The sequence below is a fragment of the Vipera ursinii genome (genome assembly GCF_947247035.1).
Source record: "Vipera ursinii genome assembly, chromosome: 3".
Lineage (NCBI taxonomy): Eukaryota > Metazoa > Chordata > Lepidosauria > Squamata > Viperidae > Vipera > Vipera ursinii.
Genome location: NC_139516.1, coordinates 158,887,500 through 159,031,678, shown reverse-complemented (window position 1 = coordinate 159,031,678; position 144,179 = coordinate 158,887,500). Strand labels below are relative to the sequence as shown.

The window sequence follows — 144,179 nt, the reverse complement described above, 5'->3', positions numbered from 1 at the left end:
TTAAGACCATTTCTGTATTTCCTGCTGAAGGACGTGAAGGGCAGCTGGGGCAGAACCCCCTGATATATCATCAAGTCACTGTCGACTTTTAGTGACTGCATAAGACCATATTCTATGTCTATGGTCCCTAAGAGTTAATGTTGATTTCATGGCACATCATTGCTTCTGCTGGTATGTAGCATAAGATTAGGAAATGAATATTCATATCTTAACATGCTTTTCTTATCATACTGTATATATGTTAGTTGATTGGTTATTTATTTAAAGGGGTTATAACATACTATAATCAGCCACTTCTGAGTGGCCTGGTTTTGCTTAACCAGAATCTTAATATTCTTCCAAGATTTGGCTCATCTTCTGAACTTACAGTATATGAAGAGATGCACTGATGAGAACCAGAAAATCTATTTCATATATTTACCACCATTGGATTGGTCTTTAAGAGCAATGTCCTACTACAGCATCATTTCTATTCACAAGTTCATCGGAGCCATTTTGAAGCTGACTCTGCAGTAGTCTTCATTCCTGCAGACTTGCAATGGAGAGAACAATCAGCAAACATTAAGAACCAAATGGTGTTGTATTTCCAGCTGACTAATGACTTATAATAACCATCCTGCCCTAAGTATCAAGCTTCTACATGTGGTGGAGCTACCATAATCCTCCCAATTTTTCCTCCATGGAGAAAAGCAAAAAAAAACAAAGTTAAAAATATCCCATTGCCATCAGCATTTCCAAATACAAGCTTTTCTTTGGCTATTCTTCCAAAAGTAAAGAATAGCAGCATAGCCATCATTTCTTTGTTATATTTAACTGATAGCTGTGATATTGCTTTACACTGTCTAATTTGTGGCTGAACATTTTCCCAGTAGCTGCAGTCATGGCTATAGATTGCTGTTCCTGTGGCTGAGTAAATGAAAATAGGACATACAGACAGTTATGAGGAGCAGGATGCTGCATGTGGGAGACATATGTTTAGTCCTGGTCTTGGTCCTGGTCCTGGTCCTGGTCCTGTAAGCACCCAAAATTTCCTTAATCACCCCACTCCCTTATGCTGCACAGGGACTAAGAACATTTTTTTAGCAAATGTCATTACAAAGCAGTTATTGTCTAAGAGAAAAAGAAAATAGACAAAGCTCATTGATATCACCTCTGATAGCAAACAGACTTAGAGCAGCTGCTAGAGAGACAATCTTGTGAAATCATCAAGTCAGCCTTCCCCTTTAAGGAGCCATGAACAGAACAGTATGTTAGCTGAAGTTTAGCAGGCAGAATGACTTCCTGCCAATGGAGAAAATGTGCTACCGGTAAACTCAGCAGAGCTTCATCACTGCAAATAAAAAAGATATATAAATATTTTCTTTACACTGTAATTTGAAATATATCAGAGTTGAGCCAAAAATAAATTAGTTCAGTGGATGAAAGTAGATGAACATTTCAGCAAAAGTCTAAAGCTGATTCTGGCAGAGTACTTTTAAAATGGTCTAAATCAACATTGCCCTGTATATTTCTTAGGTATAAGGCTCATTGAATTGGAGTGGAATGTACAGTACTTCTGGGAAGGAATGTAGTGTAAAATAGATTCCCCAGGAGAGAAGGAAATACAGTCTTAATATTGGGGGAGGTAACTTGAGAAAAGTTGTTAATAGTTAGCATCCTCAAGTTTTTAGAATCACTGGAAATGCATAAATAAAACAGAGACACTATTCATTTAGATATTAAATTTTGGATTGCTCATGGCATTTTGAGGTGGAAATCTGAGAAAATGGGACACAACAGAGGAATATATCTAGAGTAGACATGTCAAACTCACGATGTCATGTGACATCGCACAAAGTATCGAAACTTTCTCCCCATTGCCAGCAATAAGGTGGGCACGGTTTTCTCGTGATGCATCCGACCCCTGATCTAGAGTTTCCCAATCAGACTTGACTGCTACCACTAGATGGCAAGAAAACATTAATTTCGCTGTATCTCTTTAATGCCACCTAGTGGTCAGATGACAGTAGCTACATATGGTAGCCCTAGGTATTGTAGTTGGTTCCATCTAATAAATTTTTATTCAAACTGTATCAGAAGATAGAACAATACATTTCATGATAGAGTTGCAAAGGAGAGATATGGTAGCTCTAGGTACTGTATTTGGTTCCATCTAATAAACTTTTATTCAAACCATATCAGAAGATAGAACATTACATTTTATGACAGAGTTGTACAAGAAGTGATATCCAGTGTGCTGGACAGAGGCTATGCAGTTTGGTAACTTTAATATATTTGGGGTTGATTTATATTTTGCTGTTTGATATGATGAGTTATATAGTCCTAAATAGCTAGAAGATATCACATGCTTTCCTGCTGCTTCAGTAAAATAATTTTCACCCACATACAAACAGTCTCACGCAGAGATGCAAAGTGCCTTTATGAGCACAGTAAAGATAATAGTTCCTGTTCCAGAGAGCAACACCCCATATCTTTTTTCCCTTCTATATGAAAAGCAGAGCTTTGAAAAGGATGTTTCCCTTTTGTGTAGTGAACCTGAAATATGCCTTTTATTGAAATCTACTGTTCACTTGCCTTTGAACAATTTCAACTACACTCTATTGTTAATAAGAGTAACTCGTCAAATTCGAAGCCAATTTCTTGTGTATTGCATTCTGTTAGCCATTTTCATCCAATCTTCACTAGATCTAAAAACTTTCAAATTTCCCATACATTCAAAATTGAAAAGGGCAATGAAAGAAAAAAGAAAGCTGGTAAAGAATGGACTTTTCCTTCACAGTCTCATTAAAAAACTATCGTTAGTTTAAATATGTTTCAGCTTTTCACCAAAGGCAACACATGGATGTTTGTGCTAGCTTCTTATGTGCTGAGTTCATTGCTAATCTGTTCAATTCTTTCTACATCATTATAAGAGAACTTTTGTTCAGACGATAGTCAGGTACTGCAGAGAAAACCAATTTGAAGCACTTCTTATCTTTGTAATACGTTAAAACCTTTTCTTTGTATTTTCAATTCTTTGCTTTTCCCCAAAGGGAACATGTTCCAAAGCAAAATACAATTTGTGTATGCAAATGGAAGAGTGTGTGGATGGTTTTCATGCTCAAAATAGACCCTGATCTGACATTTGTATGGCAAAATCAAATTATCACACATCCATAGTTCAATGGATGCTCTCCACAGAATAGATATCATGAAGAGTCATATAAATGATCCAAAACTTTTGATCATTTTTTTCTCACACAAAAATATTTGCTTTCCACTATTATATTAATAGTGAGGAAAGAGCACATTTCTTTTTTAGACAGTCCAAACAGTCACCACAGATAAAGCCTTCAAGTGCAGTTGCCCTTCACAGTAACCACAGCATGAAGATTGTGTGTGTGTGTTAAAAAAACAATGCTCTCTTTTGAGAAAGAATATTAAACTACCCCAATTACTTACATGTTGAGTCTGGAGTTGAAAGGAATTTTAAAGGATGAAATTCAAAATTTAAATATCCTGTAATTTAGCCAATTCACGTTGCAAGTTCTCATTGCTATTGTGTCTGTTGTAATTAGAAGCCTCTCTCTTAATTTCTCTTAATTGCCTCCTGAAATTTTGAGTGCTCCAACACTGGAAGTTTTTAAGAAGACATTTGTCTAAAATGATATAGGCTTCCTACCTGTTCAGGGGGTTGGACTAGAAGACCTCCAAGGTCCCTTCCAACTATTCTATTCTATTCTATTCTATTCTATTCTATTCTATTCTATTCTATTCTATTCTATTCTATTCTATTCTATTCTATTCTATTCTCCAAATATTCAAACATCAGAAGAGGATACAGTGATTTTTTTTATTTCAAGTCTTTCTTACATATCCTATTTGTATGCATGCTTATGTAAATTGACTTGGTTTTGAACTAGTGCAAAATATGTAAATAAATAAATCTACCATGTTTTCACTATCTTCTTTAGAACTCTGGTATGAAAATCTATTCTAACTTTACTCCTTGTTAGGATTTGAAAACACAAAGTAAGAAGGGGGAAAGAAACACTTTTTGCCCATTAGATTACATATAAAAGGTCACTGGCTATTTGTTTAGTCATATCTGTCAAATAGAGATAAATGTATGCCACTTTTTTTTAGAAACCATGTTGTTGATGCTTAAATCTCCATAGGGCTTATTTTCAGCTACTGACCTTTTCTAACCAGGAAACATGTCATACCAGATCTCATATGCTTGAACCCTGAAAATAAAACCTTCATAAAGGAATTATATAGCACCTGACTGAAGGATATGGGAAAGAGTAGCACTAAACCAGTCCTGAGATAGTATCTGTTTTGCAACTTATCCATCTAATAAAAAAGATAGTTCAGTTATACCAATTAAATTGTGCTTTTATTTTTTTTCGGGGGGTATAATATTGGGATTAACATTGTGGCTAGCTTTTTATATGATGGTTATCTCTCTCCCAGGCTCCATAAATAATGCACTCCAATTTTTGAATGTCCCAGAATTAATTTTTCACCTGCCTCAAAGTTTCTCATAGGTCTTTTACACGTTTGATTGGTGGGGGGACAGTTTTCATTTTACAATAAAGGAATATGAAGAAAGTGGGGAAAAAACCTAGTTATTTTAGTGTAATAACTATTTTTAAACTCTAGCTTCGTTGTATGACAACTTCAAGAAGAAGTATTGTTAGCACTATGTTTGTTACAAATGATTGATTTCATCAACTACACACACCTCTGATATGTCAGATATTTTAAAAAGAAATGGTGTTCTATAAAACATTATCTTGGTTTAGTTTTATAATTTTAGCACATTTTAAAAAGAATTGGGTACATGATTTAGGCTAGAAAAAGTATAAAAGGAACCATTACATGTTCAGTAATCCAGAACTAAAAGCCAACAATGAGGCCAGCCAAAGCAACCCAAAATTTTGAAGTCTAAACCAGAAGTTCTTACACCAATGCTGACGCAAACATACAAACAACTGAAAAAGCACTGAAATCTGTTTCAGCCTCAGTGCTGGCTGATCTGTCTTATATATTAACAAAGTATCACCTGCTTTTAAGATCTTTAAACAATTTGAAGAAAACAGACAAAATTAATGCATTTTAATGTCTATTATGAAAGGGACGCGGTGCCTCAGTGGGTTAGGACGCTGAGCTTGTCGATCAGAAGATCGGCAGTTTGGCGGGTCGAATCCCGAGTGCCGCATAGCAGAGTGAGCACCTGTTACTCATCCCAGCTTCTGCCAACCTAGCAGTTCGAAAGCATGTAAAAATGCAAGTAGAAAAATAGGGACCACTATGGTGGGAAGGTAACAGCATTCCATGCGCCTTTGGCATCTACTCATGCCGGCCACATGACCATGGAGACATCCTTGGACAAATGCTGGCTCTTCGGCTTTGAAACGGAGATGAGCACCAGCCCCTAGAATTGGAAACGACTAGCACGCAGGTGCGGGGGAACCTTTACCTTACCTTTACCTTAATGTCTATTATACCTTTGTTTTCAGGTCAAACAAGGCTCTTCACAAGTCTGATGAATTTGTGGGAGTACACACAAAGGACAAATGCTTTTGCAGAGTCAAGTTCTGGTACAGAACAGGTATTCCCAAGTCAGATTCCTACATACTTTCCTACTGAAAGGGTTATTAGCATGCATTTTGAATGCTTAAGAACTGAGATAACTTGAAATTATTAATAAATCTATTTGTTTTTATCAATCATAAGAAAGAGCAAGTTGTCTTTATTTATTTGCTTGCTTGCCATGACCTTAACAGATTTACCAAAGCCATCACAATGATTCATATCAAACAGGCAAGCCAACCGTTGAGAAATTATGTCCATCAAAGACCCTGTTAGTCCAAACATTATTCTATATGCTATTCCTACAAGGATGTAATAAAATGTATTAATCATATATAATAACATTTTAAATCACTAACTCTATAGTGACTTTATTAAAGTATAAAATGGTCAAAGTCAAATAGAAGATTTTTTTTAAAAAAATCTATTTAAAATTAAAATATTTAAATGAAGACTCACAAAACTGATCACATAATAAGCCAATAGATTGGCTGTCACTGAGGCTATGTGCTGTAGTTTACTAAAACATTTTATACCCTTGATACAATTATAGCTTCCATAATTAAAATATTAGAACCACCTTATAAAAGCAGCCATTAAAAATCATTCCTAAGTCTGTGTTTCTCATGGGATTCATAACATTTGCATCCTGTTAACCAGGCGGATGGCTGTGACTGCAGACAGGATCTAGGCAATTGATTGTGTGATGCACAAATATTCCCTTGTGTTATATTTATACATTGGCTGGGCATGCTGTGCTCAATTAGGGTTTAGATTTTCTTTTCATTCAAATGCAGGTATTTATTTTACATTAACATTAAACTCTTCCTCCAACCAACACACTGATTTATCTCCTTTATTTTTTTGTTGTTTATAACACCTGTTTTTGTGTGTCTGTGGATGTATTGCATGTGTGTCCATAAGTGTTTTTCAATATGATTTTAAAATAACACCCATTTACTAAAATAAATGACTGTTTTAAAAACAAGGCAATTGTTTAAATCAAATGCTCCTTTAAAAGCCACCAGAGGACTTCTATTAGAGTATATACCGTATGTAAATCTTGGTCTCACCTCAGAAAACCTCCTCCTGTGGTCATTGTAATGGAGTAGAAAGAACAGATTCTAATACTGATCTCAGAGTTCAGTCAAGGTTATATGGCTGAGTATTTAAATTCAGTCAAAAATGGTGGAGATAACCAAGAAACTCTGCTTAGTATTATTTTCACACAATTACAAATTGATGAAGTGTAAGAGTCAGGATATTACATTTGTTAATGCTTTGAATAATCAGCATTTCAGATCATGAAGAAATCTGTTTGCCATAGCAAGTCATCCTCTTCGGATCTTTCACAATATTAGGGTGAGAATTAGAAAAGCTTCTCATTCAAGCTCCCCCCCTTGTGCATCTGAGATCACATGAAAACAATGTCTAATTAGAACCATAGTTAGAACAAATTGGAAAGCTGACCTCTGAAAGGTTCCTAAAAGGCCTTGTCTGCATCCATGAATGTCAAGATGTGGTGGGACCAAAAGAGTTTTTCAGAAGGATACCTGCATAGAGATGATTTATTCACTGATCTTCAACAGAGAATCATGATGGATTTTTTTTTAATCTTAACTTAGATAGTTTTATTTCTCCTGGCAACGTTAAAGGTTATATTGTTTTATCTTGTTTTTAGGGGTAGACAACCCATGGCCCACAATCTACAGTTAGTTTTTAAGCTTTTCTATTTGCAGCCTCCAAAGTTCCTTAAGATTGGCCTATTTAGATATCATGGTGGTGTAATTTGCTGCTTGTGTTCAGTGGGATAAGCTTCCACAGATAAAACCTCAATTAAATAACTGTCTAACCTATCAAAGCAAACAGATGAAACCCTCAACTCCAAAAACTTTCAAATGTCTCTGAATTCCAGCCTTCTATCTTTCAGTGGCATCATGAGATCACCACTATGTCTTTGTCACTTTTCACTGTGAAAAAATACTGAAAATGGTTGCCTATCACTGAATTACAGGAAGATTCTTCATAGTTTTTCTTATTAGAGAGTATCTTGGAGAGACAGGACCATGGGATTGACAATAATTTGTAGGCTGTGATCCAAAACTCACTCAAGCACCACAGGATGCTTTTTGGGAATGTAGTAGTATTGCCAAAAGGAACATAATTGATTTCATTTTGAGTCCGCTTTTATAGGCCTTGTTAGAATGGTTTAAGGGTGGTAAGACCAGCTTCACAAGGAATTTTTTTATTCCATCCATATGTGGCAAAATATCTGAATTTTGGCAGCATGATTTGTGATTGTTTGGAAGAAAGAAAAATGTATTAATAAATTTGCTGTCAAATTTATTAGGGCTATAGCAGACCGGGGGCAAAAGTTAAATACATTGCTGATGCTATTGATCCACCTCTCATAAAAATAAATTTAGGTTTGTTAATAGATACAGTAACTCCTGATAATTTTGCTCACTATATTACATTTATGAACATCTCCATCATCACTCATTTGCTTTTTTTTTAAAAAAAAACCTCCACAAAAATGTGCTGAGGAAACTGCCATCTGTCACTAAACATAAAGATGATTCTTCTGCATCTGGTCTCTCACATTCCATATTTTAAAATACTATAATACCAGCAGCCACACTTTGATCAGAATTTGTCAGCTATTTCAATCTTAACCATATTATTCACTTGAAGATAATAGCTCAATGTGGAAAAGTCAACCTCATCATTGATTTATTGTAAAAAAAAGTCACAAACATGGTTTAAACAAAGAAAATAATAGGTTTAAGTAAACAATGAGCAAATGTTCCCAATTACTACATTAGAGCTAAAAATAGGCTCTTTTCATATCTTTCTTATCAACAAATGAAGATATGTAGAATTTGTAGCTAATACTGTAGATTGCTACTTAAAGAGCCAGCTTGGTCCAGTGATTAAGGCACAAGGCCAGAAACCAAGGGGACAACTTGATCTGAGAAAAGCAGACCCTGAACTTTAAAGGAAACATTAGGAAGAAATAAAATAAAAACTGTAGCTTTTAATACTTGTTCCCATCCATAAATTCAACACTGGCATGAAAAGAACAAATAATGCTCTTTCATGTAATTATGAAACCTATCAATGTCCCAGGCTCCCAGTCAATTGTAGGCAAAACATGTTAAAGAACCCCATCCCTGATTCATTTTATTTTGAATATTGTCATTTTGCAATGCGTCAAAGCAGACTTCATTGTGACAGTAATAAAAAGAGGGTTTTAATGCATGCAAACCCAACACCGGTTTGCTGTTGTTGGGACAGGCCATCTTTTTTTCAGGTCCTGTATCAGTCTACAGGAAAAGAAAAGTTGTTGGTTTTAGAAATCTATGCTGATTAAAATGAATGTACATCTTAAAGCAGTAGCATCTATTTTAAAATGTTTGTGCAGAAGCCTGGAAAAGGGTGACCTAATAAATGACTGGCAGAGAGGTTGGAGACCTAAAACCATTTTTCTGAATCATTTTCCAAGTGTGCACAGCCCTAATAAATAGAGTGATTCAACAGGAGGACCTTACCCAAGGTAGCATATGTCCCCTTTAGGTAATCTCTCTCTCTCTCTCTCTCTCTCTCTCTCTCTCTCTCTCTCTCTCTCTCTCTCTCTCTCTCTCTCTCTCTCTCTCTCTCTCTCTCTCTCCCATATGAGAGCAATGGCAATTGCTGTTATGGAACACAGTGTATTTCAAAATTCCAAATATTCTAGATTTGGTTGTGCAGTGAATATTAAAGTCTGCACATTTAATTGCATAAGGTTTATGCTGTGTTCAAGTGGCTTTTTATCCTGCTGTTTCCTCCATCTTGCCATATGCTTTGTCTTTAACTCATTACAATTTACCATTCCCCAGCTTCCACAATCTAAAATAGGTTATGCTGAAATCAAAATTCTGTTCAGTAATTGCTTTACATAATTACCAGCTTACTTGATATAAAAATATATGCTAAGGTAATAGGATAGATTGACACTCACAGTCATCAGAGGGAGGGAGGGAGGGAGGGAGGGAGGGAGGGAGGGAGGGAGGGAGGGAGAGAGAGAGAGAGAGAGAGAGAGAGAGAGAGAGAGAGAGAGAGAGAGAGAGAGAGAGAGAGAGAGAGAGAGAGAGAGAGAACCTCTTCATCTAAATTAATACTAGCATTGAAAAGCTATTATATGTAGCTTGATGACCAAAGGGTGAGAGCACCAAGTTCAACAGGATTTCTAAAAGGAATAATTTAATTTGTAGTATAATTTGGGGGCATAAAGCTTGAGGAAAAATATGTCAAAGTAAGATTATTTATTCAGACTGCCCATGCTGCATCAGAATGTCCATGCAAAAGGAAGAACAAAAACCATAATCAGTTTTGTTTCAAAATGTCATGTGTTTTCTTAAGTAATATTAATTTTTAAAAGTCTTTAAATTAAAGAATAGTCAATATAGAGTCAATCATGTTCTAGTTAGATAATAACACAACAGGGCAAACAAAGATTTTGGTTTTCCCTTCAGCTTTTTTTTTTTCAGAAGGGGATGTTCTTGCTCCATACTGTAGTTGCTATGGCTGGTGGAAACTGAAGTAAGATAATTTAGAAAAGACAAATGGCTGTGGCCAAGTCCTCAAAATAGTTTAGTGAGACTTTTGTTCATTTGCCTAAGTTTGATCAGACTCAGATGATTCCCAACTTGGTGTTTCCTGAGGCTGACATTCTGAAGTTCAGCTGGAGCAGCTTCTTCAGAGCTTAAGTCTGAGCCAGACCTCTGGGCCCTGGCCCAGTCAAAAGAAGGATAGAAGTGGGACAGCAATTTTGTGGACCAAGGGCTGTTTTATTTTTCCCCCCTCTACATTTCAGGTCATGTTCCCTGGAAAGACTTTTAATGATATCTTATTTCATGTCAGATTTCATAGGATTTCATGGCAGATATGAAAACTATGGGTCTATTTCAATTTGTTATAGGCTTGATCAGTGCTTTTTTTGTAAAAGAAAAAGGTGCCAGAACTCACACATGTCATACAACCCGCTTTGCCTACCCTACAAGGTTTCATCCAAAAAAGGTGCCGGAACTCCGTTCTGAGCGTTCTATGAGAAAAAAAGCCCTGGGCTTGATTATTGTGGCTGTTAGTTTCTTCTATTGAGGAGACTGAAGGGGATTGGGAAGGGGATTGCATATATTGTTTTGTCCTAGTCAGCCCACTTGCTCCTGTGTTGTACTTTGGTAGACACTAGGAAACCAGAAAACTTTGGAGGATTTTATAGCTAATATAGCTCTGAGGGGTCCTAAGAGCTTTCTGAGCTTGGTTGTTTTCTTGCAGATGTTACATTATCCAAACTAGGTAACATCAACAGTGCATTGATGTTACCCAGTTTAGGTAATGAAATATCTGCAAGAAAACAACCAAGCTCAGAAAGCACCAAGAACACTTCATTTCAACCCTCAGCTACAAATATTCTCCTTTATTGGCAATATAGCTATAAAATTTGGATAAGATCTGGGTAGTGCCATGAGTATTTTAATGAGCCTGTGAATTTTCCTGGTATACTGAGAGCAGTGAAATACATTTGGAGACAACTAGAATTCAAGTAGAGAAATATTTATTTGAAATCTGATTAAAAATAAAAAGCATCATAAACTACTAACAGTTCATTATTAAGCCTTAATTCCAGAATGCCATTAAAGATATACATTTCTCTTTCTTTGGGAGAGATGGCAACATTTTCAATACAGACATTTGGTAGTTTTCTGATGTTAAAGATTGATTAGTGGAAGTTGATAGAATGAATAGGAAAGTCATTCACTTGCTTGCTACAGAAAGTATTTGAAGTAACAAGCTTGGACCAATGGATCTGGTATTGAATTGGAAGATTGAATTATGGCACCCAGCAGCAGAAGCCCATATTTTCTCTCAATATCTTATCAGTGCATTTACAAATTCTCCACTCATTGGCCTCATTCTCCAATGTAAATTGTCTCCTACAGGGATTAATCTGATAGAATGAGCACATTAAAAGACAACTGCTCCCAATGGAGTTGGATTTCTGGATGCCCTTTTCCAGAAAAAACCCTCATGTTTTGATTTTAATAAAAGCTGTTGAGATCTGTCTCCTGCCCTAGGATTTGATCCATACTGATTTTTGTTTATAAACAAAAATTAATAGATAGCATAGGAGCAAAGAATATTACTGATTTAGATTATTAGTTGGAGCCAATGACTATTCAGTCAGAAATCAGGACCAATTTTCTGAGTTTTCATCCTTATGTTTTGATATCTTTGTGCTTTATTTTATAACCATTTGGGGGAAAGGCAAAAAAGTCTACATAGAATTTCAATTGGACAAAATGCTGCTTTCAAAATTTTTCTCACATTAAGTGTCCTCAGCATGGTGCAAGTATCTGGAGGGAACACCATTGGATCTCTGTGAAACATCAAAGTGATTTTTCAAAATGTTGTGATGGTTGATAGGCAGAGTACCCTGGCCTCTATATATTTATCTGAGGTAGCATCTCAGTGTGAGTTCACTCTTTCTTTGAGATCATAAAAAGCAAGTAAATTGGCCATTCTGAAATATATAGTCAAGTTAAAAATGAAAGTTGTCATGCTGAGTTAGTTTGAAGTACCAGTGAAATGTATTTAGGAGAAAGCTCTGCAGCCCCTTATTCACTTGTCCAAACCGTAACTAAAATATTATGGTTCAAATACATGTGAGGAACAATTATCTCACTTGATTTGAATTAGGACTATTCAGCAAATCTCTGTGTTAAATTTGAAAATATGCCCAATATGAGACAGAAGTTCAAATATGCATTTAAATGATTCTAGACACTGGATATATGTAGATATTTTTTTCTCTGTTCAAGAGATATTCAAGAGTCCCTTGTAACTTTTTATTCCCAAGAGGTGAAGATGTTTCCCTTCACAAATATTCTTCCGTGGATGTTTTCTAATATTCAAATCAGAATTTGAAATTGCTTATTAGATGAAACTCCTTTCAGTTCAGTCTATCTAAATGATAGAACTAGCAGATTCAATCTGAAAATGGGAAATTTTCAATTGGTTCAAATTTTAAGCTAATTTATGTATGCATACTTTGATTTGCTGATTAGAATAGTTTTAGATTGTGTGCCCCTCTGAATTTTTAAATTTTCACTTCAACATACAAAAATTGCCTACAGAAATTTATTAAGGAAAACTGAATACAAATTTCATATATTAGGGAGAGTTTACAAAGGGGAAAGCTGTAAAAAATGGATGTTCTAGAAGGAAACTCTACATAGACGAATGCAAATTACTCTCGTTTTGTTGACAGATGACCTACTAACATTTGAAACCATAACTGTTTTCAAACATTTATTGATCTGTTGGTTTCAGGGCTGCTATTAATTTTCCTTTCTTATGCAAAGTAGACATGAGGAAAATTATATTTGCTTCTAACCTTCAATTGTGGCAGGAATATACATTTGTGCATGCTTGTGTGTTTCATTCAGTATGCCATCTCCTTGTTATGATCTTTGTCAGATAACTTCACTCTCCGACTTTCTGTGGATCTTTTCAAAGCAGATGTCTTTTGTTCACAAATTCTTCCAAAATCCTTTGTCTATATCCTAATTACCATAAGTCTTATATTATTTTCATTTATTAGCTTTAGTATGTCACCAAGAATCACTAGGATTGAGGTGTTAGATAAATCACACATTTATAGATGAATAAATAGTTTTCGTACACCTTTTGGAATGGAGAACAAAGAATTCAACTGGAACCTCTGCATTCCTGCCTGTATCTGCTGTGCCAGTTTTCATTTTGTTGTATTGTGCTATTTCAATCATAAATAAATGCATAACAGGTGTGTGTGTGTGTGTGCGTGTGTGTGTGTAGGTCTGTATGTGTATATGTATGTATATATCTTGACTTATTAATTGTAACACATGCTGTGCTATGTGAAGTGACTTTTAATCATATAGGCCTCAAACTGTGTTCTGAAATTGGACAGTCCAAATTTAGAATATTTCTGTAATTGTTTTTTTTTTATTATTATTGTGGCTTATATTAAGTGGGATATTTCAAATAGATTTTATAGTGCAAATAATGAACAGGTTATGCTAAATCACAAAAGCAGAAAGTATTTTGCTTATTTAAGTAGGTTTGAATTTGCTTATGCATTTTTAGAAGAGATATCAAAAATTCTGCTGACATTTTCACTATGGCTTTCAGTGCCCCTTATTACAATTACTTTAAGAGCTTTGAACTTTATCTTTGACAGGGAAGAAAGAAACACTGATGACATTAGATTTTATGTTTTCTGAACAAGCCTCTGAAGACTAAGCTTTAAAAACTAAAAGTGTTCTAGAGCATAGAAAGCAATTATAATTATGTGAGAAGTATTGTTTTGTCAGCTTCTGGAAGTGACATAATCTTGACTATGCTCAGAAGAGGGAAGCTAAATGAAAAGTTTAATCTTGAAAGTTTGTTCCAACAAACTTTTCCTCCTGCTGCTTCCTGTGGATAATTAAACGCAGTATGGTAACAGGGAAATTCTGAGAATTGAGATCCACATATCTTAAAAGAGAAACATTTCCATCTTTGCAAAATGTATCTGGGTATGACATGTTTTGACTGAATATATGACTGAAATATAAATTGACATCATTTTTTGTTGGTTTAATATAAAGGCATTGTTCCACTTTGAATACACATTAATGCATAAAATGGGGCTGGCTGCCCTTCTGACACTAAATATAAGGAGGATTAGATCAATGGTTATCCTGCTGTAATAAAAAAGGTCTAACTCTTTTCGTAGAAACAACCCATATGAAGCAAAGTTACATATGCAGTACCATCTCTCCCCTCCCTCTCAACATTTTGCAGAAAGTTGCAAATAATTGAGCAACCACAAGATGGGCTTAATTTGGTTCTCTGCACAAACTCAGAAGAATGTTTCTCTTCCCTTTCATTGTGCATTATTTACAGCTGTTTTCTTCTCCAAATAAATCTTTAAAAAGTTAAGAGTATTCTAAGATAACTTATTCTAGAAAGGTTCTCTTACATCCAGAATTGGGACTGCAAAATTCATTGTTAAGTGGCATAGTCATTGTAATGTATTAGCCACAACTGTTTTAATCACTTGCTTAATGTCTGACCTAGATTGCTGTATTGCTTAACAGTTGCTGTTACTGAAAGCCAGACTGGCTGTCTCCAAGCTGATAATTAGTTTTGCGTGGGAAACTGTTACTTTAAACCAATTAGTTGCCACCTAGAGGCTAACTGTATAAATAGCTGTGTAGCAGCCATTAGGGCTGATTCTGTTCTGAGTTAACAAACCTGTTGCTGTTTCAATGCTCCTGTCTCATTAAATGCCTAAAGAACCAAAGATATAACATTTATTAAATGAAGCCTCATGTGACTGCAACTTTTGTTACCAGCTTTTCTATTGGAAGTTGGAAAGTCACAAAAAGAAACATGATTGCAGGAGCTGCAATTGTTCTAAGTGCAAGCTAGTTGTCAAGAACTCAGATCATAATAATGTGACCATGGGGACACTGTCAAATTATAAATGCAAAGACATCCTTAAGCCCTAAAGGACTGCCACAAAGAAGAGTGGGGGGAACCTATTTTCCAAAGCACCTAAAGGCCAGACAAGAAGCCATGGAAGGAAACTAATAAAGGAGAGAACCAACCTTAGACTAAGGAAAAATTTCCTGACAGTTAGAACAATTAATCAGTGGAACATCTTGCTTCCAGAAGTTGTGGTGCTCTCATACTGGAAGTTTTTAAGAAGACATAGGACAACCATTTATCTGAAATGACAAAAGATTTCCTGCCTGAGCAGGGGTTGGACTAGAAGATCTCCAAGGTCCCTTCCAACTCTGTTATTCTGTTAAATGACTACTTGTATACCCAAGCATTTCCTCCCAAATTGAAGAAGAGGGGTTTTTTTTGCCTTTCAAGAAACATTTCAGTACCTAATTATAATTTAGAGTAATCTCAGTGGTACTTACAGTTGGAAATTACCAAAAACTGTTAATAATAAGTAAAACAGTAATAATAATAAAGAAAAGTATAAACAATAATAGAAAAATCTAAAGTGATTTTCAGGTACAACTATTTACTATTTATTGAAAGGAACAAACAAACTGGAAATTGTTTATTTTGAGAGATGTATCTTTAGAATTATCATTTTTTTCTCAAAGTGAATATACATTGATAAATATATCACCCAACTTAGACTTTTCCCATCTGGCATTTACCACCTGTGCTACTTGGAGATAGTGTGAACTTCAGTCGAACACATCTAGAAAATACCCATATGAAGAAAGCTGTAATTAATAATTAGCTTTTGGTATGACAATTGAACTCATTCTTGTACCAATTACTTGTAAATAAATACATGTTTTCATATCCCTACAAAGAGATTACTGTTTACCTTCTTTAGTTATTTTTTGTTTGCATTTCTTAAGAAAAATATATGATTTTATTTACCAATTTATTTAAAACTAAAATATGCTTGCTCAAAATAAAAGAAATAATTAAAATATTTCTGAATATCTAGGTAATATATATATATATATATATATATATATATATATATATATATATATATTTAAAAAACCCAAATTACTATGCTATGTATTATTCAATATCCCTCTGGCAATCTGAATTAATTTCAGCAAATTGAGTATTAACAAATAACCCAAAGTAAAAGATTTATGAAAAGTCACATATCTTCTTTTAGCATCTATTATTTAGTGGTGTTGTTGAGTCAAGCACTATTGACTACATACAGTTATTCCCTAAGTTATTGTTGATTTATTATTGCTCTTTTAGTTACTAATCTGCAACATCAGACCTCAACAGTTTAAATATTTTTCTTCTCAATCACTTCTTGAAATATCAAAACAATTAAATACCGACTCTTCTTGGAATCCAAATAACATAATATAGTCACCATAATATAAAACCGTTTGAGAATTCAGTGTTATAACTTACTTCTCAACCACATTAATGACCTTAGCCTGCAGTGTTCATGTTTATTTTTTTCACTTTCACTTGAAAAAGATTTTGGAACTAGTGTAACACACTGTTTTAGAAGCTGCCTGAAGAAAATAGTTGAACAAACAATGCTATCCTAAGCATGTTTAATTTATATTAGAGATTTATGATTGGTTTGAAGATTTGTATACTAGGTAAAGAAGACAGATGCCACCCCTCGAGAAAAGTTAGATAACAGGAAAACAAAGAAATAATATTGGCTCAGGTAAATTATACCAACTGAGGAAAAAAATGCTCCCTTTCTAAAATGCTTTGTTTGCTGTTGCTACACAGGGTTAAAATGTTTTCCTGCACTGTAAACATGAGATAAGAACATTCATGTTCATCAACAAACAGAAAATAAGTTATTATTTGACTTCTTGTGCCAAACTTTTAAAATGGAGGGAAACTTTAAGGATCCTATAGAAAGAGTGCTATGTGCTAGAATGTGACTTTTTTTAAAAAGGCTCATAGAAATAGAAGATGACATACTACAGGAATTATTTGGTGAATCAGTGTAGGCACTTAATGAGTTCAATAGTCAGAAAATTCCTGATATTATTGTTTACATCTAGTTTTTAAATAAAATAAACAAAGGCCCTCTATAAAAATCAAACTAACAGAAAATACTAAAATATGCAGCCTTTAGAAAAATAAAAAAAATCTCAAAACAACAAATAGTTAACACAGGAACAGACAACTAATGTGAAAAATGTAAAAAAAAGTCAGTTAAATAAAATGGGCTAAAACTGGTTGATGAGAAGGTTTAGAGTTAAGCTGTGTACATGTTTACATATCTCAAGTTTTGTAAACTGGGTCCATATCAAATGGCATTATTTTTTATTTATTTTATCATCAAATTAAATCAAGATAAATACTTCCTTGAATCAAGCTCAGCTCCTGGTTCTATATGGGTGTTACATATCAGGCTTTTGAATATTAGGAAATAGGCAATGGAAAAACTCTATCTTCTCCAGCAACTTCAGATTATGTCTGTGCGGTATATTATTAAATTAAATTAAATAAATAGTTCCAATAGTTATTTGAAAATAAACAAGAGTTAGGCAGTCAAACAGAATCTAAGTTCATGATATTGTAGGCAGACGTGGAGGGTGGATGGGTTTAACCTATGATTTAAAGGTAAAAGGTAAAGGTTCCCCCACACATGCGTGCTAGTCGTTTCCGACTCTAGGGGCCGGTGCTCATCTCCGTTTCAAAGCCAGTGCTTGTCCGAGGACGTCTCCGTGGTCATGTGGCCGACATGAATAGACGCCAAAGGCTCACGGAACGCTGTTACCTTCTCACCGTAGTGGTCCCTATTTTTCTACTTGCATTTTTGTGCTTTCGAACTGCTAAGTTGGCAGAAGCTGGGATGAGTAACAGGCGCTCACTCTGCTACGTGGCACTCGGGATTCGACCCGCCAAACTGCCGACCTTCTGATCGACAAGCTCAGCATCCTAACCCACTGAGCCACTGCGTCCCTTAACCTATGATTTACTCTTCTTTAAACTGGCAGTTTACCTTTTCTGTGATTTAAAATAAACTGGGGGTTGGGCTGATCAGAGCTCTTTGAGCCCTAGCACTTAATTCATCTTAAAATTTGATACCAATTATTTGGTTAGCCAGTTTGGTGTAATAGTTATGGCACCAGACTAGAAACTAGAGTCTCTGAGTTCAGTCGCACTTTAGGGACAAAATCAGCTGGGTGATCTTGAGCCAGTCATTCTCTCTCAGCCCTAGGAATCAGGCAATGGCAAACTGCTTCTGAAAAACCTTGCCAAGAAAACTGCAGGGACCAGTTCAAGCAGTCATCAAGTGTCATCACTGCCTTGAAGGTACACCCACATTTGAAATACAGTATATGGAGTCAACAAGTATCATCACCAATTTTTCCATCACCTTATTAATTCAAATTGCTTGATTTTTATCTGGGGATATTATACCTAAGATGCTAGGCAAAGACAAACCACCACCACCACAATAGTCCTATGGTTGGTTGGTTTGTTACTTTAAGAAAATGTAGTATGATCTCTGACAACTGGACTACAATTCCACATTGCAATGAAAAAGGCTATTTTTCCCTTTAAATAAACTTGGTTTTCTACTTATTTTTCTTTTACCCTTGATAATGGTAGTATTTGTAAAAGAAGTATTATACATTCTTATTTAGTCTACAATTCAGCCCTGTACAGTAAAAAAAAGTGAATTAACAGATTCATTTCTAGGAAATCTGTAGGGAAATGAAATAAACCCAATTTTCTTGGTACAAACAAATCATTTAATGCTGAACTACAGTGTTAATGTGTTTATCATGTACTCTTAACTCTAGCAGCACAATAGTTTTTGATTTATATACAGCGTATAGTAAAGTTTCATAAACTGTCTATTTAATAAATCTGTTCTAGGTCACAAAGGCATAGGAAATTTAACTGAAATAAACTGGACAGAAGTGGCATGCTTAGGCCATGATTAGCAAACTTAGATCAAGAATGGGTGATCCTATCCTTTATTGTAGCTAATCTTTTAATCTTTTTGCCCTATATTTTATGAATCCTGCAGAAAAAGTTTGCAGGGCTATTTGTATAATTTTTATAACTGTTTCTGTTATATAGGTTTCCGCATGCAATTTTCAAGTGTACATATTTCTTCAAATTACGGTATTTTTCAGTACATTTTTTTTGTAAAAGAAATGCCCCAAATAATGAGCCAAAGAAACTTACTACAAATTGAATGTGGCTAAATAACATGAAACAAGCTACATGTTAAGTACCCCAAATTCAACCTAATTATGTGTTGATTGTATTGATATCTAACAAAAGAACAATTGCTACCAGCCTGTGTTCCATTGAGGATCTGTATACTGCATGAGCCAGCAAAAGGGCTGTGAAAATATCTACAGATCCCTCAAATCCTGTACATAAACTGTTTCAACTTCTTCCCTCAAGACAACACTATAGGGAATTGCATAACAAAACAACTAAATGCTAGGACAGTTTTATATTGATTGTTTTATTTAGTATCTCAATATGATTTACGTTGATTGCTTATTTACTGTAGTATCCCATGACTAACATTGAGTCTTGTATTTTATGATTTATGATGAATGTATTTTATGATTATATTCATGATTTATCACTTGTTGCTTGTATGTATGTACAGAGAGCTTATGCACCCAAGACAAATTCCTAATCACACTTGGCCAGTAAAGAATTCTATTCTATTTTTTCCCACCCCTTTTAGATATTACAGTTTAGTTTTCATCAATGCTGCACTTCTATAAATGGATTTACGTAATAGAAAATCAATACACTAAAAGCCCCCAAACAAGGGGCTCACCACCTAGAAAAGTTTGAATAATATGGTGATGATTGTGACACAAGATATAGAAAAACATACAGAATTTCACTAATTTTATTTTTTATTTTTATTTTAATTCCATTTATATCCCGCCCTTCTCCGAAGACTCAGGGCGGCTTACAAGCTTAGCAGTAGCCTTCATTCTATGTATATGCCTGCTTATTAGGGCTTTCACACACACCCCCAAGCGGCATTATTACAAAGTCAGCTTAATTGCCCCCAAAAATCTGGGTCCTCATTTTATCTACCTCGGAAGGATGGAAGGCTGAGTCAACCTTGAGCCTGGTGGGATGCGAACCTGCAATAATTGCAGGCAGCTGGTGTTACTTAAGGAGGCATTAGCCCACTGCTCCACCAAGGCTCTTGGTGGATATCCTAAGAATATTCTTGTTTGAACTGAAAGCAATCTTTGTGAACGTATTCAATGTTCACAGAATTAATTGTCACTTAAATGAAAGTTCATGACGGACTGAATCATTCTTAGTAAAACATGACCAATGAGAAAATTCTTGCCAGAATGAACAGGAAGAAACAGAATAATTCTAAGTTAGTGATGCTGAATCCAAAGTAGGCAGAACATGGCTGGAGGAAATGAGATCCAATGTTCAAACTACTGATTTTGATGAATAAAGGCATTATGGAAGATCAGTGTTTGAAGAGAATGTTCCAAAGATCAGGAGAAAATATTTTCCAATAACTCTCTCCCAAAAGGATATAAAATAATAAGCATTCTCATATTGGGTCAGTCAGTGCATTATTCTGCTCAGTGGTATAATAAAAGGGAAAGAAATTGACTAGTTAATTCAGTTTTTGTTAGTTCAGTTTGATTCAGTTTTGTTTGACTTTATTTTTATAGCTTTCTCTTTTCTTCTAATGATTTGATTGTATAAATGTATCCGGGATTAAGGAGCAGTAGGGCATCTTTTTGCTTGCTATGTAAGTAATAGAATTTCTGTTTATCTTAGTAAGAAGGCAGCTGTGAAAATCTCTAAGTAGTTTGGCTGGAATTGAGAAATATATTAAGAAGGAAATTATTGGAAATTTGAATTAATAAATCTATGTAGTTGTTGAAATGCAATCTGTTCTCTTCTGCAACTGGTGTGCCCACAAGGGATAGGGATGTTAAGGTAAAGGTAAAGGTTCCCCCGCACATGCGTGCTAGTCGTTTCCGATTCTAGGGGCCGGTGCGTATCTCTGTTTCAAAGCCGAAGAGCCAGCGCTTGTCCGAGGACGTCTCCCTGGTCATGTGGCTGGCATGACTAGTCGCCAAAGGCACACGGAACACTGTTACCTTCCCACTGTAGTGGTCTCTATTTTTCTACTTGTATTTTTACGTGCATTCGGACTGCTAGGTTGGCAGAAGCTGGGACGAGTAACAGGCGCTCACTCTGTTATGCGGCACTTGGGATTCGACCCGCCAAACTGCTAACCTTCTGATCGAGAAGCTCAGCATCCTAACCCACTGAGCCACCGCATCCCATAGAGATGTTAAATTAGCTTAAAGTTCGCCAGACCAGGGAATTCTATTAATGTTGTTTTTTACAATGTTTTAGAAAAAAGATTAAGTTAATTCTTTAAAAAGGAGTCATGACCCATACTTGTAATTTCTCCTGGTTAGATTACCACAATGTGGCCAGCTTTGAACACTCTTCAGAAGCTGCAGTGGGTCAAAATGCTTACTGGCAGGTGAAACTTCATGTACTTAATACTTATGGTGTGGAGCCCACATTCACTTTCAATAGGCTTTCAAGTGCAGTTCAAAGTGCTGATTTAATCTTTAGAGCATAATATAACTTGTCATGTGGGTTCTTCCTGGTGGATCCTACCCATCTTTCATACTCATATCAGATCCAGATGCTGATGGCTTCTTCTGTATGTAAAATATAGTGAGGTCTCTATTTCTCAGCAATGCTACCCATCTTACCGAATTCTCTCATTAATAATTCCATTGCCTCTGTCCACAAGAAAATTCTTAAAAATGAACTGCCCAGAAGGTCATCTGCATGCCTTTTATCACTCTTGGTTATAGAGATTCATGAAAGCTTTAGCCATTTTAAGGATTACTATTTATTACTGGTGTTATAGTAAGTTTTGGGTTTGACTGCACATTGCTAGTCCCTCGGAGTGTGATGGTACATAAATATAATAAGTAAATAAATTCACATAGTCATTTCCCACCTGCTGAAGGTCAATATATAATATAGTGAAGTAGCAAGCTGAACACATACAGAGATGCTCAGCAATGGCTACCTTGAGAGCTAAATTCCATAAATAAATAGAAGTAGCAGACAGATGTTTTATTAAATTTAGCTTACACAGTTCATGTAAGTGAAAGATGGCCTTTGGATACTGGAAATCCAATTTCCAAATGTCCTCATATTTTGCCCAATTATATAAAGAAAGAAAAAAAAACCACTTCATTTTTCACATGGGGAAAAAAATTCATGTACTACATCACTGAATTTGAGAGATCAGCTACTATTGTCTAAGTAATTGCAACATTAAAAATGTGTCACATATGCTTATTTTGCATTGAACTGCACACATGGGGAGGATAATTTCCCGAGTGAAAGGAGATGCACACTCACATAAAATGTCCATAGGTATCTGGCACACTCATCCACATTTGCTTAGTATTGCTACAAATTGGTTCTCTCATGAAAGAATCAAATCAAATCAAGTTGGCAGACCAAAACATTTTGGATTACACTGTATAATTGACAGATTGCTATACTGGCCAGGGTGAGCTGGGTGTGGGATACTATTTATTCATTTTTCTGCTTTGAAATCTGAAATTTCTATCAGCTGAAACAATAGGACACCAACTGATGGTAAACTTTCAACAGGCTAAGGAATATAATCCTCTCTATATTTTTAGTGCTCTAACATGATGAAAAATTACTTTATACTCAGAAAAAAGAAGTAAATGTAGAATTGTGGGGAGGAAAATAATAACATTATTCTGATTGCTAACTTGCATTTGTAATGATAAAAGGGCTAGCTTACACAACAAAATTAATTTGCCATGTAGCAAAGTGCCAAAATTTCTGTACTGGATATAAAAAACAGATGGTACATTGCAATATGTAGAACTATCTGAAAAAGAAAATTAAGATAAAGAGTCAATTATTTAGGCCTTAAAAATTTCTGTCAAGCTAAGATTCATCTGCAGGATAACCCCAAAGCTAGTCACAATTTGGAAGCTACATGAAGCTTCTGCCAAGAGTTTTACCAAATCCATTAACTGTTCAGGTTGCATTGTGGCATCACAACATATATTTTGTCCTTGACGAGGCTGAAATAAATGCCTAAGGCCAAAGCACTGGATAATTAGCAATAAGACATCAAAGACTTCCCAAACTCCAATTCCTATTACTTATTTAATATTTAAAGAGATGCCATTATTAAACCACTATTCTCCACAAAGAGTAAAAAACAAAGTGCTATATATACAGAAAAGAAGTTGCTATAAATAAGTGTTGATTTTTTAGTAAATGTCTTTAGATTTCTCCTGCCCAAACAATGTAATAATTTGTTACTAGACTATATATGAATTATAGTAATGAACAGTTATATTGTATTGTGGGACTTAAACCTTTATTATTGCTGTTCCTTCTCCATTTATATATGGGCCATACATAGGGTAATATAAATTTGATAAATTAATAAATATCATGTCTATTTTAAAAATAATAATGAATGAATGACATTAATGCTTATAAAGATGGAAAATCTGGGTTAGACAGCATCACCACCAGATGGATTCGTAGCTGGCTGACCAGCCGTACTCAGCATGTGGTCCTCAAAGGAACTTCATCTACACGGAGGGAATTGTGTAGTGGTGTGCTCCAGGACTCTCTTCTGGGCCCAGTGCTCTTCAACATCTTCATCAATGATTTGGATGAGGGGATAGATGGGGAACTCATCAAATTTGCAGACAACACCAAGCTGGCAGGAATAGCCAACACTCCAGAAGATAGGCTTAAGATACAGAAGGATCTGGACAGACTTGAACATTGGGCACCATGTAAGCAAATGAAATTCAATGGTGAAAAAAGTATGCTGCAGCTGCCAAAAAAGCCAACACAGTGCTGCATTAACAGAGGGATAGAATCAAGATCACATGAAGTATTAATACCACTTTACAATGCCTTGGCAAGGCCACACTTGGAATATTGCATCCAGTTTTGGTCAACATGATGTAAAAAAAGATGTTGAGACTCTAGAAAGAGTACAGAGAAGAGCAACAAAGATGATTAGGGGACTGGAGGCTAAAACATATAAGGAATGGTTGCTGGAAGTTTAATGAAGAGAAGGACGAGGTGTGACATGATAGCAGTGTTCCAATATCTCAGGGGTTGCTACAAGGAAGAGGGAGTCAAACTATTCTCCAAAGCAACCGAAGGCAGGACAAGAAGCAATTAATGGAAACTAACCAAAGAGAGAAGCAACCTAGAACTATAGAGAAATTTTCTGACTGTTAGAACATTTAATCAGTGGAACAACCTGCCTCCAGAGGTGGTAAATGCTCCAACACTGGAGGTTTTTAAGAAGAGACTGGACAACCATTTGTCTGAAATGGTATAGGACTTCCTGCCTGAGCATGAGGTTGGACTAGATGACCTCCAAGGACCCTTCCAACTACTACTACTACTACTACTACTACTACTACTACTACTACTACTGAAAAAAATCCTATTTCTCATTTCTTATTTCAGAAGTTTTCAGGCAGCATAAACTTATATATGCTTCATGTATTCATTTATCTGTTGCATAATGTTGCTCAATAATGAAATGTGTTAAAGAGATTTTATAGTTAAATGAATTTGTGAGTCTCAAAGAGATGCCAGAAATGTGTACATGATGAAAAATGCATCCATTAAATGCTTAGAAATCTCAATCTAAACCTTAAAAATGTTCTTACAGTGAGGCAGGAGCAAGAAACAAAAACTAAGTGATACTAAAATTGCCAAATTCACACAAATTGGCTCTAATTATGTGCAGATACCAAAAAAAAATCTTTCTGGAAAAGTTAATGCTGACATGTAATATACAAAAAAAGGGAGAAGTGAGGTAATATTTATTTTAAAAAATAAATGAGATAATTTTGTATGGTCACCACAGTGTCATTTCATTTTTAAAAAAAAAAACCAATGTAATAAGAATTACACAATCTTCTATTTCCAGCATCTGGCAACTTCCTTCTGTCATTTGACTGCACTTTTCCTAATTATACCTTCTAAAATAAATGTGGCATGTTCTTATGTCCAGAATGGCAAGCTAAAAATAATTTTGAGTTTTTTTAATGATTCAGAGTGACTTAATATTGCTATAGGCTTAGCTTTTTATTTTACAGTACTGGAAGCCAAGACTCATCAGGATGGGATAAGGTGACATTACTAAAATTCTTTCTGTATCCCTTCCCATTTTATCTCTCTTTCTCAAAGGTAGAAACTATCTCTCAAATGGTATTCAAACCTGTCTGCTACAAGGAGAGTTTTAACAGTGATTGCAGTTGCAGTTCCAGATTAGTTGTTCCGTATCACCATCCTGTAATTTTATCAAAAACTGATGGGTTTTTTTAAAAAAATTCCATTTATATCCCGCCCTTCTCCGAAGACTCAGGGCGGTTTACAAGCTTAGCAGTAGCCTTCATTCTATGTATATGCCTGCTTATTAGGGCTTTCACACACACACCCAAAGTGGCATTATTACAAAGTCAGCTTAATTGCCCCCAACAATCTGGGTCCTCATTTTACCTACCTCGGAAGGATGGAAGGCTGAGTCAACCTTGAGCCTGGTGGGATGCGAACCTGCACTAATTGCAAACAGCTGGTGTTACTTAAGGAGGCATTAGCCCACTGCTCCACCAAGGCTCTTCTACTTGGTTCTACTTGGGAGATAGAAACTTGTGGCCCTCTAGATGCTGCTGAAATATCAGTCCCAGCAAGTCAACTGCTAATATCTGGAGTGCTTCACATCTGAATTTGCCATCTTTGACTTAAAACGTATTCCAAACGGACTGTGTGAAAATAATGTATAAAGATAACATGAAAAGGATTTTGCTCTATCTACTCAAACTTCCTCCTCCTCCTCCTCCTCCTCCTCCTTCTCCTCCTCCTCCTCCTTCTCCTCCTCCTCCTCCTCCTCCTTCCTCCTCCTCCTCCTCCTCCTCCTCCTCCTCCTCCTCCTCCTCCTCCTCCTTTCCCTTACTCCAGGGGTGTCAAACTCACAATATCACCTTTTTTTCCATTGCCAGCAATGGGGTGGGTGCGGTTTTGTCATGACACATCCGACCCATAGGCCGGCAGTTTACTTCCTTACTCCCTCTAGCTGGCATTTCCAGCTGAATTTATTCTGGATATTTCCCAGGGTTCAATTAAAATTATTTCTACTCTGCTTTTTGCTGATAAAAAACTACCAAACTCGAAATTCCAGAACCCACTGCTGATCCATATACTACCATATACTAGCTATTAGGAAACCATCTGCAGCACTTAATCACATCTTTAGCAATTTGTCAAAATGGTATCTTTCAAGGCATGCAGACTGTGGGTGTAAACAGTGAAGGCCAGTAGACTTGTGGAAATACAGATTTAATTGCTTTGTTTCAACAAAGCACTAAAACACACGATCCAAATAAGTCTGCTGGGCAGCTGATCTTCAATGCAGGTGAATAGCAGAGTAAAGCTGGAGAGGTTTCCCCTGTTGTTTGTTTTTTGTGTGTGTGCAATTCCTTCACATGGATCTGCCTTCCAACAGAACTGTTCCGGTAATTCAGATCTAGGGAAAACAGGGTCTCCTGTTTTGCAGTGCTGCTCCCCCAGCTGCTGGTCAGGTTGTTTTGCAGGTTTAGGGCAGTTATCTGTTAAAAAGTCTCATTGGGAGCTGTATGCTGCCTTTTCCAGCTGTAGGTAGAGGAAAGTTGTGGGGGGGGAGATAACTGTAGTAGCCAGTACCCTGAAGTAACCAGTAACCTCAGGCTGTCTCTATCATCTAGAGACACTTGGGTGTGCCATCAGCAGAACAGATGGCAAAACATGTCATACTGTATTCCCACTGAAGCCAAGTTAAGGGGGGAAAAATCTTAAAACCAGTGTAGTTGAAAATGACTTAGTTATATCACTCGTGAGCTGCCGATAAGATGAAAGCAATGACATAGGGACTCAGCTGAAGGAAGGTATGCTCTAGAACTCATTTGGAAAGATGACTAAAGAATGAACATGGATTTGCCAACTGAGCAGCTGCTCAGTATTGTTGGCATCTTTCTCGGAAATTCCTGATTCACTTTGAACCAGGTTGTCTATTTGTGCTGAATGTAACTTGTTCTGCTCCCAATTTCTCCTAAGAAACCATGCTATTTTCTTTTTAACTATTCATGGAATTTGGAAAGGCAAGAACAGAATCTCTAGACTAGATTTGTGGGTGATATTTTTTCTACTATATTATGAAATGAAACTAGTACTCCTTATTCTATAAGCATTCCCTGTAGCCCAAACTACATTTTCTCTGTCACTATTGAAAAATAACTTGCACATTGGGAGGTTTACATCATATCTTCTTGCAATCCAGTGTCACAGAGCAAAGCAAAAGCTCTTCTCCTATATAAAAGGAGTGAGGAAAATGAATTTCTATGACATATTTTTTCATTCCTTGTGGCAATTAATATGCAACAGAGATCAATTTAGAGAAAAATATTATTATGTGAGCTTGAGTTATACATATAATATAAATGTTTTGGCTTAATCATTCTAAGTGGGAAGAGAAGCAGAAATCCAAAGTGGGGGAATGAGAAAAAGAGAGAAAGAATGTTGTTGTTATCTGCGAAGTCGTGTCCGACCCATCGCGACCCTATGGACAACGTTACTCCAGGCCTTCCTGTCCTCTACCATCTTCTGGAGTCCATTTAAGCTCACGCCTACTCCTTCAGTGACTCCATCCAGCCACCTCATTCTCCGTCATCCCCTTCTTCTCTTGCCCTCAATCTTTCCCAGCATTAGGCTCTTCTCCAGTGAGTCCTTCCTTCTTATTAGGTGGCCAAAGTATTTGAGTTTTAGCTTCAGGATCTGGCCTTCTAAAGAGCAGTCAGGGTTGATCTCCTGTAGGACTGACCGGTTTGATTGCATTGCAGTCCAAGGGACTCACAGGAGTCTTCTCCAGCACCATAGTTCAAAGGCCTCAATGCTTTGGCGCTCAGCCTTTTTTATGGTCCAGCTTTCACTGCCATACATTGCAACTGGGAAGACCATAGCCTTGACTATACGCACTTTTGTTGACAGGGTGATGTGTCTGCTTTTTAGTCTGCTGACTAGATTTGCCATGGCTTTCCTCCCAAGGAGCAAGCGTCTTTTAATTTCTTGGCTACAGTCCCCATCTGCAGTGATCTTGGAGCCCAGGAAAATAAAATCTAACAATACCTCCATTTCTTCCCCATCTATTTGCCAGGAATTGAGAGGGCTGGATGCCATAATCTTGGTTTTCTTAATGTTAAGTTTCAACCCAAGTTTTGCACTCTCCTTCTTGACTCGCAACAAGAGGCTATTTAGTTCTTCTTAACTTTCTGCCATTAGAGTGGTATCATCTGCATATCTTAGGTTGTTGATATTTCTTCCGGCAATCTTAATTCCAACTTTTGATTCATCTAGCCCTGCCTTTCTCATGATGTGCTCTGCATATAAGTTAAATAGGCAGGGCGACAGTATAAAGCCTTGCCGGACTCCTTTCCCAATTTTAAACCAATCAGTGGTTCCGTGTCCCATTCTCACTGTTTCTTCTTGGCCCAAATATAGGTTTCCCAAGAGACAAATAAGATGGTCTGTTACGCCCATCTCTTTAAGAACTTGCCACAGTTTGTTATGATCCACACAATCAAAGGCTTTAGCATACTCAATGAAGCAGAAGTAGATGTTTTTCTGGAACTCTCTAGCTTTTTCCATGATCCAGCGTATGTTGGCAATTTGATCTCTAGTTCCTCTGCCTCTTTGAAATCCTGCCTGTACTTCTGGTAGTTCTCAATCCACATACTGCTGGAGTCTAGCTTGTAGGATTTTAAGCATAACTTTACTAGCATGAGAAATGAGTGCAATGGTGCGATAGTTTGAACATTCTTTGGCACTGCCTTTCTTTGGAATTGGAATGTAAACTGATCTTTTCCAATCCTGTGGCCACTGTTGAGTTTTCCAAATTTGCTGGCAAATTGAGTGTAGCACTTTGACTGCATTGTCTTTTAAGATTTTGAATAGCTCAGCTGGAATACTGTCACCTCCAGTAGCTTTGTTGTTGCTCAGCTTTTCTAAGGCCCACTTCACTTCACATTCTAAGATGTCTGGCTCGAGGTCAGTGACCACCTCATTGGGATTATCAGGAACGTTAAGCTCATTCTTGTATAGTTCTTCTGTGTAATTTTTCTACCTCTTCTTAATCTTTTCTGCCTCTGTTAGGTCCCCGTCATTTTGGTCCTTTATCATGCCCATTTTTTCATTAAACATTCCCTTTATCTCTCCAATTTTCTTGAAAAGATCTCTGGTCCTCCCTATTCTATTGTTTGCTTCTATTTCTTTGCACTGTTCATTTAAGAAGGCATTCTTATCTCTTCTAGCTATTCTCTGGAATTCTGCATTCAATTGGGTGTATCTTTCTTTTTCTCCCTTGCCTTTCACTTCCCTCCTTTCCTCAGCTATTTGTAAAGCTTCCTCAGACAGCCATTTTGCTTTCTTGCATTTCTTTGTCTTTGGGATGGTTTTGGTTGCTACCTCTTGTACAATGTTGCGAACCTCTGTCCATAGTTCTTCAGGCACTCTGTCTATCAGATCTAATTCCTTAAATCTATTTGTCACCTCTACTGTATATTCAACAGGGATATGATTTAATTCATACCTGGGTGGCCTAGTGCTTTTCCCTACTTTCTTCAGTTTAAGCCTAAACTTTGCAATGAGAAGCTCATGGTCTGAGCCACAGTCAGCTCCTGGTCTTGTTTTTACTGGCTGTATAGAGCTTCTTCATCTTTGGCTGCAGAGCATATAATCAATCTGATTTCTGTGTTGACCGTCTGGTGATGTCCATGTGTAGAGCCGTCTCTTGGGTTGTTGGAAAAGAGTGTTTTCTATCACCATCGTATTCACTTGACAAAATTCTATCAGCCTGTGCCCTGCTTCATTTTGTACTCCAAGGCCAAACTTGCCTGTTATTCCGGTTATCTTTTGGCGTCCTACTTTAGCATTCCAATCCCCCATGATGATAAGAACATCATTTTTTGGTGTTAGTTCTATAAGGTGCTGTAGGGCTTCATAGAACCAGTCAATTTCATCCTCTTCAGCACTGGAGGTTGGGGCATAGACTTGGACTACTGTGATATTGAATGGTTTGCCTTGTATTCGAACTGAGATCATTCTGTCATTTTGAGGATTGTATCCTAGAACTAAGGAGAAACTTCCTGACAATTAGAACAATTAACCAGTGGAACAACCTGCCTCCAGAGGTGGTGAATGCTCCAACACTGGAGGTTTTTAAGAAGAGACTGGACAGCCATTTGCCTGAAATGGTATAAAGTTTCCTACCTGAGCAGGGGGTTGGACTAGATGACCTCCAAGGTCCCCTTCCAACATTATTATTATTATTATTATTATTATTATTATTATTATTATTATTATTATTATTATTATTATTATTACTACTATTATTATTATTATTATTATTATTATTATTATTATTATTATTATTATTATTATTATTATCCCAGTATTGCTTTTCCTACTCTTTTATTGAGTATGAAGGCTACTCCATTTCTTCTGAGGGATTCTTGCCCGCAGTAGTATACCTGATGGTCCTCTGAATTAAATTCACCCATTCCTGTCCATTTTAGTTCGCTGATACCTAAGATGTCAATGTTCAGTCTTGTCATCTCTTGTTTGACCACATCCAGCTTTCCTTGATGCATGGATCTTACATTCCAGGTTCCTATGGAGAAAAAATCTTTACAGCATTGGACTTTCCTTTCACCACCAGACACATCCACAGCTGAGCATCCTTTTGGCTTTGGCCCAGTCACTTCATTCTTTCTGGCGCTACTAGTACTAGCCCTCTGCTCTTCCCCAGTAGCATATTGGACGCCTTCTGACCTGAGGGGCTCATCTTCCAGCGTCATATCGTTTTGCCTTTTGGTACTGTCCATAGGGTTTTCATGGCAAAGATACTGGAGTGGGTTGCCATTTCCTTCTCCAGTGGATCACGTTTTGTCAGAACTCTCTGCTATGACCTTTCCGTCTTGGGTGGCCCTGCACGGCATAGCTCATAGCTTCATTGAATTACGCAAGCCCCTTCGCCACAACAAGGCAGTAATCCATGAAGGAATAGGGAAGAAGAGAAAGAATAGGGAAGAAATTAACAGAGGCCTGATTTTGATAAAGGGAAAAGTAAAGACAGGGTGTTTGACAAAAATAAAAAAAATGACAAAGAAGTTGTAAATTCCTTGATATTAACTAATATGTGTTGATAGCACCAGTTCAGAAAGAAAGTATAATAAATTGAAAGACATTCACATTTTAACAAGAGCTTTTGCTGTGACAGTTATAGCGTTTTGGAAATAATGAATTTTCACCAGTCGTTCAGCTATCTTTCTGTAGACATTCCTCCTCCTCCACTTTAGATCACTGGTATGTACAGTAAGAGATTTAACATTAAGTCATATAATAACAGGTGAGAAACTGCAAAAAGTGAAATGTCTGTGTATACATGTGCATCTGTAGACCTCAGAGTAGCTGTGCTCACCTTTTCAGAGCATGTGATAAAGTAGAGTACTTGGTTTGCACCAATGTATTCTGTGAACTGTGTCTTCAAATGTTCTTCATGGTATTTTTTTTACTGTTTGAAATCAAATCATATCATTATACACATCTTCTTGCGGATTAAAAGAAATCATTTTTATCACTCTATTTTCATCAGTGCATGAACAGAAGACATGGGGGGAAAATAATAATTTGAGACTTGCAAGACTGATGTTGCTCCCAACAATATGGGTCCTCATTTTACCAACCTTGGAAGGATGGAAGTCTGAGTCAACTTTGAGCCTGTGAGACTCTGAACTCCTGGAGTGAGCAGTGAATTTACCCTGCAGTACTGCATTCTAACCACTGCACCACTATGGCTCTCTATGAACATCCTGCCGTTATCTGTAAACAAGGACCAATTCTGACCAGTTTAGGACTAAAGTAGTAGTGTCAACTCATAAGCTACTAAGCATTTACTTCAGGAGATTTATTCAAGGCTATCTACTTGCTTCCTATTTTCCCCTTTGTTAACCAAGCTTCCTCCACTGGGGGAAGCAACTAAGCACCATATTTTTCAGAATTACCTGCACTATAGAGTTTGGCATATTAGCTAAGATTTCCATGGCAGATCTGAACATAATTTTAAGTGTAAGTTAATAAAATAGTATTTTAGCATCCACAGGACAATGCTTAATACTATATGATAGATATTGTTGGTGTATGTGGAATAATAGCATTTGTGTGGTGACATCACTGCACAAATTCTGCAACTTACATGCTTGTGTCAAACAGTAATGAGCAGTTTATGGTCTTTTTCCCCTACCAAAATGCTAGCAGTGACCATTGTCTTAACAATAATAATGCCACCTTTTCAAATACCACCTCTGCAAAGAAATTGTAAAAATAGTGGACCACTTAGTTAGCTGCTGTAAGACAACTGTACAGACTGATTACAAATAACAACTAGTGAAATCAGCAACAATGCTACATTGGAATAGCTGCAAGAAATATCAATTGGCTGCAAGCAAGAACTGCTGGAGCCATAAAATAGGCAAAAAAAAAAAAATGAAGGTGTTAAAGTGCTCTGGGAGTTTAAATAGACAAGCATCTGCCACACAACACTACAGACCTAACAATTGTTGATAATACAAAAAAAATGGATAGTGGACATTGCAGTATCTGGAGACAGCAGAAGACAGGAGAAAGAATTTGAGAAAATCACAAAATACAAAAAAAACTGCAGGTAGAAGAAAACATAGTACCAATAATCATATATTGACCCAATCAGCCCCCGTCAATTGCAGATGGCGGCTTTATTTGGAACAGCTTACTTCTTGCAATGATACCTTTAGCAACTTCAAACAACAAATGTCTATTCAAGGTCCTTGGGAAAGACTTGATGGGTAAATAAAAATGCCAAGTCCAATCTAAACATCCGGCTAATTGTGTGATCAATCACAATAATTATTTTATTAAACTTTTAGGCTGCCATTATATACATACATGGGATGAATCGTTTATAGGGTAATTATTCTGCTGGCAATTTCATCCAAATAAACTGCTGCAATATGAAAAAATAATGTAAGAGAATTGGAGCTTACATATGCAACAAATATAGGTTGTTTCAAAGGTATCAAGAGCACTACTGCAGCAAATTAAGAATAAATAGAACCAAGCATATGAAAAGAATATTCAAGGTTATGTATGCATACTTAATCAACAAAAATGGATGCTTTTAAAACAACACAAACAGAAAGAGAACAGCCAAAGGGAAATGACTTAATGTTATAATGCTTAGAAGGCATGGGGAAGTTAATAATCAAAGACCACTGTAACTCAGGATAGTGCTGACACGCTGGCATTTGATTTCATTTTTCCTGTATGTGGTACTCCTGCCTTCTATTTTTTTTTTCTCCCAACTCTGTGGAATAGGTTGGGATATGAAGGTAGTCCTTGACTTACAACAATTTGGTGAGTGGTCATTTGAAGTTACATTGGCACTGAAAAAAGTGACTTATGACCATTTTTGACATTTATGACCGTTGCAGCATCCCCATGGTCATATGAGTTACATTCATATGCTTGACAACTGACCCATATTTATGATGGTCAGAGTGTCCTGAGGTAATGTTATCACCTTTTGCAACCTTCTGATTAGCAAAGTCAATGGGGAAGCCAGATTCACTTAACAACTGTGTTAGTAAATTAACAACTGCAGTGATTTGTTAAGAAATGTGATAGGACATGTGGCACTTAACAAATTTCTCACTTAGCAACATAAAGTTTGGGCTCAATTATTGTTGTATGCTGAGGACTATGTGTAGTAAGAATATGTCCCAGATTTATCCAGTCTGCATCTAGGATTAAAGTTTTCATGGCACTAATCAACCTGGAGTTTGAGACCATTATCTCAAAATAGAATAGAACAGAACAGAACAGAACAGAACAGAACAGAACAGAACAGAACAGAACAGAACAGAACAGAACAGAATAGAATAGAATAGAATAGAATAGAATAGAATAGAATAGAACAGAACAGAACAGAACCTTGGAGGTCTTCTAGTCCAGCCCCCTGCTCAAGCAGGAGAACCTATACCATTTCAGACAAGTCTAGTCTCCAGTGATGGAGTACCCACAATTTCTGAATGCAAGCTGTTCCACTGGTTGATTATCCTCACTGTTAGGAAGTTTCTCCTTAATTCCAGGTTGCTTCTCTCTTTGATCAGTTTCCAACCATTGTTTCTTGTCTTGCCCTCTGGTGCTTTGGAGAATAGTTTGACACTCTCTTCTTTGTGGCAGCCCCTCAAATACTCGAATACTGTTATCATGTCACCCCTATTTCTTCTTTTCTTTAGACTAGCCAAACCCAAGTCCAGCAGCTGTTCTTCATATGTTTTAGTCTCCAGGCCTTTGTCTGCTCTTCTCTGAACTTTTTCTAAGGTCTCAACTTCTTTTTTTGTAGCATGGTGATGAAAATTGGTTGCAGTATTCCAGGTGTGGTCTTACCAGGGTTTTATAAAGCGGTACTAATACTTCACGTGATCTTGATTCTATGCCTCTGTTTATACAACCCAGGATTGTATTAGCTTTTTTGGCTGCTGCTGCACACTGCTGGCTCATAGTCAAGTGATCGTCCACTAGGACTCCAAAGTCCTCTCATGGCTGTTGTTTTTGAGCCAGGTCTCACCTAATCTGTACTTAAACCTTTGATTTTTTTCCCTGCCTAAATGCAAAACTTTGCTTTTCTCCACATTTAAACTCATGTTGTTGGATAGGGCCGATTGTTCAAGTTTGTCAAGATTTTTTTAGATCCTGAGCTTGTCTTCTGGGGCGTTGGCTATTCCTGTCAGTTTAGTGTCATCTGCAAATTTGATGAGTTCCCCTTCAATTCCCTCATCTAAGTCATTGATGAAGATATTGAAGAGTACTGGGCCTAAGACGCAGCCTTGTGGTACCCCGCTGCTTACTTCTCTCCATGGATGTAGTACCATTGAGGACTACTCACTGAATATGGTTTGTTAGCCAGCTACAAACCATCTGATGATGTTGTTGTCTGTCTCACCTTTTTCTAGCTTACTAAGCAGCAGGTTGTGGTCTACTGAAATCTGCTAAGCTGGTCTGCTAATTTAGTCACTTTATCAAAGAATGAAATGAGATTGGTTTGGCATGATCTGTTCTTGACAAACCCATGCTGGCTACTGGTTATAACTTTGTTTGCTTCTAGTTGCTTGCAGATCTATTTTATTATCTTTTCCAGGATCTTCCCAGGTATTGATATTAGACTGATTGGTCTGTAGTTTCCTGTTTTGTTTTGTTTCCTTTCCTGAAGCCCTTTCCCAATCATCAGGTACTTCCCTGGTGCTCCATGATTTTTGAAAGATATGGTGCAATGATTCTGAGATGACATCTGCCAGCTCCTTCAGAACTCTGGGATGTAATCTGTCAGGTCCTGGTGATTTATAATCATAAGGGTCAGATAGGTGTTCTCTTATCATTTTCTTGCTTATTTTAATTTTGCCTTTTGCAGTAGTATTTTTTATTTTCTTTTCTTTTTGGTATGTTGGGCTATAATTACTTTTTGTGTGAAAACTCATGCAAAGAATGAGTTAAGCAGCTCCCTACTGCCTGTTATTTCCTTGCCATCTTCTCTCTTTACTGGACCTACAGTTTCCTTGACTTTTTTCTTGTTATTAATATGTTGAAAGAAACTTTTTTATTGTCCTTGATTTCTGTTGCAAGTCTTCGTTCATTCTGAGCCTTGCCTTTCCTAACTTCATATTTGCATGTTCTGGCTGTCTGCTGATAGCCAGCCTTAGTTATGAGTCCCTCTTACCATTTTTTTGTACTTGTCCTTTTTGTCTTTCAGTTTATCTTTGAATATTTTTAAAAAATATCTTTGAAGCTTTTCTGCATCTCAGAAGTAAGCCTCCTTTTTAGGTAAATGCCATGCTGAAGACTCTTTCAATGAAGCTTGAATTGCTGATGGTTCAGTTCTACCATTTCACAATGTTTTATTTATCTGAAGTTTCACTCAGGTAAACTGTTCACATCACATTTCTACAAGCCCATAATTGTTTGGGCTACTTGAAAGATGAAGAAGTATCTTCTACTTCAGATGACTGGAACATCAGTGAAATGATGGAATTGCCTTTATTTTTAAAAAAGCAAAGGGAGAAGGAGGAAGGAGGGATAACAACAATAATACAAAGCAATTGCCTGCTGGGTTTGGATCCAGCAATGTGTGAGTGAAAAGAATGAATTTAACAAAATATAGTATTACTATAGTCAGGCTTAATGTGGGTCAAAACCCCCTGAGAAACAAATATGTAGTACTAGTAAGTAAGGATTGGGGAAGAAAAGATTTTAATTCTCAGCAAGGTACTTTAGTCATCATGACACTTATAAAATGCCTCTTACATTTGATGTTTGAATATCTTTATGTTATGGAATCATGACATATTCTTTTATGTGCAGCCCATTTAACATTCAGCAGTCATTGCAACTGATGCATAAAAGTGCCAGAAAACCTCTGCTCAAGATTTACATTCTGTATACCATTTAACCTTGAAAATGTTTGGCTTTGCTGTCTTAGTGCTGAAAACAAATTTTCCTCTTTTTTCCCCCTAAGAGGACAGAAATGATTGATGATTTCCTAAAATACAGCTAGCTTATGAAAACTCACAAATGTTTCTGATAATGGGTCTTGATGCAAAGAATCTACCTTTTTAAAAAAAATTGGCTCAACTTTATCCTAGCTCTTTTAAAATGAATTTGTTACAAATTTATCTAACTATGTCCTTGCTTTTTGCTGTACTTGCAGGGTAGATTTCCAAAGTAAAGCTAAGAATTCTAGTAAAACTTACAATATGGTATATATAATTCTATGTTTAAGGTACATATAGATTATTAAAGCAACAAAATGCAGTTTATTAATATGCTGCTCTGGCCAAAACCTGGCTCACTTAAAGCAACTAAATTTCTTTGAAAATACAACATAAATTTATTAAGCATGCAAACAAGAATGAGTGTGCACTGAGCTTCCAGCAAAGCATTGGTAGCCCTGAACAAAAGTAGAACCACCATTTATATACCGTTTTGTCTATTACATTTCAAGACAAGAAAATGGAAAAATCAATCACAGTGGAAATTACAGCATGACGTTAGAACATTTTTGATAAACCCATCTGGGTGACCTTATTATTATTTAATCCTTCCTACTAGGTCAGCATGTTAGCTATACAGTACATATTAAACAGCTGTGGTAATGCAGTGTTATAATGCAGTATTGCAGACTAATTCTGCTCACTGCCAGTTTGATCCTGAACCGGTTCAAGGTTGACCCAGTCTTCAATTTTTCCAAAGTTAGTAAAGTAAGGACCCAGATTTATTAACCCATATATTTTCCCCTTCATTCTGGTTAAAAGACCTTCATTCCCAGTAATGTGGATATAGCACAAGCTAACAACTACAGTTAACCATGAGGATCCCTCATCTAGACAGCTGTCATCCCCATTATAGAATATAAGACTGTAGATTTAAATTCACAGTAATGAATTTAATTAGTTTATGCTATGTAATATTAATAATGATTGCATTAGTTAAAAAAGTAACCTACATAGAAATTAAATAAGTTTAGAACAGCGATATTAATAAGGTAATGGCTTATCAAGTATTAGGAAAGAGGAGCGGTCCTTGGAAATCTAATAAATGGTATTTATTAGAAGGTATTTGCAAACATTGCCTAGAATTATAATGAATCAGCATTAAGTAGGGTTTTTTCCCCCTCTATTTTTAGGGGAGCAAATGTATTGGCATTCAGAAAAATGTGAATGCGTTTTGAGGAAAATCCAGAAATCACAATCTGTTCAGCTGAAGAATTCCTCAAAGACATAATTTTGTTAAAACCTTTTTTTAATGAAAAGCCCTATGTAACTGCCACTGAAAAGTTAATCAGAATATGAAATAGTAACTGGATATCAGGATTTTGTCCAGTAGGTACTAATCTAAAAAGAAGGCACTTTATAAATTAAGACCAGGATCCACAAAAAGAAAAAAAAACCCTAATAATCAGCATTTAACCTAATATAAGATCCTGAAAGCATCTGCATATAGTAAAAGCAGCTTATGTGGTAATTCTCACTAAGCACCCATTCCTAATATCCTTAGTAAAGTACTGCTTAAAGAGATTGCAAAAGTATTCTTGTCAGCAACTAAAATTACTGCAAGCACATGATTTATCATCATTCAACCTTCTTTGTATAGTTGATTTACACTAAATCAATGGATTTCTGGAAAATTGTGGTGGACTGAACAGAAATATGTGCTTTCTAATTGTCTAATTAATTGTCACAGTTGATTTACGAAACCAATTGCCAGATCTTAAGTTTAGCTAGCTACAGTAATCTTTCTTTTTTCTTAATTAATGGTGCAGTATTGTCTCAGCGGTCCGTGTGCCTTTGACGTCTAGTCATGCCGACCACATGACCACGGAGACATCCTCGGACAAACGCTGGCTCTTCGGCTTTGAAACGGAGATGAGCACCGGCCCCTAGAGTTGGAAACGACTAGCATGCATGTGCGGGGGAACCTTTACCTTTTATTGTCTCATTTGAAAGGTGCATATCATTTGCTTTTAAATAGATAGTAATTTATAAGCCAAACATAACTGAAATACAGATTAATGCAGATATTACCAGTGAAATATAGAAATATTTTATTGGATAACTGTATGGATGTGTAAGATATGGTGAGCTGGAATTAAAAGAGTGATATATGAATTTATAGATTGTTTTAATATAAATATTAGTAAATCTCTGAAAGAAAACATCAGATTATTATGTATCTTCCAACTATCCATCATTTTCTATTATTTCTATAACTAATAATGAAATAAGTAGATTTTATGTTTCATTCAGAGCATTCAACATACCTAAAATAAAAAGAAAATTTATAGAAATAAGTTTATCGAAATCTGCTAAGCTTGTTCTGACTTAGTTAGGTGAAATCTTCCTTCTTCTCTGTCTCCCTAAAGAATCTTGATGCTTTCCAATTCTTTTGATAGCTGTTATAAATTGTTAGCCCATAGGTTACCCAGGCAAATTAGCTGTCAGAGACCATGCATTGCATAGCTCACTTGTCTTCAGCTTTATAAAGTTGCTTCACAGAACTCTCCTTTCTAAAAGTTATTTATTAAACTTTCTGGGGGGAAAATATTTTGTGAAATATATAAAAGCAACAGTTCAGTTTCCAGCAAAAATACAGAATGCAGTAGTTTTTACAACAAAATACAAAATGCAGTAGAAACCTTCATGCACTGTGTGGATTTTCTCTGGCTATGCTGCTAAAAAAACATTATTCCTGCAGGAAAGACAAGAGTTATCCAGTCAATCCTAAACCAGAAGCCATATCTCTTATGTTAAATTGCTTTAGTAATTTGAGTTACTAAGTTTGCCAACCATAAGGTAAAAGCAGCTTCAGGAAACTGCTGCGAAGTTCTGCATACGTAAGCCAACTTTCATCTCTGTCTCCTCAGTGGGAGTCTCAGCACTACCATATAAACATAGAAATAGATGTTTGCTCCCCAAAAAACAAGCAAGCAAAAAGATAAACTGTTCACTGTTTATCTTTTACATTATTTATACATTGTCTTGCAATATATTAGTTATATTAACATATGTGCTGCTTCCTCCTAGGATTCTTATAATTGATTCTCTTTGATTCTCACCTGAACGTTGTAATAAATATTTGGAAACAAGTTCCCCAAAATAAATGTACCTAAGACTACATATTTAGGCATCATTATTATTTTTTAATTGGCTACAGTTAATAGTGTCCTGCTAATCCTGGCATACTTCTGTGACAAACTTCAGAAACCAATCTAGAATGTTCTTTTGCAGGTTAGGGTTGGAGAGGAAGTCTGAAGGAGAGAGCAGAAGGTAACAAAGAGAAACTTAGAGAAAAGGAACCTGGTAAATCAACTTTATCAGGCACCTATGGCAATTCTTAATCATCCAGGTCATGGCTGTCCCAAAAGTGCTTTTCCAGCAGGCAACTGAACTTTGTTGGTCTTTGTTTCTTTGTTTTCCTGGAAAATGTTTCACTTCTCATCCAAGAATCTTCTTCAATTCTAACTCAATGATGAGGAACGCAAGGATTTATATTCTTTCAGGTCATCTCATGTCGGCTCTCTGAAAGTCCTTGAAGTCACTTTGGGGTTCATTTATATCCTCAAAGTCATCAGAATCAGAGTGCAACTAGGTGTGCCACTTTCTGGGACTTCAGTCCTTTAAGCAGTCCCAAGAAGTTTCCACACCCATTTGCACCCTTGAATGAAAACTGAAATGTTTTCAAGGGGGAAAAAAAAAGTACAGTTGCCCTTTGGAAAAGCAACAATGGGACAACTTTATCAGGCCCATACAAACAAATCTGCAGTCTTCTCTGCTGCCTGGCCTTGACTCTCAAGACAGTGAGAGTTTGACTTTTTATTATAGATTGTTTAGGCTTTTTTTTAAAAAAAAATCTGTCCTGGATACTCAAGGGACTAAGGGAAATAAACTTCATCAGTTTTTTTGGGAGAGTACTAGGTTTCCTTCGTGTAATTTACTAGTCAGTTCCTCACTTCTCAGTCTACAAAGGTCACTGCTCCCACCATGTCTTAACAATCTCACACATATGAAATGCATTCTAAAAGGAAATCTTTGTGCTGTCTTTGGCAGTTCAGTCCACAATTTAGATATTCTGCAGGTACTCATTATTTATCCATCAACAGAATCTGGGCAGATGAGAAAGGTGCAATTGGATAAGTATACACATTACTACTAATAATAAATATTGTAACCAATTTGTAGATTACAGATTTTTCCCATCCTTTTTTCATTCTTTAAACATGAAAAGAAGAAAAAATATATGCTTCATTTTTTGCTGCCCTATTATATTTCTTCAGTTACTTGTTTAGAACAGTAAAATTATTTTTGGTCAATATTTAATGGTATTGAAGCCATTTCTCATTGAATTCCAGAGCAGAGGTTGCACCTTCTTTGGTGATGTTAAAGCACAATGATACATACTGTATTGCCTTTTCTGGTACAATTTCCTTTTTATCAATATCATTTTTGCTACTTTTGCTACTTTTTCCATTTAAAAATATACTTAAACATTTTAAAGTTAAAAATATAGTTAAACAATGTAGTTTAAAAATATAGGTTTTTTTCCCCAACTGACGTAATTAAAACACATATTGATTTGAAATGTAAATCAAATCCCACACGCATTAAATACATATATTTTAACACCTCTGCTTTTGGAATATGCATTATTAAATGCATTTCTCCTTAAAAATGTCTGTTTTGGAATGCATTCTGATATCTGAGCACTGTAAATAAAGATATTTCTGACATAACCTTAACTATAAAATAATATAAAGGTACCAAACTGAACATCATTTGGGAAGTAAAAAATTAGATCACGGCATAAGTTGCGAAAGTCAGATGCCTGCTTTGACTCAATAGCCTTTTCTAGGTTTCCCTCTCTGTATAACATTTCTGTCCTAATAATGTTGAGTTTGTTTTTTCACACACACATTTAATAAATTGACCTCAATTGGGAGGATATACAAGCAATCACCTGTGAGATCTAATATAAGTAGGTTTCTCCACAGTGCACAAAAGTGGGCAACCTCCACATGTCATTGAATGACAGGATTATCTTCGATCAGCAGCCCTGTGGGGCTCGATTTCAGAACAATTGGAAAACCACAGGTTGCCAACTAGTGCTTACAACACTCCATATCAATTTGCCAGGATTATCTAGATTTAACTTACATTCAGTTGACATTTTTTTATTTGCTTGAAAAATAAAACAGTCCATCCAGTGTTCATGAAATTGCAGCTTGATTGGTAATGATTTGTGGCTGAGTATCACCAGCTTCTTTTGATATTCTCAAAAAATACTAAATGTTCATATGTAGTTTACCTGGTCCCTTAACCAAGATGTTTTGTACTGTACCTTATACATGGTCTGACTCATCTAACGTTAGAGATAGTCAATATTTTTCATTTTGGACAATTTTATTCTGTCTAGAGACTGTGCAAACAAACAATACAATAAGAACATTTAATTTACTTTTGGAGAGATGTAATGGATGGGATCATTTCCTAAAGAGCTAGATTAACATTAATGCCTTGTATTAACATTATTAACATTAACTAATTTTATACATAAAATTTTATGTTAGCATTTTAAAAGGTTCTTTTAATATTCTGATAATGAAATTGATTGCTGAAGCTAATTTTATATTCTATAGTAAAAATAAAATAACACTGGGAAATCAATCATTTTTAAGAACGGAAGGGCTACAGTAAATGTGAATAGCATTTGCTTTTATAGACTGTAAGACAAGCTGTTTAGGGCAATTAAAGTGAAAAATGCTTTATTTTTGAAATTGCTCAATTTTAACTTTTTCAGATTTCTGCCAGTGAGAAATCAATAAACTTCTAAATGGATTTTCAAAACCTTGACTATTAAGGTTTTGAGATTCTATAAGATTATCCCTTCAAATTGAATCTCTCTAAAAAATTTAACTGATTAGATGATTTAAATTGTTTCACAGTTCAAAGAAGATTTGAAGAATCAGCTTATGTTCCATGCTTAAACATTGTTGCAGAATGATCTCATGGGACCTGAATGATGTCATGGGATCCAATATTGATATGAGTCATTGAGTTTTATCTCCTTCATCAACCCTGTATCAGAATATTTGGGGGAATATTATTTTATTGTTTGTTTCTTACTTTTCAATTAGATTTTTTTTCCCTGTAGGTCTGCCTGGAGTTTATTTTGCTTGGTTTGCTCTCTCTCTGTTATCACCTCTTCCTCAGATTCATATAATTCCTTAACTATAAAATAACTGTATTTGAATGGTAAGACAATCTCTGCAATTCTTCTGCTTTTTTAGTTTCCCTTATATTCTTTTGCATTCTCCCCACCATCCCTTCAAAATATTAAACAGGACAAAAAGGCTGTTTTTCTTTTTCTTTTTGCCTGAGAGTGAGTTTTCAGCAAATAAATGAGTCTTGAGATAAAGTGCTTGCTTTTTAGTCTATTACGTATAATCGAGTATTCCTTTATATAGTATTGTATCATATACAAAGAACTCTTAATGCACTTGCTTCTCACAAATGCTTTTAAATTGTTCCATAAACAGTTTAAGCATGGCTAACCTTGACAATAAGGCAAGCCAATAAACTTGTAGGTCATAAGTCCAGATGGTGAACTCTTTAATCTTTACCAAAAGTTTTTCTTTCTTTCTTTCTTTCTTTCTTTCTTTCTTTCTTTATTTCTTTCTTTCGTTCTTTCTTTCTTTCTTTCTTTCTTTCTTTCCTTCCTTCCTTTCCTTCCTTCCTTCCTTCCTTCCTTCCTTCCTTCCTTCCTTCCTTCCTTCCTTCCTTCCTTCCTTCCTTCCTTCCTTTCTTTCTTTCTTTCTTTCTTTCTTTCTTTCTTTCTTTCTTTCTTTCTTTCTCTGCAGTGGTTCAGTTCAATTCAATGTAGGCTTTTTGCTGACAACCTAAAGACTGTTTTAGTCTTTTTTCTCTAAACCTATTGCTGCTTTAAAGGAAATGCAGAGAATATTTTAAAATTTGATTATGGTGGAATTCTTGAAGCTACGTAAGTAGCACTTTAGTTAACATCCTATATAGGTGCTACATTTTTTTCTATTTTCATCCTATTTTACCAAGAGTAGCAGTCACAAATATTTTAATATTTTCCCATAATACTTCATAGTCAATCTTTTAAAATTTAATCAAATATTAAAACTTAAACAAGTTTGAATAACTTATTTTACCTGATTCTTGAATCACAAATTCAAATAATATCTTGCAACTGTTCAATCTCTAATTCCAGTGCAGTGATCCCACAAAATTTATTAACAAATCATGCTTTTATTCTAGTGTGTTTTAGAAAAATAGAATAATTTATATTCTAAAGAATATGCAGAGACATAAGAAACAATCAAATGCTAATTTATGTATAATAGTAAATTGGTTAATTTATCTGGGGAAAAAGCTATGAGACGTAAGGGAACGATAGGAAACTATAGAAAGTTTGAGTTGGGAATATTATTTTGATCTTCCTCCAGGTTTCTCGTTCACCCACAGTATTGTTCATATTTCTAAATTCATACATATATAATTCCAAATAATTGCATTTATATTATAAAACAAAGTGTGTGTGCATATATTAGTTTACTATGATGATAATTAAACTATAGTCAATATATCTACAGTTTTGTAAATAGTTCAAAAATTAAAATTCTTCACTCTAATGTCTTTCTTTTGCTGAAAACTTTCTTAGAGAATACAGTTTCTACTCATGATTTATTTTGAAAAATAAAATATCTCTGTGCCTGCTAAGGCCCAAAAGATAATCTGAGAGTAGCACAATTTGTTATTTATTTCAGAATCTCCTTTTTAAGACTGTATGTAGTGGATCTCTTATTCCCATGTGCTGACATTTTTCCCCCAATTGTGATAATAAGAAAAGGATGTGTCAGCAATAAGATTTGTGCTGAATTTAACAGTGCTTGACAGAGCCATCAATTTCTTTGTCTTCTGATTTTTCAGATTATCCTAATCACCCTTCCAATTCTTTCCCATTCTTTTGATATTAGCACTTCTTAACACTTCAACATTCTACCAAACTGCAGTTATTCTTGCTTCCTGAACTTTTGACTTGAAGTCTTAGTTCAACAAGGTAATCATAATTGTCATCCATAAGTGATCCTGCTGAGTTTGATTCCAATGAACTAAGGGAGCCAGCCAATGAACCCGTTCCTTCAAAAGCAAAAATCTGGAGGGAATCATAAGGAGGAACATTTGGGTCACAATTGGCTTCTTCTAGCTTTTGATTGATGAATTCCCGGAATATTGCACTTTCAGGACCAACTTGAAGAGATTGCCTGTAAAGACTCTGGATTTCTGTTGTAATATTTCTTCGTGGCTTGTGTTGTCGCAGAACAGTTTGTGGTCTCAGTGCAGAAATATCAAAAGCCTCAGTGTCCTGTTCTCCACCTCCTTCATCATCATACTTGAAAATATTCTCTCTGAATATTTCTCCTTTCTCGTGAAATGCTGTTGGCTTTGTTTGGTGCTTCAAAGCCACAACTGCTAAAACAAATACTGGCAAGCAAGGAAATAAAACAGAAGAAAAAGATTAACAAATATTTGGTAACTCTGCAAAGAATAAACATGCAAATCCTAGCTAGCTATGTGATTAGTTAAATTGTGTCTGTGATGGAATGAGGCCATATTTTAGGTGTCAACTGATAATCTAAGTAATATGCAAACAGCTGTTTAGATTAAGTAGTGTGACTGATGAAAATGTCTAAAAATAATTGATACATTATATTGAAGCTAGATATCCTTCTGTAGCACAAAGGAGATTAACATTGACTTTCCATTTCTTTTTTTTTTTCATGACCAGCCCCCAGTGTCCACTGAAATGAGCTTTAATGAACTGTGGACAGTGGTGAACATTTTGAGTTAGCTGGGGAAGAGATGAGCGAAGAGGTCAAATTCAGAAAATCAAACCAAGGTCATTGTGGAGTGTTTTGGGCAAAATCTATCTTTCTCCACCAGTTTTCTACAATTTTTCCTTCTCTCTTTCTTCCAGTCTCACAGCCATCCTGCTTATTCTCCACAGGATGGGGTGTTTTGGGGGTGGGGGTGGGCACAGGAGACTAATAAGAAAAAGGGGCAGAAAAGCTCAGAGGTTTAATTTATTTTATCATATTCTGGCTTCAAGCCATAATTTTATCATCTACCAAAGTAAGCAGCATGGTCTAATCCAGGGGCAGGCAACCTTGGCTCTTTTATGACTCGTGGACTTCAACTCCCAGAATTTCTGAGCCAGCCAGCTGGCTCAGGAATTCTGGGAGTTGAAGTCCACGAGTCATAAAAGAGCCAAGGTTGCCTACCCCTGGTCTAATCAGTAAAAAAGTAGCAGTGATGTATTTTGCATAAAACAGAAGGGAAAAAATTACCTAATATTATAAGTAGGCAAGCCACAATAGCAACTAAAGCTTGTACACTAATCCCCATTGAAATCAGGAATGCTCCATATCTACAGGACAAAAGGCTAACTTCTTCATTACAATCACACACAGTGACGGTCAAAGTGCTGGTGCCAGTGAGAGCAGGGATTCCATTGTCCACAATTAGTATGGTCAAGGGATAAAGAAATTGTTCAGAATGACGGAATCGACTTCTTGTAGTAAGGATCTTGGCAGTGTTATCTGTAAAATAATAATTAAACAAAAAACAAAAAAAAACAATCTGTTTATGAACAAATCAGTTTTTGTGCAAAATAACAATTCCACGAAGGGACGCGGTGGCTCAGTGGGTTAGGACGCTGAGCTTGTCGATCAGAAGGTCGGCAGTTTGGCGGGTCGAATCCCGAGTGCCGCGTAACAGAGTGAGCGCCTGTTACTCGTCCCAGCTTCTGCCAACCTAGCAGTTTGAAAGCACGTAAAAATGCAAGTAGAAAAATAGGGACCACTACGGTGGGAAGGTAACAGTGTTCCGTGCGCCTTTGGCGTTTAGTCATGCCGGCCACATGACCACGGAGACGTCCTCGGACAAGCGCTGGCTCTTCGGCTATGAAACGGAGATGAGCACCGGCCCCTAGAGTTGGAAACGACTAGCACGCATGTGCAGGGGAACCTTTACCTTTACCTTTACCTTTACCTTAACAATTCCAAAATTTGGAATGTCATTTTTTAAACTTTTCAAACTGAACAAAAATGTAAATTTGTATTCTAATAAATTCTAACAATACATTGATAGTAAAAAAATAAAAGATATAACAAAAACCAGATTTTTTTGTTTCTGTGGTATCTAACAGTTCTAGACTTTCTCTGGGAAGAGGAATTGTATAAAATATTTCTTTTTGCAATTATTACATTATTTCCCACAATATCTGACACTGTCGTTGGTGTCACCATTGTTTTTGATGAATACATAGAATTTCATATAGACATTTTTAAGCATATGATATCTTTGTTAAGCCTGAATTTCTGAGCTTAAAATTTTATGTTTTATTACTATTTTAAAAATATGCTTTTGAAAATGCTTTAAACTGGACTTGAATATTATATTTATTTATGAGTACCTGGGGTAACTTATAAAATGGCATAACACTAATAAATCTATGCAGACTTTAAAAGACAGTACTTAGAGCAAAGTACTCCTTCAAAGCTGCTTTGTTCAATAACACAATTGTGTTTTGTTTCTAAAGAACAAAGTGAATCTTCCATTCCTTTTCCATTACTCTGTCTGCCTCATTTGGCTTCTATACAAGATGGAGGAGGCCCAAAAACAACATGAAGTGCCTTGATAAATCATATTATTGCTGCACGGCTATGAAGCAATATTTGGACATGTACTGTACATAGGTTACAAGTAATGAAGTATGCAGGATGCTATCATGCACAATGGCAACACTAACCGCTGAACTTAGAGGATTTACTGGTGTGCTTATTACTGGTGTATATTAACTAAAAGCCCAAATCAGGGCTACATATAAATAACAAAGTACGCATTTTACCCATATAATATCAATAGTCCTTTAGGAAATCATACTTAAATAGGATGGGTGTGAGATACCATATTTTGTTATGGGACATTTTAATCAAGTCCAAAGGTGAATAGGTCACTTCTTATTTACACCACCATGAGCTTTTCAGAAGTTAGATTTATTGATTTATTCAGTTAGCCAGAACTTTCATATAATTAGCAAAGTAAATATGAGCAATGCACACTTTAGCTAAATTTGAAATGGCTCTTCTTCTAAGCCTCTTCAGGCTACCTTTAGTGATCTTCTTTGCTGCAAATTTTATCAGTTGTTCAACTTAGGTTTTCCCTTCAGATTTTTTTTTTAAAATTGGTATTTCTTTTATAATATTCCTTTTCAGCTTTCAGAACCCATATAAATGTTGCGTATCACCACAGCACAGAAAAGCCGTCCACATAATGACATCATTACCAACGAACTAAAAAAACTTGTATAATTATGAATTCCATTTCCTTCTCCTTAATTTCATTTTAGCAAATACAGTTTAAGCATTTATTAATATTACACCTTTGCTTCATTTTAAATTCAGCCTCTTTGCTTTTCTATCTGCTTTCCTAACATCGCTCAGCACTTGGCAGCTTTACCAGATAATAGGAAGATCTTTAATATGAAAATTTGCTATATTTTGAAAGCAACTAGGAACCTATCAAATAGGTTTCTATGCATTTTTTTAAAAAAGGAACCTGACCCACAGATTTATAAAATAGCTCTTAAAATAAGAGTCTAATCAATCATACTTTTCAGTGATTACAAGAATATCTTAATAACTTAATAACTTTTCAGCCATTCTTGTGTAGATTTTTTTTCTATAAAAAGAAAGTAAATGTAACAGACTACAACTCTTTGTCCTTCATATTTTATATACCATGTTTCCCTGAAAATAAGACCTGGCCTTTTTTTGCCTCCAAAAGAGGCACCTGGCACCAACAGCCCCATCCAGCTGGCTGACTTCTGCGACCAAAGGAAATGCCTCTGCAGCTGAGAATGGAGTTCTGGATTGATTCATGCAGCATCCCCTGACCTACATTTTGCTGTCAGAGGCCTTCCAGAAAGGCCTCTGCAGCCAAGAACTGAGCTACGGATTCCATCAATTAATAGGAGGCCTGGCTGCAATGGTAAGCGGGTACAGAGCATATGGGGCAGCTCCACCCCCCACTCCCCCTGCCCTAGCTTGAATTTTAGGTGTGTGCCTTGCCCCAAAACTTTTCATAGCTAAATAGATTTATAGGGCATTTTCTATAGGATAGCTTTACTAATCAAAATTATAATAGTGATGAGAGTTATATTTTCTGTCAGCTGCTCATATACTACATATCAAAGATTATGAACATAATATTCATATAGCAATAGCACTTAGACATATACCATTTCATAGTGCTTTACAGCCCTCTCTAAATGGTTTACAAACTCAGCATATTTCCCCCAACCATCTGGGTTCTCATTTTACTGACCTCGGAAGGCTGGAAGGCTCAGTCAACTTTGAGCTGTACAGAATAGAATTACTGGAGTGAGCTTTGAGTTAGCCTGCAGTACTGCATTCTAACCACTGCACCACCATGGCTCAGTGTTGCAGATCAGTAATCTGATTCACCAGTAGGCAAAATTCCTTTTTTAGAAAGCATTCTTTAATCTTGCGGGAAAGTTATCTCTTGAGAAGAGCCAGCAGAGAAAAAAAGGCAATGCCAAAGGACAGGGGAAAAAAACCCCAAGGATGAATGAAAGGATTATGTCTAGCAGAGGAAAGTACAAAGTACCACAAAAATTATTTTGGGAGGGTTTATAGTTGGCTTCAGATCAAGTAAAGTTATTTCTACTAGTGGTAATTACTTCAGCTTGTAGATAATGTAAGCTTCTTTATGTATTGTAGGAAACCTGTATGCTCTAAACTTACTATCACTGACTTATCTGCACCCTTGCTTACTAAAAGAATATGCCTAATAATAGATGCTGTTTAGAAAGCCAGAGATCATGTATCCAGCTTGACCAGTATCTTAAGTCATATATGACCCAGTCACAAAGATTCGACCTCTGTTTAAAAAAAATATCCCAGCAATACAGGAGAAAACAGATATTTCTTAGCTAGGAATTCCTCAGGGGATTATAGTCTTGTACTTTAAAGCAATGGATAACAAAACTGAGCAGAGTTTATGACTTTATAGTAGAGATGACCTAGAGCTTAGAGAAAATAGTGCAAATAAATTTGGGGAATAGAAGATAGAATGTTGGTTATAAAAAACCAGAGGAAAAATATTGGGAGAGCTGGTACTTTCTCTTGTCACCTGTAATTCTTCCCTAGATAATTTCTTGTGTGGTTGTCTGTTTTCACTATCAATCACACTTCTCAGCATTTTCCACCCAAAGCTCTTTCAATAACTCAAGTCAGCTTGTAAATGTATAGCACCTCTGATGATCTTCTAACCTCTGGATAATTATTTTAGGTAATGAGAATTTACCATGATGTGGACAATCTCTCAAAATAGATCATTGGACCCTTGAACACCATTTTTAAAGACCTCATTGAAACTCTGAGGTTTATTAACAGAAGACACTATTATTAAGTTTAAGTTTAAGTTTTATTTAATTTGTATACCGCCCTTCTCCTTGGTAAGGACTCAGGGCGGTTCACAGGGCATATATAAAAAAAGACAATACAAAAATTAAAAAAGATTAAACCCATGCCCAGTTAAAAACAGTAATACAAATCTAAAACGACGAATTAAAACCCATAATCCCCTGTCAGGCCAGACCAGCCATTTCAAATAGGTGGGTCTTCAGGCCCCGACGGAAAGTTCGGAGGTCTGATGCCGTCCGGAGCTCCACCGGCAGTTGGTTCCATAATGCCGGAGCGCCCACAGAGAAGGCCCTCCCCCTGGGGGCCACCAGTCGGCATTCCTTGACTGGCGGCACCCTGAGGAGGCCTTCTCTGTGGGAACGCACAGGGCAGAGGGGAGTTGATGCCGGCAGCAGGTGGTCCCTGAGGTATCCCGGACCCATGCCATGTAAGGACTTAAAGATCGTAACCAAAACCTTGAACCTCACCCGAAAGACAACTGGTAACCAATGCAGCTCGGGGAGCAAAGGTGTAACATGGGAGTACCGGGAAACTCCCAAGACAACTCTCGCGGCCGCATTCTGTACCAGTTGGAGCCTCCGAGTGGTCTTCAACGGAAGCCCCATGTAGAGAGCATTACAGTAGTCAAGGCGAGAGGTCACGAGCGCATGAGTGACCGTACACAGGGCATCCCGGTTCAGATAGGGTCGCAACTGGCGCACCAGGCGAACCTGGGCGAAAGCCCCCCTAGTCACGGCCACTATATGATCTTCCAGGGTGAGCCGTGAATCTAGGAGGACTCCCAGGTTGCGAGCCCTATCCACGGGGGGTAAGAGCTCACCCCCCATAGAAAGAGATGGAACGTTTTGAATGTCCCGGGATGCCGGAATGTACAGCCACTCAGTCTTGACAGGGTTGAGTTGAAGTCTGTTCCTCCCCATCCAGACCCGAACCGCCTCCAGGCAACGGGACATCACAGCGAGGGCATCACTGGGGTGGTTTGGGGTTGAAATAAAAAGTTGGGTATCATCGGCATATTGATGATACCCAACTCCAAAACCACGAATGATCTCACCCAGCGGTTTCATATAGATGTTGAACAGGAGGGGCGAGAGGACCGACCCCTGAGGAACTCCACAAGCGAGAGTCCTAGGGGTCGACCTCTGCCCCCCTGCCAACACCGACTGTGAGAGTCCCAGGAGATAGGAGGAGAACCACTGAAAAACTGTGCCTCCCACTCCCAATCCCCTGAGACGCCGCAGCAAGATACCATGGTCGATGGTATCGAAAGCCGCCGAGAGGTCTAATAGGACTAGGACAGAGGAATATCCCCTATCCCGAGCCCTCCAGAGATCATTCACCAGAGCGACCAATGCTGTCTCCGTGCTGTGCCCGGGCCTGAAACCCGATTGGTAAGGGTCCAGATAATCCGCTTCATCCAGGACCAAAGGGAGCTGATGCGCCACCACACTCTCAACAACCTTCGCAAGAAAGCGAAGGTTGGAGACTGGACGAAAGTTGTTCAATACAGCTGGGTCCAGGGCAGGCTTCTTGAGGAGAGGTCTCACCTCCTTCAAGACGGTGGGGAAATAACCCTCACTCAAAGAAGCAGATATAACCGCCTGGAGCCAGCCTCGTGTCCTCTCCCTAGCTGCATAAACCAGCCAAGAAGGGCACGGATCCAATAAACATGTGGTGGAACTCAGCTTCCCCATAATCCTGTCCACTTCATCAGGGGTCACAGAATCAAACTCCTCCCAAATAACATTGACAGGACCGCCCGTGTCCTGATCGCCAGACTCTGCCCAGCTGGAGTCCAAACCGGTCCGAATCCGAGCGATTTTATCCGTCAGATGTTGACTAAATTCCTCGGCATGACCCTGTAAGGGATCCTCCCTCACCTCCTGATTAAGAAGCGAGCGAGTCACCCTAAACAAGGCGGCCGGGCGGTTATCTGCGGACGCGATGAGGGTGGAGAAGTAATTGCACCTCGCCACCCTCATCGCTGCGAGATAAGACCTAATATAGGTTCTTAACCGCAACCGGTCGGGTTTGGATCAGCTAGACCTCCAGCTGCTCTCTAGGCCCCGTTTCCGACGCTTCATCTCCCTGAGCTCTGCGGAAAACCATGGAGCTCGCTGGGATCTGTGCCGGGTCAGGGGCCGCAAGGGTACAACCCGGTCAAGAGCCTCAGTGGCTGCCCTTTCCCAGGCTTCCACTAAGGCATCCGCCGAGCTGTGAGCAATGGAGGCAGGTGGGGACCCCAGCGCCGCTTGGAATCTATCAGGATCCATTAAGCGTCTGGGGCGGTACCATCTAATTGGCTCCGTGTCCCCACGGCGGGGGGTGGCAAAATGGAAGACCAGCCGCAGGAGATTATGATCGGTCCATGACAGGGGCATAATAAATGGAGAGCCCCCACCAAGATCATCCAACCACCGTCTAGATAAAAAAAATCAGGTCAAGGGTGTGGCCTCCCTCATGAGTTGGCTCTGAAATTACTTGCGTCAGGTCCATGGCCGCCATGGAAGCCATGAACTCCTGAGCTAGCTCAGATGAACCTCCCAGGGATGGTAGATTGAAGTCTCCCAAAACTATAAGTTTGGGAAACTCAACCACCAAGCCCGAGAGGATATCGAGCAGCTCGGGCAGGGCTGCCGCTGTGCGACTAGGCGAAATGTACACCAGCAGCAAGCCCAACTGCGCCCCAGGACCAAATCTCATAAAGAGAGACTCACACCCGACTATCTGAGAAACGGTGGTCTCCCACGGACATAAGGTCTCCCTAATGGTAACCGCCACTCCCCCACCCCTACCATGAGCTCGTGGCCGGTGTAGCACACGGAAGCCTGGTGGGCAGAGGTCAACCAAAGGGACCCCACCCTCTGGGCCCAACCAAGTCTCCGTGATGCAAGCCAGGTCCGCCTGCTCACCCTCAACTAAATCCCTAACGAGGGGAGCTTTATTAACCATGGACCTGGCATTCAGGTACACCAGCCGGAGCTCAGGAGGCTGCACATCCTCACTCCTGGGATCTCGGGGAAGAAGCAGAGGGTTGGAGCGCCTCACCACTTGCAAATAGCGGGGACGGCCCTCCCGGTAATGATACGGCCCCCTGTCTATCCGCCTGCTGCCATTCCCCGTCGTGGGAATTGATAATCCCACGACCCGCTCATGAGCCCCGGCGACAACGCCACCCCGTTCTCCCCCCGTGCTATCAGACCCAAGGCTGGTCTGAACCATGGTAGATCGGCCACCCCCCATAGCCAAACCACCGCTATTAACATTACTAGATGTCCACTAAGACATCCCACATCTCTTAAGGACCACCACAATAGCCATACCGACTCTGGGGCAAAACAGTGCTCAAGATAAGCGTGGCTACAAGAATGTCCACAGCCAGCAGCAATGTCACTGCCAAGGACACATGCATGGCAATGGTGACCCCCAAAGGCAAAAAGGCTACCAGGGACAGTAGCCAAGACAGACTACTCAATTGGCTCACAGTGAAGAGACGTTTTCAAGGGACTATCAAGAGAGAGTGCATGGAGAAGGGATCTTTAATGGCCCTCAGGAATCTATGGAGATTCTCAGTCATCCAGCTGATGCTTGCCCAAAGGTATTTTCCAAAAGGCAATTGGACTTTTTTTTTTCCTTTGAGGAAATGTATCTCAGGCTGTGATTCCTCAGCCATGACAGCTGCTGATATATCAGCAGAAGGGAGAACCCGTTGTGGGTAATGACCTTGGAGGCCATTTTTCTAAGTAAGTGAAACACCCCTTTGATATAAAAGTTTCTGTTTCTAATCTAAAGTGAATTCAAATATCTCAAAACCATGTTTAATACCTACTTTCATTATCTTCAAGTTCAAAACTGGAATTGCTTTTGCTCTCTTCCATCAAATAGAATGAAAAATTATGGTTTTCCATTGCATCATCTTTATCTACTGCACTGATCGTTTGGATGAGCTAGAAACAAAAATCAATAAACAATGTGTTCAGTGCCAAAGATTATTGCTTGGCTTTTAATTCAAAGGGTCACAACCGCAGGCAATATATTTCGATCAATTAACAAGGTTACTATTGTGCTTGTCTCCAAAGGGCAGGAAATGTATTTACTGCTGCTACAAACTCACATTATTTAGTTCAATCTCTCTTAGGAGTGTTGTTAAAGATAAAATGTATGTTAAAACTTTTCAATAAAAAAAATGTCCCACAATTATGCCACTTGATTTTGTATTGATTGGAAGAAGATAAGCAGTAAATTCTTGAGGTAACGCAAATTACTTTTAGAACAGCAATGCAAAGGTTAACTCAAGTTTTCATAAGCAGCAAAGAGGGAGAAGAAAAGGAAATGAATAAAGTATTCTACCCTTTGTTTTTCAAGATGAAAAGTATAACTTTCTATGTTTGAACACATCCTTCAATACCAAAAACCTATTTCTTTCCTGTGCACAAATCTCATTGGCATCACTTAAATGATGTATTATACTAGCTATGACCCCAAGATTGTGACAGTTTCATGTGCTGAATTGTTGATTCTTTGCGATTGTAATAGATTGATTATGAGAACATTCAGCTGTGTTTTCAAAGAAGGAAGATAATCCCCACTGACACATATCAAACTAAATTACAGTTTGTAAGAAAAATTAAAAATAAGCATGTTTGCGTTAAAAATGGGATAAATTTCACATCTTATAAACATGTCATGTTACAATTGCCATAATAAGCCATCATTTCCATTGCAAAAATAAATATCTGCTACTATTGTCAGTAGATGTTGTTTACCGATTCATACGCTATTTTGAAAACATTCTTTAATTTCCCATTTCACTTCAATTTTTTAAAACACCCCTTAATGTTTGACCAGTTGGCATTAGAAAACCTAGTTTGACTTAAACCAGAAAATGGAGGCATATTTCCATTAATTTCAATGTTTTAAAATTGTTTTCCCTCTTTTTTCCTTAAAAACAAGCAACACCTTGTCTTTATCATCATGTCCTATTGTAATTAAGAAGTGCACGTTTCTTGTTGTAACTGTCTTAAAAGAAATATTATGATTACATCAGTGATATACATTTAGTTCACCCATGGAAAAATGTGCTTTGGAATAGCATATTTTGTGAACCCAGGCATTTACGTATTAGTGACATGGGGCTGAATCAGCAAATTACAACTAGACTTCTGTATGAATGAAATTGTTGATTCAGCCTAACAGGATTGCAGTAGGTGTCAGTCCAACTTCCCTGTTTCAGCATTCCTCTCATGGACTTTCTAAGCAGTGTTTCCTGTTGCTATAGTTGAATAACAGAATAACAGAGTTGGAAGGAACCTTATAGGTCTTCTAGTCCAATCTCTTGATCAAGCAGGAAACCCTATGCCACTTCAGACAAATGGTTGTCTAATCTCCAGTGTTGGAACACCCACAACTTTTGGAGGCAAGTCGTTCCACTGATTAATTGTTCTTCTCTCCTTGATTAGTTTCCATCCATTACACTAAAGTACTGACTTTTAAAATCATACTTAGATTTTTTTTTAAATTTTAAAGATGTGATAAAAGAAACATTTTACACACAACATAGGTTTTATGGTTGGTGCATGTTTTCCATACTTTTTCTTCCTTTGATATATTCCTGTACCAGCAATCACACACTGAGAAGCAAACATCCATTTCTCAGGGTTAAATAATGAGGATGAAGATGTGCCAATCTTTTCTATGTGCTCATGTTTTGATAGTGTTTTACCTATTAGAATATAGATAGTTATAGACAGTAAATGTCAGGCATTCATTCATTCATTCATTCATTCATTCATTCATTCATTCATTTACTTATTTTCTTATTTATTTATTATTTAAATTTATATGCCGCCCTTCTCCCTGAGGACTCAGGGCGGCTCACAATAAAAATTAAAAAACATAGGGTATTTTTTTTTTAAAAAAGAATTAAACAATAAATACAATAATTACGTGATGATTAAAAACCCAATAAAACCTAATTAGAAAACCATAGTCAGTCCAGACCCACTTGTTGGAACAACCAAGTCTTCAGGTCACGGCGGAAGGACCAAAGGTCAGGGGTCATCTGCAGCTCCGGGGGTAATTCGTTCCAGAGGGTCAGCGCACCCACAGAGAAGGCTCTCCCCCTGGGGGTCGCCAGCCAGCATTGTCTGGCCAAGGGTACCCTGAGGAGGCCGACTCTGTGGGAGCGAACCGGGCGATGGGATGTTGACAATGGCAGAAGGTGATCTCGCAAGTACCCCAGGCCTAAGCCATGCAGGGCTTTAAAGGTTATTACCAGCACCTTGAATTGCACCCGGAAGGCAACCGGTAGCCAATGCAGCTCGTGCAGGAGTGGTGTAACATGGGAGATACTCCCATGAGCACCCGCACGGCCGCACTTTGCACCAGTTGAAGCGTCTGGGTGCTCTTCAAGGGCAGCCCCATATAAAGAGCATTGCAGTAGTCCAGGCGAGAGGTGACGAGGGCATGAGTAACCGTGCATAGGGCAATTTGGTCCAAAAAGGGACGCAACTGGTGCACTAGGCGAACCTGTGCGAAGGCCCGCCTGGTCACAGCCGTTAAATGATCTTCCAAATTAAGTCGTGAATACAGGAGGACACCCAAGTTGCAAGCCCTTTCTGAGGGGGGCAATACCTCTCCCCATTAAAAGAGAAGGAACTAGTTGGACAACACGAGATGCTGGTATCCACAGCCATTTGGTCTTGGAGGGGTTGAGCCTGAGCCTGTTCCTTCCCATTCAGACCCGCACCGCCTCCAGGCATTGGGACATCACGTCAAGGGCATCACTGGGTTGGCTCGGGGTGGAGATGAATAACTGAGTATCATCCACATATTGGTGATACCTCACCCCAAAGCCACAGATGATCTCACCCAGTGGCTTCATATAGATGTTAAACAGGAGGGGGGAGAGAACCAACCCCTGAGGCACTCCACAAGTGAGGGGCCTCGGGGTAGATCTCTGTCCCCCTGCCAATACAAACTATGAGTGTCCCAAGAGCTAGGAGGAGAACCACTGTAAAACAGTGCCTCCCACTCCCAAGCCCTCAAGCCGTCACAGCAAGATACCATGATCGATGGTATCAAAAGCCACTGAGAGGTCAAGTAGGACCAGGACAGAGGAACAACCCCTGTCCTGGGCCTGCCAGAAATCATCTACCAGTGCGATCAATGCTGTTTCCATACTGTAACCAGGTCTGAAACTGGACTGGTACAGGTCCAGATAGTCCGCTTCCTCCAGGAATTGCGGGAACTGACGCGCCACCACACTCTCGACAACCTTTGCTACAAAGCGAAGGTTGGAGACAGGACAGTAGTTGTTCAACAAGGATGGGTCCAGAGCAGGCTTCTTGAGGAGGGGCCTCACCACTGCCTCTTTCAAGGCAGAGGGGAAGACACCCTCTGTCAAAGAAGCATTGACCACTGCCTGGAGCCATCCCCCTGTCACCTCCCGGGTGGCTAAAACCAGCCAGGAGGGACATGGGTCCAGTAAACAAGTGGTAGTGCTCAGTTTATGCATAATCCTGTCCACATCATCCAGAGTCACAGGGTCAAACTCACCCCAAATGGTATCATCAAGACCTGCCCCCTCCACTCCACCGGACTCCACCCAGTCAGAGTCCAAGCTAGTCTGGATCTGAGAAATTTTGTCCTGCAGATACTGTACAAATTCCTCAGCCCTACCCTGCAAGGGGTCATCCCTCGGTCCCTGGTTAAACAGGGAGCAGGTCACTCTAAACAGGGCGGCTGGGCAATTATCTGCAGATGCAATGAGAGCGGAAAAGTAAACATGCTTTGCCGTTCCATCGCCACTAGGTAAGACTTAAGATAAGTTCTTAGCTGTGTTCGATCAGATTCGGATCCGCTGGACCTCCAACAGCTCTCTAGGCGTTTTTCCCGATGCTTCATCTCCCGGAGCCCCTTGGTGAACCAGGGGGCCACCCGGGGTCTGCGCCGGGTCAGATGCCACAAAGGCACAACTTGATCCAAGGCCCCAGAAGCCTCCCTCTCCCAGGCTTCAACTAGGGCCTCGGCCAAGTTGTGGGCCATGGAGGCAGGGAATATCCCAAGCTCCATCTGAAAGCTTTCAGGGTCCATCAGGCGCCTGGGGCGGAACCACCTAATCGGCTCTGCCTCCCAGCGGCAGGGGGTGGCAAACTGAAAGTCCAGTTGGAGAAGGAAGTGATCGGACCATGAACTGTTTTGTCTCTTATATCTTAACTGATCCTATGAAAGCTTTATTTCATAAAGCAAGATACAGTTAAATTTAAACATGCATTGAAGTATTTATTGTCTATTTGGTATGCACATGTATTTATAACACATTTGGGACAGAATTCAGCAAAATCAATGAGTTACTAAAATATTAATTCTGATGTTGTGGCTGAATTAAAAGGGAAAAATCATCTAGAGAAGTACATAGTAAGATATTTTTGGCACTTTTCTTATTTCTTAAACCTGAGGTGGAACCATAGTTTAGTGGCTGAATATGTGATTTCCATGCAAAATACCCCAGATTCAGTTTCTGGCATCTCCAAACCGAGCTGGGGAAAAAAATCTTCCCAGCAACCTTAGAGAACAGCAGCCAGCCATTATTAACTACCAAGGATTAGATGGACCACTGGCAGCTTTCCACGCTCCTAATTTGGCATCTAACAGCCAAAGGAAGAGGGAATTGCTTAGTAAACAGCCAGATTTCCTTGCATCTTTCCCCAGAATTAAAGTGTCTACTGGCAATATAAGAAGAAAAAGTAAATTGTCTGTTTGGTATCTAACTGAAAGTAGCTGTCAGGTTCCCTTTTTTGGGTATTCTGGTGGAGGGAGGAGGAGGTTCCAGGGTAGCATTCTTTGCATGCTTTCATTTTGCCATAATTGCATGGGAATTAGGGAGGGGGATCATCTTTGGAGATGGAATGGATTCCCTCCCAGCCAGTTCCAGTTTGACTCCAAGGTTGCTATACCTTGAGGATGACCCGTTATCTATTCTGTACCTCAACATTCTCAAAACAAACAAAAAAAAACCTAGTGGCACTGTCTTGTCTACTGGTGGACTGGTCAGGGAGGTTGGGTTTCAAAGTGGGAAGAATAGCTTGGTGCTTTGTATGGGAACATTAGATTCCTCTTGACCTTACTGCAACCACAGTTTCTCACTAAAGGTTCTTTTGATTAACCACATGGTGTCAAGAGTTGTACTTTTCTGAGAGGGCCAGTTGGGGCAAGTCCTTACATTACCTAATGACACTGAATAAATAATGACACAACTGGGTTTGAGTCAGGAAATTGGTGATGAAAGAAGGTTAAGTCCCCACTTTGCAGACTCGTCTATAGTCTTGGATATTTCACATTGTGTTCAGTTTGGTGTTAGATTAATTACTTAAATGTAACAAATGATTGGATATGCCATAAAACAAATTTTAAAAACAACAGTAGTGCACTAATCATATTTGGATCAAGGTTTAGAATGCAAAAGTAATATAGATACACTATATTTTGGAAACTCAGCATATGTAGTTCACTTACTGATCATAATCTAATTGCTAAGAACTGTGTTGTATCAAGCCTCATTAATCTGAAAACTGAAATTATCTACAAGGCAATGAAAAAGACAACTGGGCACCTGCCTAACATTTGCTTAAACAGACTATGTGTTTGCAATAGTAATTTAACACTCAGGGAAGGCTATTCCTATTGATGCTGGCTAGAGACATTTTCCCACATTTATTTCTACAAGTTGTCATTCAGTCTGATAAAAGGCAATTTGCATTCAAAATTGTTTTGAGAGAGTAGAGAAATTTGGAAACACTTTATGGTTAGAGTAGAATTTTGCACTGATTTAGCAAGGAGATGGCTCTGTATCTGTTGTCCTTTACTTTGCCCTTGTCTCTCCATCAGTTCACATCAGCTTCTATTCTTCTCACACTTCCAGTAAATCCTAAAAGAAGTTATCATGGTGGAAAAGCTATGAATAGGCTTTTTCAGTAATGGTATTCTCAGACAAATTTGGAGAAATTGTCCCCAGAAGTTTGGAAAAGCGTTTGGACAGGATGATTGGCCTAGCTTTAATATCTACCACTGCAAAGAGCAAATAGATGCATCATGCAGATAATTAGGAGAATTATGAAAGAACCACACTTTAAAAATATGTGATCAGAATTGTTTTTAAATTCCAGAAAAGAGTGAAGGTTTTTCAAGGATGTTTTATTTCTACTTCCAAAATAAATAAATCTGTCTGGCTACTTGATTTGGCAAGAAAGGATAATGTAATCTCATCATTTGGCCTAGATTTAGACATGGTGAAACCCTAAGATATGAAAAGCTAGAGTGGTTCTGCATAGTAAGTAGAACAACAAAAAAACTGAACTTGAGAAAAAAATACCACCAAGATACATCATAAATTCATTGCTCAGTGGGAAACAGCCCTCTTTGATCAGAAAGCATGAATGCATGCAGAAATAAAGCATACTGTAATTAATGAGGATCATCTAAAACATATGGAGATGTTCGTATATAATACTATAACAAAATGTAATAAATGGAAAAGAATCTGAAATGTTCAGTCCCTCCCTCAGATTGTAACTCCCTAAGCAGCATATTGTTTCGTTCATGCCTAAAGCTAGCTCTAATAACCTTGGAGTATAGGCTAATATCCAGAGTGCTGTCAGCTTAGCTACATAGTCCCTAGCATAGACAATAATCATCCTATGCTTACAGAAAGCAAATTATATAGAATCAATTCTTCTATACTGGAGCTGACCCTATTTTAGAAGATGGCTAGGTTTTAGGTGGCTGCTGAGACCACATCTTCCTTTTGTACTGGGGTAGGAAAAACAACTTGATTCAGATAGTGTCCTTTGGGCAGATGAGATTGATAATGTTCTTCAGTGAACATGAAGTGAAGCTTACTGTACTACATGAATGGGGTGCTTTCTGTAATAGTATTTGATTATGGAAGTTTGATATGCTCCATTTCTAGAGAATTCTACATATATTCCAAACATTGTTCTGATAGTTCTTTGATAGACTTCTATGCATTTGAATATTGTGTTTATTCAATTCATTTTTTCTTGCATTATTGCATTTTTCTTATCTGTTCTTCCCTCAGTAATTCAGGGAAGGAAAGCTATTTATATATGTGGGGGAGAGGTCAATAAAGTGAATTTTCAACATGGTTTTCACTTATTCAGAAAGCTCCTCCATTAGATGCATTAAAATAGTTGACTTAAATTGTTATTGTTTATAATATTTAGGATATTTTTTGAAAGGGAGTTTATGTCAAGTCAATAGGCTTCATTTTTATTATAATTGCTGAATGATGTTAAGTGCTAGATAAATAAGTGTTGTTTTACCATTTCTGACTGAAAGTGCACACTTTCACCCACTTTACAATACATTCAATTGAGTAAATTGCCATATTAAATTCAATCCACAGATGATCTTCAAATTAAATATGTACAAATATGGGAAAATAAATTCAATGATTTGTGTTCAGCTGGATGTGATTCTTGCGATTGAACAAACAAAAATCATATCTTCAAGGTATAACATTAGTCACCAGAATGTTTTCAAAGACATTTGGCAAAACAGTTTTCCCATTTCTGTAGAAAATGCACAAATGATGGGTAAATATGATTTTTTTGCACAAATATATATATATATATATCTCCAGTATAAAATACATTTTGTAACTTTTTTATTTTTAAGCAATCTACTGGAAATAAATAACAATGTAAAACTAACATGGGCTAGTTTTATAGTCATCTGTATATCCTAATTCTATATGAGCAGGAACAAAAGTGGAAGCAATATTAATACAAAGCAAAAATTGCAATATGCCCTATCCCCCTTAAAAAAATCAGTTCTAGCAAAGACAATGGTATAGTACTTCTTCCTGCTTAGTCTTATCTATAATAGCTAAACAGGAAAGCATTTTCAAGCATTTGCTTTTCACATTATTTTTCTACTGAAAGATTTGAAGCAGAACTTTCCAATCCTTTTTTTTCTGTATAGTTCCAGGTCATTATAATTCTAACAGAGTCCAATTCTTTCCTTTGTAATACCTTAGATCAATTTGGTCCCCTTTTGTATTGTTTGATAAATTGCTGCCATTCTGGCATACTGCTTGGGAAGGAAGTATTTTTGAAGGCAATAGAATTTATCTGCGAACTGAAGCCTTTCTGTAGATGGGGTGACCTACCTGCCCTACTATTTCAGGTCTGACATTAAGCAAAGGAATAAGAAGTGAGACTGCTTGGTGCTTCATGTTCCGCAAGCTATGACATCCAAAGGACATCTTTCCATCTCCTTTAACAGAAGTATTTTAACAGTTCTTTTTGATACAAGGGGGAAAAAAATCAAGGGCAATTGCGAAATTTAATTAGATTGGCTAGTGTTTGGCCACTGACAGCAAAAGATTTATGCCTTCAAATGCAGAGCTATCATTAATCAATTTAGTGTGTCTACAAAATTCTTTTAATCCCAAGTGAATTTTGATACTAAAGGTTATCTGCAGCTATTCCATATCAAGATGTGATACTCATATTGTGATATCCGGCTCAGTCCTTCAAGCATCACATGCAATGTAATTGACAATCTGTTCTGTGACTCCCCCCCCCCCTTAGGTTCTGCTTTCCCATAAATGATGTATATGATTATTTTTTTCATGCACTAGAGCAGGGGTAGGCAACCTTGGTTCTTTTATGACTCGTGGACTTCAACTCCCAGAATTCCTGAGCCAGCATACATAGCTGGTTCAGGAATTCTGGGAGTTGAAGTCCACGAGTCATAAAAGAGCCAAGGATGCCTACACCTGCATTTAGAGCAATGTTTCTGAATCTTGGGAACATTAAGATGGGTGGCTGAGGAATTTTGGGAGTTGAAGTCCACACATTTAAAACTTGCTAATGTTGAGAAACACTGCACTAGAGTTCTGTGTCTTTCAGGAGAATGACCAAGTTGTAGAAACAGAATTGAAATACTGCTCTCCTATCTTCTCCTTTGACATTTAACATGGGACAAGAATATTGTAGAAAGAAAATGCATAGTTGTTTCCTCCCCTTGACTATTCTTCATCAATTCACGCAATAGAATAGCAGTAAAAAGTAAAAGGCTATTTAGCAGTTTTATCAAAACAACTGAAGGTCTATCTCTTTGCACATGCATCAGGATAATGTGTACATAGAAAAGAGGTGATAGCTCAAACTGCTCTAGCAACCATCTTATCCTTTTGGGGACTATTCCTGATGTCAGTTTATATACTAATTTATTTATTTAAAGATTTATATGGCTGTCCAACTTGTAAAAATACAACTCTGGAGGTTATACAACAATAAAATAACCACACATATCCTTATTGTCCCATCCTATCTTGAAAATCTAAATAGGAATGTATGGTTAAAATTAAAATTATGGACTTGTGGGGAGGTTGACCTATTCACACAAAACAAATGATATTCTTGCTCAGCCGCTAAATTATGCATACAGTTAATGGTTTCTTCACTGTGAGAGAATCTTCTCTCATAGTCAGCATGCTCCAATTAGATAATGGCAATGCCTGCTTATTAGAAATGCACAGTGTAGAGATCAACATGTGTGTCATATCATGCTAAGCATGATGATGATTCATATGTCAGACATCATGGTGCAGTTGCATTACCATATAATTTGTTGGATGGTATGATGAGACACAATCTTGTTTTGATACTATCAGCCCTCCCAGGTAAACCATGTTTAAAAAACATGGAAATCATTATTCTTAATCATATAATACTATGACTTTATCAACTGAAGACACAGATACACAGAAATAAAGCTTTGCTGGAGGCAAATTACATCAAACAGTGAGGATTTCTATTATCTAGGTAATATAATTTAATATTTCAAGTAGAGGATGGAATTATTTTGATTCTTAAAATTATTAAGATTCTAAGAGCATCTCTACTCTACAATTTTATTAGTCTTGCGTAGAATGAAGAACCAATCAAATTATGACCCACAGGTGAGGATAGATGTCTTAGCCAATCAGTGCTCAGTTTTGACCAGGAAATCAAAACTAAAACAAAATGATTATTGTGCAGATAAATTTGCTATTTATGACAGGTCAAATTCAGTCCCATCATTAATTGGTGGGAGGATTATTTTTTTTTTCCATAAGCAGAACTTAGTACTTGGAAGTCCGCAAAGAAACTACAGTTTATATGAACAGCTAAGCCAGCATTGCAAGTGGCTGACATTAAAATCCAGTAACCCTAAATTGGAGATAAAAGACAGTGCAGATCAGATCATGTCTTGGAGATAAGGATTGCAGCTTCTCAATACTATTTTATTTTCTTATCTATGCCCACTTTACAACAGTGAAGGATAAAGCATAGAGAGAGGTAAAGGAAAGCTAAGTAGAGGATAAAAATCAGTGGGGTTTTTTTGGTAGGTAATACTTCATTTTTAATCCTAGCATACATCCATTTTGGAAAGACAAACACAACAATATATGGCTATGAAGGTCCAAGAAACCTGAGGTCAGGATAAAGCCTCTCCTTGCATTTCTGATGTAGGAGAAACAAAGAACAATGTTATAACTAGATAAGTCAATAGTGACAGCTGAAAGAATTTACTCCAGATGCATTTATGAACAAAAAAGTCTTACAAAAAAAAGTCTTACAAAACACTGGTAGATTTTAGGAGAATTTTAATACTATTTATGAAACAACGTTAGTCTTACCTGCCCAGCTCTTGAATTCTCACATACATACGTCTCATAGTATTCTGCAAATTCTGGTGCATATTCATTTGCATCAAGGACTTTAATATAAACATTTACTTCTGACATTTGTTTTGGGTTTACTAAATCAGAAGAAAACAAAAATAAAAAAGAACAACAGAATGGAAAGTCAATAGCTTTTTTTTCTAATGTTAAAAGTTCTCTTTATCTTCAAAAGTCTTTTCTAAGGAACATTGTGATATTCAGTTTAGATTTTAATAAAAAGTATTATATACAAGAGTATTCCACATTAATATATGACATATGACACACTAAAATAATCACAATAAAAACAATGTGTTTTGCATATTTTATATATCATGTTATAAAGCAGGGGTGTCAAACTCAATTTCATTGAGGGCCGCATCAGCACTGTGGTTGCCCTCAGGGGGCCGGGTGGGTATGGCCAGGGTGGGCGTGGCCTACTGGGTGGGTGTGGCCTGGGTGGGTGTGGCCTACTGGGTGGGTATGGCCAGCTCTACATCGTTGGCATCAAGGGTGCCTATGGGGGCCTGGGCAGGAGTGGGACAGATCTGAGGGTCTCTGGCAGAAGAAGGGTCTCTGGGCCAGGGCCAAGGCAGCGGGGACCATTCCCTCACTGTTTCCAGGATGGCTTCGGGGGCCACATGAAACCACTTCGCGGGCCGGATCCGGCCCCCGGGCCTTGTGTTTGACATGTCTGTTATAAAGAATCTTCAGTAATGATAATATAAGAAATGATTCAAAAATGATTGAGTACAATCTTGACAACTGCAGATATTAATTCAGGCACATTCTGTGTTTGATTATTGCTATAATACAGTATAGCTTACAGAAATTAAACAGAAAAAAATTCCTTTATGACTTCAAAAACAAAAGGAAGGAAGGAAGGAAGGAAGGAAGGAAGGAAGGAAGGAAGGAAGGAAGGAAGGGAGGGAGGGAGGGGGGAGGAAGGAAGGAAGGAAGGAAGGAAGGAAGGAAGGAAGGAAGGAAGGAAGGTAGGAAGGAAGGAAATTTTGTAAATAATTGAGTGAATATATGTTAAACTCAAATTCTTTTGCACAGATGGGTCTTTGCTTAAGGCATTCAGAGAAGCACTATATAACAGTGAATTGTCCTATATTTAAATTAGCTTAACTATCAAGATGATTTGTGAGCTGAAAGCTAGACAAATGTAGAAAGCCACACTTTTTCCTTAATTACTTAAGTGAATTAAAGCACAATATGGTACAATTTGCTCTGATATATACTCAACTGAAATCAGTGGAACTAAGGCCTATGCAAGAAAGTATTAAAAAATTGCAGCTGTTACCTTCTACTTTTCCTTTCTACTAGTGAACAATTAAATAAATGGTAAAGTAAAAGATTGATTATTCACTAAAAAGAAAGATGAAAGAGTTTCTGGAAATAATTTCAACACCCATCTGTGAGAATTGTCCATTGTGCCAATATGCTATAAATACATATAATATCAGAAAATTGTCCTTTGGATAAATAATTTCTTTTGAGTATTTATGTAGCATAAAATGGAAGCCAATATGAAATTATGCAATCAGGTAACTTAATTCTCTGAAATCTTTTGCTGTGATATATGAGAAAGATTGTGTAGTAAATATGATATTGTTTCAAACAAAATATTTTAGGGTATTTGTTACAGTATTTCTTGTTCTCATGTTGAACTATTTTAAAACAATTAGTTCTGTCACTGGTTGGTAAGGCAACTAATATGCAATCAATCTGGCTTATTTTTAAGAACTGGAATATAGGATTACTAAAATTAATTCACCATTTATTGGTAAAGCTCTGCAGTCAAGAGGTATGAAATGTAATTTTCAAATGTAATAAACATTTAATATTTGAATATATGTTTATTCCTCTCCTCCCCTCCTCACCAAAATTATGTTTTACATTCTTTTTAAAAAAAATCTTTCTTTTTCAGTTAAAGTTAATTTACAATAAATCTAATTATAAAGTTAATTTATAATATGTACATAAAGACAAAGTGTGGTACAATTATAGTAATTTTCTTTTTCACTCCAAAAAAATTCATTTCCCAGATGATTAAGCAACTCAGTTAATACCTAGAAGAGTCAGGGCATTTATTTAGGGCAAATTATGCATTCAAATAAAACCCAGGAGATCCAACATATTTTTAACTTTGTTTTCAGGATGTATAAACTACTTGGAATTTTGAATAGATAATTCAAATAATATGACTCCAATAAGCTTTTCAGTTAATCTTACTTGAAAAGATAATTTAGGTAAGAGTTTAAGCATTTAACTCTTCAAAATTATTATATTCCTCTAAACTCTAAGACCAGGAAAGAAGTGGATAACAAGGTAAAAAGTTTTATGACTGGAAGTTGAAAATCCCAATTTGATTTTTTTTTGTAAGAAAAAAATATTTCTTTTTTCACTCTACAATTTTGTTGTTTGGTTTATTTCCAGTTTATAGTACTTTTGGAAAAGAGGTAGATATCGACCGAGTAGTTGTAATAAATGAGATTACAATTTCCTAGCCCAAATGCTTATCATTCTGAAATTTCATCAGGTGTAAATGTACATATCATTTCTGCCCTTAGTTCTGGATTTAGCTGCCATTTTTTAAAATAAGTTAACAAGCAACTCCCCTATTCTCTCTTAGATATGTACTATACATCTATATTTCCTTCCAATATTCCCCTTTCCTCTGCAAGTTTTTTTAATATGATCTGAAAATACCACAATTCTAAACTAGAACCTCTGAATAAAATTTAGGTCATTCTTTGATCAAACTGATTCTGATACTCAAAGTCTAACTGAAGAAGCTTCTTGAATGAGCAATGAAGCATCTTCAAGCCAAAAACAAAGTCTAGTTGCCATTTGAAGGGGGAAAAAAAGCACCTTTGGGATTACTTTTGTCTTACTTTCCATTTTTTTAAAAAATAGGGTTTTTTTGATTATCTTAATTGTTTGTCTCTTTGGAACATTCATAAGCATAGCAAGATGTAAGTGCTTATGTAAATAAACAACTGGTAGAATTATAGTTAGATAGTCTTGACTTTTTATAATTATTAAGAATACTTTATAATTAAAGTTCTTTTGCAATGTTTTCTGTGATTTTTAAAAAAGCAAAAATCAAAGAATATGAATGAAAATAATCACATAATGGCTTGAGATTGTTCATGTAAAACTAACTATTTTAGAACACTTAAAATGCTTTATTCATTCAGTTGGGATTCTGAAAAAAAATAATGGAAATGACTTCTCGTTTTATTTGGCTTAAGTGTTTGTCTGTATTATCCTTTTAATGGAAAACCATACAGTTTGTCCTTTTCAAGAACCAATCTTAAGATAGGAAAAACTGTCCTTTTATGATTTGCATTTACCTTTTTATTATGAGGAACTAAGAATTTAACAGAGAATGTTTAGTTCTAATTCTAAGTATTTTTTTTAAAAAAAATAAGGAAGTAACATCTGAAGGGCAAGATGATTACATCAAATACATAGATTAGGCAACCAGCAACTTGCATTGGAATTTAAGATAACACCAACAGGAGAACTGTATACAGTATAGGCCAGGGGTCTTCAAACTTGGCCCTTTTGTGACTTCTGGACTTCAACTCCCAGAATTCCTTGGCCAGGGTGCCTGGCCGAGGAATTCTGGGAGTTGAAGTCCACAAGTCATAAAAGGGCCAAGTTTGAAGACCCCTGGTATAGGCGATGCCTATATTCCAACTGTATTCATTTGTTAATCAAATTTACATAGCCACCCAAGGAGACTCTGGGCAGTGTATAACAATAGATAGCAAGCTAGAAAATAAAAACAGAAAATGCTATTATAACAAATTATAGATATTCTTTAAAAATGCAACCCATAATTAAAGGATATAAAAATACCTCCCTCAACAAGGATGCCACCTAGATATATCTCCAGTTCATAGGACACCCAGGCCTGGTCACATAACCAGGTTTTAAGGACCTTTCAAAATATCAAAAGGAATGGGGCTATATAGAAGTCTACCTGAATGTACCCTCAGATTCAGATTTAATTTTCTGATTGGAGTTCAGTTAAATGCTGGGTAATTTCGTACCACTAATAAAGAAACCTGTGCAATTAAACATAGTCTAATATAAGATAATCTCCTTTATCAAGAGGACAATTTTATATCCCACAGTGTACCTCAAAATGTTAATTATTTCCATTACACAGGTAGTTCTCAACTTTCAGCAGTTCATTTAGTGACCATTCAAAGTTATAACGGCACTGAAAAAAGTGATTTATGACCGTTTTCCACACTTACAACCATTGCAGCATCCCCATAATCACGTGATCAAAATTTGGATGCTTGGCAACTGGTTCATATTTATGATGGTTGCAGTGTCCGTGGATCATGTGATCATCTTTTGTGACCTTCTGACAAGCAAAATCAACGGAAAAGCCAGATTCACTTAACAACGGTCTTACTAATTTAGCAAGGGCAGTGATTCACTTAACAAATATGGCAAGAAAAGTCATAAAATGAGGCAAACCTCACTTAACAATTTCCCACTTAGCATCATAATTTGTGGGCTGAAATATAGTCATAAGTCGAGGACTACCTATATTGTATTGTTTTTTTTAAAAAAATGTGCTATTTGGTCAAAGGAAATAAAATGTTAGATTTAACCCCAACAAACACATCCCTTTCTTAATGTTACCTTATGAAAAAGCAACAAAGAAACAAGAATTCTCAACTGCAAATGATGGACCTTTGGAAAATAATTGTTACAAAAAGATATTGGTATCAGAGACATCTGCAGGGTAGTTAAATTAGTCAAGTTGATGGTGGTAAATGCATAGGCCAAGTTCTATTCCTTTTTTCACATGCCTCATAGCAAGGCGGGCTTGGATTTCAGCACCAGAGCTGCCATCTTGACTCTTTGACATCCTTTCCCCTTTCCTGCAGATGTCCCTGCATAATGCACATTTGGGATAGGTACCTTAAATCTCCTACTCACTTGATTCTATGGCAGTAACAGTTAGGTTGTGCCAAATCTGTTTCTCTCGGTCCAGAGGTTCAGTTATACTAATTGTTCCATTGTGGGCATTGATGCTGAAAAATGTCTTTAAATGCTTGCTGTGGGCAATAGAATATCTGCACAGGAAAGATTTTTTTAAAAAGAAAAGGAAGAGGAAGAGAAAGGGTGAGTTTCTGAGACATGGAATACAAAAATTCCTTCATAAAGAAGGATACATAAACTATGGTCAGTCAAGGAAACAGAACTGTGCAGCCATGAATATGGATATGTGTGCTTTGGCTATTCAGAAATCATGAAAAATGAACAGTGACAAACATTTAAAATTCACTACTGCCAAGATCAAAGCCCCTCTTTTTATGCACTGAAATATGTTCATACCTGTACTAGAGTGAAGCAAATCTAAAATGCATTATTCATTCCTCTTTCACAGACAGGCTCACAGCAGGTGAAGCACTCGATTAAAAAGAGACAGTGAAGTGCCACTTGTGAAGTGACTCACACTGGCAACTAAGTTGGGCTACAGCAGCACATTTTTTATTGTGGCTGCTTTGAAACAATGTCAAAGAAAAAAAATACTAAGAGGAGAAAGGCAAAAGAACAACTACCACTTCCATTAAACACAAAGGATGGAAAATCCTTGGAACCTGGAGAACAAAACCGATAGATTTATTTTCACAGACTTAGTGACCCACTTATTTTGCTTAGTTTAGCCTTCCCTCCTTCCCTACCTCTCAGAACAGGAAACTTTATGAAAGTTTCCTTTTTTCTGAATCCCAATGAAGCAAGGGATACAGTGCAAGCAGGACGTTCATCTACAATCTCCATTCCAGTAAAAAGTTACCAGTACACATGTAATGTTCAGATGTACAGCACCCCAAAGCCTACACCAACAGTCCTGGGGGAGTAGTCTTCAATATCACTAAAAACCATATAATAATAATATGTCCAGCCATATCTATATCCAGGGCATATCTTAAGATTCGGGGTGTACCTGATTGGACTGTCAATGTCATCTGGATCTCTGGCACTCACAGTCCCCACAAATGAGCCATTCCAGTTGTCTTCAGCAACCTCCATAAAGAATTCCTCTGATACAAAAGCTGGAGGTTCATCAGCGTCCTTCACTATGATCCTGAGAATAGTTTCATCTTCAAACTTAGTGTCTTTTTCAAGAAAGCGCTTTTCAATGTGTCTGTTAATGCCTTTAACTTTTATTTTGTATGCCCTTTGGCTTTCATAATCAACTGTCTGTAAAAAAAGAAAAAAGAAAATCCAATACAGAGAAATTAACAACCATAAGCAGGTAATTGAAAAATAGTGCTTCAGTTTCAGAGGGAATGTTTTCAAAATAGGCATGTTATCTTTATTTCATTTTTTCCCCTTAAGGGAAGAAAATGTTAGTGTAATCCTCATGAGCACACTTTCTATAGTTACCTTTCTTACTACTGTAGTTTGATTTTGGTAGTACAAGTCATTGTGTCATGTTTCATCCTGTCCAGTGATCTGACAACTTCCCTGGATTTCCCATCCAAGGGAAAGACAATCATCATGAACAAATCCCTCCGATCTTCCAACCCAGGAACCATGGGGAGATAAGGAAGAAGCAGAATTGTGAGAGAGGGATCAATTCTGAGACAGAATGGAACAACTTGTCATGGCCATCTCACCATGGTCAACTCATTGTGGCTATCTCACTGTGGCCAACCCGGTGTGGCCATCTCGCCACAGCCAATTCACTGTGGACTACTTGCTGCTGGACAGTTGCTCTTTGGCAAGTTGGCCAAAGCGAGTTGGCCGCAGCAAGATTGCCATGGTGAGATAACCACAATGAGTTGTCCTGGACCCTTTCTGGGTCCAACAGAACACATAGTCTTCACAATGAACAGTTGTGATTACTCCATAAAAACAGAAGCAGCACTGGTTGCTGCCCTTTATAACCATTTTATCCTTGGCTGCTGGATTGGGTCATTATTTTTTATGCTAATGTCATTTATTTTTCTTCCAGCTGATCTAATGATGATCGATAAACATTACTATTGGTACTCTTGCTCATTGTTTTTTACTTTTTTTTTTCCAGCATAACTTTGTCCTATCCTTGCACTTCCTACCTGGCATCCATTTAATTTCCACCCATTCTGTGTCCACTATACTGCAACATTTTTAAGTACTTCAGTAACAACACAAGCATATTGGAAGGAAGTTACACAATTAGAATGAATGCTATTCCTTTACTTCTATGAATCTAGACCATCAGTTCTCCATTTCTCCAAAGTTTCTATGGGCCTACAGTTGAAAGAAGGAATAATCTGTGTCTTTTTCTTTGATGCAATAAGGTGAGTAATGAGTGGGAACACTTTAGAATATATGAAGGGAGTCTAAAAGCATGCATGTGTGGAAACATTTCAGAAAACAAAGGAAAAGAATGGGGACTATTGAGAAGAAAAAGTCCCTGAAAGAAAAAAGGTAGACTCCAGTAGAGCCAATCAATACAGGTCATCCAATAAGATTTGCCTTTCCTATGTAGATTAGAAGGCCAAAATGCAGGGGCTGAACAATCATAGCTTGAAAAAGCTATAGACTGAGCACCAATCCAGCTTCATTGCCAAACCTCTACTAACCAGACTTGATATTAAAAGCAACATGGGAGATAAGTACTGTAGTTTAGCTTGCAGTGCAAAATTAGACTTAATAAGGACAGCTCAAAAGAATTATTTGTGTTAAGCCAACAGAACACATTTCTTGAGACAATCTGAAGTCGGCAGAGTTTAGCACAGAATATTTAACTTTCTCAGTCAGGAGCGATTAACACTGTTTGTTTCTAGGTATGCAACAAATAAGCTGCCTGTTTTATGAATACATTATATTGATCATGCTAATGCAGGATGAAATCTTGGAAAGTAAGATAGAATGGCTTTTAGATTTATTACAACCAGTGCTTTTTTTTTCTTAAAAAAAAAAGGTGCCGGAACTGACAGGTGCTGTCACTGGGAGCGATGCCGGTGTCTTGCTAGGGCATCGCCGCCTGTCCTTTGCACCCCCGCCCCTGCGGCTCAGAGCCACATGCCAGGATTCCCCTCCCCGCAGTTGCCATGCCGCGGCTCGTGCTGAGCCCCCACCCTGAGCTGCTCTGAACCCTGACCCAGAGCTGTGTTCCTTGTGGCAGTGGTCTCCGGCACCAAACAGCCTCTTTCGAACCACATCCAGAAAAATTTGTAACAAACATTGGAATTCTCAAGGCCATGTTTGGTATTTCCCAGCAATCTGTTACTGGAAGGAAAAAGCAATCCCTGCTGCGTTACTTATCCCAGAGAAGCATTTGCATGTATGCAGGTATCCTTAGGGTGCCATAGTTATGGATGAGAAATATTGGTTGCAAAATTGGCATTTCTGGATGTAATACAGATATTTTGGATGTATTTTTGTTTCTTTGCATGTCTGATATTTTTAAAAAGGCATATGCTACTGACTACGCTTATGCACATATGTAGCATCTTTTGCTAAGATACATGACCACTGCTTGCCCAGAATGTGAAAAGTGAAAGATTGTGACTAAACAAAATTTTAATGTACAGATAATACCACCAGAAATTATTTTAGCCTTTTTAATAAATGTTGTTATTGATGTTGAGCTCACCATGGAAAACATCATATATTGTTATGTATATACTAGGTTAATTATTTAAACACTGACGTGCAACATAACTAGATTCTAAATAATCTATTTTTTCAAAACACACAACAGTCCAAACAGTAAAAGTAAAGTCCAAATTAAGAATATTTCATTCTTAAGAATTGTTTAATTTAAAGTGGTTTAGTTGTAATAGATGGTTATATATTCAAAATAGTTTTCAAGAGTGTACAAAAGATACTGTTTTTTTCTAGCATGAGCTAAATTAGACATATTACATTGAGAAAAATGTTTCTCATTTCTTTCCTGTTACCTTTATTGATTTCATTGCAGAGATGTTAACATAGGAAATAGATTATTTTGTTATCTAATTTTACCTTCCAAAAGACAGAAGCAGATGAAAAATGTGAGGTTCTTTCCTGTTGGCTTTTTCGAATCAGCTGTTTTAGATTCTAAAAGTTTAGTTCCTAAAGAAGTAACCTTGTAAATAATTTTGATGTCCTCCTCTAGTGCAGGATAGGCAACCTTGGCTCTTTTATGACTCAAGGACTTCAATTCCCAGAATTCCTGAGCCAGCATGGCTCACCTTGGAAACCTCTCTCTTTCCCCTCAGCGTGGCTGGCTCAGGATTTCTGGGAGTTGAAGTCCACGAGTCATAAAAAAGAGCCAAAATTGCCTACTCCTAAAGCCAATAGAGGGACCTACCTTTCTTTTTTTTTTTTTTGCAAAAAAAATGGTGCCGGAAAGCCATTCTGAGCATTCTATGAGAAAAAAAGCCCTGATTACAACTACTCCCCAAGCTTATAATGAGTAAAGCTGTTTGATTTTGCCTCTTTCCCTGTTTGCTGAGATAGTTTGTTATGTAACAAATCTCATCTCACCTTGTTCAATATGACAATTCCTTCCTGGGTCTCATTATTAGTAATGATATAAACAATATGAGGGTTATCTTCTTCTATTATGTAGTCCATAGCTGCATTGTCCCCTATGTCACTGTCATTTGCCATGATTTTGCCAAGGATGATGCCCACAGGAGCTGCCTCCGATACATTCATTTCATAGCGCTCTTAAAGAAAAGGCAATTATTAGTAAAAGCCTGATTAAATGGTGAATGTTCATTTGAAAGCAACAAAATGTAAATTGTGACTCCTCTCTGAGAATCACATTGTTATGTAAAGAATTGTTGTAAGAAATATTTCTTTGTTTGTGCTATTAGTTTATTGTCTTTAATAGCTTTTGACTGTTTAATTTAGCCATTCTTGAATTTCAAAAGAAGTAGCTGTATAGTTTTTCAAGTATTGCAATACAGAACTGCTAAACCTCTTGTGTCTGCAGTTTTTTCCTTTTAACCTGACACATTTACTGTATATCCTTGTTTATAATTAGAATAACACCAGCAAACAGTAGAACATCAAAGTTATCAAACTTCTTAAATTTGAATACCGATCAATGCCCAAATCCATTACTCAAAGCAGAGATTAAAAATAAAGAACATTCAACCAATTTCCCCACTATATCCATATTATTGTCACCTTTTTTTATTCACTCATATCAAGAGATTACTATATCTCCTCTCCTCCCCCCTGCCCTGGAAGCTTTTTTTATACATCAATCAGATTGATTGTGCTTCTGCTGTCAGAACATGGGATGCCCTCAAAGGCCTATTCTCCCCTTACTTTGATTCTTTTTCCTCTTTGTTCTTTTCCTAATTGGGAAATGAAAGTCCTGGTCTTCTAATGTGTCTCCTTGGTTGAGAGCAACCAATAAATACATAAATAACCACAAAATCCAATGTATATGTTAAAAAAAATGAAGACAAATACATTAAAGCAACTACAATAAGGTTTCATCACATAAAAGTCTTCTGCTCTTACATATGCAAATTAAGATTCTTCTGAACTGTTTTTATTCAAATTACCTTATAAATTTACCCATAATAAATTAAGAACAAAGGCTCTCCCCCCACCCTTTAGTTAGCTATCTTGTTATGTAGCGTTATTTTGTTGCCTATTTTTTAAACTTAATTTCAAAATGCAACTTTGTAGATAACTGGGAGCCACTGTTTAAAGAAATTTATGTAACATGACTGCTCATTTTATTTATATTCTGGTAACTGTTAGGGTGGACTACCATGATCTAATTTATCTAAACCTCTTCTAAAAATGATTAAGAATATATATATATATATATATATATATATATATATATATATATATATATATATATATATATATATATATATATATATATATATATATATATATATATATATATATATATATTATTGGGACTTATATGCCGCCCTATCTCCCGAAGGACTCAGGGCGGCTAACAACAATAACATACAATAAATACAGAAGTTAAGATAAAATTAAAATTAAAGGCCCCTGTACAATAAATTAAAATTAAAATAAATTAAAAAATTAGAGTTAAAAAAAATTAAAAACATAATTAAATCCCTGTCAGTCCAGGTCAGCCAGGTGGAAAAGGAGTGTTTTGAGGCCGTGAAAAAAGGACTGGAGATCCGGGGCCATCCGAAGCTCAGGGGGAGCTGGTTCCACAGGGCTGGTGCTCCCACAGAGAAGGCCCTCCCCCTGGGGGTCGCCAGCCGACATTGCCTAGCTGACGGTACCCTGAGGAGGCCTTCTCTTTGTGAGCGTACTGGGCGATGGGAGTTCGTTCCCGGCAGCAGATGGTCCTGCAAGTATCCCGGGCCTAAGCCATGTAGGGCTTTAAAGGTAAGTACCAGCACCTTAAATCTCACCCGGAGGGCAACCGGTAACCAATGCAGCTCACGCAGGAGGGGTGTAATATGGGAGTATCGGGATGCTCCCATCACTACCCGTGCAGCCGCACTCTGCACCAGCTGAAGCCTCCGGGTGGTCTTCAAGGGCAGCCCCATGTAGAGAGCATTGCAGTAATCTATACGGGAGGTAACGAGTGCGTGGGTGACTGTACGTAGGGCATCTCGGTCCAGAAAGGGGCGCAACTGGCATACTAGGTGAATCTGGGCAAATGGCCCTCCAGGTACGACTCCAATATGATCTTCAAAACTGAGTCGTGAATCCAGGAGGATGCCTAGAATGCATGCTCTATCAATGGGAGGTAACATTTCTCCTCCTATAACCAAAGATGGAACCTCTTGGACTAAACAAGATGCCGGTACGTAAAGCCACTCAGTCTTGGCTGGGTTGAGCCGGAGCCTGTTCTTTCCCATCCAAATCTGTACCGCTTCCAGACAATGGGACATCACATCGAGGGCATCACTGGGTTGGTTCGGGGTGGAGATGAAAAGCTGGGTATCATCAGCATATTGATGATATCTCACCCCAAAGCCACGGATGATCTCTCCCAGCGGCTTCATATAGATGTTGAACAGGAGAGGCAAGAGTACCGACCCCTGAGGCACCCCACAACTAAGGGGCCTAGGGGTTGACCTCTGCCCCCTGCCAACACCGTCTGCGAACGGCCCGAGAGGCAGGAGGAGAACCACCGCAGAACGGTGCCTCCCACTCCCAACTCCTCAAGATGACGCAGCAAGATACCGTGGTCAATGGTATCAAAAGCTGCTGAGAGATCTAATAGGACCAGGATAGAGGAATAACCCCTATCTTGGGCCCGCCAGAGATCATTCACCAGCGCGACCATTGCCGTCTCCGTGCTATACCCGGGCCTGAAACCCGATTGGTACAGATCCAGATACTCAGTTTCCTCCAGAACCAAAGGGAGCTGCCGTGCCACCATGCTCTCAATGACCTTCGCAAGAAAGTGAAGGTTGGAGACAGGATGAAAGTTATTTAAAATACCTGGATCCAATGCAGGTTTCTTAAGGAGGGGCCTTACCACCGCCTCTTTCAAGGCGGCAGGGAAGTACCCTTCACTCAGTGAGGCATTGATAACATTGATATATATATATAAATATTATCCAAATTATCAGCCAAAATGTTGGAGGTGTGGTGATGAAGATGCAACATATTTTCACGTATGGTGGACTTGCAAAAAGGTTAAGGCCTTCTGGATAAAAAATTTGGTGGAATATGCAGAAGATTTTCAAGCAAAGGATAAAGTTTTGTCCGCAACTTTTTTTGTTGGGAATAATTACAGATGCTACGGTTGTGGACACTAAGTTGATGTTGAATTTAATTACGGCAGCAAGACTCTTAATAGGTCAGTATTGGAAGAAAGAGGAACTGCCGACCATAGAAGAATGGACTTTAAAGGTTTCTGACCTGGCAGAGATGGCAAAGATTTCGGCTTATTTGAAAGATCACTCGCAAGAACGTTATATTATGGAATGGAGAAAATGGATTGAGTATATCCAGAACAAATATAGGACTAAAAAGTTTCATGTAGCATTTGAATAAGTCTTCCTTTTCTTTTTCTTTTTTTTCCTTTTTTCCTCTATATATATTTAATATTATTAGTGTTTGTATTATCCTATATAAGCCAGAGAGTGATAGATTTTAGAGTTTATGGTTGTTAGTATATGGATGTTTATGATTGTTTTTTTTCTATACCTTGTACTTAGCTCTGGGAAGTCGGGGGGGAGGGGGAGAGGGGTAGGGAGGGAGGGAGAGGGGAGGGGGAGGGGGGACTGTTAAAGATAAAATGTATGTTAAAACTTTTCAATAAAAAAATAAATAAATAAAAATATTGGTGGGGTTGTGTGTGGTGCTGGCTTTGTTGCTGTAAGCGGGTTGATTGGTTGTTACATCCTGATTGGATGATGGAGTTATTGTTTGCAGCAGATTGGTTGTAACATCCTGTGTGGCTGAGGTGTTGGCTGTGTGCCTATTGGTCTTTTGTGTTGTAACGACTTGAGTGTTGTAACGACTTGAGTGTTATAATGACTTGAGTGATGGGCTGATTGGTGACATCCTGAGCTCTAGTGTAGTGATATCCTGAGTTCTAGGCTGCAACATCCTGGGTGGTTGGCTGTGTTGTGACATCCCGAGTCTTAGTATTGTAACCTCCTGAGTTTTGTGATGTAATGTCCTGGGCAGAGGCTGTGGTGTAACATCCTGGGCTCTGGTTTGGTTAGGGGTTTGCGGTCTGGCTTTGTGTTTATGGTGTGTGTCAGTTTGCTTTGTGTGGGGGTCGGAAGGGGGTGCAGCAGTTGGAGATGCCACCATGGTTTGGCTTCTGGATGGTGGTTGTATTTTGTCTATGGGGTGTGTAGTGTTCTTAGGCGGGTTCCCAATCAAATACGGACAGCAGGCTTGGATGCAATCAGCTGGTTTATTACATCTCCACAGGAACAACATAGCCCGCTTTCAAACCCCCCTTTTATAGTCGAGCTGGCGAGCCTTCAGCCAATCCCCATCTGAGGATTCTCCCACCGATTCCCTCTTTGACCAATCCGCAGTGAGCTCGTGTGGAGCTGTCAGCTCGCAGCTGTTTATCTGTAGCCGCATGTGGACCTGTTAGCGGTAACCGCGTGTGGAGCTGTCAGCTGTCAAAGAACTGTCAAACTTGTGTTAATCGTTAAATGCTCTTTTAAACTCATATATTACATCCCTCCCCCCCAAATAATTAAACAGTTAACTTATTTACAAGGTCTGTTGTACAATGTTCTTTTTAGCCGGACTCTTGGCTCCCAGGCCACACATAGTCTTTCAAATATGCAGGTGGTTTTCTAGTTCTGATGGAGCGTCTTAGGGGAATGTCAACAGTATTTTCCCCAGAGTCTTTACTGCTTTGGAGGTTTGAAGCAGCCCTGGGTTTTGCTCCTAAGTGAGGGGTTTCCCCAGGGTCTGGGGGATTTTCAGGTTCCTCTTGCTGGAACGTCTCCTGGGTGCTGGGGTTAAGGGTGTCTGGTTCTCTTGAAACTAGTTGCTCCTCAGGGGCTGGAGGATGGTTATTTGATCCTCTTTTTCTTAACTGATCTAAATGTCGTCTACACTGACGGCCCCCTTCCCCCTCAACCAGATATGAGATAGACCCTGTGCGAAGAATAACCACCGCTGGTAGCCATTTGTTTCCAAGTCTGAAATTTTTGGCCCACACATAATCCCCAGTGTTGAATTGTCTGGAAGGGACTGGGAGCTTCATCTCAGCTGCCACCCTGTCCAGGTGCAGCCTGTCCAGTTTAGTGACCAGGCGGTGGCCCCAATGTAATTCAGCAGGGCTCTTGCCGGTGGCTGTGCAGGGGGTAGAGTGCTGGGCTAAAAGGAACTGTGCCAAACGCTGGTGCCAGTTGCCGGAAATGATGTGTCGTAATGCATCTTTCGTTGTCCTGACCATGACTTCTGCCAGGCGGTTAGTGGATGGCCGGAAGGGAGCCGAGGTGATATGTTTAATCAAGTTGCCCCTGGTGAAAACCTGGAAATCGGCAGATGTAAATTGTGGTCCATTGTCTGAGACTATGATATCAGGGAGACCGTGCGTAGTGAAGGGCCCCTTTAGCACTTGTACAGTGCTAGCTGTGGTTAGGCTTTTGACTGGGATGACCTCTAGCCACCTTGAGTAACTATCCACTACGATAAGGAACAGTTGTCCCTGGAAGGGTCCAGCAAAATCAATGTGGATCCTTGACCAGGGGTTCTGAGCTGATTCCCACTTATGTAGGGGTGTGTGTGGTGGCGCTGGTCTGGACTGCTGAGAAGGGTGACATCCAGCTATGTGTTCTTCTGTGTGTTTGTCCAACCCAGGCCACCAAAGGTAGCTACGTGCTAATGCCTTCATCTTTACTATGCCTGGATGACCTTCATGCAATGCTAAGAGGGCTCTGGCCCTGTGTTTTTCCGGAATGACCACCCTGCTACCCCATAAGACACACCCTATGTGTGTGGATAGCTCATTTTTCCTAACAAAATAGGCCTGGAATTCAGGCCCAGGACTCTGGCCTTGCCAGCTGGAGGTTGTCCAAGCTAATACCCTGCTGAGGATTTTGTCTGTGATTGTTGCTGAGGCAATGTCCTTTACTTGCAGGGGGCAATCAGGCAGTTCTTCGATGGCCAAAATTTGTCCCCCAGGTGCTGGGTCTGGGTCAATATTGAGTAAGGGCAGTCTGCTTAACCCGTCAGCATGACACATTTCCTTACCCAGTTTGTAAAGTAATTTGAATGAATATGCTGATAAAAATGTAGAGCAGCGCAGGACCCTTGGGGACAGAATTTGAGGGGTTTGTTTATCTATGGTAAATAGTCCCAACAAGGGTTTGTGATCTGTAAAGATTTTGAATTCCCTGCTATATAAATAATCGTGGAATTTTTTTTACCCCTGCAACGATGGCTAATGCCTCCTTGTCAATTATCTGCCTTAGATAATGTCCTGGAGTAGTATGCAATTGGTTTCTGGACTCCTCCTTCCTCTAAATGGCTTAGTACAGTGCCAACCCCCTAAGGGGAGGCGTCACATGCTACACAGACTGGTTTGTGCTCATTATAATGGGTGATTGTTGAATTATTGGATAATAAATCTTTTAGGTCCCTGAAACAGTTTTCATGGAGAGTTGTCCACTCCCAAGGGTTTTCTTATCCAGTAGTCTGTGTAAAGGCTCTGCTCTAGCTGCTTTCATGGGGAGAAAGGTGTGATAAAAATTTAAGAGCCCCAAGAAAACTTGTAGTTCTGCTTTATTTTTAGGTGTTGGGGCCCTTTTGATAGCCAATACCTTAGATTCAGTCGGATGGATTCCTTGAGCATCTATCCTATACCCCAGGAATTCTGTGGATGTCACCCCTATTGAACATTTTTCTTTTTTAAGCTTTAATCCAGCAACATGAAATCTGCTGAGCACCCTTTGCAGTCTCTCTGCCAACGCCTCTTCATTTTCACCTGCAATTAGGATGTCATCAAAGTAAGGACACACCCCTGGGATGCCTTTCAAAGTTCACTCCATGATTTCCTGGAACATACCAGGAGCAACAGAAATGCCAAACTGCAGTCTGTGAACTTTGAAAGCCCCGCAGTGTGTCACGATCATCTGCACATCCGCCGTCTCCCTGGTAACAGGGAGCTGCAAGTAAGCATGCATGAGATCTAACTTTGCAAAGATGGCACCGGACCGAATCGCAGAGAGGACGTGTCTTCCAGGTCCTGAAAGTGGCACCAGCAAGTGACGTGTCGTACAGCTGTGATGAAGTCGGTTGCGGCTTCGCCGGGACATTGAGTCTGCTGGGTGAACCGAAGTCTCCAGTATAACTCAGAGCATGCCAGTATGAAATGTTTGTTCAGTAAGTCGGTCAGCTCCGCATATGGGATGGTGTTGACTGGGACCGGGTTACACAGTCCAGCGGCGACATCATAGATGGCTGGTCCGCTGAGGCAGAGTAAAGCAGCAACCTTCAAGCAGTCTTCAACTATTTTGTTGAATAGTAGGTAGCCTTCTACCTGCCCCAAGTGCGATTCCCATTGCTCTGGGTATTTGATGTCAAATTCTCTGAACTGTCCCAATGAGGTCATGCTGTCCTAGTGAGTACTGCTTCGCAGATTCTTTGGTGTTGATTATCCTCAGTGACTTCAGCTAGTGACTTCAGCTAGTGACAGTCAGCTCATGACTCAGCTCAGTAAATAGCTCCATGAAGCAATACCACCCTTGTCACCAGATGTAGTGTTCTTAGGCGGGTTCCCAATCAAATAAGGACAGCAGGCTTGGACGTGATCAGCTGGCTGATTACATCTCCACAGGAACAACATAGCCTGCTTTCAAACCCCCCTTTTATAGTAGAGCTGGCGAGCCTTCAGCCAATCCCCATCTGAGGATTCTCCCACCGCTTCCGTCTTCGACCAATCCGCGGTGAGCACGTGCAGAGCTGTCAGCTCACAGCTGTTTATTGGTAGCCGCAGGTGGAGCTGTCAGCGGTAACCACGTGTGGAGCTGTCAGCTGTCAAAGAACTGTCAAACTTGCATTAATTGTTAAATGCTCTTTTAAACTCATATATTACAGGGTGGGTTTGGGTTTGAGTCTGGTGAGGATGATTGGTGGTGGTGTCCTGTGTTGTTGTGGGTCCGGTGTCAGTTTTTGTGGCTGGGACTCGTTTGTTGACTAGGGCTAGTTTCCAGATGTCTGGTAGGCAGGAGGTATCATCACATTTGTTCATGTTGTGGGGGCGTTTGTCTACTTAAATGGCTTCCATAATTATTCTCTTATTGTAGTGTTCAATTTTGGAGATTAATTTCGTTCCTTCAAAGTAAATTTCATGTCCTGTTGCTTTAAGGTGTTGGAAAAGGGAGGAAGTTTTTTCTTCTTTTCTGACTGTGTTCTTGTGTTCTGCGATATGTGCATTTATTCTCCTATTAGTTTCTCCGATGTATGCGGTTGGGCAGATTTTGCATGGTATTTTATAGACTCCTTGGTTTTCAAGCTGGACCTTGTCTTTGGGGTTTCTTAAGATGTTGGCTATTTTTTGGTCAGTGCTGAAGGCTTTATTGATATTGTATTTGTGGAGAATTTTGCTGATTTTATCTGTGGTGCCTTTAATGTAGGGGAGGAGGGCGATGCCGTTGTCCTGTTCTGTGTCTTGGTTCTTGGGGGGTGTCTCCCTTTGGATTAGGTTGGTAATAGTGTTTCTTTGGAATCCATTGGAAATTAATACATTCATGAGTGTGTGTAATTCGGTTTTTAGGTGGTCTTTGTTGGCTAGGCATTTGGTTGTGGAGATGAGGGTCTTTGCTACAGAGTTGATCTGTGCCGGGTGGTGATGGGATTTTGTGTTTCAGTAGCGGTTGGTGTGTGGTTTTTTCCCCCCAGTAGATTGTGTGTCCTAGTGAACCATTGGGTTTTTTGTAGATTAGGACATCCAGAAAGGGGAGTTGGTTGTTGGCTTCTATTTCCATAGTAAATTGTATTTTGGGGTGTAGGTTGTTAAGATGTGTGAGGAAGTTGTCTAGTTTTTCTTTCCCATGTGGCCAAATTACAAAAGTGTCATCTACATAGCTAAGCCAGAGTTTGGTTTGCGTTCAGATTTGTCTAAGGCGTTGGTTTCAAAGTGTTATATATATATATGGAAAAAAACTTACACCTATATCCCCTTGGTCTGGCTGACAAAGAGGGGAGGAGAGCCAGTGGCCTAGAGGTTAACTAACTGCCTAGTATGCAGGCTGCCTAGGTTCAAATTCCACAAAGGGTATGGCTACCTGATGAGAGCAAAGAAGCTTGAAATAGCTATCCTAGTCTCCCATTTAAGTCTTTGTCAGCAAAAAGAAATGTATCACAGTAGCGACTTGAGCCCTGCTTAATTCTCCTAGGTTGGAGCTGCAAGGCAAAAAAAAAATCATAATTATAGAACTGCAGTATAGCAAGTTCAAAAACCAAAGGTGCATCAAAATCGGTCTGACCGGAAAAAAACTTTTATATATTGTATATACATATAATTGGCAATTTTAGCATTTATATTGTATTGATTATATTGTTTCATTTCAAATATGATTATAATTTAAAAATTTCATTCTTAAAAATATTCCAGTACATAAATAAAAAATGCAACACGGATACAGGGAATGTTAAATTAGTGACAGCTCTGCTTGTCATAGGCAAGGATGAAAAATTTATTCCTAACTTCCTTATCTATTTATTATTATTATTATTATGCTTTGTTGCACAGTCAGCCAGATGTTTAGACTGGATTTGGTATTTTTATTTACCTATCCACTTCTTTCCATGGACGTGGAATAGGCAAATGTTGTTGTTTAATGGTGTTAAAAGTATTGTTGCAGGATGTAAGCTCTTCCAAGAAAGCTGTCTTTTGCAATTCTCTGATGGTGATTTTGTCAATGGTGATAGGGCTCCAGATGTTTTAGGATTGTACCCAAGGCACTATCACTATTAATACTATTTTTGCTTTCTTTTGCTAGAAATGCCTATATTTGCCTGTATTTTCAGGCCTTTGCATTTTGCTATTTTCTTGAGTTCTTTCTCGCTATTCTGCTGTCTCCAGATATTGCCATGTCGCATATCCAGACTTTTTTTGCCTTTCTTATTGACTTATTTCTTATTCTGAGGTTATGTGGCAGGTTCTTGTCTGTTTGAATTCTAAAGTCCCAGAGCACTTTAACTTCTTCATTTTCAATTATTTGGTCAGTTCTTGCTTGAAGACAAATGATTATGCCAATGGAATATATGATATGATTGTATTTACGGTATTATATTAAAATTATTGCACAAATTATTGGTACATAGTATTTATATATTGGTACTAAGAATTCCATGGCAAAACAACTTTGCTTAAGGTTCCTTGGTGAGGGTAATCAAGCTCATACATAATAATTATTAAATACAGACACAGTGTAATACTAGCTTTTGATTACTGTTAACATACTATGAATAGAATATTTTATTACATGGGTATTGAAACAGTAAAAAAAATGGAAATACATTCAACTTACTATGCTGAAAACGAGGAGGATTGTCATTAACATCAGAGAGATTAATAGTTACTGTTGTTGTTCCTGAAGGTCCACCAATTTGTTCAACTGTAGCCTTGATAACAACAAAATATTTATCTTGGGTTTCTCTGTCCCCTGGATAAGCCGTTCTAACCACACCTATAAAATATAGAAGGAGTAGAAAACAACCATTTTGTGACAAACAATAAACCAGAAGCGTGAGCTGGATAATTCTTTCATACTGGATTTACAAAAGAGATTTGTCAAAACTTGGATGAATCTTGTGAGAAGGAATAACAGAGAAATAAAATTAAATAAAATTCGGTGGCATTATTTGAGTGGAGTAAAGATTAAAACTATTAGGAATAAAATGGAGGAATAGAAAGTTAGATTACTTGATCAAAGTTGAAATATACTGGGTTGTTGGTTTTTTTTCTGGCAACCTTGTAGACTTTTGCTGAAATGACAATACTTTATGAATGTGTTTATGGATAAGACATGGATCATGGGATGAAGATATCATTGTTTATACATTAAAAGGAAGTAAAAAGTTACTAATATTGTTTATACTTCTTGTGGAAGTTACTTCTTTATTTCTTTTCTTTTTCTTTACTATAAACAATTTTTTCTTCCTTTTTTCTGCTTTTTTGTTTTCTCTTTACTCTTTTTTTCTTTTAGTTTGCATCAGTTTTTACTACTGCAATTATAATATTTAATGTTTAATATTTCTTTTTTTAAAAAAAAGTCAGAATAGCTATTGTAGATTAAACCCCAAACACAACTAGTATATAATTCTTCTCTCCAGTGGCAAACCAGTGATGTAAGAGCAAATAGTAAATATAGTCAAATTTGGGTGGCTATATTAATTTTATACATAAATTTAAAATGATCAATCAATAAATATGATAATGATCATTTTAATAGTGTTATTCTCAATAGCTTTATCCAAAATGCTATATTTTTTGATATTTTAGTTAACTCTGTGCTACCTGAATTTTTATTCTTTTTATATGACTTGAATTTCTTCCATTTAGCTTCATTGCAATTTGCCTGAATTCTAATACTAAATAAAAAAATATGACAGAATATGACAGAAAAACCTGTCATATTCACTTTTTTTACATCATTTAACCTTTAAGATACAGTGTTCCAAACATTATACCCTTTCCACAAGTGCAAATTCCCTAGCACCTCAATATCTCACTAGTTCTAATTTACATTCTACACTATTATTTTGAAATGACATGGCCACATAGCTTTCCAAATACTGTTGCATTTTAAAAGCATCTGGATGATATTTATTAACCTAACTCTTTGTTAGAGACCAAATTTCAAACTTATAGTACGGAATATTTTGTTTTACAGCAAACTTACATCTCTGCATGGAGAAAGAAATCATATAATTTATACTTAGTCATATAATTTATTAAATAAGGGAGGAAAATAAAATTGTTGTGATAGTATACATTTGTTTACCCAAGCAAGATTGTTAGATTGAAACTAGCTCACGATAGCTCAAGCCCTTGATTCATTAAATAATACTGTACATTTCCAATTTTCTAGATATGGGTGGTACATAAATCTAATTAATAAATTATAAATTACAATCTTACTGAATTAAATCACATTTATTTTGTGAAATAATCACAAAAATGAATCTGATAAAAATTATGCAATACAATATACTTAGATGATTTGTTGGTGATACTTAAGTTAGAAGAGAAACAATACCTGAAGTTGGTTCCACAGAAAAATAGGGCTGTTCTGGCAGAATACTATAAATCAGACGAACACCTGTTGGATATGTTGCTGTCACCTGAATCACTGAGGTACCTGAGAAAACATAGAATGAACTATCCAGCGGTTACGAAAATATTTGTTTTTGGACAGAGACTTGATACGATATTACGATATTTTGTTACATTTCTATTTATTGTATAATATTAGTCCATTAAAGACTAATTGGGCCAAATTGAGAAAAGGCTAATATCTGTTTTTTGAAAAAATAATGTCATCAACATCACAATCTTAGTTCTAAAGATGCAAAAATTCCTTTAGAACATGAAATATGACCTGCAAAAGTGTCACTCACTTTCTGTAATCCTTGGTGGAGGTACCTATTTCATGAAGGATGAGGAAATAGAATTGTCCTTTATTTGAAATTAAGTGCTGTCTTAATGTTATCCACTTGTTTAGCATTGTATAATAATGCTATACCATTATTCAATCCCACTTTGTGAATGGATAAGGAAGCTGATTTTGGTTGTCCATGGCAGTAAGATAGAGCTTCTTTGTAACTATTTTATGTTCTGTATTTTTGGATTTCTGTGAGGAACGAGGGCCATTATGGTCATAAAAACTGTCAGGGATGGAATGACAGTTGGAATATAACAAGCTTTAAAGCTGTTTCACAAATCAATGTGCCTTCCCTTGGTTCTAAAAGTAAAGTGATATGTTGCTTCACATTTGCAGTTCACAACAGAGAATTGTCTTCTCTGACCATTCCAGCAGCCAGAAGAAACTTCCAATAAGATATGGAAAAAAGCTGGAATGATTTTGATGCATGAGTCTCTTTGGAGCTTTGAAGAGATGTAAAACCCATTGAAGAGGGTCATATCATTTGACGTACTGAGGCAAAGTTGTGCTATCCATACCTGGACAGATAACTAAATCCATACCAATTTAGAAGCATCACCTATAGATAGAGTGACCATATTTTCTTGGAAAATATAAAGGACAATCCTGAAAAAAGGAAAAATCTGAATGACATTCATAAGGATAAACACATTGCTTATTGTTTATAATAATTGTTTTTATGTTTATAACTTTGCTTTTCAAAGGAAATTTAAGAGCAAAACCAAAAAAAAAATCCTTTAGAAAAAAAACACATTACCTAATAAAAATACCTAAAATCAAACAGTAAATGTAACTTTACATTAAAAAGACAATTCAATTTCCTTTTTTTCACATTAATGTGGAAGAATAGTTATTAAGTGTACCACTGTGCAGTAAAAAGTTAAATGATCAAAACACTTGTCAAGTCAAAAATGACTGAAAAATAAAGAAAGCTAAAGGACACCTTTCTGAAATAAAGGACTGTTTTTTTATTATAAAGGATGGATCATTACAGTACCTATAGAGGGCAGAACAACCTTTTCAGATAACTGAATTTAAGAAACTGGCTCCGGTTAAGGATTTTCCAAGGCACGTGTTTGATGTGGAATTCCTGATGGATTCTGCTTCCCTGTCAAGGCTATTCCTACTTCCATGCCTTTGATGTCATTATCTTAAACAGTACAGTACAGTCTAAACATGGCAATTTTAAGACTTGAGAACTTCAAGTCCCAGCATGGTTGGCAGCTAGGGAATTCTGGGAGTTGAAGTCTACAAGTCTTGTTGACAAAATTGGACACCCCTGGTCTAGTCCTTCTCACATTTGCCTAAAACATATTATTTTATCTACATGGTGAAAAAAAATATTTTAAATGAAAGCTTAATGAGAACACATCTCCTTATGAGCCAGGTTTTAATTTCAGAATAACAATAGAATATGAAAATTAATCATAAATGGGAAAACAGAGTATATCTGTAATTGGAGAGACCCTTTGCAATAAATAAATTAGCAAAGATTCTTGAATTACATTCAGATTTACCGTTATTCTCCATGGAAGTAGTAAACTTAATGAATGGAATTCAGGTTAAAGATTTTAAACTGATTTTGTCAGTTATTTTAATACTGCTATTAAAATTTATTGGCTATTTTTGACAAATAATTTTGGCTTGTTTAAAATTATGTTGTATTGCAGTCCAGCCTGAATGTCCATACATTTTATAAATCAGTAAAATGAAGAAAAAAAGGGATACAAAATAGACAAACTGCTAAGGCATGGTTTCCCCCTTTCTCCCCTATATTATTTATGCATTAATGATCACTCTTTTTTCATACATTTTGCTTTTGAAAGTATGCATGCTCGCATGTATGCGTGTGAGCTGCTCTATTCTTTTAACTTTCCAGTTGCAGTAGAATGGAGAAAATAATAATACAAGATTCTGGTCAGAAGAAAAAAAAAGCAATTGCAGTGCATCAATTCCTAATTTAATGCCTGTGGTATGGCTTGGAAGAAAGAAACTCCAATCAAGTAATGCAGCTATGATCCCCTACAGGATTCTGATAGCTTTTCATATCCTTGAGGTCTGGTATGAACATTTTCTACTGAAGAACAGATACTACAATCCATCTACTGAAGACAATTTCATCTCTCCTTGGGAATTGTCTGTCTCCTAGATCTAAATCTGACACTATCCCAAGGGCCTTTGGGGAGATTACACCCAGGGAAAAAAGATATTCCCAAGCACTCTCATTTTTTCTCATATTGCTATGAGAAAAAACTAATATCTAACTCATTTCTCACCCAGGTTTTAAATTTAAATACAAATCAACCTCTCTGTCAGGCAAAAGAAGACCTACAGCATTTGCTAAGGCTTGGAGTATCACATTATTCCATCTGTTATTGGATATTTTACCTATAAATTCATCAGTAGAACCCCAAAGGATTTATATGTTCTGGTAAAAAAAAACCTAAGATATTATCTGTAAAAAAAAGTTGATAGTGAAAGTGATTGCTGTTAAACCTCTCTGTCAGGCAAAAGAAGACCTACAGCGTTTGCTAAGGCTTAGAGTATCACATTATTCCATCTGTTGTTGGATATTTTACCTATAAATTCATCAGTAGAACCCCAAAGGATTTTTATTTTCTGGTAAAAAAAACCTAATATATTATCTGTAAAAAAAAAGTTGATAAGGAAAATGATTGCTGTTAAACCATTCCTGAGCATTTTTTAAACTCCAGAAGCTGTGAATGCTCTAGCACTGGAAGTTTTTAAGAAGAGATTGGACAGCAATTTGTCTGAAATGGTATAGGGTTTCCTGCCTGAGCAGGGGGTTGGACTAGATGACCTCCAAGGTCCCTTCCAACTTTACTGTTATGATTATGATTAACTTCCAAAATGTGTTATTGCTTACATTCTGGGTTTAATTTAAAACGTTTAACCCATAAAGCCCTTTATGGTTTGGCAGTAGGTTACCTTCAGGATCATATCAGTAATATTAATAGCAATAGCTCTTAGACTTATATACCACTCCACAGTGCTTTACAGCACTTTCTGAGCGGTTTACAATGTCATAATTTCAAAGCTCTCTTAAGGCCTGCCTATATCAGCAGGCCTGGCATTCCCAGGGATGAGAGAACTCATGAGGTGGCTCCATTACTATTAACATCCCTCCACCTATTATTTTCTTCTCATATTTTAATTCTGCTTTTAGATTTCTTTAATGCTTTTAAAAATCATTATTATATAATGTTTTTAGATAATTATTGTTTTATTTGTTTATTGTTTTATTGGATTGTTGCGTGCTGCCCGGTGACATGATATGAGAGCCATATAAATGATGGATGTTTTAATGTATTGATTGTATACCATCAAACTCACTGTTGACTCCTAAAAACCACATACATAATTTTTCTCCATAACAACCTGTCCATAACCTAGTCCTTTTGGACTTCCAGTTGTGAACTCATAGCCACCATAACTGAGTCCATCCACTTTGCTGCTGGTCATCCTCTTCTTCACTTTCCTTCTTCCTTTCCCAATATTAAAGCCTTCTTCAGACCCTCTTTTACTGGTCTACAATAGAGAGCGTCCTCTCGCACTGTATTGTGGTTTGGTATGTTGGCCTGACAGCCACGGATAGGAAAGTATTACAGAGGGTGGTGAGCACAGCACAAGACATTGTGGGCTGTCCCCTGACACCACTGGATGACATTGCCAGGGCTCGTTGCCTTGGAAAAGTGAGCAAAATTCTTAGGGATGACTCACACTCTGGTCAGTATCTTTTTACTCTCCTACCATCAGGTAGGAGATGGGCTGCTAGGCTCTTGAACGGGAAATAATTTTATAATTTTATGTATGACTGACTTGTGAGGCCGGTGTGTTGTGCAATTAGCTCACATGGTGTAACAAGATGGAGGGTTTGTTGTCACTGTGAGTTGTGGGGGGGCATGAAGGGAGGCTCAGCCAATCTCAATGTATACATAGTTGTACTTTGACAATAAAGGCTCATTTGTTAGTTTTGCCATAATATTTAGTTTGTAGGATAATTTGAGCCTGGTCATTTGTGCCTTGAGTGAGAATTCTGGGTTGATTAATTCTGTGATTTGTTTCTTTGTTTTGTTGACTGTCCGTAGTATTCTCAGGAGACCGCACCAACATCAAAATCCAAAAGTATTAATACTCTTTTTATCCTGCGTCTTCAAAGTCCAACTTTCACAGAATATCACAGGGAACACTATGGCTTGCATGAGTCTGATCTTTGCAGATATACAAGTATCCCAGGGTTTTCTGAGATCTTTATGGCTGCTCTACTAAGTCCTGGTCTGCATTGCATTTATTGCATGCCTTTTCCTCTACTGTTGAATGTTTTGTTACTAGATATCTTGTGATCTGTAAATAATAATAATAATAATAGTAATAATGATAATGATAATGATAAGTGGGCTAATGCCTCCTTAAGTAACACCAGCTGCCTGCAATTAGTGCAGGTTCGCATCCCACCAGGCTCAAGGTTGACTCAGCCTTCCATCCTTCCGAGGTAGGTAAAATGAGGACCCAGATTGTTGGGGGCAATTAAGCTGACTTTGTAATAATGCCGCTTGGGGTGTGTGTGAAAAGCCCTACTAAGCAGGCATATACATAGAATGAAGGCTACTGCTAAGTTTGTAAGCTGCCCTGAGTCTTCGGAGAAGGGTGGGATATAAATGGAATTAAAATAAATAAATAAATAAATAAATAAATAATGATAATGATAATGATAATGATAATGATAATGATAATAATGATAATGATAATGATAATGATAATGATAATGATAAAGATAGATAAAGATAAAGATAAAGTTAGGTAAAGATAAAGATAAAGATAAAGTTGGAAGGGATCTTGGAAGTCATCTAGTCCAACCCCCTGTTCAGGCAGGAAACCCTATACCATTTCAGACAAATGGCTGTCCAGTCTCTTCTTTAAAACTTCCAGTGTTGGAGCATTCACAGCTTCTGGAGGCAGGTTGTTACACTGGTTAATTGTTCTAACTGTCAGGAAGTTTCTTCTTAGTTCTAGGTTGCTTCTCTCCTTGATTAGTTTCCATCCATTAGCAGAATATAAATGTAATAAATGTCAATAAAAATAAGCAAATGTCACGCTAGGTGTGTGCCATTTTATTAGAAGAACAGTATAAACTTTTAATTCAGCTTCAATCACTGGGATACCTAGTTAATTAGTGATGTTAAGTGGAAGACGCACTCCGTTTTAATGAAGCTTTAATTGAAATGTGCTACTGAATGGCACTCCAGACTGAAATATTTTTATCCCTCTCTTCAAAGCATTAGATCAGTAGATGCATGCTGCCTAATTCTAGATGCAAGAAGCTTCTATCCTGTCCTTTACACATGCAGGCCTCTGCTGAAGGAAAGCAGCCAGCTGAATTGTGTTCATGTCAGCTTCACTGAGGCCCAGTGACTTGATTTTGCAAGTCACTGTGCCACTGTGAATTAAATCATTTTAACAGTTAAGGAGGAGACAGTTGCTGAAAATAGAATGGAGGTGCCTCTGAGCAGACCATTAAAACATTTTCAAGCTTCCCTATAAGCTTGGAAGGAAAAAAACTTCTAGAGCTTTAACAGCTGCATTGTAATAATAATAATAATAATAATAATAATAATAATAATAATAATAATAATAATAATAATAATAATAATAACGATGATGATGATAATGATATAACAATAACAACAAAAATAAATAATAGAATTGGAAGCGACCTTAGAGGTCTTCTAGTTCAACCCACTGCTCAGGCAGGAAACCCTATACCATTTCAGACAAATGGTTGTCCAGTCTCTTCTTTAAAACTTCCAGTGTTGGAGCATTCACAACTTCTGGAGGCAGGTTGTTCCACTGATTAATTGTTCTAACAGTCAGGAAATTTCTCCTTAGTTCTAGGTTGCTTCTCTCTGGTTAATTTCCATCCACTGCTTCTTGTCCTGCCTTCTTGCGCTTTGGACAATAGCTTGACTTGCTCTTCTTTGTGGCAACCCCTGAAATATTGGAACATGCTATCATGTCACACCCTAGTCCTTCTCTTCATTAAACTAGACCTACCCAATTCTAGCAACCATTCTTTATATGTTTTAGCCTCCAGGCCCCTGATCATCTTTGTTGTTCTTCTCTGTACTCTTTCTGGAGTCTCAACATCTTTTTTACATTGTGGTGACCAAAACTGGCTGCAGTATACCAAGGCATTGTAAAGTGGTATTAACACTTCACATAATCTTGATTCTATCTCTCTGTTATTGCAGCCTAGCACTGTGTTGGCTTCTTTTGCAGTTGTAGCACACTGCTGGCTCATATTTAAGTGATTGTCTACTAGGACTCCTGTTATGTACATAAGCTGAGGTAATTCACGGACAGCTCTATAACAGCTGAGTTTGACAGTTCGGCTGGCAGCAACAGCGGGGGAGCGTGTGATTGGTCGGCTGCGTACGGCAGAAAAATTCCTCTGTTAGGATTGGGCGTTGGACCAGCAGCCAGAGTATATAAGGAGCTCTGTCACTCACTGTCTTCATCCTGTCCCAGCTGAATAAAGCCTGTTCTTGGATATCCGCGTCAGCTGTTCCTTCGGTCCGAGCGCCCAACATTACAGTTGGCGACGAAGGAGGGATACTGCTTCATAGAGTGAAATCACTAATCTGAAGTCACTGGGAAGCGGATAGAGGAAACTCATCCTGCAACTTCCTGCTGAAGCAGTATCCAGACCAGAACAGCATGGCAAAGCTTGGACACATCCGAGAATTTGACATCCGCTATCCGGAGCGCTGGGAGTCACACTGGGGACAGGTCGAAGACTACCTACTAGTAAATCACATCACGGAGGACCGACTGAAGGCTGCTGCCTTGCTGTGCCTCAGCGGTCTGGATGTCTATGATGTGGCCGTTGGGTTGTGCAGTCCTGAGCCTGTTACAACTGTCTCCTATGCCGACCTCACAGACAAACTCAGCAGGCACTTCATGCCAAGGAGGTCAGAACTATTTTGGTGGCTTCAATTCATTCAGAGGAGCCAGATGCTTTTTACTGATTACATCGTGGTGATACGTCAAGCCGCCCGTATGTGCCGGTTTCCAGATCTTGAAGATCAAATTCGGGATTGAATCGTCTTCAGGCTAAGCGACGAGCGGTTTCAGAGGAAGTTGGTGACAAAACCTACGATGAGCCTGACCGAAGTCGTTAGTGAAGTCATGGCTCATGAGAGCGGGCGTGGAAAGAACATATCCTGACCGGGCAATGGCCCTAATGGGTTGGTGCATCTAGGCAGCACCATGGACAGTGACAACAAGGAGGAGGATGATGACCCAGAAGTCAACGCCACCCAACGAAAGTTTGAAAAATTCCAAACCCGACGCGATCTCGGCAGAACTCAACAAAAACCGTGGGCCAACAACAACAAAAGTGTGGGCTACCCAAGCATCAGAGATCCAGAGGCAAGATGTGCCAGCTGCAGGGGCACTCATGCCTGGGGAACCTGCCGATTCCACAATGCCAAGTGCCACTCCTGCGGCAAGACCGGGCACATTCGGGCCGTCTGTTGCAGCTGCAACTGCGACAACCTGAATGAACTCGACTCGCCGTTGCCAGGTATAACACTCCCCCAATCCCTGGCTTTGAGCACCCTGGGTCTTCTGCACAAATTATTGACAGGGGAGAGTTGTTAAGGTGTCATTCTGTAAACCACCACCTGCTTAGGCCTAAAATTAAAATCAAGGTCCAATTACAAGGAATTCACTGTGAGATGGAGGTCGACTCTGGACCTCCAGTCTCCATAATATCTTCTGAGACCTTTCAAACAATTTGCAACCTAAGCGGGCAGCGAATTCCCTTAAAACCAACCAAAGTCAAGTTAGCGGACCCGATAAAACTAAAGGGGAAGGCCACCCAGTCAGTTAAGTTTAAGGGGTTCCGGGGTCCCTTGGACGTGTTAGTAACTGTAGGAAAAAGAGCCAGTCTAGTGGGACTAGACTGGATTGAGACCCTTGGAATTTGGCTGGGGGGAGTTAAAGACCAAAACCCTCGAATCTATCTGCAAGGAATTTGCAGACGTATTTGATGGCTCCCTAGGGAAATACACAGGCCCTCCCATAAGCTTAAAATTTAAACCCAAAATCCTACCAGTTAGGATTAAGGCGAGGAGAGTTCCATTCGCCCTCAAGCAAAAGATTGAGGATGAACTGGATCAACTCGTTAAATTGGGAGTTTTAGAACCCGTGGATGGGGGTAATTGGGAAACCCCCATCGTCACCCCAGTTAAATCTAATGGCGAAGTTAGGATTTGTGCCGATTACAAGGCCACCCTCAATTGAGCTTTAAACCCACACACTTACCCTGTCATGTTGGTGAAACACGTCCTCTCTGTGATACAGTCCGGCGCCATATTTGCCAAGACTGACTTGGTGCAGGCATACTTACAACTACCTGTTACCAAGGAGACCGCAGACACACAGACTATTGTTACACACCATGGGGCTTTCAAAGTGAACCGTCTGCAGTTCGGAATTTCAGTAGCTCCTGGCATTTTCCAGGAAGTAATGGAAAAAACTTTGAAAGGCATCCCGGGGGTTTGTCCATATTTCAACGACGTTCTGATTGCAGGAGAATCTGAAGAGGTCCTGGCTGAACGATTGCAAGCTGTACTTTGCAGATTTTGTACAGCTGGGCTCAAATTGAAAAAAGAAAAATGTAGCATAGGGCTAACTTCCACTGAATTCTTAGGTTACAGGATAGATGCTCAAGGAATTCACCCCACAGACTGAAAGGTAAGGGCAATTAAATTGGCTCCAACCTCCAAAAACAAAACCGAACTACAAGCCTTTTTAGGACTACTAAATTTCTACCATGCTTTTCTGCCTCAGAAAGCATCCATCGCTGAACCCCTACACAGGTTGCTAGAGAAAAAAGCCCCTTGGACCTGGTCCAGCATTCATGAAAAATGTTTCAGGGACCTGAAAAAACTGCTCTCCAACAACTCAACTCTCACCCATTTTATTGAGGGCAAAACTATTTGCTTAGCGTGTGACGCCTCCCCTTATGGGGTGGGGGCCATATTAAGCCATTTGGGTAGTGTTGGGATACAAAAACCAATTGCATACTACTCTAGAACACTTTCTAAGTCAGAAAGAAATTATGCACAAATTGACAAAGAAGCCTTGGCAATAGTTGCCGGGGTGAAAAAATTTCACGACTACCTTTATGGTAGGGAATTTACAATCTTCACTGACCACAAGCGCTTGTTAGGGTTATTCACTTCAGATAAACAAACACCCCAGATTCTGTCTCCCAGGATCTTGCGTTGGTCTACCTTCCTCTCTGCATACACATTTAAGTTACTTTACAAACCTGGCAGGGAAATGTGCAATGCATATGGATTAAGTAGATTGCCCTTGCCAGAGGAGCACCAGGACCCAGCACCTGCTGGCCAATTTTTAGCCATTCAGGAACTACCTGAATGCCCTCTACAAGCGAAGGACATTGCTTCTGCTACCAAAACTGATAAAACCCTTAGTAGAGTACAGACTTGGGTAGCCTCGGGATGGCAAGCAAAAAAGCCCAGGGACCGAATTCCAGGCCTTCTTCACACCTTGGCTGTCTTCACACCTTGGCTGTCTCTTGTGGGGAAACAGGGTCATAATTCCCAATAAATATAAAACTAAGGTCCTACAGGCACTTCATGAGGGCCACCCAGGAATTGTGAAGATGAAAGCGTTAACTCGCAGTTATTTGTGGTGGCCAGGCCAGAGCTACCACATGCCCTGGTACACAAATGGGAAGTAACACACAATCCTTGGTCAAGGGTCCATCTGGATTTTGCTGGGCCATTCCAAGGGCAAATGTTCCTAATTGTCGTGGATAGCTATTCCAGGTGGTTAGAGGTAATCCCAGTTAGCAGCACGACTTCAGCCAGCACAGTACAGGTACTCAGGGGGCTCTTTGCACTCATGGTCTGCCTGATGTATTAGTCTCAGACAATGGGCCTCAATTCACCTCTGCCATTTTCCAGGTTTTCACCCAGAACAATTTGATTAGGCACATCACATCCGCTCCATTCCACCCGTCCACTAACGGCCTTGCTGAAGTTATGGTGAGGTCAACCAAAGACGCCCTACGTTGCATCATCCGGGGAGACTGGCACCACCAATTAGCCCAATTCCTTTTGGCTCAGCACTCCACCCCCTGTATTGCCACTGGGAAAAGTCCAGTGGAGCTACGTTGGGGCCGCCGGCTCATCACAAAGCTGGACAGGCCTCATCCTGATTGGGCGGCTGGTGAACCGGAACGACCCTACCCCTCTCGAGAGTTCCTCATCGGGGACCTTGTATGGGCTAGGAACTATGGGCCAGGGGACAAGTGGAGTCAGGGGGTAGTGGTCGACTGGACAGGGCCCTTATCATACATCATTAAAGGGGAGGGGGTTTGCCACTCTAGAAGGCACATCAATCAACTAAGGAAACGGACCCTGGAGACTCAGCTTAAGGAACACAGGGAGCTAACCCCACCCAGATGGCCTGACCACCTTACACCACCAACAGCTTCAGCAAGGAATTCTTGCCAGCCGGGAACTGTGTAGGGAAAGCCAACAAGTCAACCTGAAGAACCTGCAGAGACTCTTGACCCAGCTGAAGCCCATATGGACAAGGAAACTCAGTGGCTGACACTGACCCAGGTTAAGGCGGAGTTAGGAACCGCAAAACTTCCACGGTGTTCAGGCAGGACTCGAAGGTCACCAGCTTACCTGGAAGACTTTGTTTGGGCAAGGGGTCAAGGGGCATAGGGAGTTAAAGATTCATGTTCAACTACAAAGCATGTTAAGGAAGTTAACCGTTTATTGTCATTTCGGGGGGAGGAAGGGGGTGTTATGTACATAAGCTGAGGTAATTCATGGACAGCTCCATAACAGCTGAGTTTGACAGCTTGGCTGGCAGCAACAGTGGGGGAGCGCATGATTGGTCGGCTGCTTACAGCAGGAAAATTCCTCTGTTAGGATTGGGCATTGGGCCGGCAGCCAGAGTATATAAGGAGCTCTGGCACTCACTGTCTTCGTCCTGTCCCAGCTGAATAAAGCCTGTTCTTGGATATCTGTGTCAGCTGTTCCTTCGGTCCGAGCGCCTGACATTACAACTCTGAGATCCTTCTCACAGTTACTACTATTGAGCAAGGTACCGCCTATACTATACCTGTGCATTTGATTTTTCTTGTCTAAATGTAGAACCTTACTTTTTTTCACCGTTGAATTTCATTTTGTTACATAGTGCCAATGTTCAAGTCTGCCAAGATCCTTCTGTATCTTAAGTCTATCTTCTGGATGTTGGCTATTCCTGCCAGCTTAGTGTCATCTGCAAATTTGATGAGTTCCCCATCTATCCTATCATCCAAATCATTGATGCAGATGTTAAAGAGCACTGGACCCAGAACTGAGCCCTGGGGCACCCCACTACACACTTCCCTCCATGTAGATGCAGTTTCATTGAGGACCACATGCTGAGTACGGCCGGTCAGCCAGCTATGAATCCATTTGGTGGTGATGCTTTCTAACCCACATTTTTCTATCTTATCAAGTAGTAGGTTGTGGTCTACTTTATTAAATGCCTTATTGAAGTCCAAGTAAATTATATCCACAGCATTCCTCTGGTCCACTAATGTTATCACCTGGTCAAAGAATGCAATAAGATTTGTCTGGCATGATCTGTTTTTGACAAACCCATGTTGGCTTTTGGTAATGAATTTGTTTGCCTCTGGGTGTTCACTAATTCATTGCTTGATTATCTTTTCCAAGTTCTTCCCAGATATTAAGGTCAGGCTGATAGATCTGTAGTTTCCTGGATCCATTTTTTTTCCTTTTTTGAAGTTGGAAACTACACCAGCTCTTTTCCAGTCCTTCCAGTGCTCCAGGATCTTTGAAAGATATAGTTCAGTGGTTCTGAGGTCACATCTACCAGTTCCTTCAGAACCCTGTGGTATAATCCATCCGGTCCTTGTGATTTGAACTCATCTAGGGTGGAAAGATGCTCAATTACCATTTTCTTGCCTATCTTAACTTTTGTTTCTAATCTGTTTTTATAGTACTGTTTTTGATAGGTAGGATCGTTTTTTTCTCTTTGTGTAAAGACGGATGCAAAAAACAAGTTAAGTAGTTCTGCTTTTTCCCTATTGATGGTCACCTTCTTGCCACTTTCTCCCACTAATGGACCAATCATTTCCTTAACTCTTTTCTTGTGTTTTTTTTTTCATGTTGAAGGAAGCTTTTTTGTTGTTATTGTTATTTTGGACTTTTGCCGCAAGCCTTATTTCATTTTGAGCCTTAGCTTTCCTCACTTCATCTTTGCAGGCTCGGGCTATTTGCTGATATTCTGCCTTAGTTATGTGCCCCTCTTTCCACTTTTTATACTTGTCCTTTTTGTCTTTCAATTTATCAAAGAGTTTTTTATACAGCCATGCTGGTTTGTTTTGAGAGCTGTTATTTTTCTTGTTGGTATTGTGCTAGACAGAGTTTTTTAATCTCACTTTTCAAAATTTCCCAAACTTCTTGAATTGTTTTCCCCTTCAGAATTCTCATCCATGGAATCCTTCCCAAGGTCTCTGTAAGTTTACTGAAATTAGCTCTCTTAAAGTCCAAGAATCTAGTTTGCCTGTGTTCTATTGCTTGTGCTTGCATAATGTTGAATTCCAATATTACATAATCACTCCCCCCCCCCCAAGGTTCCTGTGGCTTCAACACCTTCTATCATTTCATCTCTGTGTATTAATCAGTAGACTTCTTAAAGCAACCACATTTTTTCCCAACATAAGAACTTGTGATTGTTTTGTGACAGAGAGGTATCACATTCATGAAGTGCTAAAACATTTTTTCCTAATCATCTTTTACAGATTTGGAAGCATTATTAAAAGTACTAAATATGAATATCATGGAAGCTAAAAGAGAATTATGAAAAATATTTTTTTAAAAAAAGACTTTTAAATGAAATTTCAAGCCCACCAAAATGCCTAATATGTATAGTGCATTCTAGTCATGCTCATATTTAGAGATATAATGTGTTTGTTGACATTTAAGCTAAATAAATTATGTTTTGGGCAAATGCCTAAGGGAGTGCTGTATAGTTCCCAGTTACAAAAGGCATCATTTACTGTTAAGGTTTCCTTGAGTCTAATGAAATATATATGGAGGGGGAGGAAGCTGCCAGATAGTGTGCTGCTGAATCTTAAAATAAATGTGTGTTCATGTTAACATATCAATTCTTGAACAATTTTGCCCATCTTTGACTGATATGCGAGTTATAGCCATTTTTTAAGCAAGAGATCCTTGTGGTGGTGATTTATAGTTTTATCACCTCTAGGTTAGACTACTACAACACAATCTTTTAGGGCTATCTTTGAAGACCACTCAGAAACTACAATGTCAAAACAATAGCAGAGTAACATTTTTGCTACTTGTCATTGTCAAATGGCACTTAGTTAAAAATGGTGGAGATTACATGTCTTGTCTCTCTGAGACTGTTTCTTCCAAGGAGAATCTTCCTGTCCTTTTGTTCTTTTTGAGAATAATGCTTCTGGTTTCTACTTTGCATAAAGTTAAGGGATCTGCATGTGGAAATATATACAATATCACCACATCCATATTGTACAATGAGACCTTCTGCACTGGAGACCAATTCCTTGTGTGTTTAATCAACTTGGCCAAATACACTTGCTCTATTCTATATTCTGGAGGCTAAAACATACAGTATAATGAATGGGTATGTCTAGTTCAGGGGTAGGCAACCTTGGCTCTTTTATGACTCTTGGACTTCAACTCCCAGAATTCCTGAGCCAGCTGGTCTCCCTGGTCTACTTTAATGAAGGACCTGGGATAGGCAGATGTGGATGTTTGATGGTAGTATAGATATCGTTGCAGGATGGAAGCAGTTCCTAGTAAGGCCACCTTTTGCAATTGACTAATGGTGAATTTGTCAATGCCGATAGTGTTCAAGTGGTGCTCCAGTTGTTTTGGGATTGCATCCAAGGAGCCTATTACTATTGGTACTACCCTTGCTTGCCTTTGCCACAGTCTTTCTATTATTATTATTATTATTATTATTATTATTATTATTATTATTATTATTATTATTATTATTATTATTATTATTATTTTAAAGCTTCTCTGCTGTGGCCTTTCTGTTAAGAAGCAGCTTCACCTCTGATGTTAGATTAGCAATTTTCATGTAGAGCTTTCAGAAGGTAGCTAAATGTTCATATTGCATTGTGCTTTTGTTAGTTATCTGGTTTAGCTTGCTTTCTGTTATTACCTTGGTTTTTTTCTAATTATTTTAAATATATATATATATATATATATATATATATATATATATATATATATATATATATATATATATATATATATATATATATATATAGTTTCTTGGCAAAGAAATCTGGGCAATAAATAAATCAACATCTCTTGGAACTAAATGGATTATGTGTGTTGTAGATGTAATGGCATCTGAAAAAGAACTAAAACAAATTTGAATGCACTTTAGGTATAAGATGCTGCTTTTTATTCTCCATCCTCTTCATTATAGCATCAATTTTCTTGAAAATTGTCAGAAACTGAGTGATTGACACTGGATCAAGGCTCCAGAAAACTGCCCAGATATATCTATCTGAATATCATGCCAATTCTAAGAAGCAAACAAATTTTAAATAAACAGCGAGAACGCGCAGTCAGAAAGAGCTGTAAGTTGAATCCAGTGCAATTTGGAAAGGCAACAAAAGAAGCTGCAACTCTCATCCAAATTACTGGTAGGTGACTTGTGCCATTTTCAGTCAGACTGCTGAAGCTAGAGGAAATAGGCTAGGTTTTTTTTTTAACTCTATATTTTCATCAATACTTGTACAGGTAGGTAAATCAGATTACAAGTCTCTAATGATAGAAACTATAACTTCTTCAGGCCCAAAGTATCAGAAAATATAGGGTTCTCTGAATTCAAGCCCTGGGAATTTAAGTTAAAGTGTTCTCTTTGGAGAGGGGGGTTGTTGGGGGAGGACATCCTAGAAGCCCACTCACTCACTGGTCCTTATTGCACCAAATCAGCAAAAGAGTATTCTTGAATGCTTGTTTTAAAGAAGCAGAAAACTCCAGAAAGTAGAACTACAAAATCCAATCTCAGGGTATAATGCAGGGGTCTTCAAACTTGATCCTTTTATGACTTGTGGACTTCAACTCCCAGAATTCCTCAGCCAGGCATGCTGGCTTAGGAATTCTGGGAGTTGAAGTCCACAAGTCATAAAAGGGCCAAGTTTGAAGACCCCTGGTATAATGGAATGTACAGGATTTTTGAAGAATCCTTGTGAAGTATGGATACTTGAAAAAAACAAACACATTCCTATAGCAACTGCAATACTTATTTCATCAGTATCAACACAGCATCAATATAAGGGCTAAGTACAAAATGACATACCTTCTGGAGACATTTCAGGAACTGTAGCTTCATAAGGCCCATCCAAGAATTGTGGACCATTGTCGTTCAGAGAGTTATCTTGCTTGTCTAAGTCAAACTTCAGCTGAAAAAAAAAGGAAGAGTAATAAGCTGATTTGCAAATATCATTTGCGTAAAGCTCATTGTTTTCAAACTGAAGGAAAGTGTTGTGACTCAGGGCCAGCCTGTGGGTCCGACAGCCGGGTCCGATGTATCGGAGGACTCAGATGTGGGGGAGGAGGGAAACGAACCGGCTGATGATGATTTGGAGACTTTGCAGAGTCCTCAGCCGGGAACCTCTTCTCAGCTGTGTGAGCCCGAGAGTGCGGAGGATGATGACCCACAGCTGGCCCTGTTCAAGGACGCCCGACGCAGGAGGCAGACGAGCAGGGACAAACAAAGAAAGGCTATGGGACTCCTCGGGAGGAGGCACAGGGAGACCACGCCCTGAGCTCTCTATAAAAGAAGTGTTTGGGGAGGGGCTGGTTGCTGAAAGCAACTTTTCCGTTTGAGAAGTCAAGCTCTTGTATTCTTGTAACAGTGTAATTAAAACTTGGCAGAAGCCTTTTGGTCTTGGACGCTTTCCAGACTCTTCTTTTGATTAGGGGTGCGAGAAGAGGGCTGGTTCAGAACAGTTTGCTTTCAGCCACCCACCCCTTAATACTACGATGGAGCAGCTTCTTGCCGAGAATGCCCAGCTCAACCAGCAACTCACCTTGCTGGCCACTCAGGTGGCACAACTGCAGGCTCAGGTACATGCTGCCCCCCCACCCAGGAGGAAATGTCAGATAGCTATGCCGGATAAATTTGCTGGTAAACCAGAACTGTTTCCTGCCTTTCTGGGACAATGCCAGCTTTATATCAGCGTGAGAGCAGCTGATTTCCCCACTGACCGAGATAAGGTGGGATTCGTATTGAGCCTTCTGTCGGGAGATGCAGCTCGTTGGGGCACGCCTCTGTTGGCACAGCCTAGCCCTTTGTTGGATAACTTTGGGGGGTTTTGTGACCATATGCGCCTCATGTACGAGGACCCGATTAAGGCGCAGACGGCCACCCGACGCCTGAAAGCTTTGAGGCAGGGTCAGCGCCCTCTACAGGCCTATATCAGCGATTTCCGGCTGCTTAGCCAGGATTCCGCCTGGAATGAGGCTGCGCTCGTGGATGCCTTTCAGGATGGCTTGTCAGAGGAGATGTTGGATGAGCTGGCCCGCGTGGACATTCCCTCAGACCTGAATGGGCTGATCCATCTTTGTCTGCGGATCGATGCCCGGCTGCAGCAGCGTAAGAGTCGCCGTGCCACCCCACAGACCCCTGCCGCCCCTGTTGTGCGTGAGCCCCCAGTCCAGAGGGAGGAGCCAATGGAGCTGGGTGCCGCCAGGTCCCGTCTATCGGTGACGGAAATGGACAGACGACGATCGGAGGGGTTGTGTTTTTACTGTGGGGACCCTGGACATTTGGCTGCTTCTTGCCCGAAGAAGCGTCAGCGGGCGTCAGTGACCAAGCCTGCCCCGAGAAAGTCCCCTGCTTTGCTATCGGGAAACGGCCCGAGCCCGATCTAGACGGTGTGAAAGATCGGGCGACCCACAACATCCACACCGAGCGACGTTGTTCCGACGGTGCCTGTGAACCTCCACGGCATTTGATTTTGGAGGCACGTCTGATCCTTCCTGGCAAGCCAGAGGGGATTCCGGTCCATGCCTTAATTGACTCTGGGGCTACCACTTACTTTATGGATTCGGCCTTTGTGGCCAAATGGGCTGTTCCCCAGTGTCCAGTGGATCCGCCCATGCTTGTGGAGACCATCGATGGTCGAGTGCTCCTGTCCGGGCCTATCACGGCCGCCACGCAACCCGTGTGTATGGCCATCAGTACCCATGTGGAGGCCATTCAGTTCTACGTCACTTCGGATCTGCACTTCCCCGTGGTCTTGGGACTGGCGTGGCTCCGGGCGCATGATCCACAGATCTATTGGTCTCAGAACTTGGTCACCTTCCCAAGTTTGCAGTGCGTGGACCACACCCGCCATATCTGTGCCGGCCAGGTGGAGGGTTCCCCAGGGGTTTCCTTGCCTCCCGAACTGTCCGACTTTGCTGACGTGTTCAGCGAGTCAGAGGCGGACCAATTACCCCCGCACAGGCCCTACGACTGCTCCATTGACCTAGTCCCTGATGCGCCTCTCCCAGTGGGGCGTTTGTACTCCATGTCGGAGCCCGAGTTGGCTGCATTGCGGGACTTCCTGACGAAGAACTTGGCTCGTGGTTTCATCCGGCCCTCGTCCTCGCCAGTGTCTGCGCCCGTGCTCTTCGTCAAAAAGAAGTCGGGCGAGTTACGGCTTTGCTGTGACTACCGGAAACTCAACGCTATCACGGTGCGTAACCGCTACCCGCTGCCCCTCATCCCCGAGCTCTTGGACCGACTCCGGGAGGCTAAGATCTTCACGAAACTGGACCTGCGTGGAGCTTACAACCTCGTCAGGGTTCGGCCGGGTGATGAGTGGAAGACGGCGTTTGGTACTCGCTATGGACATTTCGAGTACACGGTGATGCCGTTTGGCCTGACCAACGCCCCCGCTGTGTTTCAGCATTTTATGAATGACATCTTTCGGGATCTGTTGGACCAGTTTGTTGTGATTTACCTGGACGACATCCTGATTTACTCCCCGTCGTGTGAAGCGCATCATCAGCATCTCCGTCAGGTCCTGCAGCGCCTCCGGAAACATCGGCTGTTTGCCAAGTTGGAGAAGTGCCAGTTCTACCAGGTGACCATTGATTTCTTGGGTCACCGCATTTCTCCTGAGGGCATCGCCATGGAGCCGAGTAAAGTCGAGTCGTTGCAGAGTTGGCAACCCCCGCGTCGCGTGAAGGATATTCAGCGACTTCTTGGATTTGCCAACTACTATCGGACATTCATCCCTGGCTTTGCTGCCTTGACAGCCCCCCTCACCCGGCTCCTGCAGAAGAAGACTCGGTTCCAGTGGAACGCCCCCGAACAACAGGCGTTCCAAGCTTTGAAGGACGCCTTCATGAAGGAGCCCATCTTGAAGCATCCTGACCCGCAACGGCCGTTTGTCGTGGAGGCGGACGCCTCCGACATTGCCATTGGGGCCGTGTTACTCCAGGCAGCGACGCCCAACGGTACCTTTTTCCCTTGCGCGTATCACTCACGGAAATTGAATCCCTCGGAGCGCAACTATACCATCTGGGAGAAGGAGCTGCTGGCCATCAAGGCGGCGTTCGAGGCTTGGAGGCATCATCTGGAGGGGGCGCGGCATCAAATCGAGGTCCGGACGGACCACAAGAATCTGGAAAGCCTGCAGACCGCTCGGAATTTGAACCAACGCCAGATCCGGTGGTCCCTCTTCTTTGCGAGGTTTGACTTCCGGGTGCGGTACATACCAAGCGGGCACAACCAGAGAGCGGATGCTCTGTCCAGGAAGCCCGAGTACACCCGAGTGGAAGACAAGCTTCCGCCCAGGACCGTGATCCCCGTCGAGTCTTTTGCTGCGGTGCGGGAGCCGGTGGATATACGGGCTCGGATCCGGGAGGCGCAGCAGCAGGAGGCGTGGGTGGCTCAGCGGAAGGAAGAGGTGGGGCCAGATTCGCCTTGGTCGGTCACGGATGGACTCCTGTATTATCGTGACCGGCTCTATGTTCCAGGAGGGCCACTCAGGGGACTCGTCCTCAGCCAATGTCATGATAACCCGGCTGCGGGGCATTTTGGCCTGTTCAAGACTCTGAACCTGGTCTCCCGTACATTCTGGTGGCCCCGAGTCCGACACGATGTCCAGTCTTATGTCACCTCCTGCGTCCCATGCAGGCAGGCCAAGTCAGCGACAGGGGCCCCGCCTGGTTTACTGCAGCCTTTGCCAACGCCCAAGAGACCCTGGGGGGCTGTGTCCATGGACTTTCTGACGGATCTACCCCCATCCTCCGGCTTCACGACAGTGTTTGTGGTGGTGGACATGTTGACCAAGATGGCGCACTTCATCCCCTGTCGCGGCTTACCGTCAGCTCGCGCCACTAGTCGCATGTTCATCCAACAGGTGTTCCGGCTGCACGGCCTTCCCGATAGAGTCGTCTCCGATAGGGGGGCCCAGTTTACAGCCCGCTTCTGGCAGGAGTTGATGCGGGCGTTGGACATTAAGGTTTGCCTCTCGTCTGCGCATCATCCTCAGACCGACGGGGGTACCGAGAAGGTCATCGGCATTTTGGAGCAGTATCTGCGCTGCTACGTTAACCTGCAGCAGGACAATTGGGTGGACTATTTGGCCATAGCCGAGTTTGCCTTTAACAACTCGCAGCACACCTCCACGCAGATGACACCGTTCTTGGCCAATGTGGGTTATCACCCTCGGTTTTTCCCCCTTTCTCCCGTGGACTCACCGGAGCCGGCAGCGAACGAATTCATGGCGGAGTTACAGGCGATCCATCGGTTGGTGCGACGGCAGCTGGAGAAGGCCAAGGCCGACTACAAGAGGTTCGCCGATCGGTCGAGAAGGGATACGCCTCCATTATCGGTGGGGGATCGGGTCTGGCTGTCCACCAGGAACCTACCATCCACTCGGCCGGCGAGGAAGCTGGACCACCGTTACCTTGGACCGTTCCCAGTCGAGGCCGTCATCAACCCGGTCGCCTATCGTTTAACTCTGCCACGTTCCCTGCGCGTGCACCCCGTCTTCCATCGGTCCTTGTTGGTCCCCGAACAACCGGCTTGTCCACTTCGCCAAGCGGAACCTCCCCCATCAGGACCTCGTGATGGCGACAGCACCCCCGAGTACGAGGTCGCCAGCATCAGGGATTCCCGCTGGCTGAAAGGTCGCTTCCAGTACCTGATCGAGTGGAAAGGGTACGGGCCGGAGGACTTCACATGGGAAGACGCGACCGCCGTTCATGCCCCTGCGTTGGTGACTGCGTTTCACGAACAGTTCCCATCCCGACCGCATCCGGATCGGCAGACCCGGGGGAAGGGCCCTGCGGTGCGGGATAGTGTTGTGACTCAGGGCCAGCCTGTGGGTCCGACAGCCGGGTCCGATGTATCGGAGGACTCAGATGTGGGGGAGGAGGGAAACGAACCGGCTGATGATGATTTGGAGACTTTGCAGAGTCCTCAGCCGGGAACCTCTTCTCAGCTGTGTGAGCCCGAGAGTGCGGAGGATGATGACCCACAGCTGGCCCTGTTCAAGGACGCCCGACGCAGGAGGCAGACGAGCAGGGACAAACAAAGAAAGGCTATGGGACTCCTCGGGAGGAGGCACAGGGAGACCACGCCCTGAGCTCTCTATAAAAGAAGTGTTTGGGGAGGGGCTGGTTGCTGAAAGCAACTTTTCCGTTTGAGAAGTCAAGCTCTTGTATTCTTGTAACAGTGTAATTAAAACTTGGCAGAAGCCTTTTGGTCTTGGACGCTTTCCAGACTCTTCTTTTGATTAGGGGTGCGAGAAGAGGGCTGGTTCAGAACAGAAAGGAAGAGAGACAGACAGACAGAATCAGCAATGCTTTTTAGATTAAAGTTCATATTAATAGAAATATTAAGATACAAAATCGAGTATTTCAGTTGCAGATGAGCTGATGCATCGCTTTTCTGTCCAAACCTTTTTGTTTGTTTCTTTTTAAAGAATTTTCTTCCTGAATCAGAAACAAACAGTTGTAAAATATGACATTTGCTACATAGGTCTTGCCAATAGATTGAGCTGACAATGTGGCAACCATCTTTACCAGCCAGATCATTTCATTTTGGATGGATATGAAAAAAAAAATGCTAAGTCCATGAGATGATAGGTCAAACAACAACAAACGAGAGATTTCCATGGTTTTACTGCCTCTCCCCTCTTTTTCAATATTTACATGAAGCCAATGGGTGATACTATACATCATTGATGATATCCAGTTATACATTTATGTCACTGCCTGGCCAACTGAAATGGTTTTAATTCTGTCCCACTGCCTGGACACTGAAAAATAGTACATGTTCTTACTCTCACATTGGTTCTGATTTATTTCCAATAAATCTTAGAAATTCTGGACTGAAAGAGCTAAATACAGTATATCCAAGCATGACCTATAATTTAATTTTAATTTTCCATGCATGGCAAGTGACTTAAAGGTTCCCCTGCCCTCCAGATATATGACCAGCTTTGACCTTGATCCCACTTTGGAGTTTTTGAAGCAGAAGATTGAAGAACCTTCATGGAGCAAACCAAAGGTCTGTTTAGTCCAGCATTCTGTGTCATGCAGTAGCCAATTCTACATTTTTGGCAAACACATGGGCAATTGCTCTCCTCTACCTTGGGTGTTTAAAAATTATTACCAGTGATTCAGGAGGTATTATACAGTCAAGGAGGCTTGGAGCTACCCTCTATGAATTTATTTAACTCCCTTTTAAACATACCCTACAGTTAAAAAACAACAATACCTTCTTCCAGTTCTATCATATGCTTTCTGAAGTGTATGACCAGAAATCTATATAGTATTTGAAATGCAGTCTTATTAGAGTTTTATATGAGGATACTTTTATTTTAGGGATGCAGTGGCTCAGTGGGTTAGGATGCTGAGCTTGTCGTTCAGAAGGTCAGCAGTTTGGTGGGTCGAATCCCGAGTGCCGCATAACAGAGTGAGCGCCTGTTACTTGTCCCAGGTTCTGACAACCTAGCAGTTCGAAAGCACGTAAAAATGCAAGTAGAAAAATAGGGACCACTACGGTGGGAAGGTAACAGCGTTCCGTGCTCCTTTTGCATCTAGTCATGCCAGCCACATGACCACGGAGACGTCCTCGGACAAACGCTGGCTCTTCGGCTTTGAAACGGAGATGATCACTGGCCCCTAGAGTTGGAAACGACTAGCACGCATGTGCGGGAGAACCTTTAGCTTTACTTTTTACTTTTATTTTATTTATTTTTATTCCAAATAACAACAAAAAAAACAACAACAACAATGTTGGAAGGGGTCTTGGAGGTCATCTAGTCCAACCCCCTGCTCAAGAAGGAAACCCTATACCATTTGAGACAAATGGCTACCCAGTGTGGAACTTGTCTTTTCTTAGCAGGCATACAAGTGTCATAGTGAATAATAATCACATTGCATACTAAACTAAGTCTCCCCTCCCCTCCCAGCCAGGTTGTCAGAATAAATAGAACACTGGTTTGATATGTTAGGATTAATCTATTATTCATATTCAAAGAAAACCATCAAGTATTGTTATAAATGCAATGCAGAAATTCACTGGAAAAGCCACTCTTCATATTCTATGTTCACTATCCTTTATGTGGGCCAAATTGTACTGCAGTCACTTTTTTGGCATTCAGATTAAAAATCCATATTTGAATTTCCTTATGCTTTTGTTGGTTTTTTTTTAAAGGCAAACTATCGGATAATATGAGTTGATTCTAAAAGGATACCAAGTTTATGGATACACACATTTTAATGTCTGTCTCTCTTTGCCCATTTTGAAATAAGTCATCATTCTTCCACCATGGTTGCTTTGAAAAGATGTGAAAAGTAATTAATGGATTTTGAGTACTTCACCCTTTGGGCCCAATTAAATTTTAGCGCCAGTTAATTAGTGGTTAAACTTTTTGCCATTCATTCAACTTGAAAGTTGCTTTACAGAAAAGGTTGCAAGATCTAAAGATCAAAATGTGGAGTTAGGTTTGTTTTTGTTTACACGTTTGGTCTTGCTTTTTCCAGCAGTAGAGAAGGACACAAAAGAAGAGAGGGGGGGCAAAGGAAGAGAAGAGGAGGAAGAATTTGGGGTAAAAATTAGCAAATGTTCAACCAGTGTCTATATTTTAACAAGGATAAAAAATAATTGCTCCTCGTGGCAAAGCCACATTAAAATAATGAACCATGCAGGGCCCCAGAGCTGCCTTACTGGTAAAAGGATTTAGTATTAATGTGCTTCATTAAAAATTAATGATGAGTAAATTAGCCACTACTTAACATAATAAAATATCCCACTAAAATACTGGTAACTCATTCCTTGTGCTATGTGTCTACTCTGATGAAGAACTAAATTGAACAACAGTGGTTCCAAGGGTTGAAATCAATTGCTAGATGTTGATAATGAATTAACTTTCTTTCTTTATTTATTTTTGGAAGATAAAAAGGGTTGTCTTACTGACCAGGAATACCAACACTTTGGGCAGATTTTCCAAGACACCTTCTAATAGTATTGGAGTTCAATTTCCCAAAATTGCTGGTACTGGACCAAGAGTCTATAATTCAGGAAAAGCCCAACTAACCACAAGGGATTGGCAGCAATAAGAAAATGCCAGTAACCAGTTGGTGAATCTCCTCAGAAGGATAGTACCTTTTATTTTATTTTATTTTATTTTTTAAAAAAATCAAAATATAAATAGGAAAACTATTACTACCTTATGCATATTTAGTCATGCAGGAGTTGCTCTTTTGCTAGTTCAGATGATAACACTGACAGGATCCCTCAAGGTAGCATCTAACTGATTTTGCTGCCTGATGTCCCAGTCCACCAGATTCCTGGCCAAACAGAATCTCTATAGCAGAGGTCCCCAACCTATGGGCCATGGCCTGATTCCAGGCTGTGGGGTCTTGGCCAGTGGGTTGTGGAAATGGCTGGCCGGTACATGTATGTGTGGGCATCCATTCCCCCCACTCGTGCTAGCGCCTGTGGCCCAATTTGCGCATGCATGTGGGCATGAATGGGGATGCTAGTATGGGGCAAGTGTCTGCGGCCCATTGGAGCATGCGTGAATGCGCCACTACCTGCCGTGGGGTGTGTGCAGCCATTCATGCATGCACACAGCACCAGCGCATGCTGCATGTGTGAACAGGGCCGCTAGTGCCACACCAGTATGCATGGCCCTATGCGTGCACACGTGCACACACAAACCAATTTTGAAGCTGCTCTCCTTCCCTTCGGTTGGAGATCTCTGCTCTATAGCTTCCGTACAGAGACGCTCTATGCCTAAATGATGCAAAACTGCTGATGCAAAACTGTTCCTGATTCAATTAAATGAGACCCTTTAGGAAAATGATAACAAATGCTTCTGTGCTTCTATGTCTTTTACAGATCGTTGTATATGGATACTTACACAATATAACGCAAGAAAGTTTCAAGAAAAATTCTTTCCCACCAGACCGGATTAAGGGAAAGCTTAGTGAAGCAGCCAGATACCAATCAACACCTCAGTCTCTTGCTAATCTTCTTTCAGAAGAGTTACCATACCTGGCCTGATTTCAAAGGAAGTGTTGACATCATTTCTTTCTCTGCAACCAGCAAGCTGCGAACACGGCTATGTTTCACATTCTGAGATCTCATCAAACCTAGTTCCATTTCCTTAGTGTTACAATTGTGCATGCAGGGAAGACACGGCCCCACATGAATGAGGGTCAAAGCAAAAGAAATCCATTTCTGATAATACATGCTGATAGTTCCTTTTCAATCAATATGCATCTGTGGAAAAAAAGAAAAAAGTAACTCTTGGAGCAAAAAACATTGTTTCTGTGTCAAATTGATGAAAGCCACCTTAAAAAAAACCAGTATCTTTGATTCCAGGTTTGTTTTTCAGAAACATGTAAATCCACAAACAGGATACAGACAGGGGAAAAAAATCATCTTTATCATAGCTGACCAATTAAGGTTTACCATTACTGTTATGGAATCTAACAATAATTCTAAAGATTATTTAGACACACAATATAAGTACCAAAAGGAGAAAATAATGAGTCTTTTTCTCCCCCCCCCCTCTTTTCTTTTTTGTCAATTTTAATCAGTCTTACAATAGAATGTATTAACTTGTAGCTATATTTGTTTTCTCTTAATGGAAAGTTTTCCAGTCTTGGTAAATTTAAGTTGCATGGATTCTAACTCCAAACATGCCGTCTGAGTAATTCTGAAACTTGAAATCTCTACTTCTTAAAGTTGCAAAGGTTGAGAAACACTGTCCTAGCAGGACTTCCAGGCAAACAATGGCAGACTGAAGACAGCTTTGTAGTGAATGGAGCTAACAGCTTCAGTGGAGAGAGGAGTTGGTAAATGGCTTGGCTCCCTGAACTCTCTGGATCAAGATCCCCCCACAAAAAGACAGTGGCTTTCAGTGAGTTTCAGGGCTCTGAGGTCTATGAGAAAATTGTGGGAAGTCAGCCCCTGCAGAGAAGGAAATATTAAAAGGGCAGAATATTATATTTCCTCAAAGGATCTTAAAGAGGCAGAAAAGCATGCCCAGTTTTTCTTAATAGCCCCAAGTCTCCCTCCCCCAAGCAGAAACCAGCTCTGTAGAAATGCAGATGTGATAATCCATTCAGGAAGGTTGTGGCCCTCCAGCTAGAAGCTTAGGAAGACAAAGACACCTAAAATCTACATACCCCACCCAAACTCTAAGACATGACATAATAGGATTAACCCACAGATGCCAAAGAGGCACAATCAGACTGAGGTCAAAGTACATGACACAGGAAATACAACCCACTCCCTACATGTGCTCTGTCTCTTTTTCTTCCACAGCCATCTTTCTGTCTGGCTTTCATCTTCAATAAACTACAACCTTCTTTCTAGAGCAATTGTCATGTTGTTTATTCCGGGCTTGGACTGAACCCTGATGAAGACTTTTCCTTCAGCAAAATAATCTTCCCTAAACTACCCATTAAAAGCAAAAAGAAAGATGATTAACTTACTCAATCAAAGTTTATATATGTTTTTTTTCTAGTAGACTGTAATGGGTTTTAATTCATGAAGATGAACGATAAAGCTTTAAAAGTTTATTTATATATGTTATGATCAAAATATGAAATTAGGCATTTTATAAAATGCCTAGGCAATCTACAACAGTGCTTTTCAACATTTTCACTGACTGTACCATATTACAATATTCGTGTACCACCAATCGCCTAGCAAGGTGTCAAAAATTGATGACTAAAAAACAAAAGGAAAAAAGTGATGAAGTACAGGTAGTCCTCAACTTACAACTGTTTGCTTAGTGACTGTTCAAAGTTACAACAGCACTGAAAAAGTGGCTTATGACCATTTTTCACACTTATGACCATTGCAGCAACCCCAGGGTCACGTGATTTACATTTGGATGCCTGGCAACTGATTCATATTTATGGTGGTCACAAGTGCCCTGGAGTCATGTGATCTCCTTTTGCAACCTTCTGACAAGCAAAGTCAATGGGGAAACCATATTCACTTAAGAACTGTGTTATTAATTTAACAACTGCAGTGATTTACTTAACAAATGTGGCGAGAAAAGTCATAAAATGGGACAAAACCCATTTAACAAATTTCTCACTTAGCAACATAAATTTTGGGGTCAATTGTGGTTGTAGGTTGAGGACTATTTGTATACCCACTTACCACACTTTTAATGGGAAACTTGTGCTTGTTTCTCTGACATTAATCTTTGCACTGTTCTATCCCCTTCTCTCCTTCTGTTTGACTTAAAGAAGCCTCTCCTCTTCTCCGTCTCTCTTTCTCCATCCCCTTCTCTTTCCCCGTCAGGTTTTTTTCCTCCCTTTCCCTCCAAAATCTCTTTTGATATTCTCTCCTCTCTCACCCTCCTTTTTTCTTTGGTGTAGCTGAAGCTGATGCCTTTCCCCAAGCCTGTGTGCTGCTTCTGGAAGCCTGGTGGCGATCTTGGGCACCCAGCAGAGCCGCAGCAACACAGTAGCTCTAGCTGACTCTCCTGCAGGCATTGCTGCTGCTTCAGCTCATCCCCCGCTACACTTTTACACTTTCTTTTTTTAAAAAAAAACTTTTTATTTACAGTGCTTTTCAACCCGTCGTATGCATACCATCTGCCAGGTGCCAAAGTACCACCTGTGGTATGTGTACCACGGGTTGAAAAGCACTGATTTCTACAGAATGTCAAAAATGGGTCATCAAAGTATGAAACACTTAATATTTCACACATTTCCTAGATATTCTATATGCTGCCAAAAGGCAAACTGGCAAAGTACAAAATACTCTCGCTAAAATGTCATTCCAATTTTCCTTGTGCAACAACTAAATCAATACTAGTTTTTTACTCTTGTTTTTTTGTTTTTTGTTTAGTAATAAAATCCTGTACTTTATTTTGCATTTCTTTTTTTTTCTTCATTTTCATATACAACTTTTCAGTAAAGGGTTAGGGTTAAGGTTAGAGTTAGAGTTAATGACAGTCTCAGGTTTGAGTACATACAAAAGGATCACATTCACTTTATTAAGACTGAGTTCTAGATTAGCTAACACATTTACTTGATAAAAATAAAGAATTGTGGTTAAGGAGTTTACAACCCTTTCTTTAATTTTCTCTTGTAGCAATAGGATGACGGATGAGATTTCGATATATATATATACTGTATATGTACACACACACACACACACACACACACTCATGTATATATCTACATATACATATACCTGATACTAATACATCACAAATTTCATACACAACAATAGAAATCAGTTTCAGAACACATACTGTATGATAATAGAATTTTCCACTGGAGCCTCTAGCAACATATATGACATTCATCAGAAAAATAGCTATGACACTTTTTCAATTGAGATTTTAGGATGGCTAGAATTGTAGACTTCCTCCCAAAATTTTATATATCACCTTACATATGATGATGAATTATTTGTACTAGACACTTGCTATATTCCTTATTTTTCAAATGCCATATAGTTCAATTTTAACTGAACTCAAATAATAAAAGAAATATTATCAGACCTGACTAACAAGCACCACTCAATATATCATCATTTTCACCTACTTCACAAATGAAATAATTTCATTTTTTCCCCAGCAAATCAGACAGGTATCATACTTAAAAAAAATCAGTCCTGGTTTGAGGAAAATATATATATTACTTTTCAGCTGTAAATTAGCTGATACATTAATCTTCCATTTCTGACGACAGTTCTTTTGCCTAATGAATTTCAATTGTTATCTTACTATGTATAAAACAGAATGTTATAAGGAGAAGCTTGTTAATACATTAATGACATATTCTACCAATATATCTATCAGCTTAATAAGTCTACAGAAATGATGTTCCCTTTCTACAATAAATATCTCACTTTACTGTCAGATTGATAAAGCCTTGGCCCATACAACCCCAGATATAACTGTGGTTGAAAAAGAAGAAACAGTGACAAATTGTTATGGCAATACCAGGGGACAGTAGAATAAAAGGCAAAGAATTGGAGAAGATCACAGGTTTCAACATCTGAAAATCAAAATTGAAAGTTTATGGCATAAACTGGCCATATTGGTCCCAGTGGTTATCAGGCCACTGGGTACCTCACCAAAAAATCTTGAACAACACTTAGAAAATCTGCACTTAAATAGTAATAGCAATAGCTCTTAAACTTACAGTGTTTTATAGCCCCCCACAACAATCTGAGGTCCTCATTTTACCAACCTTGGAAAGATGGAAGGCTGAGGCAACCTGGAGTCAGTGGGAATCAAACCGCTAATAGATGGCAAAATTAGCCCGCAATATTGCATTCTAACCACTGTGCCACCATGGCTCTTAAATAAAATTTCCTTTTGTCAATTATGAAAAGCTGCATTGTTTGGATCTGCACATATACTATGCCAATGCACTACAACACCCTAAGTTCTTGGGAAAAACTTGATGCACAGGAAGGCCAATATCAGCTAAAGAACTGGAAGCCTTGATTTCATATCTTTGTGATCAGATTATAATAATAAAGTTTATTCCTATAATTACTTTATCAATAGCACTAATTAATTAACCTTTTCATTGGTTTTCAAAAGCACTGTTTAATTTTTGAAAGCATAAAGTAAGGCCAGATGATACATCTACTTCTCCATATTGATTAATTAAGAATAGTGTGCACCTTTAGCTGGAATAAGATAGGATAGGATAGGATAGGATAGGATAGGATAGGATAGGATAGGATAGGATAGGATAGGATAGGATAGGACAGGACAGGACAGGACAGGACAGGACCTTGGAGGTCTTCTAGTCCAGCCCCCTGCTCAAGCAGGAGAACCTATACCATTTCAAATAAGTGACTGTCTAGTCTCTTCTTGAAAACCTCCAGAGATGGAGCATCCGTGATTTCTGAAGGCAAGCTTTTCCACTGGTTAATTGTCCTCACTGTCAGGAAGTTCCTCCTTAATTCCAGGTTGCTTCTCTCTTTGATTAGTTGCCAAACATTGTTTCTTGTCCTACCCTTTGGTGCCTTGGAAAATAATTTGACCCACTGTTCTTTGTGGCAGCCCTTCAAATACTGGTATAGTGCTGTCATGTCACCTCTGTTTCTTCTTTTCTTTAGACTAGCCAAACCCAAGTCCTGCAACTGTTCTTATGTTTTAGTCTCCAGGTCTTTATACATCTTAGCTGGTCTTCTCTGAACTTTTACCAAAGTCTGTTTTGTAGTATGGTGACCAAAATTGGTTGCAGTATTCCATGTGTGGTCTTTCTAAGGTTTTATAAAGTGTTACTAATACTTTGTGTGTTTTTGAGCCAGGTCTCACCTAATCTGTACTTATTCCTTTGATTTTTTCCTGCCTAAATGTAAAACTTTGCTCTTCTCCATATTAAATTTCATTTTGTTGGATACGACCCATTGTTCAAGAAATTGGTGGATCTCTATGTCTTAAAAGTGTTCTTTTTATTTTGCTTTGTTTTTACCAAGAAACATAACATAAAACTCTTCCATTTGCATCTTTTTAATGGAACCCAATACAGATTAAACTCTTGTTATTAGACACGGAGGTTAGGTTTGGTTCATGAAAGTGTATTTCAAAAAGTTAGATTGCTGTATCCAACAGATTTTCATGAATTTTATTTGCTGTCAGATGCATGCAGCCCATGTCCTGTCAAGAACTTAATTCAGACAAATTTAGAAAAGGGCCTAAACAAAAGAAATCTATTTTTTCTGGATATATCTTTTTTTCTATCAAGGGACATATATTGCTATTTTAATGGTGGAGAATTGATGGAGGAAGATTATCTGGTGTTCTACTTTCTACATATGTTCTGCCACCATTACATAAAAAAAAGAAAAGAGTTTAAACTGGAACAATCAAAGGTAACTGTCCCTGCTAATTATTCTGGAAAGTTTTGTGTTCTTTATATAGAAATAATATAATTTGTTGCCTGTTCTTCATTTTATTCCCTCTTTTTGCCTATGTTTTGCCAGTTTCATCTGTTTGTGAAGTTCCATGACGTTAATAAACATAGACAGTGGTGGGATTCAGCTGGTTCGCATCACTTTGACAGAACCGGTAGATAATTTTTTGTTGCCCAGGCCCAGAATGGACTTCCAGAAGCAGCATCCATACAGAGAACTGGTTATTCACATATTTGAATCCCACCACTGAACATAGAGCTATAAACATATAATTATACTAGCTTATTAGCTGAACTGAGTGATGGGTCTGCCTAATTTGACTTGAAACTGACTAGGAACATATACTGTGCAAACTAAACTTGGATATTAAATTACCCAATATAAGATTCTAAATTGTGACATATGGAAATTATTTTGTTTTACCCTCAAAAAAAGTATTTTCAGAAATTCAATTACCTATATTTGTTTTTTCTGACAGATTTCCGTGAATTTTATGTTGCCAGATATGAATATGCATAGCCTTCTTCAAATTAAGAATTCAAACAGATTCTTTCATTGCACACTAAGGAACTGGAAAACTAAACAAACATATCTCAACCTGTCACCAACATACATTCCAAGCATGCTTCATGCTAATCAGTAATTATTAAAGGATCATTTTTTCACACATAAAAGAACTAGGTTTTTTTATTACAGTTAAGTGAGTTTCATCCTCGTGGTGCTCTCTATTATTTCTATTTGGTTAATGTTGTTCTTTTTTATGGTGATATTTTAACTCTGGTATGTAAGCTGTCTAGAGTGAGTGTGAAGATTGAGGCAAATAGATAGATAGATAGATAGATAGATAGATAGATAGATAGATAGATAGATAGATAGATAGATAGATGATGATAGACAGACAGACAGACAGATAGATAGATAGATAGATAGATAGATAGATAGATAGATAGATAGATAGATAGATAGATAGATAATATTCACAGAACAGTTTTTTGACCGTCTTATAGAGATGTTTAACTGTGACAATAGCTTCATTGGCTTTCATCCCATCTTTGAGCATACGGTAATTAAACCTTTGGTTATGTTTTTTTTTAAAAAAAACAGGCTCTTGGATCAAAATGATAGAATAGCATTTTCTCCCATATGCAACTGCCTGGGGATGTCTGGGAAAAGTCATTTTTAAATATTCCGCTACTATCAGAAGGACAATTCTAAACCAAATGCAGGAAACAAATCTAACTCCATTCCTGCTGTCCATCAGAACAGTTGGCCAAATTTCATTTGTCTTGCTTCATGAGATATTGAATTTTAAACTAATTTGTCTATTAGACAAAGTACATTTTTAACTGATGAGTTCCTCTCTTAATTTTATTTTATCTGCATTGTTAACCATCCTATGTACCATTTTTTAAATGCAAATATCAGATAAATACTTGATGGATACATATTTGTGTAACATCTCCAAAAATGATACATTTTAAAACTCTGTTTAGCCTATTATAAGTATTGCCTTTTAAAGACAATTAAAATTAGAATGCTGCCAAAAGCTCTTAAAGTGGGACATACTGGGTGCCATAGATATAGTAGAAAAAACTTATTGCGCATTTAAATAAATCAGATCATCTGAAAATTGTACAAGAATAGCTAATTCTCTAAATACGTCTGAGATTAGCCAAATTATCACATCTCAATCCTGGCAACCTAAGTATAGAATTGCCTGTTTTTTAAAAAAATCCACATTTTTGCGCAGACCCAAAAATCAGCTATAGTTAATAGGAATTCCTTAGTAAAATAATTTGACTTATCATTCAATACAGGTATTTGCTGATGAAATCATTGACATGACTGGTATTCCTCAAGAAAGTAGCGTGGAAAAAAAAGGAGATCTTGTTTATAAATTGCTAAGCACATTGGTTTGTGCTTAAATTGTAAGCAGCCCTGAGTCTTTGGAGAAGGGCGGGATATAAATGGGATTAAAATTAAAAAAAAATAAAAGATCCCATGTCTGAAAAAATGGTCACATTTAGGTTTATGCTTGTTTTTGGCAGCAAAGATTCCAACCTCATAAAATGGAGCTTAACATATTTGATTATGTTTCTGATTGGGGAGTGTTTATTCCTCTACACTGATTTATAAATAATTGCACTTGTACACATATAACACTTGAACATATTAAAATGTTACTTCAGCAAAATTACATCTAAGTAGAAGAGTGTATGTTTGCAATTTTCATACAAAAATAAGATATAATGAAAATGTATTTATGTTTTAATTATTTAATAAAGCTTAATTTGTTTCATTCCAATATTTAAACACATTAACTCAACAAATTGTTAACAAATGAGAGCCAGTTTGGTCTAATGCAGGGGTAGGCAACCTCGGCTCTTTTATGACTCGTGGACTTCAACTCCCAGAATTCCTGAGTCAGCTATGCTGACTCAGGAATTATGGGAGTTGAAGTCCACGAGTCATAAAAGAGCCGAGGTTGCCTACCCCTGGTCTAATGGTTAAGGCACCAGGCTAGAAACAGGGACATGATGAGTTCTAGTCTACTTCTAGTCCTTAGGCATGAAACCCAGCTGGGTGACTTTGGGCCAGACATTCTCTCTCAGTCCAATCCACTTCATGAACCACTCAGAGTCACATGTGGGATGGGTAGCTATGGAAACAAAGAAACAAAGAAACTCTCCTAGCAACCTTATGTTGATGTTAAAGAACAGAGAGAAAAGGCTAAATTCTGTGGATTTGACTACATCTCTTCTTCTAACTACTTATTAGAAATGTCCACCAAAGTAGGAGTGGAACTATCATAAATCCTGTAGATTGTCCAGCAAGATATCATGATTGATTAACTCAAAAGTTTCTGAGATACCCAAGAGCCCCCACCACAAAGGAAAAAAAATACACCTATACCAGAAATCCCAAAAGATTCTTCCTGAGTAATCTGTTGCTTTCATGTCACATCCATTATCTATATAGTGATGTGTCTTAAATCGTCCATATATGTGGCTTTCTGTTTTTAAATCAATGTTTGACTTAATTTCATATCTGTTCTTGGGGAAAACTACATAAAATTGTACCCCATAAAACTCAGCAAATGTATATAGTGGCCCTAGAGTGGCATTTTGCTCCTTCCCTACTCAAACTATATAAGAACCTACTTGCAATTGTACTTAGATTCCAGCCTCCAATTTCCAAAAAGAGCAGATGTGAACATCTCCCTTTGTTGCAGGGAGATGATTCAGATATTATTCAGCTGACTCTGGTTGACCTCAGAAACTAAGTACAATAATGCAGGGACACTAGTTGGTAATTAATCCTTAGAATGATGGTTTTGGCCAATAAACCAAGGAAGCTGAACTGGATAAGAAAAGGGCAAGAGACTGCACATATGAGGAATTTTAAATGCCTTGGGAAAATATAACAGAATACACTGTCACCAAAAGTACACATGAAATTTCTGGTTCTAGTGCTCAAAGAAACTTTCCAATAGTTGTAAAATTATTCTGTTGGAAAGACAGAAAACACGTTCCTACATCTCTAAAATAATTTGCTACTATATCTCAGCTGCTCTGTGGCTTCACAGATAGTTTCTTATCCTAATTACGTACAAATAAATGGGGAAAAAACGCACAGCAATTTCCTAAAAGCAGAGCTTCATGCATTTAAAGATATAACCTAGAAATTGTGGACGGGACAAGCAAAAACTGAGATAAAAGTGTCTTTTAATATTTAATTATTGGCTTGATGCATTATTTCCCCATAGGTCTAAATCTTCTTGCCCTATTCAGCCAATTTCAGTCATCATGGTCACAAGCAATTTTGGTAAATTCTCATAATATGGCCTATTATAAAATCTATCTATGGATTTTATGCATGTTTTAGAATTTATCTGGATTAAGAAAATAGCAGAGAAATGTTTTTAGATATCGGATACCAAAATGAAACTTCTCTGAACTCCAAGCACATCAGAAAACAAAACAAAAAAACCCAAAAAAACCATCCTAGATAGCAACTGGCTAGCTATGTAATTTTATTTCATTTGCTTTACCATTTTAACTTTTGCTCTTTAGAACCAGGTTTAACATCTTATTCTCAACAATCTTGTAGGGATAATTTAGTAAAGCCCACGATTTGCCAAACTTGTCCCTGCACCTCTGGTGCTGTTGTGCACATCCTTTATGTGATATTTCACATGATTTATAACGACAGGAAGAATTTCCTCTTTCTTTCATTATTAGATATTCCAGCAAAGCTTGATGAATTTTGTGGTAATATTCTTTTATCAACACAAAAACTTTTATTAGACATAATTTCATAAACTTTTGCATAGCAGCTGTCATTAACCATAAACAAATGACCTTGAATTTTACTGAAGGATATACACATATGTGTTTCTTTACATTTTTTTAAAAATGTCATTTTATTTTTGATTGCTTATGATTGATTCTGATGACAGAATGGATGGATGGATGGATTGGGTGATGGGAAGGGATGCAGATAATTTACTTCCTTCAGGAATCTTTGTGATCAGTGCCATAATCGCCACCTCATCAACAACTTTCCCAAGAAAATGAAGGTTAGCAATAAGGTAGAAGATGGCTGGAATGAAATATGTCTTTTTCAAAAAAGAGTTGACCTCAATCTCTCTCAAAAAAGCTTTTACTACCTTCAGATCTATCCATTCACACTCCCTGTAGTTGCCTGAAGGAGTAGGAGAACCACAGATCAGCCCACAAGTGACTGAGTCTCTTTATTCACTTCATCAAGGTCAGATAACATTATCAGAGGCAACTCCATTATCACATTAAATTTATCCAACTGGTATCTAAATGAACAGGAAACTTTTTATATGCAAACAACTTCACAAACATGTCATAACAGCTCATCCGAACATTATCCTCCGTACTGCTACTGAAAAGGAAATGAGTTATTCTTAAAAAAGCTATATCAGCATTGTTAGTTGAATCTAGATTCCCCGTTAACTTTGCTTGTCAGAACGTGGCAAACAGTGATCACATGACCCCAGGACTGTGCAAATTTTCATCAATACAAGTCAGTTGACAACTGTGATCATCTGACCATGGGAATGCTACAATGGTTGTAAGGGTGAAAAATGGTCATACGTCACTTTTTTCAGTGCTATTATAAGTCACGAACTACTTCTGCTTTAGGATAAGCAACTGAAAAAAAGCACTCAGGAGCAATTTTATTCAATTCTCTGCCTGCTTCTGAATTTCATAGGATGGAAGCTGTGTGCTAGCACTGCCTTCCAGGTCACTAGAAAAGCCTCCAAACACAGTCAGGAAATTACCTGGACCCATCATTTGCTTCTAATGAACCATTCAAGTAGGTCTGAAAGTTGAGTCAAGTCAACTGGAGTTCTTTTATTTTTGGTTTAAAACATTTTGCTGCTTATCCAAATAGCTTCTTCAGTCTGAGCAAGTTGATTAGGATCTTCTAATTTAATTTCATCACCTAATCCTAATAGGCTTGTTAGGCTCCTTAGGGTCATTAAGTGTAACCTTCCTGGTGGACATTTGAAGTGGTCTTGATCTTTCTGGGGACTGATGCAAGAGCACCATTAAAAAAATGGGGGACAGGTTGTGTCTGAGGCCTCTACCTCTATTGAGAGAAAGATTTTCCTCTTTAACATAAATAGATTCTTCTCTAAAACCATCTATCTTCCCTGTCCAAAATGTAACCATTATGATCCTTAAAAGAGTATCCTTTTTCTTCTAAGTGAAGGTATACTGCTGATTCTGGTCTAACGGTGTTGCTGATTCTGGTCTTGTGGTGTTGCTTCTTCTGAGTTGGACCATTCTCTTATGTAAAGGCTGCTTGATTTTAGGATTTAAGAACAACAGCACACACATACATTGTCAACAGCTTCCAAAACAGATATTCCTAGCCCAAAGCCTTCAAGAAGAGCTATTTTTAAAAAATCTCTGATGCAAGGCTATCAGCTTGACTATAAAGGGTTAAAAATAACATAAACATAGTAAAAGGATTGATGGTAATTAACTTAGTAAATATGTGAATCTAGGCAATAATATGTTATTATTATTGTTATTATTATTATTATTATTATTATTATTATTATTATTATTATTATTATTATTATTATTATTATTATTATTTATTGGATTTTTATACCGCCCTTCTCCCGAAGGACTCAGGGCGGTGAACAGGGCATATAAATGTTAATATAATAGCACACTCATTACATTTCCTAACTAAATAATTCCTGCAATACAGCTGAAGTTTTTAAGCTGGACAAATTTTTATACCAAGCTAATGATTAGGAATTTTCTTAATGTCAATTATAATTGCCTTAGTTCCAAATCAAAGCATTTTGACCTCAGGAATTTTTAACAACACAGACCTCTCCCAAGTGCTAATGCAGTTATTAAATACTGGAAAAAAGCCAAAATTCAATTGTATCTTGGTACTACTTCATTGTTATTCATGATTTAATCAGGACACTGAATATGGTTTATATCCTTATTCAGATTTACTTACACATGCATTATATGCTTGCTATTAAAATTGCTTCCTACCATGAACATATTCAACTAAGATTATTCAGAAGTACACAGTGTTGCTGTCTGAATGTTTTTTCTATCATTTCACATTATAAATAAGGAATTGCTCCATTTATATTTATTTAAAACATGGAGAGATTGAAAGAAATTGGGATCAGATCAGATTTAATGAAAATATTTTTGCATTCAAGAAAAAAAAACATTCTAATCTTTTCCTGAATTCAATTTATTGGCAAGAAACAAATGCAAGGAAGCTTAGAGAGAGGGAGATAGGCAGGAACTGGAAAGTTCTTGTAGTATGACATCGTTATAGTTATTCATAAAATGTAACATGATGAAGACTGAAAGTGGACACTTGGTGAAAGGTTTGGGAATGGTTAGCATCTGGAGAAGAAGCCATCTGAAGCTGCTATTGCCAGGTCTAGCCACTTTTACTAATTAATTCAAAAATACAATCTTCATTTGAAAAAGGAATGCAGTATTTTCATTTTGTCAGAAATGGGAGTGTGTAAATCTCTATAAAGTTGAGGCTATTTTAATGTGATTCAACTAATATTATATTTCGTAATACAAATCAAGATTGATGGAAGGATCAATTTAGATATCTGACACCATAATACATTTATTTATTTATTTATTTATTTAGTTACATTTATATACCGCCCTATTCCCTGAGGACTCAGGGCGGTTTACAGGGAATTAAAAAATCCACCATACAAAAGTTAAAAAACCAAATTAAAAAATATTAAATTGACCCTCTATACTTAAAACCCCAGTTAAAAATTTCTCCTCAGCCTGGGCCTGAGAGCTCAAAGAGCCAGGTCTTCAGGCCTGGGCGGAATGATCGGAGGTCGGGGGCAGTCCTCAGCTCCACCGGCAGCTGGTTCCAGAGGGCAGGCGCTCCCACTGAGAAGGCCCTATCCCTGGGTGTCACCCGCCGGCAATCTCTCACCGGCGGCACCCTGAGCAGACCCTCCCTGTGGGAGCGCACTGGGCGAAGGGCGTTTGATGCCAGCAGCAGGTGTTCCCTCAAATAGCCCGGACCTAGGCCATGTAGGGCTTTATAGGTAATAACCAGCACATGGACAGAACCATCATATCACTCATACCAGATGCATCCAATTGTATGACAATAATGACCTTTTGCCAGATGTTATGGCACTAGATCAAAAACTCAGTGAACAAATTATGAATTAAGATGAGATCACTTATGACCAATCCCTACTCTGAGATCCAATCTATTTTCAGAAAAGAAAGTCCTTTGGGAACAGAGAACTAGAAGGTCTTAATTTGATGATTTTTTTAAAAAAATAAAACCTCTTGCCTCTTGTATTTAAATTGGAGTATAAGCTATTATTATTCTAGTGTAGCTGAGTCAGAAGCTGAATGAGTAAAAACCCTGTTTATGAAACAGCTGTACACATGCCTATTTATGGCTATTTACATATCAGTTCAATTGAATTCAGAGGATTTACTTCCATGCAAGGATGTTTAGATAGGATTAGTGTTTTGAGATATTTTGTCTAAACATCAATTAAAATACAATTAAAATATCCATGGGATTATGAATATGGATATAAACTATATTTTTGCCTACCTTTAAAAAAAACAACTTCAACATATTTCACTCTAGTCAGCTCGTTCATTAATTTCCAGCCAAGCATTACTCAGTTACTTAATAGCCAAAAGGATTACAGTTTATTGTATAGTTTTGTTTCCAACATTATTGTTTAATTCCCTTCCCCAATACAGTAATTTTTAAAAGGATTTGATCCCAACAGATCCATATGTATAGTATGTAAGATTATAGAATTATTATATCCTAAAGAAATTTCAGACTTCAAAAGGGTTAACATTATGATTTGTTTTTGTTTTGGTTGGCTCACATATTGTTCATGTTTGACAAACTATCAAGAAATATGTCAAAACAGACAATTATAAGATTGTTTATGGCTATTATTATTTTCTTCTGACAGGTTGGAAAATGCTAGTGTGCTTTATCACTTGTTATTGCTTTATGCTTAATAATTAACCAATTTTTCCCCCAAGAATATCCAACCAGAAGATATGCTCACTTTTGAGAATTGTGAGAAATTGCTGGAAAGCAAAGATAGGACAAGGATACAATGGGATAGCTTCCATTTACTTTTAATGCTAAAGAGATGTGGCACTTCTCTCAGCTTCAGTTTGCAAATATCAGTTTAGGAGACCAAATAAACAAGTAAGTGTACGACAGAGTGGAAAATCTGTTGAAAACCACATCAGTGCACCATGAAATCTGCCATTTTTAAAGTATTTTATGCTCTTATGTTGAAACGAACAGGATGCAGTGTAGTCTGTATTATGCTGGTTGAAAGAAAAGGATCAGAACAAACAGAAATGATGCATTTTCTCTTCATTCACTAGTGACTATCCTTGGGCATAACTTGTGGGGATGCAAAAAGCAGAAACAGATTTAGAAGAGCAAGTAATCTCTTTGATGAAGAATAAATGGAAATAAGCATTATTGTCTGGAAAGAGAAGGCAGAAAGGGAAAGATCTCTAAAGTATAGTGCAGGCTGTTGACTAAGAAAGGCAGGTTTATTCCCCTTCAGAATAAGCAGACAAAGAAAAATAATGAATTGTCATTCCCAAAGAGATTAAAAGGAAGAATGATGTTCCTCTTCGATGAACATTAATAGATCTAAATAAAAGTGCCTCAAAGAACTAAGTACATGGAAATGGTAGTAGAACTGACCTACTTTTACTTACTTTTTTCAAATGAGTGGTAAGCTCCATTGGCGAAGTTGTAGTGGGTGCAGAGTGCATGAAGCCAGATTATGACTAGACTTCTGGATCATAAGCTAGCTATTTCACACCTGCTAGAGTGGCTGCCTGTTTGTTTGAAGCTGTTGGTCTTAATACTTACAGCCTTTCATCATTTGGGATGAAGGACCACTTCAGTTCATTTCAGCATCCTCAAGCATTATGATCAAGCTCTGATCAGAGATTTATTAAAGGTAATTGTTAAATTGGCAGGCATAGGAAAAGTAACTTTTCAGTGATTACTCCATATTTATGGGAAGGAAGTATAGTGATGGGCAGTGATATTTTTTTTAAATTAAAATGCACCTTCAACTGAAAGAATAATGTTAGATGTCTACTCACTAAATTTACAGAAGAATTTATATTTATGTTCTTTCTACATATTGTCTAGAAACTTTGTATTATTTGTATTATTTTAAAGAGAACCCTTTCATCTGCTGTTGATGCCCACATCACCATTACTCAGAGTGTAGAATTCATGTAGGTTAGCCTTTGTAATCTTTGTAAATAAAGTGTGTGCTCTTTTGGTTAAGGTGAATTAAATAAAGTCTTTCACTCTGACACTCTGAATAAGTCAGTGAACCAGTTTGTTTCTAGGACATGTTGCCCTTGGGGCTCTGGCCAAAATACTATGATGAATCTCTTCATCTACATTTGGCATAAGTAAGCAAGCATGTTATTAAGAAATAAAACAACTTTGCCTGTTTTTTTCTCCTTTCAAAAAGCACTTTTCCCCCTATATATATTTTCTTCTTCTTTTTGTGCCATATCCGTTATCGGACATTGGCGATCCTGTTTTTATTAGCAGCCACACGAAAAAGTGCTGCTGAGTTTTGTCCAAATGAGTCCCTTAGATTTTGAACCCATGATGTTCTTCTTCTGCCTGGACCTCATTTGCCTTCAATCTTTCCCTGGAGGATTAAATGGAATATTCCATATTTTTCTGAGTGTCGCATCACATGTTCAAAATATTCTAACTTTCATTTTTAAATTGTTTTGATGATTTCCCTTGGCTTTCCCAGGCAGCTTATCACCTCCTCATTTCTGATCTTGTCAACCCAGCTTATATGTAACAGCCGCCTGTAAATCCACATTTCAAATGCTTCTAGTCTCTTCAGGTGGCCTTCTGTCAGAGACCAACTGTCTACTCCATAAAGCAGGATAGAAAAAAATATAACATTTGACAAGCCTGATTTTCAATCTTAGGCTTATCTCATGACTGTAGAAGATCTTTTTCATTTTGAAGAATGCTGTTTGAGCTTTCTCTATCCTTGTCTTTACTACAGTGGTCATGTCCCAACTTTCATGTAAATTAGAAACAAGTTGTGTGATCCTTTCAACTTTTCCTAATGGTATTTCTTCCAAATTTATTGGTGGTAAATTAACAGTTTGTTTGCTGATGACCATGATCTTGGTTTCTGAGGTGTTAAGCTTCAAGCCGTATTTTTCAGATATTTCTGTGACTCTGTTGATGAGGAGCTGAAGGTCTTCATGCTTACTGGCAAGCAGAACTGTATCATCAGCCAAAATTCTGCTACTGTAACCTTACAGCAAAAGTACTTTTTGCATTTATGGTTTTGGTTTTATGGTCTCAACTACCTTGAAGGTTGACACATACCTACACTACAAGTTTCCCTGGCACTTCTTCGTTATGGTAATCCAAAGCACTGCCCTCAATTTTCTGGGATCTACATAAGAAAAAAAAAACCACCCCTACTGGATCACATTAATGTCTAACTAATCCAGGGTTTTGATTCATGAAATATCAAAGCAGATGCATCCTAGAAATGTGTAGTAAAGCAAAAGATCATAGCAACAAGCTGTTATAGGATGCTGTCATTGATTCTGGTGTTATTTAAACCAGGAAGATTTACAGTCAAACAACCCCATCCTTCATGAATATATTTACTGTCTAAATTGGTGACCGTTTTATTCCTCATATGGGTAATTGGGTAAATCATCACTTAATGTGTAATAACCAAGTGGTAAATAAGCATTTGGGAAGTTAGATATGTGTCATCAAATGAGGAGAAAGCAAACTGTTCACTCATGTGTGAAATATCTTTCAACAATGAGCACAACAGACTCATTATGAGGGTAGATCTTTCCTTGCTTGGTCTCAGAATTTATAAAAGCATTTATCAAGTATTGTACATGCTACTTCAACTAAATACATATAATACTTTTTTACAATAAATAAGGCATAACAAATGATAATAAATAATAACAGTCTGTCTCTTTGTGTGCTGTGTGTGTGTGTGTGTGCGCGACAGGAAAAACAGTTTATTTTAACTGCTCAAGGTCTGATTCTAATGCTTTATACTACTTCAGAAACAAATTTCTATTTTCCATTTATTCCCTCCCCCTCAAAAAAAAAAAATCAGACAAATATCCTGTAAGAAGGAAATCACAAAACATACCATTGGTGCCCTCAGATTTAATATTATAATCATATAAACTGGATAAATACAAAAATGATAGACTCCAGACACCTTTTCTTAAAACAATAAAATATTTTCCAGCTAAATTATTTAGGATTGGACATTGGATGAATTTTCAAAAATATTAAACCCTGAAGTTAAGTTTTGCCATTGCAATTACCAACAAAAGAAAAATAAGGTTGTTCCACATGTGTTACAACACTGTTTTATCATTAAAGATAAATGCATGTGCTTGAAATGTATGGTGTATTAGATTAGAAAAAATATATTTGAAGAAAACAGATTGACTCTTCTGTAGATTACTTGTTCTATTTGTCACATAAACAGTGAAACATACTTCTGTTTGTTTGTTTACTGCACACAGTGATCAGAATTCTACAGTGTGGTACTGTCATACCTGACACGAAAACAATGAGTGTGTGTAACCAATTTTTTTCCAATTATAGCTTTGTTGTCAATGAACGGCTTACAAGTTTTAGAGGCAATTGCACTGAGAATATATTACAGTTTGTTTGTAAAGCAAAATTCTATGGACATCTACTTTGAAGATATTTCCACTCAAAATAGTTTGCTGCATAATATTACAGGCTGGGTAACTTACAGAATTGTATTTTGGATGTAACCCAAACTAGATTTTTATTCAAAAAGTATACGCAGTGAAAACAAGGGCAACTGGTTTAGTTTATATTTATATCTGTTATGCATTTTCAGTCATACTGCATACATATTGAGAATTGTTGTTTGACCTCCTTCAAGCCAAAATATGATTTTATGAATAAATTCAAAACGATTGCTCCTTTAATTCTGATACTCTTAATTAACATTTGTTCTGTTATACTTAAAAAAAAAAACATGTCACAAGTAAAGGTGGAATTCCTTATCTTTAGTAAATTAGTATTGTAATTTCACAATTAAGTTCTCAAATAATTATGTTGTATGGGTTTGCAATGAGAGCTGTGAAATTGACTTTTAGAATTTACATAACCAAATTGGATCACATTGGTACATCTAGCAGAATTATGTATTCATCATCCCATCATCCACCATGGCGTTATATACATAAATAGATAACCGATAATCTCTACCAAACATGGTACTTATGGAAAAGTAACTTATTTCTGAGTTTCTTACAAGGAAGGTAAAATACAATGTTTTGTACTTTGAAAGTGGCATTAAAAACACAACAATAATAACGCATTTATATTCTAAGCCAAAATACATTTCTTGGATTTAAAAATCACATTCTAAATAATTACATATCACTTGTAAGCAAGCATGATTTAGAAACGAGTTGGCCTTTCTGGAAATCTCATTCAAAGCTGGCTGAATTTTGTTTTTTTGGTTTTTTTTAATTAAAGGCATGAACATTATTATTTTTCTGTAGAAAAATAAATAAATAAATCTTACCTGTGGCACCAAACCCTCTAGGTTTAGAAGAAATGAATACAAAAATTGCTAATAAATATGTGATAAAAGAGAAAGAAAAGTCCTTCTGAGTTCAGAGCTTTTGAGAGCTTTGACAAGCGACAATTTCCTGCCAGTAAAAGGCATTTATGTTTTTGGGCTTGAAAACTCACAGTATGTCACTGCTTACTGCTTTCTATTTTGGGTGTTCCTCATAAAACACTGACTTCTTTGTGTAAAACATCATAATGCTTCTCTGATGTTGAAGTTGAACCCATAGTAAAAATACAGCAAGATAGTGTTTGTGAAGAAAACACAAAAAAGAATCTTTCTTTCTTTCTTTCTTTCTTTCTTTCTTTCTTTCTTTCTTTCTTTCTTTCTTTCTTTCTTTCTTTCTTTCTTTCTCTTTCTTTCTTTCTTTCTTTCTTTCTTTCTTTCTTTCTTTCTTTCACTTATAGTGGGGAAAAGGATTTAATTTCAAGTACATGAGTGGTAAGAATGTAATTCATTTTTCATATGATTGTTTATATATGAGTTGGACACAGACTTCATTTATAGATTAGTGATGAAAACAAATAATCAACTTAGATCAATGAGATGAAATAAGGGAATGACTCATCTCACATTAATCAAATCAAACCTTTATTACACTCAAGACCAGCATATTCTGAAGTTAAATATATCTACTTGAACATAAGAACATATGAAATTCATTCATTTAGCTGTCAATGTGATAAATGTTAACTTCCACTATTTCCATTCTTGTCAATGGAAATAATGTTGAAGAAAGAGTGGTGGATAGTATTTATCATGCTACGTTATCCTGCATGGATTTCTCCCACAGCAAGTTGTTCCATGGTGAGTTGGCTGCAGCCAGCTGTTTCATGGCGAGTTGGCCATGGCAAGATGGCCACAGTGGGTTGGCCATAGCATGATGAGAAAGCTCTGTCAAGTTGTCCATGGCAAGTTGTCCCCTTTTGTTTTGAGAAGGTCTTAAAGGTTTATTTATGTGTCCAGATCTGAGAATACAAAGGATCCCATTTCCTAGTGTATGTATATAAAACATGTTTTAACTGGTTTTATGATTGTTTATTGCCCATGGACACTTGTTTGAAATGAGTCACTGTATGCAAACTGGATAAATAAACATAGTGGCTATAACTCTGATCTCTTAAATAGATGGTTGGTAATTCAAAACCCAACAGAAACATTTTTAATTACTTTTTTTTTTAAATTTTCTTGAGCATTCTACTTTTCCTTGTGTTTTTTAAAATAATTCCAGATGTGCAGTAAGTCATTATTTTTTATATTATCATTATTTTGCAGTAGATTTTTCAGCCCCCAAATTTAATTTCATCCTTAGGTCCCAAATAAATTGAGTTATTCTGGAACTAGAAGTAAAAACTTTCTTGATTTGGTGACTGGAAAAATAACGCAACACTGCACCAGAAAAGGTAGAATGGTCAGGGAAAGAAAAAGTATGATGGTGCGTATGTTTCTCCCTCCAACATCCTTAGGTGGAGGACTAAAAGACTAAACTTCTTTTTATAAAGTGATTGAAAAACTTTGCATATGATATGTAGAATAAACAAACTCATGGAAGCTTAAATATTATATGTAGAATAAACGAAATTGGAGAAGTGTTGATATATACTTCTTTAAAATCTGATTTTCTTTTAAATATCCAGGACTGATTTATTTTTCACCAGCATGGGGTGAAGTTCAGAGCAAAACTGGATTGTTGATATAAGATCTAAACACTGAGAAATATCTATGGTAAAATTTCAAGCAGATGGATTTCTTTGGGGGTTTTATTATTTTATTCTATTTTTATGCCTCCAAATCCCCAAAGGCTCAAAATGACTATCTTCCTGTAAAATAAAACATTGATCCCATTGATCAATGAAGTAGTCATGAAGTAGAATTCATAAAACAAACTTGCCTTTTTTCTGTAGTTCCACCCTGGTAATGTAGGACAAGCAACAAAGAACAGTAAAAGGGGTTTCTTGGAAATATAATAATTTTGATTGTATTTGAGAGTCTGCTCTACCCCATATAGAAAATTGGACACAGCAGGTGTATCATACTTGATATATTTTTGATCAGTGTTTGTCTATCAGTTAGTAAAGCTGTAACACTTCATTTCTTTGGGGATGAGCTGAAGAGTTTTCCAATACATTTAGAGAGAGGAACTATGAAATGTATCACAGGGTAATGTAATTGCTTACAAACTGAGTTTTTTTTTAAAAAAGACAATGTGTAAATGTTTTGTGAAATTACCTTATATCACTTATAATGAATTGAATCTAAATACCGTGGTTCATTCATGTCTCACCTAAGGTGAAAACTTTTTTCACCCTTAAATTTCCTAGGTTTTTTTCCCCCTAGAAAACAATGTGCCAGAAAATAATGTTATCTCCTCTATATCTCTGCTAACATAATGTTAATTCAGATGTGTATATTATCTGGAGCAGCACAAATCTCCCTCCACAAATGGTTTGAAGATATACTTCATCAGCCAGAAGCTCACTTCCATCACTTCACCTGAGTTCAACAGGTTCTCCATTTCTCCTCCCTGGTCCCAGCAACCGTTGATGTCACAGGACTTCTGGTTTCAGCATCTGAAAGGGCCATCTACTGTATGGAATGTTTGCCATGAAAAAAGGTTGAAAACCTCTGCCCCAGGTTGCATACAAAATAAAGAGAGAAAAAAATGTTGTGGTAAGTAGTATCAGACCTGGAAGATCTCAACAAGCCAGTTTGGACTATTGAGCCAATAATTAAACCGGTCTTTTCTGCCACTAACTTGGTGGTCCATTCCAGCATCTTGATCCTGCTCCGAGATCCAGTTCTTGCTGTGTAACTGTGCACAGTACAAATTTTACTTTATTCATCTCTTTTCAAGCTCTGTAATTCTGAACCAAAGACATTCCTCTCATTTGTACTTAATAACTAATGAAAAGACTTCCCAGTGAAGCTTTGGAAATCAGTGGCAAAAATTCTCAGTTCAGCAGATAAGATTACTAGGAAAAAATGGTTCAAATTGTGCTAGACAGAGCTTTTAACTTAAGGATAACTCATTGTTATCTCCTTTCTGTTTCCCCACCTTTATTTTAATAGTTTTCAATGTGTAATATTTTGTTTCATTGTGTCCATTATAGCACATTATAAATGCTATGTTTCATTGATAAACTTTAACTGAATAGTTTTCTTCACTATTACTCTTGATCATTAGATGTGTAAGATTATGATTATAGGTATTTTTAAAGGAAAAAAAACAACAACTAAAAATGCTTAGATCAGTATACACAATATGAAATATATTGGTACAATCAATGTAGATGTAGCAACAGCAATAATAATAATGCCTGCCAGGTTGGAAAGGTTTCCTAAGCACCTTATAATATAGATGCACTTCTTCTGTACTGTAAGCATGTCTTTAATGGAAATAAAGGAATACAAATTGAATGAATCAGGAAGGAATAGTAGTAAAGATTAAAATAACACTGAAAGGCACTGTTGTGAAACCCAGAAAGCTATATCAGAAGTTAAGAAAGGAGTATGGAGATGCACAGTTGATGGAAGATACATAGTAACAGGGGTGAGAGGGATAGAATTGTAATGCACTATCAGCAGCAAAGTCAAAGCAAACCAGATGGATTAGCTACAAAGAGTTACATTAGCAGGCAGCCAAATTTGCAAACTAACTTATTAAGCAAATAAAGGAGACAAGAATCATCCTAGGGGCAAAACATCCCAGTTAGTTCAAGGACAAATGGTAAGGTCCAGTTTCTCTGGAGATAGCTCTATACTACCAGATGGAGGATAGCACTCATGGAGGATAGCACTCTAGCCAGTTTCTAGATCAGCTTGACAACTGAACAAAAGAATCTGACGGGGGGGGGGGGCACCTTGTTTTTAAAGCAAAGGAAAGCTTTAAAATGGTAAAGTAAGAAAGATTATCCTTATAATTTAATCAGCCTAAGGTCTGGAAGATGATCGTTGTAATTAGATACATAGCACAGAGAGAAATCATATTCCTTGAAGCAGTTCTGTTTCCAAAGCACATGCCAACTTGTCTATTATTTGGGAAGAATTCTTCAACAGAAAAGGAACAAAATGTTTCACTTTGGTATGCTTAATTCTGTCTTCTCTGAGGCTAAGACATTCCAGGCTGTCTTGGTCTCCCATTTATTCCTTCCCCAAAGGAATCATTGGGATACAATGAAACTTTATACCTATTGCATGGGTCAATAAGAGTCCATAGGGGTGCATGAGAGAAGTGATGAGGATTGGTGTGGGCACACAATGGTGCAACATTGGTCAGGAAGGCTGCATAAGTGGTGCCACTTTGATTGTGGGAAGCTGGCAGGAAACATTGGAAACAAAGATCGCATGATTGTAGCAGCATGACAGTGCAGACCCAGCAGCAGCATCAGAAGTGATCACATCATTCCCAAATTTGATTTCCATAATGGTAATGGGTCCTGGCATTATGCAAATTACATATCTGAGGGACCTTGGTTCAAAAATTATTGCCTGATCATGTATCATTTCACCCAACTGAGGTGACAAACAGACACAAGAGCAGTAATACTCTATATAGATAGTTCAATGTTATTCAGTTCCACCCTCTCTCTCAGAGCTTACAAAAGCAGCTTACAAAATGCATTCTGTATTCTCTGTGACAAAAGGATTTCTTCTCTTATGAAGGCTGATATTATGAAAGAAAGGCATAATGAATAATGATATATTAATTCATTGATATTAGGCAACAGGAAGTATATATTAGTTGAAGAAAACCTATGTATGTATTTAAAAATGTCAATATTCTTAAATTTATTTTACTATATACTCCCAGTGAAATCAGAGGAACATAATTCCATGAAACTGTGCATCAGAATTTCAGTTAAGTTAAAGCTGTGTACCATGATTAAAGTGTTAAATTTAACAATGAAGAATAGGTAGGAGTTGCACCAAATGGCATCAAAGTGTTGAACCATAGACAGGAATGAAGGAAAACAAAAAGGTGTATTCTAGTTCAATTCTGAAGCCTATATGAGAAGAAATTATTATGATTCTATCATTCTGCACAATGAAAGAAAAATAAATAAATATTGCAACCTGAATTAAATAAGAGAGGAAATACTTTGGCTTCATTATAATTTTATTAGTTTAAAAAATGCATAGAGGAGTAACAGCCCTCCCTGTAATGATGTCACCTTTAATGAGAGTTAAGTGGAAAATATGAAATACCGAAAGGACATGGAGTTTAGCATGAAAAATTATGAGAATGGCAGAATAAATTATTGGGATTATTTTATCAATATGACTGAAGTGAACAATAAAGCTGTTTTTCCCCCCAGTGCAATTATTCAGGTGAACATAATCTTGTCATCCAGTATCTACAGTGGCATTATTTTCCTGAAGAATGAAAGAACCCTTTTAAAATACTTACACATTATTATGATATACAGATAATCAAGACTGATTAGCTGTGAACATTTTAAAAAGTCTTTGCTGCTAATGAGCTATTTCACAAGCTTCATTATAGGAAATGAAATATATTTATAAATGATAGGTACAATGTAGTCTAATTTAAGTAAGACAAAACTTAGCTAGCACTTCTCTTACAAAAAAAACTTTATTGCAACAGGAAAAGAAAAGAGTCAGAGAGAGAGAAGGAGGGAGGGAGGGAGGGAGGGAGAGAGAGAGAGACAGAGACAGACAGAGACAGAGAGATAGAGAAGCTATTTGTGCTTCAAAACATTCCAAAAATTACCTGTTGGTTGTGATGCAAAGGGTAGTGAAATAAAGTAGCCATAGTGGTACGAAACTATGAATAAACCAGATAGCAAATGTTTCATACTATTAGTCTATTAAAAACAATAGTATAGATAGTCCTTAAGTTATGACCACAGTTGAGCCCAAAATTTCTGTTGCTAAGGGAAACATTTGTTAAGAGAATTTTGTCTCATTTTAGAACTTTTCTTGCCACAGTTGTTAAGTGAATTACGGCAGCTGTTAAGTTAGTAACATGGTTGTTAAGTGAATCTGCCTTCTTCATTGACTTTGCTTGTCAGAAGGTCCCAAAATAAATAAATAAATAAATAAACCTTTATTGTCAAAGTACAACATGTGTACATTGAGATTAGCTGAGCCTCCCCCTGTGCTCTCTCCCCACAACACACAGTGACAACAAACCCTCCATCCCACCACACTATGTGAACCAACTACACCACACACCGGCCTCCCAAGTCAATTCTGCATAAGATTATGTCCCATTTAAAAGCCTAACAGCCCATGGATAAAAGCTATTTTTCAGCCTGTTGGTACGGCTGGCTATATTCCTATATCTCCTACCGGATGGTAGGAGAGTAAAGAGATACCGTCCAGGGTGTGAGTCATCCCTGAGAATCTTCCTCACTCTTCCAAGGCAACGAGCCCTGGCGATGTCATCCAGTGGTGTCAGGGAACAGCCCACAATGTCTTGTGTTGTGCTCACTACCCTCTGTAATACTTTCCTGTCTGCGGCTGTCAGACCAGCATACCAAACCATAATACCATACGAGAGGACGCTCTCTATAGTAGACCGGTAAAAGAGGGTCATTAGCTGTTGTTCTACCCTGTTCTTCTGCAAGATCCTAAGAAAGTGAAGCCTCTGTTGGGCCTTTCTAGCCACCTGGGTTGTGTTAACTTTCCAGGTCAGATCTTCACAGAGGTAGACTCCCAGAAATTTAAAGGAGGAAACTCTCTCTACACAGTCCTCCCCGATGTAAAGTGGGGCAGGTTCCTCCTTTTTTCTCTGGAAGTCTAACACCATCTCTTTCGTCTTGCTGATGTTTAGGTGCAAGTTGTTGTTACTACACCATATGGATAGTTTTTGTACCTCCGCCCTATATGCTGTCTCATCCCCACCTGTAATAAGACCCACCACAGTTGTATCATCTGCGAACTTAATTATCGCAGTGGATGGATCAGATGATACACAATCATAAGTGTATAAAGAGTACAGGTAGGGGCTAAGCACACAGCCCTGTGGCGTGCCAGTGCAAAGCTTCAGGGGGGTGGACAAAGCAGACCCGACCCTCACTGTTTGTACCCGATCTCTAAGAAAGTCTTGAATCCAATCGCAGATAGTGGGGGAGAATTTCAAGTCAGTCAGCTTCTCGATGAGTATGCTCGGCAAAATGGTGTTGAAAGCCGAGCTGTAGTCAACAAAAAGCATCCTGACGTAACTTCCAGGTTTCTCGAGATGACTTGCTACAGAATGTAAAGCAGTAGCTATGGCATCGTCTGTCGACCTATTTCCCCTGTAGGCAAATTGATGTTTATCAAAGTCCAGAAAGGTGATTACATGACCCGGGACACTGCAACCATCATAAATATTAACCAGTTGCCAAGCATCCAAATTTTGATCACATGATCATGCAGATGCAACAACATTCAAAAGTGTGAAAAACGGTTATAAGTCACTTTTCCCCCCCAGTGCTATTGTAACTTTGAACAGTCACTAAATGAACTGTTGTAAGTTGGGGACTACCTGTATTGTGTTTCCTTCAAACCCCTCCCTCACTCTAGGCCCCTAATTTTTGCATTGTGTCCATACTTTACAAACAAGGTGTCATATATTTTCTTGTAAAAGAACACAATCAGCAAATCCCAAGGTGAGAGAGAGGAGGGGGGAGATGGTAGCAGTCGGAGACAGAGTTTTAAACACAGGTATATATTTTTTCCAGTCATTTTGTATTTGTGTAGGAGCTAATTTTGTTATAAAACAGATCGTAGAAGAAAGTGGTGTTACATAAACAGAGCCATTGCCAGATACGTACCTTACCTGACATAGATACAAAACTAGCTTTAGAGACTCTATATGTGTTTATTAGCAGGAACAGGAAAAATACAGGCACAAATGTACCCATGTGAGTTCAGAAACAATGAACAGAACTTTGACTGAACCTTTGTAGCTACTACCTTAACACTGTTGTAATAGTACTTGATAAATGCACAAAAAATGACTTCCTACTTGTTACTTTGTCCTTCTTAACTGACAATGATCCACATGCCATTTTGGATGCTGTGGGTGATGTGGAAGCAGGGATATCAAGCTGTTGATCTGACTCATAATATTCATAAACTGGTTCAATTTCCAGAAATTTGCCTGGTTGATTAAAACAAATGGCACTGAATTATTGGAAGCTTGTATTTATGGTATAACTCAGCACCTTTCACCCCCCAAAAAATAACAGGTAGTCAATCAGCAGAATCAATACTGCTCAGAGAACAAACTTCTGCCCCTTTCTGATGCAAAGTTGATCAACATAATGTTCTTGAAAGGATCCTGCCAGAATTCAACAATTGCCAAAAATACAGCTGAATTGCAGGAAGGTGAAAGCAGTAATGATGAAGAAAGAATCTTGGCTCCTTTCAAAGCTAAATAATGACAATCTGACAAATGTTATTCTCCCCTTTCTTCCCATGAGTAGGAACAGTTCACAAGGTAGTCTATTCCATAATTACCTCTTTAATTAGATTTTGTTTTAATGATCGTAAGCTCTGTGCCCATCAGTTGCTGAACATCCTATCGTTTAAAAGAGATACATTCTCTCATGATTATGTTTGAATTCAAACATTAGTGTAACAAGCTATAATCGTTAACTTTTCCATAGTGAAATTTACCTTGTCACTTCTTATCATTGCCAATTGCATATTTCCTAAGATGGTGATCTTTTTTTTTTAAATTCCATGCATGTATTTCTCTGTGTGTTATTCTCAGAATAAACAATTGTTTTGGTTCCCCCCCTATATATGTTCAGAATGAAGTTTTTATTGGGTATTTATTGGCAGCTTGAAACAAGAACATGTTCCTCAGTGATTACACACACAATACTTATTTGTTAGATTTCTTACGCCTTTGGTACAGAAATTTAGGAACACTCCCTCCTCCTATTTTTCCATTTAACAACAACCCCTATGACAGCTGAGGCTGGCTACAAGTAATATATTTGCTAAGGAATGATCAATAAAGAATTTGAATAGTATGATTCCCTTTCCACTGGGAGGAAAATACTGTTTTTCCCAGTGGAAGAACAATTGGAATAATTGCCGTACAATAATTTTTTCATCTGCAATATAAGTCACTTAAAAGGGAAGGAAGGAAGGAAGGAAGGAAGGAAGGAAGGAAGGAAGGAAGGAAGGAAGGATGGAAGGAAGGAAGGAAGCATTATGTCGTGGGCTCTGATGAGCAGGAATGAAGACATGCAGTTGAGTACAGAGAAACTCATTCTTTATTTAAGCTGAAACTGTACTGAGGATTTGGAGTCACCCTGCCTCAATATATAGCCAGACCCTCTAGTAGCAACCAATCGGATTGAACCCATGTTTGCCACCCAAAGTTGACCAATTGCAGGACCGGAGACATCCTGTCTGGGTTGCTGGAAAACCGTTAGTTCTCCAGCAATGCACGTGGTGATATTCCAAAAGCCCAATACATAACACCCCTCCCTCCTAAGATCAGGCTATAATACCCTTGACAATAGTCAAGGCTTATTAATCACTCCCAACAACCAAAATGCTAAAATAATAATAAAAAAGAATAAATGTAATACTTTGTTAATCCAAGGTATTTAGAATGATATTACGCGACCTTTACAGATGTGCCTTGTAGAGTGGATTACAAAGAGATTAAAGAATAGCTTGTCAATGCAGTATAACTACAAAGAGATAAAACAACATCTCAGTGAACATGCTTGATAGTAGTTACAATTTACCCCCAATTTTTGTAGGTAGTGGTACAATGTCACAACATTACACATCACTTTATTTTACAACATAGTCTGTAAGGTATGCTGGGGATTTGTGTGGTCTGGAGGAACGCCTTGGAGTTCCAGTCACTTTGTGGTCTACCAGCTTACCCTGTGGGCTGGATAGACCCATGTCCGCTTGTGCATCTGTGTCCAAGGGAGTTGAATTGCTCTGGCTGGCCTCTCCAGGTTGGCCCACCCCAGAGTCCGACTGTTTAGCAGATCAGGCACAGCAGTCACTGAGATTCGGCTGGTTTGCCTGGTAAGGGGTCCAGTGTTGCACTTCTAAGCTGCCATGTTCCTCTTCTGACTCAAGTTCTACTGAGAAAGGAAAACCCTGGTGGTTCTGGTGTGAGCTGGCTTGGGCGTCAGCTTGAGGACCTCGGGAGGGACTTGTGTCATATTCCCTCACTTAGTGACCATTCTGGAAACCTTTTCCTAAGTTGGTCAATATGTCTTCTGACCAGTCGCCCTCCCTCCAACCCCACTTTATAAGATAGGGGTCCGGATTCTTTGATCACCTGACCAGGAACCCACAAGTTTCCAGGCCCATAGTTCCTGGCCCAAACCCAATCACCTATTTGCAGCCCCCTTGGGGGTTTTGGTTTAGGGGCTTTGGATGCCACTCTGTCTGGATGCAACCTGACCAGTTTAGTAATTAAGCGCCTTCCCCAACGAAGCTCAGCAGGACTTTTATCTGTAGCTGTGCACAGGTAACAGCTGTGCACAAAGGGTGTAGTGTGTTGACAGAGCAAGAAATCTGCCATTCTATGGTGCCAGTCACCTGCGATGATGAACTTGAGCGCCTCCTTTGTTCTCCTCACCATGTGTTCAGCTTGTCCATTCATAGAGGGATGAAATGGTGCAGACGTAGCATGTCTGATGAGGTTAGCTCTGAGAAAAGCCTGAAACTCAGCAGCAGTGAATTGAGCCCCATTATCAGAAACCAAAACATCAGGCAACCCATGTGTTGCAAAGAGTTTTCTCAGCACCTGGATGGTCCTAGCAGTAGTCATATTAGGGACTGGAACTACTTCCAGCCATTTTGAGTGGCTATCCACTACTACCATAAAAAGCTGTCCTTGAAAAGGCCCAGCGTAGTCTATATGAACCCTGGACCAGGGACTATTTGTTTCCTCCCACCTATGAACTGGGGCCTGAGGCATTTCAGGCCTAGACCTCTGGCAGGTATAGCAACCATGGACTTGATCCTCCACAGCCTTATCCAGGCCAGGCCACCAAAGGTAGCTTCTAGCTAAGCCTTTCATCCATACAATGCCTGGATGGCCTTCATGTAAGGAATGTAAGACTCTGTCCCTCAATGATGTGGGGATAATGATAAGTACCTTTCCTAGTCAGTTCCTCCGACTGGTGCTTGGGTGGCCTGTCTCTCTGGCAAGCTCTGCACAACACCACGATGTGGCCTGTCCTTACACAAGCTCTACATGTGGCCGAACAGAATCTGCAATTGGCGTGGGAGTGGTTGCCTCCGAACCCCTTACATCTAGGTAAGAGAACTGCCTTGTAATCGTTCTCTCTTTGCTGATTGCCGTGGTTTTGCGCGTTTGGCTGTCTCTGGAGCTTGTTTATTTTGGGTTCTTCATCTTCTGATGATTCTCTGCTGCATTTGGTGACCTCGTGGTGAATGGAATCTTCTATCTTTGGAGATTTGGTGGGCTGCACTGTTTGTACACCTGCACCTCCGGCTGCTTCATCAGCCATGACCTCGTCTTGTGCTTTAGCGAATGTAAGATTTGGTCTGGCAAACAATCTCTGCTGCAGGGTTCTGTCTCTCAGGCCACAGATGAGTCGGTCTCTCAGACGCTCCTCTAAATTTGAAAACTTGCAGAGGCATGCAGCCTGCCTTAGGCTCGCAATAAACTCTGATGCTGTCTCACCAGGAAGCTGCACTCATTGGTCAAATTTAAAACGCCATGCCATCTCCAACATTTTTGGCTGAAAATGCCCAGTCAGTTTCTTCTTAAGGTCAGCAAATGATACTGCTTCAATGGGCGTTGGCGCGAAGAGATTTTCCACTAGATCAAAAGTCGCTGGCCCACACACACACAGCAACATTGCAGCTTTTAGGCCTTCCTCTGCAATCTGGTTAGCTGGTAGATAGTTCTCCACTTGTGAGAGGTAAGACGGCCAATCTTCTGGATGTTTAATGTTAAACTCTCTGAGTTTGCCGACCTTCGGCATCTTTCCTCGATTCCTGCATTGTTGGATCCTGCTTTTTAGGCTCAGGGAATGCATCCTCTGAGCACGCGGCTGCTAGTGTAGCTTTACTAGCCAGCTAGAGAAGGGGGGAAGATGCCTCTTCCCTCCAGTGAGTAATGTTGTCCCCTCGTGACTTCAGCCCTTAGGCAGTGAAGCAGGATCCCATCCTTGTTGCCACTATTATGTTGTGGGTTCTGATGAGCAGGAATGAAGACATGCAGTTGAGTACAGAGAAACTCATTCTTTATTTAAGCTGAAACTGTACTAAGGATTTGGAGTCACCCTGCCTTAATAAAGAGCCAGACCCTCTAGTAGCAACCAATCGGATTGAACCCATGTTTGCCACCCAAAGTTGACCAATTGCAGGACTGGAGATGTGCTGTCTGGGTTGCTGGAGAACCGTTAGTTCTCCAGCAATGCACGTGGTGATATTCCAAAATCCCAGTACATAACAGGAAGGAATGAATGAATGAATGAAGGAAGGAAGGAAGGAAGGAAGGAAGGAAGGAAGGAAGGAAGGAAGGCTCAATGAGTAATGACAATTGAGTAATGACATCATCTCAAAAATTATAAAATATAAAAATATAAAAACAAGGATAGAAATAAAGCACAAGATTAAAGAACAATTGCAACTCTTAAGCCAGATATTATCCATGTTAGATTAAAGTATTTATTCCAAAGGCTTTTGTATGAAGTTAGAACTGATTCATAACTCAAATGTTTCCTTATATTCACAGAGTGGCAGCATAAATGTGCTGAAAAGGGAACTTTCTTTATACTGTATATGTTTAGAAAGATCTATATTGCTCTTTTCTTTTTTAAAAGAAAATAAGTATTTTATATATAGTTCAAGTCAGTGCTTTTTTTGTAAAAAAAAAAAGGTGCTGGAACTCACACGTAATACAACCCACCTTGCCTACCCTACAAGGTTCCATCCAAAAAGGTGCCAGAACTCTGTTCTGAGTGTTCTATGACAAAAAAAAAGCCCTGGTTCAAGTGGCCTAGTTTTCTTTAATAAATTTGAGAAAACTTTTTTATGGACATCCACTAGCAATGATAAATAAAAATAGCAAAGCCATGATCAAGTTTGGGGCATCACTTATTGCCATTTACTATAACCTGAAAAAAAACAAAACACCAGGATGATTGTGTCATTCTTGCTATTAACGGCAATCATTGCTTGGCATCTAGCTGA

The 144,179-nt window shown here is 38.5% G+C and overlaps 1 protein-coding gene across 1 annotated transcript; it reads right to left on the bottom strand.

Moving 5' to 3' along the window:
• Positions 1 to 44,654: 44,654 nt before the first annotated feature.
• Positions 44,655 to 131,683, bottom strand: LOC310637380 (cadherin-19-like). The gene is made up of 12 exons (XM_083357752.1): positions 130,965 to 131,683; positions 111,905 to 112,132; positions 102,692 to 102,794; positions 86,837 to 86,938; positions 85,106 to 85,264; positions 74,661 to 74,845; positions 71,143 to 71,399; positions 70,131 to 70,267; positions 65,133 to 65,254; positions 54,252 to 54,369; positions 46,262 to 46,513; positions 44,655 to 45,398 (listed from the first exon to the last, which is right to left on the bottom strand). Exons 2-12 carry the CDS (start codon positions 112,100 to 112,102, stop codon positions 44,905 to 44,907), a joined length of 2,127 nt encoding a protein of 708 aa, XP_083213878.1. The 5' UTR covers positions 112,103 to 112,132; positions 130,965 to 131,683; the 3' UTR covers positions 44,655 to 44,904.
• Between the last annotated feature and the right edge of the window lie 12,496 nt (positions 131,684 to 144,179).

What these genes read in the sequence shown, in the direction of transcription:
- LOC310637380 (XM_083357752.1), bottom strand. Translation starts at nt 112,102, where the DNA reads ATGTATTATCAGAAATGGATTTCTTTTGCTTTGACCCTCATTCATGTG. An exon ending in TCCTGAAATGTCTCCAGAAG is followed by an intron (nt 86,939 to 102,691) that starts GTATGTCATTTT and finishes ATGTTTTCTCAG; the next exon opens with GTACCTCAGTGATTCAGGTG. An exon ending in TCCTCCTCGTTTTCAGCATA is followed by an intron (nt 74,846 to 85,105) that starts GTAAGTTGAATG and finishes CTTTTCTTTAAG; the next exon opens with AGCGCTATGAAATGAATGTA.